General features: G+C 38.1%; 4 protein-coding genes and 2 long non-coding RNA genes across 8 annotated transcripts; 3 read left to right on the plus strand and 3 right to left on the minus strand.

Annotated features, from left to right (window-relative positions):
- Positions 1-2,016: 2,016 nt before the first annotated feature.
- gnb5b (guanine nucleotide binding protein (G protein), beta 5b) lies at positions 2,017-16,675 on the plus strand. Its single transcript, XM_061711338.1, has 13 exons — positions 2,017-2,113; positions 3,755-3,902; positions 5,009-5,120; positions 5,541-5,677; positions 5,947-5,988; positions 7,595-7,671; positions 8,030-8,162; positions 12,196-12,339; positions 12,524-12,615; positions 14,340-14,388; positions 14,635-14,731; positions 14,945-15,111; positions 16,177-16,675. Exons 2-13 carry the CDS (start codon positions 3,777-3,779, stop codon positions 16,186-16,188), a joined length of 1,188 nt encoding a protein of 395 aa, XP_061567322.1. The 5' UTR covers positions 2,017-2,113; positions 3,755-3,776; the 3' UTR covers positions 16,189-16,675.
- Positions 16,676-20,666: 3,991 nt separating this feature from the next.
- On the plus strand, positions 20,667-26,981 carry bcl2l10 (BCL2 like 10). Its single transcript, XM_061746422.1, has 3 exons — positions 20,667-20,774; positions 22,751-23,209; positions 26,010-26,981. Exons 1-3 carry the CDS (start codon positions 20,742-20,744, stop codon positions 26,130-26,132), a joined length of 615 nt encoding a protein of 204 aa, XP_061602406.1. The 5' UTR covers positions 20,667-20,741; the 3' UTR covers positions 26,133-26,981.
- Positions 26,982-34,188: 7,207 nt separating this feature from the next.
- On the minus strand, positions 34,189-37,716 carry LOC133464445 (uncharacterized). Its single transcript, XR_009784482.1, has 4 exons — positions 37,611-37,716; positions 37,340-37,434; positions 36,975-37,051; positions 34,189-36,795 (listed from the first exon to the last, which is right to left on the minus strand). It is a non-coding gene; the product is annotated as an uncharacterized LOC133464445 (long non-coding RNA).
- Positions 37,717-39,448: 1,732 nt separating this feature from the next.
- LOC133464448 (transient receptor potential cation channel subfamily M member 7-like) lies at positions 39,449-101,776 on the minus strand. The gene is given in 42 exon segments (XM_061746444.1): positions 39,449-40,417; positions 41,455-41,561; positions 42,314-42,365; positions 42,494-42,699; positions 42,928-43,010; positions 44,190-44,473; positions 46,606-46,671; positions 47,254-47,298; positions 47,837-47,890; positions 48,246-48,274; positions 48,700-48,737; positions 48,849-48,922; positions 50,035-50,131; positions 50,743-50,831; positions 51,732-52,510; positions 54,175-54,307; positions 54,400-54,578; positions 54,799-54,931; positions 57,400-57,574; positions 59,842-60,093; positions 60,246-60,374; positions 66,088-66,231; positions 67,133-67,288; positions 68,390-68,618; positions 68,716-68,993; positions 69,932-69,955; positions 69,957-70,043; positions 70,045-70,068; positions 70,230-70,370; positions 70,459-70,512; positions 70,609-70,743; positions 73,622-73,722; positions 75,319-75,391; positions 76,891-77,014; positions 79,469-79,643; positions 80,939-81,110; positions 81,214-81,338; positions 83,349-83,562; positions 86,410-86,617; positions 88,053-88,091; positions 89,881-89,960; positions 101,617-101,776. Coding segments are annotated over 42 exon segments (5,703 nt in total). The 5' UTR covers positions 101,620-101,776; the 3' UTR covers positions 39,449-40,304.
- On the plus strand, positions 73,483-83,672 carry LOC133464455 (uncharacterized). Its single transcript, XR_009784483.1, has 4 exons — positions 73,483-73,528; positions 79,499-79,566; positions 80,958-81,132; positions 83,340-83,672. It is a non-coding gene; the product is annotated as an uncharacterized LOC133464455 (long non-coding RNA).
- A 4,330-nt stretch (positions 101,777-106,106) lies between the features above and the next one.
- On the minus strand, positions 106,107-127,236 carry zgc:123258 (uncharacterized protein LOC641502 homolog). Of its 3 annotated transcripts, XM_061746464.1 has the most exons (17): positions 127,019-127,236; positions 123,730-123,840; positions 123,006-123,188; positions 122,014-122,103; positions 121,047-121,180; positions 119,588-119,742; positions 119,403-119,499; positions 118,940-119,041; positions 117,913-117,994; positions 116,905-116,979; positions 116,560-116,616; positions 112,991-113,044; positions 111,635-111,734; positions 110,376-110,456; positions 108,909-109,069; positions 107,323-107,356; positions 106,107-106,625 (listed from the first exon to the last, which is right to left on the minus strand). In XM_061746464.1, exons 1-17 carry the CDS (start codon positions 127,070-127,072, stop codon positions 106,585-106,587), a joined length of 1,611 nt encoding a protein of 536 aa, XP_061602448.1. In that variant the 5' UTR covers positions 127,073-127,236; the 3' UTR covers positions 106,107-106,584. The 3 variants fall into 3 exon arrangements, with proteins under 3 accessions (XP_061602448.1, XP_061602466.1, XP_061602458.1); XM_061746482.1 differs by lacking the exon at positions 112,991-113,044; XM_061746474.1 differs by lacking the exon at positions 107,323-107,356.
- Positions 127,237-144,179: the final 16,943 nt, after the last annotated feature.

The following is a 144,179-nucleotide window of genomic DNA, read 5'->3' on the forward strand; positions in this document are numbered from 1 at the left end:
GTTGCACTGGAAGCCATCGCAACACCATCTAATCCCTTCCTAAGATGCTTTGGACCAAGAATGATAACCTCTGTTTTATCTGAATTTAGAAGCAAGAAATTTCTGGACATCCAGTCCTTGATGTCCCTAAGACATGCCTGAAGTTTAACTAACGGTTCTGTTTCATCCGGCTTCATAGACAAGTAGAGCTGCGTATCATCAGCATAACAATGAAAGTGTATGCCGTGATTCTGGATTATACTTCCCAACGGCTGCATGTATAAACTGAACAAGATTGGCCCTAGCACTGAACCCTGTGGAACACCATAACAGACCCTTGACTGTTCTGAAGAAACCTCATGTACATGAACAAACTGGAACCTGTCAGATAGATATGATTTAAACCAACATAGAGCTGTCCCTTTAATCCCAACAACATGCTCTAACCTGTGCTGTAAAATGCCATGATCTATAGTGTCAAAAGCAGCACTGAGGTCCAGTAGAACCAATATGGACACTAATCCCTTATCTGAGGCCATAAGAAGGTCATTCGTGATTCGAACCAGTGCTGTCTCTGTGCTATGATGCATTCTGAACCCTGACTGAAAGACTTCAAACAGATCATTTCTATACAAATAGTCACATAACTGGCTTGAAACTGCCTTTTCCAGGATTTTAGATACAAATGGAAGGTTGGAAATTGGCCTATAATTAGCTAAGGTGTCTGGGTCAAGAGAAGGTTTTTTAATTAAAGGTTAATTACTGCAACTTTGAAAGCCTGTGGTACATATCCTAAGCTTAGGGATAGGTTGATTTGGTCCGGTATTGTCGCACCAATAAGAGAAAAAACATTTTTGAATAGTCGAGTCGGGATGGGGTCTAACATACATGTGGTAGACTTAGCTCTATTAACGAGTGAAGTCAGCTCAGGGAGGTCTATAGGATCAAAACAGTCTAAAGTCAAGTCAGAGCGTAGGGAAGTCGCTAAAGCTGAGGAAACACCCACAACCGGCTGGTTGATTTCTTGATTTCTTAATTCTCGTGATTTTACTGTTAAAGAAGCTCATAAAGTCCTCACTACTGAGAGCTGCAGGAATGCACGGCTTAACAGAGTTGTGACTCATTGTCAGCCTGGCTACAGTGCTGAACAGAAAACGTGGGTTACTTTTGTTATCCTCTATCAACATTGAACACAAAAGTCTTATACTTAAACTAATTCATGCATTCATTTTCAGTAGGTTGGATTATTTCAATGGCATCTTTACAGGCCTTAAAAAGAAATAAATCAGGCAGCTGCAGCTGATCCAGAATGCTGCCGCCAGAGTCCTTACAAACACCAGGAAACTGGACCACATTACACCGGTCATGAAATCACTACACTGGCTTCCAGTGAGTCAAAAGATAGAGTTTAAAATCTTACTGCTGGTCTACAAAGCACTGAATGGTCTTGGACCAAAATACATGGTGGATCTGTTAGTTCCTATGAAGCTCCCAGACCCCTGAGGTTCATCTGGATCTGGTTTGTTTTGGTTCCCAAGAACCAGAACCAAGCAAGGTGAGGCAGCGCTCAGTTATTCTGCTCCTCACCGGTGGAACAAACTTCCTGTAGACCTGAGGTCTGCTCCAACTGTAGATCCTTTAAATCAGGCCTAAAAACATTACTGTTTACTGAAGCGTACTCTTAAATTAAATACTTACCTGCTGTGCTCTACTGCCCTTACTTTTTAACAACTTGTGCTTTTTATTATTTTACCTCTTTTCTTATCATTTTATTTAATTGTATTTGTTATTTATTTATTGTTTAATTGTGTCTTGCCGCTTTTAATGTTGATGTAAAGCACTTGGAATTACCTTGTGTTGAATTGTGCTATAGTACAAATAAACTTGCCTTGCCTAAGAATCTTTCTTCACAACACAGAAGTCAAGTTTACTAAAATGCTAAGTCAGTCCAGTGAAGACAGCTAATGCAGCTAATGGAAGCTGAAACGTGGGAGTAAAAGCAGAGCAGTGTGACAGCTTAAACATTTTACTAAGAGGCTTATTTGCACCATCTAAGTCCCGCGCTGACAATCCTCCACTTACATCCCTAAGGACGAGTATCTGCTCTGCAGAATCGATAAAGGTTTCTTGTTAGGTAAGATTCATTCTTCTCTTATTCTGGTGTTTCTTTTTGTCAAAATGTTTTACTTTGAAGTCGGTATTTTGTGCTGAACGGTGTGTTTTGTGTATTGTAGACTCTTGTGATGGAATATTAGTTTATTTAAACCTGTGCCAATAGAAGAAAAAGTGAGGTGATTGTGAGTGAGTTTAAACAAAACTATGAATCAAGTGTTTAAAAACTAACTATTACATAAACATAAAGGCTTTATTCACTGTAAAGCCTGGATAAATTATGGTTGAGGGCTTCAAATGGAAACGAGTTACAATGAAATGGCAGCTAATTGAATCTGTTGTTTGAGGTTAAAGCTGCATCTCAATCATACAACATGACATTTTATATGTTTATTCAACTTTAGGACCAAAAAGTACTTTGATTTCGCCATAAAGTTTGGCCAGCCAGCGATGTGACTTTTGACTCTTTATACTGTAAATGAGAAGAATAGTTGGAAAGCCCCTCGCTCTGTTTGTCTTGTACCAGACAAAATACATTCATATTGATATTCTGGAAAGTTTGCAATTAGAAACATAGTCAGTTTCCTCCCAATAGGGTTGCAGTGTGTTCACAGTGAGTGTGTACTGAATGTGTGTGTTTCCCAGAATAGCTGCTCTCTTCTTCTCTGGAGCTCTGAGAAGGATCAGGCTGGAGTAGATTACCAGCTACTTATGTCCTGTACAGGGGCCAGACACACACACACACACACACACACACACACACACACACACACACACACACACACACACACACACACAGAGGTGTCAAAAGTATTCACATTCATTACTCAGGTAGAAGTATAGATACTAGAGTTTAAAAATACTCCTGTAGAAGTTGAAGTATCAACTCAAGTTTTTTACTCAAGTAAAAGTATAAAAGTACTGGTTTCAAAACTACTTAAAGTATAAAAGTAAAAGTAATGTAAGGGGGAAAAAAGCCATTAAGGACAAAAGCCATTGAAAATGAATGTATCTTAGTATAATACAAATATATTATAGAAGCATATATGTGTACTATTGAGCATTAACATGTGTTTCAGAGAGCAGGAGATATGATGACTAGTTGCCTATAAGTATTGTAATGGTGCAAAAAGTCAAACTTCAGAGGCATGTTATCATTTATCCTAACCTTTATTGGAATGTACATCCAAGTTTAGTTGCAGGAATCTGAGGGAACGGATGTAAGAACAAAACTGGACAAGAACATCTGAAACAACCACAACCAAATTCACTCTATCCGGATGGAGCAATTTAACTGGATAGTTTTTTTTTAAAGGCCGAAATGAAATAGAGTAACGAGGCTGTTTTTAAAATGTAAGGAGTAAAAAGTACAGATAATTGCGTGAAAATATAAGGAGTAAAAGTAAAAAGTCGTCTGAAAAATAATTACTCCAGTGAAGTATAGATAACCAAAATTTCTACTTAAGTAAGGTAACAAAGTATTTGTACTTCGTTACTTGACACCTCTGCACACACACACACACACACACACACACACACACACACACACACACACACACACACACACAACTAAAGAGTTTGGGTTGAATAAAAACCGAAACGGCGTCCAGCTTGAGGCCCAGCCCAAGCGTTGATCCTGATGTTGCGTGTCGTGTCTCCACAGGTGAGCCGGTGAATCTGCAGTCATGTGTGACCAGACATTCATAGCGGCCACTTTTGGCGCCTGTGACGGCTGCAGCAAAGCCAGTCCCTTGATGAACATCTACATCAAGAGCGAGGCCATCAACTACTGCTCCCTCTGCGTGGAACTGGTAACTCTCTCAGTCCTCATGAGCAAAGTTCTCTTGTTTCCCTGTTTTCTGACAGCAGCTCCAGATCCTCACGGCCTCATTGTGACCCAGGTTTCATGGTTAGATGGTTGGTACGGTGAACTTGATGGCAGGGATCAAGCTTCCACATTTATACAGTACGACGATCAGCAACTTTAGACACGTAGCTGTGTGAAGATCCCACACACAAGCGAAGAAAGTCAAGCTCAGTATTTGACTTGAATAATCTTTCCAGGTCAAAGACAGAAACTCTGGATCAAGTCACATTGATTTTACATAGTTTTTCTCAACATAAAAAAGTTGACATCGATTTGGTTCAGACGGCCTGGATATCATTTGGTTGTTTTTTGTTTTGTTTTTTTTTCATGAGTTTTTCCGGTTTTAGGTAGATTTTTATAAAGAGGCAGCTTCAGTTAAAGCATATTTGCTAAAGATTAGTTGGCTAGTTTTTTGTTTTGATGTGCAGCATTTGATGTTTTTAAGTGAAGCCTTTTTTAGCAGTCAAAAAGAAACCAGACTTTATGATTGTATAATAATAATAAACACTTTAATTGCATAGATCTAGTAAGGTCCTCTCAGTTGAAGTTGTAGTTTTGTCAGATCATAAAATAATGATGATTATAATTTGTGAATAATTTGTGATTTGCACTTCCCCTTTTACTTTTACAAGCGCCTGAATGTCGTCGTAGCTTGATTGTATTCTTCGGTTGTGAGTCACTTTGGATAAAAGTATCCACTGAATGCAAGATAATGTAATAAAAGCCATATCTACAATCCTGAACTTGTCTATGAAGCACAGGGAGAGCGCTGAGGCTGCAGAGCACTGGCTTGCACTAGGAGGGAGAGAGGGATGGAGGAGGGAGAGAGGGATGGAGGGATGGAGGAGGGAAGGGGAGGAGGCTGAGCACAGGAGCTGAGCGGCACGCTGGCAGCAGCATCCCCGTCGGGCTCGAGGAACCTCTCAACAAACCAGCCAACTGCTCTGCTCTGATATTCCTCCTGTTTCTGGCTGCCTCTCCACATCCTTCCCTCCTGCTCTTTTCTTTTCTGTCTTGTTTTCATTGTTGCGCCGTGGTTGTCCTCCGTAGATGGCCTGCCAGGGGCTCCAGAAAGGGGAAACCCTGGTTTCCCTGAAGAAGGAGAGCGACAGCCTGAAGAAGAAGCTGGAGGAGGAGCGGGGCAAGCTCAACGACATCGAGCGTAAGTGACGACATCCACAGAAAACACCACCTTTCTCTCTGTTTACTCAACTGTGCAGGTGGCTGCTGGATCACTGAGGCCAGATGTTGTTTTTAGGGCATTTAAGTGAGTCAGTCAGACAGTGATGTAATTCATGCTTGAATGTTTTTCTCCTGTCTGCTTGCATGACTGAGCCTTTGAATTTCTGAGCTCAATTTTGTATTTTCTGCACCATGTTATGTGTAAAATCATTGTAAACACATGAATATAAGTTACATGTTTCATTTAAGCATCTGAATGACAATCTGAGAATGTCTCTCACTTGTTTTTTAACTAATTTCGTTTTCATTTTATTGTAAAGCGCTATAGAAATGGAAGACTGATTGGTTGATTTCATATACTGACCTATTAAAACTACCGGTACTGTGTGTGTGACCTCAGTGCACCAGGTGGCTGAGAAGGTGGAGGTCTTGAGTGCTCTGTCCATAAAAACCAGACGTGTGCTGAAGGGTCACAGTAACAAGGTGCTGTGCATGGACTGGTGCAAAGACAAGCGTCGCCTCGTCAGCTCTTCACAGGTGCACAGATATGCACACACACGTATGCACACACACGTATGCACACACACGTATGCACACACAAATATGCACACACGTATGCACACACAGATATGCACACACACGTATGCACACACAAATATGCACACACGTATGCACACACAGATATGCACACACACATTTACACACATATCCACGAGCAGGGATGTTTTAAGGTGCTGTTTGACTCAGGAAAGCTTCTCTTTTTCTTCTTCTCCCCATAATGCTAGTTTTTGTTTTTTCTTAACTAGGATGGAAAGGTGATCGCGTGGGACGCTTTCACTCTAAATAAGGTGAGTAAAATGTCCATCCATCCAATTTTTTTTCTTTATTATAGCCACCCTTTCATATTGAAGTTGAAAGGAGGTTGTGCTGGAGTCTATCCCAGATTCCCAGCCATCACCAGGTGAGAGGGAGGCTCCACCCTGGAGTGGTGAAAAGTCCGTGTGATGTTTGTGTAATGAAAGGGGTGGATATCAAACCCTATAGTCTTGTTTTCTAGAGATAACTTGTCATTTTTTATACATTGATGAATTGAAGAGTGTTTTCTCTGAGTAAAATATCAGCTGTTTTGCTTCGGGCCTGAAAGTCAGCCCGCTCCACTCAGTCACAACACTGTTTTAATGGAAATATTGCATCATAACAAATGCTAGCTGTTGCTGTTTTATATTACATTTTTTCCATAATTACACTTTAAAGTTTTATTATGCTGCATTTTAACTTTTTACCTCGATAGGGTAGCTGAACACAAGTCAAAAGACTGAATATGATGCCCATCAAAGTGAGATAAAAGGGAAAATAAATGAGTAGCATACTTGCATCCAGAGCCACGCTTGGCCGGTTTAACAACGTCTCTGTTTTGTTACATGGGCCATGAGTTTTTCCCTCATTGAAATCTCGGACGCTCACATTTTCTCCTCCGTACAAGCTGTGGCTGAGCAGAGGGGTCTCTGCTCAGCTGCTCCTTTCAGAGACACGATAAGAGGGAAATATGCATTTAAAGATTATCTGGCCGCTGTAATGGACGTGTTTGTGTGGGTCGTCGTGCACTTCAGCGTTAGCCAGGATTTCATGGTTTATTTCATACCGACCTTTATCGAGAGACTAACATCCAGGCGTACAGCTGCTATGTAACCTCTTTCTGAGTGTATATATATATATATAATATATATATATATATATATATATATATATATATATATATATATATATATATATATATATATATATATATATATACATTATATTACTTATTATTACTTATTACTATCTCAGAAAATTAGAATATTATGATTTTCTGTAATGCAATTACAAAAAAAAAAAGTCATACATTCTAGATTCATTACAAATCAACTGAAATATTGCAAGCCTTTTATTATTTTAATATTGCTGATCATGGTTTACAGCTTAAGAAAACTCAAATATCCTATCTCAAAAAATTTGAATATTCTGGGAATCTTAATCTTAAACTGTAAACCATAATCAGCAATATTAAAATAATAAAAGGCTTGCAATATTTCAGTTGATTTGTAATGAATCCAGAATGTATGACATTTTTGTTTTTTTAATTGCATTACAGAAAATAAAGAACTTTATCACAATATCCTAATTTTTTGAGACAGTCCTGTGTGTATGTACATATATATATATGTGTGTATATATATATATATATATATATATATATATATATATATATATATATATATATATATATATATATATATATATATATATATATATATATATATATATATATATATATATATATATATATGTATATGTGTGTGTGTGTGTATGATTTAATGATATTAAACAGAATCTGTTTGCTTAACCAGGATTATTTTTGTTCTATGTTGCATGAATGAGTGTATTTATGTGTGTGTTATTGATGTCCCACAGGAGCACGGTGTGACTCTGCCATGTACGTGGGTTATGGCGTGTGCGTATGCTCCCTCAGGCTGTGCTGTGGCTTGTGGGTAAGAGGAGACGATTACATTTATTTGTTTATCATCACATATATTAAGTTGATCGTGTTCCTTCTATTTCCCTTAAGGAATTAAGTTCAATAATTTTAAATTCTTAAAATGACTCTTTTCCAACAGGTCCCTGATTTAGACACAAGTGGTTTATTTTTTTTTTACATTGTTATGGCTTAAAACAGATGCTTAACGTATTTGTAAATGTGCTACTGAGCCCTATTTTGCTGTATTGAGTCTGACAGCTAATGGAGGTGGAGGAAACATTCAAACAATGCTTCATTCATAAATCGTGATGGATGCTGGGTTTGTTGGTTGAAACTTCTCTAACTGGAGGCGGTTTCGTTTCCTCCAACAGCGGGTTGGATAACAAGTGTTCAGTGGTTCCGCTCTCGCTAGACAGCACCGAAAACCTGGCTGCAAAGAAGAAGTCAGTGGCCATGCACACCAACTACGTATCAGGATGCACCTTCACCAACTCTGACATGCAGGTGAGCAGTGATGATTCATTCATACATGGATCATTTAAACTCACACTCGTCTCGCAATACATTCAGGTACACTTAATGTTCACTTTCTCAGTTAAGCAGAAAAGATTGTGATCCAAAAAGTATGAATGAAAACAATAATTTATCATATTTATGTTTACTTTTTTTTTAATTGTGGACAGTATGAATCCTAAATATTTGTCTTGTCAACATCATTTATTTTTTTCATACTTTCCCATTAGTGGAAAGTGTGTCTAAACCTTTGACTTACAGAATAAATGGCATACAGCAAGTCATTTGCGTGAAAGTTTGAGGTGTCACTCTGCCGAGAGCAAAGAGTGCCAAAGAAACTGCAAAAATGATTTTCTTTAAAAAAAAAAAGGCAACTGCCAAAACCACCATCAATAAACAGAAAAAAAGGTGGCACCACAGAGACATTGCAATGATGAAGTTGAGAGGACAAGAAGAAAACTTATCAGGGAGGCCAAAGAAGGCAAACTGCAGGCATGTTTGGCATGTTCTGGTCACGTGACTACCATCTCTTGCACCCTGAACAGGTCTGGGCTGTGGGGTTGGTTGGGAGGCTAGAAGGAAGCCATGTTTTACAAAAAAGAATATGCAAGCCTGTCTGAATTATGCCAAAAGAAAATCATTCAGTCACCCCAATCCATGTGGGAAAATATATTATGGTCTGATGACACAACGGTTGAATTTTTCTGGCCTTAATTCTGAAAGATATGTGCCACATAACCAATATGCGGCGGCATGGTCCAAGGGACACCATGCCAACACGGTGGGGGCAGCATTATGTCTTTGTCACTGCATCTCTTAAACTGGGCTGGAGGCACTCACCAAAAAAAAGGAGAAAAAATTATTTGCTCCGAATACTAAGGTACTTTGGCACAAAATCTTCCTTCCTCTGTTCCAAAGCTGAAGATGAAAATGTATATATGTGTCCAAACAATACATATATTGTACTATATGTATACTAGACAAAGTAGCCTATATAGGTCTATACAGGACTGTCTCAGAAAATTTGAATATTGTGATAAAGTCCTTTATTTTCTGTAATGCAAAAATGTTATACATTCTGAATTCATGAAAAATCAACTGAAATATTTCAAGCCTTTTATTATTTTAACATTGCTGATCATGGCTTACAGCTTAAGAAAACTCAAATATCCTATCTCAAAAAATTATAATATTCTGGGAATCTTAATCTTAAACTGCAAGCCATAATCAGCAATATCAAAATAATAAAAGGTTTGCAATATTTCAGTTGATTTGTAATGAATCCAGAATGTATGACATTTTTGTTTTTTTAATTGCATTACAGAAAATAAAGGACTTTATCACAATATTCTAATTTTCTGAGACAGTCCTGTATGTATACTCTGTATATATATATATATATATATATATATATATATATATATATATATATATATATATATATATATATATATATATATATATATATATATATACATACATACGTAAATGAAGCAATGGAAGTATATAACAGTAAATATAACGGTCACTGCATTTTTTTATATATATTTTGCTCATCATTCCAACATGTTCTGATTATTTTGTAGTATCCTGTGCATTCACCTTTCCATGCAGAAGGGAAGGAAACAGGAACTTGTGTCAAAGACAGAACGAGTAGTAAATGGCCTGAGATATGTAGCATTAATAATTGACTCACTTGAGATCCTTTAAAGAGCAGGGAGCCTCAGTGGGGTGGGAGGTAAGGAAGAGGAGAGAGGAGATGGATGACAGGGCTGAGCAGCATCCAGGGAGGAGACAGGAGGGGGTGATGATCCTCTGTCCTGGGAGTATTAATAGACACTGAGTGGCTTTTATCTGGGAGACGGTGGAGTACACTGACCCCTGAGGGCAGAACATTTAGCACACAAACACACACATGGACATTTTCTGCCCGTCTCTCTCTTTACACCCCCCGGTCACGCACACCAGGGTTTATGTCACCCAACTATTCCTTGAAGACTCTGCAAAATGCGTGCTATTTTCACTCTGCAGCCCTGTAGCAGCGGCCCTTCAGGTTGGGATGTTAACGTCTGCTTGTATTTCCACGCGTGTCCATCAAAGAGCAGGAATCAAGCAGAGCCCGGCTGGTGATATTTGACATACTTGCAGCTGCTCTGACTGTGAGTTGAGTCAGGCTGATTTAAGACAAAGGTTTCCACATATGTGCACGTGAGTGTGTGTGTGTTCGCAGTCACACGGTTCATTCATGTGGGAAGTGGAACGAGCTCTCAGTGCGAGCAGGATGTGGTGTGTTCGGTGCCTGAGGTCATCCAGCAGGAGCTCTCTAATCAGCCAGCCAGCAATCTGCGATGTCCGCGTGTGTCTCTGAGTGCCTGTAATCTGGTTCCATCAGAGGATTTGAGGACATTTCTGCATGTTGTGTGCTCGTTTGTCTAGAGATAAATGATGCTCAGTGAGTATCTCGTGTTAGTGACGAGCAGTGATCTGAGATTTCTGCTGCGTGGATTGAATGTGCACATTCACGTGCAGAGATTTTGTCTCACTTCTCATCTCCTGACTGAGCTCATTGGTGGTATTCACAAGGATAGTTCTGCTTCCGCTTTATGGATTTACAGAAACTGTGACTTGCTACATTGTGGAAAAATCATTTCCTTCCTTTTTCATGACAATAATCTGGGAAAATATATATATATATTGTGCAAAATGTATATCTGACATCAAATGATCACAGAAAACACTAACTTTTGCCTCATGTGTGCCACTTCTACACTGTTTATTTCTTGAAATGCAACCTGCAACGTTCGGTTTGCTACTACTGTAGTTGTATCATTTCTCAATTTCAAGTTTAACTGAAAGCGAAACCATCTCCAAAAGAGGAAATGGATAACTTCAGAAGTGACCAAAACAAAAAAATCATATGCTGTTTCAAGGCGTTTGTGGCCAAATAAAATCCGGTTTCCATCATGCATAGCGGCGACTATGGTGGACAGCGGTTAAAAGGTCATTTTCTTATGCAGTCCTGGGTTTTGATAGTGCACTGCCTCAGACAGTGAGACACATCATCTGGCTCTCAATGCCAGGGATTAACAGCTTTACTTTGAGCCTCTTCTGAATGGCTGATCTCCTCACCCTCAGAACAGCTGGAAATCACCAGCTGCATTGAACCCAACTACATTTCTATTGTATTTTACTGTAAACCAATGCAGTCTTGTACGGAAGAGTATTAGGGCCATGCAAGAGAAAAAAAAATTGAGACTGGAAGATTTTTTTTATTGTGCACTTTGAGAAAAAAGTCAAAATTTTGTGAATAAAGTCGAAATTTCGCCTTTTTTCTCCACATTTCAACTTTATTCACGAAATTTTGACTTTTTTCTCAACATTCCGACTTTTTTCTCGTCATTTCGTCTTTTTTCTCGAAATTATACTTCAACAATACTCTCGACATTTTGACTTTTTTCTCGACATTTTGATTTATTTCTCAAAATGTCAACTTTTTATTCAACATTTTGACTTTTTTCTCTCAACATTTTGACTTTATTCATGAAATTTGGACTTTTTTCTCAACATTTCGACTTTTTTCTCGTAATTCTACTTCAACATTAATCTCAGTTCTTCGACTTTTTTCTCGACATTTTGATTTATTTCTCGATATTTCGATTTATTTCTCAAAATGTCAACTTTTTTTTCAATATTTCGACTTTTTTCTCAACATTTCGACTTTTTTCTCCTAATTCTACTTCAACATTAATCTTGACTTTTCGACTTTTTTCTCGACATTTCGACTTTTCTCGAAGTGCATAATTAAAAAAAAATCTTCCTCCTCTAAAATATTATTTTTATTTTTCTCCTGCCTGGCCCTAATACTCTTCCGTAGTCTGGAGTTTCAAAAACTCACTTTTATCTAATTTAATATAAAAAGTAAACTCTTAAGTGTCACCCTACTACCAAGTTATTGTAAAATAAAGTAGACCTATGCTTCCACGTGTGTGAGTCCCTTTAACGCTGTTCACGTCTGGTGCTGCAGCTCCTGACCTCCAGCGGGGATGGTACATGTGCGTTGTGGGATGTTGAGAGTGGGCAGCTGCTGCAGAGTTTCCACGGTCACACGGCGGACGTTTTGTCCTTGGACCTCGCCCCATCGGAGACCGGAAACACTTTTGTCTCTGGGGTAAGAAAGACTGGACTGTTTGTAGATGCATGTGGTCACACTCAGCACACACACATTTCACGCTCCTCTGCTCTTTCAATGTTTTATTACACTTTTATGTTTAAAGAATCTTTTAAAGGATGCCACTCGTGCTTTTCTCTTTCTGTGGGTGGGTGTGTGTGTGTGTGTGTGTGTGTGTTATCAGGGCTGTGATATGAAGGCTAACGTGTGGGACATGCGCTCTGGACAAAACATTCAGTCCTTCGAGAGCCACGAGTCTGACATCAACTGTGTAAAGTGAGTTCAGTCCTCTTGTGAATTAAAAAAAAAAACACCCTGCATTTTTCTCCGATTCTCCTTTATAAATAACAAAAAGAGAGTGAAATGATGGCTACGTCAAAACACTGTATCCTTTTGTTTGATTCTTTTTATCTTCAATAATCGATCAGCATTGCAGTGACTTTAGTTGGATCAAACTTGGACGCCTGCGAGGATGACTTTCACCAGAAAATGTTATATCAATCTTAAACCTTTGGTTTTCTTATTTTTCATATCAGTGAGAAACACTTTAATCAATAGAGTTACTTTAAGAAAATGATCCGAAAGGTCTAGGTGCAGTGAACAAAATTACGTTTAAATTTGACAAAATGTGATTTTTTGAGTGTCAAACAAGAACTAACGAGAAGACAAACATTGTCAACAATATCGATTTTTAAATGCACAAGTAATTCTTATTTATTTTTTGTACATTAACATGTGTCCATCTAAAACATTTAAATACACGTGTTTTATTTTATTGTATTTTATACATGCAGTAAAAAGATAAAAAACACCTGGACCTGGCTGGGTATGAAAGTTATGACATGACATGCGACAGTGGATTACTGTTTATTTAAACAAAAATAAATCAAAATGCGGAAAAGTAAGTACGTCCTCACTGTTTGCATGACGCAGCTTGAGCCTGACGGTAGCAGCAGGTGCAGCTAATCAACTGAACTGATTAATCAATCATCAGCAGGTGTTACCGCTACAGCAGGTGTTTGGAGCGTCTGGGTGTGCTGACACAATAACAAGATATATGGAGTTTCCCAGAGTTTCCCATCCCGGTCCTGGTACCTGGTAGATGTGGGTCATTAACAGACTTGTGCAGACTATGATGACGTGCTGATGACGACCATTCATTGGTATCAGGATGTGTTCAAATACACTGATACAAATATTGTGCTTGATCTACTTAAAAAAAACAAGTCAACTTTTTGCATGAGATTATTATGTAGATCATGAAAGACTCGTCTTTGTTTGAACTACTTAATTTTTTGTTTGTAAGTAATACATTTTGCAAGTACAGTCAACTGAATTGTGTTAAGTTTACTTTATTTATCAAAATTAAGTTGACTTTACTTGCAAATTAATTTTGATACTAATAATTAAGTAGTTTATACAAAGACTAGTCTTTCTTGATCTACATAAAAATCTCATGCGAAAAAGTTGCCATAATTTTTTTTAAACTAGATCAGGCAAGATATTTTTTACCGTGGTGTTCTACTTAAACAAATAAAACATGTTTCATCAAAACGTTGATCACTCTGCCCAATAGATTAAAATTGTTAAAAGAAAAGTAAATAGAACAAGATCATTGCTTGTTGTTTGTGTGTAAATGAAAAGTGGCCTGGGATTACATAAATACTGCTTGTTAAGGAAAAAATGCACAATGTCTTGTTTTTTGAACAAATGCAGATTAAGTTCAAAACTAGATGTATTCATGTAAAGCAACAAACTTCATTTTTAATTGTTAATATCACAGATTTAAATATGATATGTTTACATGCGCTTAGATTTATTTTTTTCAGTGGGGACACAACTAAAACATGCAGGGCAGGGGTACTGGGCCGGGGTTGGGGAAACACGGCAGTATAAAACCTCAGAATTAAAAGAGGATATACGTTGTTTTTTTTTCTCCCTCTCTCTGAATATGAATATGAATGAATCTGCTAATATTGTTGTTGTTCACATTTATGCAGGTACTACCCCAGCGGAGATGCATTTGCATCTGCTTCAGATGACGCTACGGTGAGTCACATCTGACCTTTTCTGTTTATTGCCATATGATATCCGACAATTTACCTGTGTTTGTTTATAAAAAAAACAAAAAAACTGTCAGACCCCATTTAACAGCTTTGGGGAATCACCAGTAAATAAATCAACTTGACTCGGTTGACATGGACTAAAGCCTCCTATACTCTACTGCTATGAAGTCCTTCATGCAAACATTTGTTTTATGTGTTCTGTATTTCTGTGTTTGTTGGTGCTTTTCAGTGCCGTTTCTATGATTTACGAGCTGACCGTGAAGTCGCCGTCTACCAGAAGGACAGCGTTATATTTGGTGCCTCCACTGTGGACTTCTCTCTGAGTGGTGAGGAGTTTTTCTAGAGCACCTGTAATCAAATATTTTTAATGTAGTTTTTATATTATTCAGATAAAGGGGAAATGGTTGGCATTTTTCTTTTTTTTTTTAGGACTATTTGCATGTCTCACTTTCATTAAATCATTTGTTTGCTCATACTTCCCTATTGAATTCTAAGTTTCCTCTTTGATTTCCATCACCCACGCCTGTACCCACCACCAGGTCGTCTGCTGTTCGCTGGCTACAATGACTACAGCATAAACGCGTGGGACGTTTTGAAGGGAACTCGCGTTTCCGTCCTGTTTGGTCATGAGAATCGTATCAGCAGGGTCAGAGTGTCACCTGATGGCACGGCGCTGTGCTCGGCCTCCTGGGACAACACGTTGAGGGTGAGCAGGAGTTCCCCTGAGTTTTGGGTTGTTTTTTCCCTTTCTTTTACGGGAAAACCTTTTTCTAACTAAGAAATGAACGCCCAGACAGAATTCTTTAGTATCCCTTAAAAGACCCGTACATCAGGAAAAACCCACTTGCAGATTAGTGTTAAAAAGTGAGTGCAGCAATCCCAGTAGTTAGGTGGAATGACGTAGTACATTTTATCATATTAGATGTAAAAATGGAAGTTAAGGCATTGTGTTTTAGTTATATCTTGGCAGAGGTGGGTAGAGGAGCCAAAAATTGTACTCAAGTAAAAGTACTGTTACTTCAGAATAATATGACTCAAGTAGAAGTAAAAAGTAGTCATCCAAATAATTACTTGAGTAGAAGTAAAAAAGTACTTGGTGAAAAAACTACTCAAGTACTGAGTAACTGTTGAGTAACTCTGATTTATTTTTTTAACACAACCATTCAAACAGACAAAAGTACAAAATAATCATCTTCAGGCAAATTAAATCAATAAAATTATAAAATAAATTAAAATTCATGCAAAATAAAAAATAGCTTAAATTAAAATAAGCTTAAAGTAAATTCAAATACTTTGATAAAATAACAGAATAAAAAAATGTATTAAGCACAAGTAGCACAAAATTTCAAGCCTTTGTACTTTTCTTTTTTAACCAGGCAGAACTAGAACAAGCCCATGAACTCATAGAAACTCTCTGTGTGTGTTTGAGTCTGTGTATTTGTGACAAAACATGCAAAAAACAAAAATTTTTCCCAAAGAATCACTCAGTGATGTCATGAGATTAACGTGTACGTGGATAAAAGGGCTAAAAGAAAAGTAACAGCTCAATGTAGCCTAATGTAGCGGAGTAAGAGTAACAGTTTCTTCTTCACAAATCTACTCAAGTAAAAGTAAAAAGTATAGTGACTCAAAACTACTCCTAAAAGTACAAATTTTCACCAAATTTACTCAAGTAAATGTAACGGAGTAAATGTATCTCGTTACTACCACCTCTGTATCTTGGTTACGCAGTGACCCTTATCATTATTCTATGCTGTGCTCTTTGTTGCAGATTTGGGCCTAAAATTGTCCCCGTGGTTGGAAACCAGGACTGCAGCATCGTGAGATGATCAATATTTAAAGTTCCTGCCTGGGATTAACACTACTGCAAGAGTATGCTGACGCAAGCTCTCAATTTTAAACAAAACCACAAACATTTCTGAATGAGAATGTGAAAGTATTCATTCAAACGGATTGTTGAAGAACGAGATACTCTGTTTCTGTTGGCTTCATGGCTTATGTGTCATTAATATTCTAGTGGCATAAATAATTATGTGGGCAAAAAGACAATAGCCTTTTAAATGTATAAGTATTTTTAAATTGCTCCTTTGGGTGTCCAGATAATCACAGTGAAAGCTATGCATTGGTTTGAGAGACACGCCTGTCCAGAATTGTGCTATAGATGCATACAATTACACTAGTTTGTCGTAACGACAACCGAGTACAACTTTCATATACTACAGCGGATCAGATTAGTTTGTAAAGAGAAATAAAGAGTTTTTTTTCCAGAATACTTTGTATGTGTTTTTCATTTCCCCTTCATATACTATTACAACTACCTGGACCACCACTTCACACAGAACACCTTCCCTTTTACGTTAATAATTGACTTCACACAAAACGTTTTATGTGCGGACAGAACTGGAGCAAAAAAAACAAACTATTTTGAAAAAAGCAATGAAGGTGATCAGAATATCTGCATTAAAAAAATCCAACAGAATGCCAGGACCTGTTATAAAATACCTGTGAAAACATATCTTTGTCTTGGACATTCAGTCTGGTATCATTTGTGAGATTTCTCAAAACTTGAAAGGATTCCCTACGTTATGATTGTATGTGGATTTTAAGATATTCCAATAATTTGCCATTAATTCAATGATCCAAAACAACCTTCAGATCTTACTGGTGTAATGTAATCATCACAGTCATAAGTCTCCATTTGTAATAACTTACAATCGGCCTGGCTACAGTGCTGAAATTAAGAGAAGTTCTTGTTAGCTTTCCAAAGGAATTTTGTTTTGTTTTTATATATTTTTATACGCCATCTTTTCAGATCAAATGAAACACCTCCTGATTTTTCCAAGTCTGTCAATCAAACCAAGGAGCCGGCCTCCTCTGATTGTGATTACCATATGTTTTCAGAGGCCACGTTGCACATATAGGCTGTAACACTGTCAATGAGGTCAACTTGAGTAATAGCTACGTTTGGGTAGCTCCCTCTCATCTGTTGACACATTTTGTTAAAATGTGGTTACATCACTTTCTGGTAAACGCCTAATATAAGATTTCTTCATAGTGGCTGTTTATTCAGTTTATGTGAATACCAACGCCGTTGAAAAAGGCCAGAAGAGACGGGGTTGTTGGAAATATACTTACCTGTTCACTGCCTGTGCCATATGTTTAGAACAAGAACAAGTAGCTCTGTTAATATTTTGGGGAAAGCCAGATGAATTCAATAGTAAACTTCGTATTGAGTCTACAATTTTAAAACATCTACATAAAGTTCCCCATAAAACGAAAAAATAAAAGTGAGACTTTAGACTAAGAGATGGAAAGTTATATGTCTTGTCCTTGAGTGAATACACTGTTTTTAAAACACTGTTTGTCTGATTTGTGTCCTAGAAGCATTATTGATCACATTATGCCTTACATATCTTTATTTTCTTCTTCTTGTTGTTTTTAAGAATGGTCAAAGGTCAGGTGTCCTGATCCACATGATCACTTTTCTTGCACAATGCACCCTGAAACAATTCACTACTGTTTTTGGATCAACTTCACCATTCACTCTTCATTGCATACAAAACTTTGTGCCTCTAAAGATGGAAATATACTAGCAGCACATCTCAGCAAATTTAACTGTACTACTGCCACTCTGAACTTTCATGAAACCCTTTCTTCTTTCCGGTTCTTGAGCAAAACAAACAAAAAAAATTCCATGGTAAAGTTTTGTTTTTATTTTTTTTAAACAACACCCTCCACAAAGAATTCAAAAGATCTGAGGGGAAACACCGCCTTAAAGCAAGAGTGATAGAGAGGCATGAAGATGCCTGTGGGGAATTGCCACGTAGAGAAAGTACCCAAAAATAAAGCCACACTTACCATTAACTTAGCTAGAAATGTTGTGCGTTTCACTTCCTAATGCTGGCTGTAGAATTACCTTGTACTCGGTTTTCGATGAGTTATGGGAAAATTATTGTTGACGTGTTTGAATGCCATCCACCAATAAATTTACCTGGGCATAAGTCATATGTGGGTTGTTAGCTATTATGAAAAATAAAGATAATTTCTGTTGTAGTAGGCATGCAAATTGTCTTATAGTAATGATGAGATTATTATTATGACACATTTGATGACAGAAAAAAAGTATTTGAGGAACGAATTAAATATTAAAATCAAAAACACTTTATTTTTAATTTTTCATTATGAATACATTAGACAATATATATTTTTATTTCGTTGTTTTATCTTTTTTTTTGCATTTCTTAAGTTTGTATAAAACTTTGTTTTTATTTTAGATTCAAAGTAATAGCAAGTAGTTTGAATGTCATCCACCAATAAATTTACCTGGGCATAAGTCATATGTGGCTTGTTAGCTATTATGAAAAATAAAGATAATTTCTGTTGTAGTAGGCATGCAAATTGTCTTATATTAATGATGAGATTATTATTATGACACATTTGATTACAGAAAAAAGTATTTGAAGAACTAATTTAATATTAAAATCAAAACCACTTCAAATATTGTTTTAAACATTTTTTTAATTATTATTTTTATGAATACATTAGGCGATATATGAATACATAAGGCGATATATATTTTTATTTCGTTGTTTTATCTTTATTTTTGCATTTCTTACGTTTGTATAAAACTTTCTTTTTATTTTAGATTAAAAGTAATAGCAAGTAGTTTGAATGTCATCCACCAATACATTTAGCTGGGCATAAGTCATATGTGGGTTGTTAGCTATTATGAAAAATAAAGATAATTTCTGTTGTAGTAGGCTTGCAAATTTTCTTATAATAAACAGTTATTACACAGTCAGAACACACAGTAATATTGAATAACTGCCAGATATTGAAAGTTGAAGTTATATTTGGGAAAAAAATGGGCAGGAGCACTGATTCTTTGCACATTTGACAATTCTACAGCCATAAAATCAAAATAAATCCAGGCGGCCTGAATGTAATTACAGTAGTAAGGAGGTTAATGATGAAATTATTATTATGACACATTTGATTACAGAAAAAAGTATTTGAAGAACTAATTCCATATTAAAATCAAAACCACTTCAAATATTGTTTTTAACATTTTTTAAATTATTATTTTTATGAATACATTAGGCGATATATGAATACATAAGGCGATATATATTTTTATTTTGTTGTTTTATATTTATTTTTGTATTTCTTTAGTTTGTATATGACGGGCCAAACTAAGACAAAAAAAAGGAAATTACGAGAATAAAGTTATAATAATATGAGAATAATGTCGTAAAATTACGATAATAAAGTCATAATATTACGAGAATAAAGTCGTAATATTTTGAGAATAAAGTCGTAATATTAAATATATTATAAATATATAAATATAACTTCACAAGGTGCTCAATATTCCTCATTTTAACACAGGGGGAAGATGCTCTTCCTGTTAAAGTTCTCATAAATTATATTCTCATAAATTACGACTTTATTCTCATAAAATTACGACTTTATTCTCATAAATTACGACTTTATTCTCGCAATATTACGACTTTATTCTCGTAATGTTACGACTTTATTCTCATAATATTACGACTTTATTCTCATAAATTACGACTTTATTCTCGCAATATTACGACTTTATTCTCATAAATTACGACTTTATTCTCGCAATATTACGACTTTATTCTCATAATATTACGACTTTATTCTCGCAACATTATGACTTTATTTTCGTAATTTTACGACTTTATTCTCATAATATTATGACTTTATTCTCATAATATTACGACTTTATTCTCATAAATTACGACTTTATTCTCGCAATATTACGACTTTATTCTCATAATATTACGACTTTATTCTCAAAAATTACGACTTTATTCTCGCAATATTACGACTTTATTCTCATAATATTACGACTTTATTCTCGCAACATTATGACTTTATTTTCGTAATTTTACGAGTTTATTCTCATAATATTATGACTTTATTCTCATAATTTCCAATTATTTTTTTTTGTCTTGGCCCTAATACTCCGTCGTGGTATAAATTATATAAATATATATATATATATATATATATATATATATATATATATATATATATATATATATATATATATATATATATATATATATATATATATATATATATTAGATTAAAAGTAAGAGCAAGTACTGTAATTCCAACCACTTCGTTTTCTAATATTAATTGAGCAGTCACTACGTAGTGGTTTATTCTGTTTCGGTTTGGGGACTTTTTTTTTTCCCCACACGCCGAACGTCACGGGGCGGAGTGATCTGAATAAATGCGCAGCCGGCAGAAGGGAGGACGTGAACGCAGCGCAGCGTAACCTGGTTCCCTTCCGCCGTCTGGATGTGCAGAGAGCCGTCTGATATCGCTGGGAGGGTAAGCCTTTGTTCCACCTTTACATTCAAACAAACCCATTTTGCTGCTGTGCATATTATGAACCATTTCCATAGAACAAAGTCTGTTCTCAAAGAAGCGTTTGTGCGGGTGCCGGGTGCTGCGTGGACAGGGTTTTTAGTGCAGTTATAGGTCCTGGTGTGTGAGCGGTTCTTTGTGTCCTCCATTGCTCTGCTGACAGCGGAGCAGGAGGCTCGCCGGGCAAAAACCTCCACAAACGCACTAATAACAGTACGCTGCAGCCCTCAAACTGTAGCACCGGGTACAGTGGGGATTCAGTGATAAATGTGGTCTATAGTTTGTCATTTTCAGCTTTTGTTACGTGAGTGCGAACAGCTGCCAGACCCAACACGTCCATAATGACTGAATTATGGTTAAATCGACGCAGAGCATACGCCGTAGGGTACGGCGTAGGCTCTGCGCTGTTGTAACGCGGAACCAAAAATCAGCCTTTAGTCATTGATATTCCTCTCAGCCTGGTTTCCGTCATGAGGGATTTACAGGAAATACTTACAAATATACGTATAGCTTTACTGCAAAGGTTAGAGATTACTTAAAAAAAAGAAAAACTAAAAGAAAACTCATTTGATGACTGTGTTAAGATGTCATTTTTAAAAAGAAATGGCATGTAGGAGAGACAAAAGCCTGATTTACCAGATCCACAAGTCTGGAAACTAACTCACCTATATTTTTTACACATACAAATGACATGTTTGACAGGTTTTATATATATGTGTGTGTGTGTGTATATGTGTGTGTATGTATATGTGTATATATATATATATATATATATATTAGGGGTGTAACGATACACTAATCTCACGATACGGTACGATACACGATATTGAGGTCACGATAACGATATGATATTATAGCGGTATTTTTTTTTAACAACCTTGTATGAGGAACATATGACTGGAAAAAATTGTCTTGAAAGATACAAAACAATGCTGTGCATTTGCCCTATTGTTACAGTTTGTTTAAGTTTTAAAGAGAAAGCCAGGCCAACCATTTTCCACAAACTGAACTAAAAGTAAATGTCAGGTTTGCATTATGCATCTTCAGTTTCATACAACTACAAATATTTAGCCACAAACTGAATAATTTCTCTCATGTATGATTTTACTTTTTTCTTTTTTCGGATGCGCGTTACTAGTAAACACAATAGATTAATATTAATATTCCAATAGCGCAATACAGTTTGTCACCTCCACGACACGTATCGTGACGTTTTTGTATCACGAAATTTTGTGGCACGATATATTGTTACACCCCTAATATATATATATATATATATATATATATATATATATATTATATAAATAAGCGTCCCAGTGTTCACAATATAACGTTGCCTTTGCTGAGTCAAGCTGACTTGGTTGTGTGAAGCTGCTGGATGACGTCTGAATTGTGATGACTAAAGTGAAAGGTTACCGGTAATTTATTATCTAAAATCTGTATGATTATTGGCTTAACTGTTAAGAAGCATGATGGATATAATTTTCCATTTTTTTCCCCTCCTTTTTTGATATAACATGTAATGTTTAAGATATAAACTTGAAGTTGTCTGAAGTTGTACAGAAAATAAAATAATTACAAATACAATTATAATAATAAATTGTATTTATAGAGTGCATTATCACCTGAAGAACAAGTCTCAAAGCGCTTACAATAAAGATTAGAAAAATAGAAAATAAAAATAAAATGGAAAAAAAAAATAAAAAATAAAATAAAAAAAGCACAAGGACATTCTAAAAGACCAGGACATCAGGGATAGGCTTTCTTAAAAAGTAACGTTTTTAAGTTTCTTTTAAAACAGTCTGTGGTCTTTTAACAGATTTATTGGAAAAATAAAACTGGATTTTGGGTGGTTGCTCCGATCACTTCACCAGATCAAGTCTGTATTACAAAAGAAGTAGAAAACAAATGTTTTTCTTTAATACCCACTTTCTTTTTAGAAAATGTCCTGTGGGCTGTGGAAAGAGACCCTGACTGTGGCGGAGGATTACATGTCCCTGTGCTGCAAAAGCCCACAGCAAGCCCCCCCGCCTCCCAGCGAGCCGGCCGCGGCCATGCGGCACCTGGCCCAGGAGATGGAGCGGCAGCACCAGGCCCGCTTCCACTCCCTGACGCAGAGCTTCCTGAAGCAGTGCGGGCCGGACCCCTGCTCCAGCCTCAGGAATGTGATGGAGGAGATGGTGGGAGATGGACATTTGAACTGGGGGAGGGTTGTTTCCCTTTTCGCCTTCACTGGCGTGCTGGTCAGACAGCTGGAGGAGCAGAAGGGCTCCAAGCCGGGGCTGGACCCAGGGCGGGAACTGGTATGCGGGCCTGTGAATTGCAGAGCCCTGGCGGAGACCATAGCTGATTACCTGGGAGATGACAAGAAAGACTGGTTGTTGGAGAATGATGGATGGGTGAGTAATCAGCCGCGTCTGCTCCAGGTGTTGCAGAGCTGATATGAGTTGATTGATTGAGTTATCTTGATTGAATCGAAGCCAGTATGCTGTTTTTAAGATAGATTATCCAAAGAAAATGAAACTGCATTTGAAAACCACAAGATCGTTTCGTTTCCTGCTCCCTGCTAAAAAAGATGGGGAGGGGGAAAAAAAAAAAGCAACATTTGTAATAGATTCTGCCCTTTTCACTTTATTTGGCAGCAAGAGGAACTTAATAATAATAATAATAATAAACTTTATTTATATAGCACCTTTTCATACGAAAGTCGCAGCTCAAAGTGCTTCACAGTAACAGTACAAACGTGTCAAGAACAATGAGAAATAAAACAAAAAACACAAATATTTAAGTGCAGTGATATAACATAACCCTGACAAAATTCAGTTCCAAATTCCTCCACAGAACAACTACTAAGATAGGATAGTATAAAAAATGAATATAAAAAGGTAAAAATATCAACAAATGAGAGTACAAGATAAAATGATGATATAAAAACATTTAAAAGTAATGCAGACAGTAAAAATCAATGATATATAGATAAAAGGAAAGTGGCAACTAAGGCGCGGTTATCTCATGCTTAAATGCTTGAGTGAAGATATAGGTTTTAAGTTATCTTTTGAAGATATCTACCGACTCGGCTTCCCTGATGTTTTTTGGGCAGTTTGTTCCATAGTTTTGGGGCGTAGTAGTTGACAAACGCTGCATCACCGATCTTCTTTTGACTGTTTCTGGGAACTTTTAATAACCCAGCAACTTAAGGATTGAACCCTAATAAGTTGATGAAAATGTCAGGCAAATCCACACTAAAGTTTTGTAACTACTAGTAAAAAGATCAATAATGATCCTTTTTAAAAGGCTTGTTGTTGCCGTTTTACCAGAAAAAACGTCAAGGGGCAGTTATAATGTACAATGTTCAGTCCCCGAAGGTCCACCAAGCTGAACACATCAGTTGACTGTCTTTTGTTTATGAATGGACTCGCCTAAAATGCACAAACACACACACACACTCGCTCAGAGAAAGACTCGCCCCTCCTTCTTCAGCTGGCAGCTGGTTTCAACAGACGCACAACCCGCTCAGCCAGATGGACTTTGTAGTAACAGTCAAAGCTGTATTGAATTTAGTATTATTCACTTTGTGTGACTAGAAAAAACAAGCAGCTGTAAAGCAGCGAAACACCTGGGGCCGAGAGCAGGTGCACTCGCTGCACAAATGCAAAAACATGATGGAGAAATACAGCTGCCGGACTGTTTGGAGAGCTTAAGTCTTAGTGAAGCAGAGAAAAAATGAGCTTCTGACTAACAAAGCTTGTACTCCTCTGCAGCCCTGGAAGGGAGTCGTTTCATTTTTAACCTTCAGTGGATAAATATATTACCATAGTTTAGAGATTACTTACAAATGATTAAAAAACACAAATACAGATAATAATCAATAAAGGTTTGTAAAATGGGACTCCCCAGAAGCTACTGTAGCTTATGAATAGGGGCCCAGTCACACATCAGAACTACTATAAATTACACATATAATACATATACATACAGTATAATAACCTTTATAACCTAAATAAGAAAAAAACACAAAAAAAACTCAGATTTCCAATCCAAATCTCTTTTTTGTCTTTTTTCCTTTCACTCCAGTGTACAATTTCATCAGAATAAAAAAGGTCCTTAAAACAATCATCAAAATGAGAAACTCTCAGACAAATCCTTCCTTTGATCCGCCTGGAAACAAAACTAAAACTCAATCTTACAACAAATGATTCTATTACATTTAACAATGAAAATGATACTAGAAACAATAAATGACAAATGTATTAACAAGTGACAAAAACTATATACTGTATTGCCTTACAAGATACAAGATACAAATATATTCTTATAAAAATAACACATCAGGTATTGGTACATCAAAAAAATTAATAAGAGACATAATTTAATAACAATTTTTGTTTTAGTCTTTTTTTAAAAATTGAGAGAGATCCAGACTCTTTTTATAGCACTACCAAGCTCATTCCAAATTTTTGGACCTTTGCAGGTTACACTGAAACTTGTACATTTCAGTTTCCTTTTTTCCCTTTTTAAAAGTTGTTTTCCCCTTGTGGCGTGTTCATGAGTGGGAGCATAAATGGGGATGAGATGACAGAGTATCATTGAGTCTAAAAACTACATTATACATATACCATCACTGATGCATTGCAACTGGCTATTTACTAGTGATGCACCGATTGTTCGGTAACCGAAATTGTTCGGCCGAAAATGGCAAAAAAAACACTTTCGGTGGAATAAGTGGGGAAAAAACCGAACAATTAATAAAGGCGTTGTAATATAAGGAAATAGACTGGCCGCTCCCGTACCGGTTGCGCACCACAAACATAAATCGTTGGCCAACCACAAAGTAACCACATAAGAATTTTACCTAACATTCACCAGGAGGTGGAACCAAAACAACATAATGCTGGGAAATTCAAAAATGTTAAGTTTTTTATGTTCAATAAATATTTTCTACCTTGTAATTTTGTTAAAGATTTTTTTCTTTGAAAAGCATGCCTAATCAAATGTATTTGATTTATGCAATGGTGAAAAAATTGGCAAAATAAATGAAAAACTGTGAAGAACCATGTTCGGTATTCGGCCAAGTGTTTATTATTAGTTTTGGTTTCGGCCACAAATGTTAATTTCGGTGCATCACTACTATTTACTGAAACTGTTAGAGATTTATTATCCCTAAATGACACATTTCCTTGTGCTTCTCCCGTCGTGCAGGAAGGGTTCTGTAAGTTCTCCCTCAGCGCCAGAGAGGTGGGTCAGGACTCATCCATGAAGACGGCGCTGTTTGCTGCTGCTGGCGTCGGCATCGCCGGACTCACCTTCCTGCTGGTGCGCTAGCCGGCCTCCTACGTCCTTAAACACGTCCTTAATCCAGTTCTCATTTTGACACAATGGGTAGGTTTTTTAATTCTAACATCAAGCGCTGCAAATCAGGCTTAATCTGTAGTGAATTCAGGGTTTGTGATCTCATGTCGTCAATATTTGCACATACTTGGACCCCCAGCAAGCATTAATACTGACATTCTGTCACTTGCTCCTGAAGATTGTAAAAGCAATGTGAATGCCTTGAGAAATATTGGAGTGACTGACGTTACGTTTGCATATCTTTGGTTAAGTACTGAAGCACAGGACTCTGTTCTGGGAAAACTTTGCTCTCAAAGTTTTTTCTTTTTGGTTTGTGTCGCTAAAATATTTCATTTAAAGAAAAACTCCCACAAATTTGGTTTTAGACTTTTAAAATGATTAGCCGCCTTTTGTTGTGTTTACCTGAGTTGTGGAAAATGCATTCTAGTGTATAATGTATAAATTAATATATTATATTTATATTAAATGAAACCTTAAGCAGTGGCCATTTTCTAACTGACCCACAGCTAATTCTATTGTTTCCAAGTTTGTCCTGCATTTTTCTTTTCTTTTCTTTTTTTAAATAAATGTAAAATGTCTGTGATTTACAAGGTCAGCAGAGCTGTGCAGTGACCACACAATGGTGCTATAATATGTGGTTAAAATATTTCATATCAACCTACCAAACCAGGGACCAATCTGACAAATTTGCATTACAACAAAATGTTTGTATGGCAACCCCCTCGCCCTTTCTCCCCCCCCCAAAAAAATCTAAGCATTATATTTTTACATTATTTTGTTCTATTTATTTCTCACTGTTTTGTAATAAAAGAAATAATCGTCGACTTTGTGGTTCTTTGGATTAGCGCAGTGCAAAAAGGCAGCGAGATACTTGGCCTGCCGTCGCTCTAGATGTGTCTATGGAAACACAAATAGTAATCAATTCTCCATCCTTTCACGTGTAGACACATCGTCGTAAATAAGACGCGTCCTGCCATCGCAGTGCTCCAGTTACGGCTCAGAAATTCCTACAAATACGAGAATTAGTTGTCTAGTTACAAGAAAAGACCAATCAGAAAGTATCGCAGGACTGGAAGAAGCAGCGGACAGAGACCTCAGCTGCCAGTCAGATGTAGGTCAACTCTAAATTAATCAGTTTAATCACTCGTCTCTGTGACAGTGCTACTTAAAACTCTATCGTTAAATAACCAAAACTCACATTACATGTCTGGAATCAGATTTTAAGGTTGTCACATGACTGACATGCAAATGAGCCTGGAAAAAAAGTTATTACTTTTCCTCTAGTGTGCTTTATTCATATGTGGAGTTATTTACCCAGTAAAATATAAAAAAATCTATTTTATGTGTCGCTAGGTACATTTTGACGTTTATTTTCCTGTTAAAATGACATCCATGTTATATTTCTTCGGTCAAAATTAAACATTTTTACTTTTATGAATGTTTTTGTAGAAACTTCATCACAATCAATTTAATTTACTTCAGTTCAGACCAACTCTGAACCGGATCAAGCCGGTAGAGAAAATGGATCAGTGGATCAGAGACATGCACCAAAGCTAAAAAAGAGGCTGCGCTCGTCTTCCTGCGAATGAGGAAGGAAATGCAGGAGGTTATCGACTTATCAGCTGACACAATAGTCTTATCAGCACGCTACCTGCAAAAACAGTCGGCAGGCACAGCTGGTCTGTGACGGCTGAAAACAGCTCCAATATCAACATGAAAACATATCGACGTCTGTAATCTGGTGTTCGTAGTTCACATAAAGTACAGCTATTGATGCAAAGTTTCAGATTAAAATTTTACATGAAAATACAACTTATTGGGAAAGTTTGTTGAGCTAGAACCCTTAAAAAAAAACAATCAGAATGCTGGAGCCCTCTATGGATCGCTTGCATCTAGGGCTGGGGATCGATTCAAATGTCAAGAATCAATTAGATTCCGATTCTTAAGATTCAGAATCGATTACCACGCTTTGATTCGATCCAATATTGATTTGGGTTACTGTTAATAAAACTGTTTTTTCAGCTGTTGCATGAATTATATGACTGTAGTTCTGCAACATATTACTACTAGTATTATATTGAGATTCAACAGCAAGTATTGCAGCTAATGATGCTGTAAGGACCAATCAGCTCCCAGAATGCTGATAGAACTGCTTTCAGAAACATCGTGTGGGTCAGAATTACCAAACAGATCCAGGGCAGCGAACAGACGGATGAAATCGGTTTTATTTTTTCCCCATTTATGAGAATTTGATTTTTAACATTTATGCAAATGTAACCCCAAGACAGTGTATAAAGCAAAGAAATATAGACAATTTATGCAATTATAACTGAAAACTTTAATGTTTTCATACCTTTAAACATATTTAAAGGCAACAACATGGCACCAGTTATTCTCGTGTCCAACAAAATATTCCTTTTTTGGGCATAAACAAAAAAAATACCAAAAGTTGTAATGTAATGATGAAAAAAAAAAATAATATTTTTTTTAAATCGATCTTTAGACATATGAATCGATTTTTAGGAATTAATGTGAGAATCGATTTAAAATCGGAGAATCAATCTTTTCAACACTACTTGCATCATAACCACAGTCGGTATGTCACCATGAGAAATTTACGTCACATTTTGTTCACAGAGGAAGAGGAAATCAACCTCATTAAAACCTCTAAAGATCATGACGTCCTCTCTTGACGAAAGCAGTCTAGTGTCCCAGAAGACAAGCAGTGTCTTGAGATATTTTTTTTCAGAAGGACAAACTGGACCAATCGCTTGTGGGTTGAGACATTTCCTCAGTGGACGACTGAAACCACTAACTACGTAATCCTCCCTCGCCAGAGGGAAGTGGCGCTCCATGTCTGGGACAAACCCCGTCCTCTGGTAGGCGTTTGGTGCTCAAAGTTTCCAACCACAAGAGGACAATGCAACCAAAACTCATTCAAAGCGGTGAAGAGCCACCCCGAGACCAGAGAAGACAAAAGTACTGATTTACAGGCTTCAAATCTAATGTTTATCTAGATAAACTTAAAGCTTCCCTCCCTCAAAAGTTCACGCTGGATCCTCCAAGCTCGGATGACTTGGTACTTCTATGTGGAGTGACAAATATTAGAGATTAAACTCTACTAAAATATAAAAAATGTTATACCATGTGATGAAGAATATACAGGACTGTCTCAGAAAATTAGAATATTGTGATAAAGTTCTTTATTTTCTGTAATGCAATTTAAAAAAAAAATAAATAAAAAATGTCATATATTCTGGATTCATTACAAATCAACTGAAATATTGCAAGCCTTTTATTATTTTAACATTGCTGATTATTGTTTACAGTTTAAGATTAAGATTCCCAGAATATTCAAATTTTTCGAGATAGGATATTTGAGTTTTCTTAAGCTGTAAGCCATGATCAGCAATATTAAAATAATAAAAGGCTTGCAATATTTCAGTTGATTTGTAATGAATCCAGAATGTATGACATTTTTGCATTACAGAAAATAAAGAACTTTATCACAATATTCAAATTTTCTCAGACAGTCCTGTAACTATGTCTCTGAGTTTTGTGCCCAGCTGTGGGAGTGTGATACTTCAGCCGATGCCGTTTGTCACATTTATGTGAAACGGTAACAGTTTGTTCTAAAGATCAAGATTTTATCATAAACTACACCAACTTTCCGACTTTAAAGTGCCGCTTATCCAGTCGTGTGTCACAATCCCCAACATTACAACCTGCAGGTGGAAGCGTTCCTGATAGTCAGGAAATCTGCACTTCATTACCTGACCACTAGGGGATCTTAATGTCTCTATCAATGTATTTACAGCCTAGTTAAAATCATTAAAAAGACAGTTTTGATCTCCATGGCCAGATTTTACATCCATGGTAACTGTACAGGGGAGGATTTATTTATTTTTTGTGCCTAATCAGGTAAAATGTGTATAAAGGAACAAATGTATGTATAATTAGGGGCCTTGACTTTTGGTGGGTGCAACCGTCATCCCCTTTGCTACTTGGCCCTCAGGGCCGGCCAGTTGCTCTGCAGCTCCCTCGGCGTGGATCGGCTGGAGGAACCGGGGGTCACGCTGGATTATTTCAGGTCTTTTCCAGTGAAAGTCTGAAGAAAACTGTCCCAAATCCTCTTCTTTTCTCACTTTACCCAGCTGGGCCTCGGCAGGAAGGTCTGCTGGTGTGGGCCGGGTTTCTTTCCTCTTCCATGTCACTGTTTGGATGTTATATATGTGTTTTTATGTATATATATATATATATATATATATATATATATATATAAATAAATATAAACACACACAATACAAACCAAAAGTTTTACAGACCTTCTCATTCAAAGAAATGGGGAAGTGTGTCAGAACTTTTAGTCTGTACTGTGTATATGTGTATATATATTTATATTTATTTATTGAACTGAACTGAACAAAGCTCTGCTGTGACCTGCAGTCGTATCAGGTTGCGACGCTGGTGGTTTCGTGTTTCAGCTCTGGCAGGATTAATGTTTCGAATGCCATTTTGGGAGCAAAAGTTGAGTTTAAACAGATTTTATTAAAAATAATGTAAGGTAATATTAAATATCAATTGTTATCATGAATTAAATCAGTTCAACTGTCATATTCTGAAAATAACTATTTCTCCACTTAAAGTAAAAGTAATTATAGACAACACAAGTGGAATATGAACATATTTTTAATTTATTCATCTTTTTAGATTGAAATCTAGCATAGAAATTAGAAGTGGCGGGTGGATTGTATCCCTGGCTGAATTTAATACCCGACCTAAAAAAAAAATCAAACAGCCATAAACTCTTATGTCTACAGTTTATTTAATGTACTACGAACACACTTGGTGTGTTTTTATGGTATTTTGAGAGAGTGAGACAGAGTGAAATGGATCATTTCCTCGTGTGTAGGCACTTTTCTCGCCCACGTCTACACATTTCTCCATTGCGGCCGTGCCGGGGATTGTGAAACGGAGCCCTAGAACCACCTGGGATGTGGTTTCCGTTTGCTGTTGATACGTCTCAGTCTGCCAGACAAACAGCTGGTAAATCTATCATCATCTGTTTATTTGATGGATTACTCGCTTCAGAGATTATGTGGATGATGTTTTCTACGACTGCTCCGAAAAAAAAGGCCCGAAAGTGTTTGGATCCATCTGCTTTTCCTAGTGTCCGAATGTAAGCTGCTTGATGTCCGTCCTCTCAAAGCTGCGTCTGGTCACGGTCAGTATCAACAGACCGAGGATCAACTGACCCCGTTATTAGAAAAAAAACAACAAACTTCTGTTAACATCCTCTGTGTGATTTACAGCAGCGCTGGACGCTGTTTTCAGTCCAGTTGTGTATTCATCCACAGCCAGTACTCGAGTTGTAAAAAAAAAATCAGGGGGGAGGTGGATTTTATCATATGGGGACAGATAATTTATGCTGATTACAAATAATATAATATATTACAAATAATAGCACTGACCAAAACAGCTGTAGAAATACTGCAGGAATGACATAGCAGCAGTTAAATGCAGCCTTCTGTAAGCTTTAAATATCCACTGGGCTTACATCAAATACATCAAAACACAACAATGAAAAACAGTTTTCTGAACTTATCAATATGACTCTGTCCTTCACAGGATAAGTAAAATGGATCACTGCAAAAAACTCAAAATCTTAAGAATATTTGTCTTACTTCTAGTTTAAATTTCTCATTTTAGTAAAAAAAAAATCTCATTACACTTAAAACAAGACTCATCACTGGAAAAAACAACAATTTTCACCTGTTTCAAGTAGATTTTCACTTAAAATAAGTAAAAAAATCTGCCAGTGGAACAAGATTGTTTTGCTTGTAATAAGAAGATAAATCTTGTCCCACTGGCAGATTTTCCTACTTATTTCAAGTGAAAATTTAATTGAAACAGGTGAAAATTGTCAAATACCCGTATTTTCTGGACTATAAGCCGCACCTGCATACAAGCCGCATCCGCTCTATTTAAAAAAAAAAAAAAGGTATGCAAACTGCAGATATTTATGTTGTTAGATTAGATATTTACTACATGTACAGAAGGATTCTGAACTGTAAATGATGTACATGTTTGTACCTAAATAGATCTTTTCCTAACAGTGTCTTTTAACACGGCAGCAACTTTGCTGATTAAAACGGGACAGAACCAAGAGAAAATAACCGGTATTTATTTATTTATTTATCTGTTTGAAATCTGCTTCTACCTACTTCTATCTGCTAAAGAAGACGTAGCGTATTCTTCTTTGCATTTATTTTGTCTTAGTTTTGATTCTAATTCCGGTTAGAGCACCCTGACCGGTGGAAGAAAATTCCACAGAATAGCCGCACCTTTGTATAAGCCGCATGTTTCAAAACCTATGAAAAAAGTAGCAGCTTATAGTCCAGAAAATACGGTAAGTTATTTTTCTGGTGTTATTTTTCTGGTGATGACTCTAATGTTGAAATAGCAGTAAAACCACATTCATTGATGAAATGGCATAAGGGATGGAAAGGCAGGGTTGCAGTTTTACAGGGGGGGATGATTTGGACCGTTTTTATTTCAGGGGGGGATGCCATCCCCCCTCATCCCCCCTCAACTCCAGTACTGTCCACAACTGAAATTACACCGATTTGTCTAAAGTCAGCAAACAGCTCCAGCCCCTGGACGATAAACAGTTAACTGTTTTTGAGAAATTTTAATTAATATGACAAAAGAATCTAAACCATCTAACACCATACTTAAAGATCACTGCATTGGTGCAGACAGAAACTAAACATCGAGACTCCCAGCATGAGTTTACTTCAAAAACAGAATAACAGGAGCGCTGCTGGTGTCCCCACAACCACCGGTGCTCTTGCAATGGGTGCAACAGTAATCTCAAAAGGAAAAAATGCAGGCACTCTGGTGGCTTGAAAAAATTAAAAAACCTTTATTTGACTTGGGTTACATACTAAAAAGACAACAACGCGTGTCGGCTTGCGCCTTCCTCAGGGTGTATGGAGACAAGAGACAATCCTTGTGATTGGGATTGTCTCTTGTCTCCATACACCCTGAGGAAGGCGCAAGCCGACACGCGTTGTTGTCTTTTTAGTATGTAACCCAAGTCAAATAAAGGTTTTTTAATTTTTTCAAGCCACCAGAGTGCCTGCATTTTTTCCTTTTGAGATGAGTTTACTTCAGTTGAACAGTGTGCAGGCGGGTCAGGAGTTATCGGGTCTATTTTAAGGCGAGCGATCATGTTCTCATTCCCCCCGCTACATTTTAAACCTAATCAAGCAGCCTTTGATCCCCAACCAGAGTACAAGTGTCAATGTGAAGTGTGTGTGAGGATGAGTACAAAACACGAATAGATAAATGGTGACGTGGATTATTAAACTTCAGTCTCCTGAATGTGTGACGGCTGGGCTTTAGTTCCCGTCCAACGTTTTCACCCTCTATTTGTGGACTTTTTCAACTTTGAAAAAGTCCATGAAGTCTGTGTTTTCATGAGATCTGAAAAGACAGACACGCTTAAACCACAGGCACATGCAACTCACTCTTATTACATCATATTTGCCCAGATCTACCTGATAAATGTTACTCCATGCTGTACAGGACTGTCTCAGAAAATTAGAATATTGAGATAAAGTCCCTTATTTTCTGTAATGCAAAAATGTCATACATTCTGGATTCATTACAAATCAAATGAAATATTGCAAGCCTTTTATTATTTTAATATTGCTGATCATGCCTTACAGCTTAAGAAAACTCAAATATCCTATCTCAAAAAATTAGAATATTCTGGGAAACTTAATCTTAAACTGTAAGCCATAATCAGCAATATTAAAATAATAAAAGGCTTGCAATATTTCAGTTGATTTGTAATGAATCCAGAATATATGACTTTTTTTTTTTTTTTTTTTTTAAATTGCATTACCGAAAATAAAGAACTTTATCACAATATTCTAATTTTCTGAGACAGTCCTGTACAACTTCAAACACACGCACACAAACAATTAATCCTCATTACTAAGCAAACTCTTGACAACCAAAGTGAATACATGTAGAAAATTTATTAATAAGACAGTTTAATAGTTTTTTTTCTCCTTCATTAAATTGAACATTGGGTACAAGGCTTAGGCTGGTTAGTCTCATGTTCCCAAACTTTATATGACACATAAGTCTAGACTAGCTGTAGTAACCGTGCACCGGCAGCTGCACGCACCGCGTTGGTGCTGATGGTTAATGCGACGTGCCGTGGTGAGATAGAGCCCTGAATGCCTGGACACGGTGGTCGCTAGACACTTGTTTAGTATTTAGTTTAGTATTTTCTTAACCAAAGAGCCTCAGCATCGTGATATCCTTCCGCCGGTGACCTGTGACTGAAACGTGGATCCAAAACTACAATTACAGGACATGAAAAGGGACTGCTTATTCTGAAACAGCCTGTAAAAGCTCAAACTTGTTTATACGTTACTATATTCATTTAGGCATCAGTTGATTAAAGAAATAAGATCAAAGTAAGTAAACGTGCAAAAGCGGGTTAGTTCAAGTATGTTAATACATTTGGTTGAACTGCGATGACATTTATGAGGTTTGGGCTGATTTACATGTTGAAAATACGACAGATTTCAGTGACACGTGTCACATATCATCACTTCAAAGTTAAAACAAAAAAGTAATCATAGGAAAAATGTAGGTTGGACAGGTACTGCGAGGAGGATCCACAGGTGCCCAAATATTTGCAGGGGAAGAGATACATTTGAATTTAATTTAAATAAAGAGTTGGGTCTTCTGACCTTCAAGGTGGACTTTTAATACTCTTAAACTTGACTGAGCTGTGAAGAATTATTCTAGTTTAAGGATAATATGGCTTGTTGTGCGGTTAAATTACCCTATTTTCTGCACTATAAGGAGCACCGCATTATAAGGCTCACTAAATATCTGGTAAAATACCGTACTATAGTGGCTGCCACCTTAACTAAAAAATAATAATAATCATAACTGGACTATAATTTATTTAATGTATATGCCTGCACTTTATTTTTTGCTATTCCTCACTGCGGTGTTTGTGTCTGTGTTTTATTTATTTACACGTGAAAAGAATACTCTGAGTAGGCACACTGTTACCAACGTGACAATTGCCTATGTGTGTTACACAAATGGCAAATAAACATAATCTGAATCTGAATCTGGGGTTGAGTTACGTATCTACCTGATGGAGCTGCGCTACAGGAAATGCTACAAAATCCTACAGCAAATGCAAAAAAAAAACAGGAAGTATCGTATGTCAAACTTTATTAACAAAATAAAAACCAGCTTTGCTCCGTCTCGTCAAAGTCGCCATTATGCGAGTCAGCGTCGCTGCTGTTGTCTTGAACGTCTGTGACGATTTCTGACGTTTTTAGCGCCGTTACTTCTGCGACACCAACTACATTACCCACAATCCCCCTGACTAGAGTAACAGAAATTACTGTAATGATCATATATAAAACGCACTGCATTATAAGGCGCACTGCTGGTTTTTGAGAAAATTAAAGGTGTGGCTTATAGTGCGGAAAATACGGTAACTACCAGACTGTTGTGACTAGACTGTTGTGACTAGCTCTAGGTTGATCCGTAAAGGTTCGGGGGGGGGAAGAGGCTGGAGATGCCAGCAGCAGGAATCCCCCCCCCTGACCAAAAGCCTCTAGTTTCAGCTCCATCAACCGCCGGATTGAAAGAGTGAACTCCTGACAGGATTGCTCCACCAAAGTTTTTTTTTTTTTGTGATGTGAATGCCGGAAACGACAGTAAAGCTTTCAACTTCATGATGACTGCTCTGGTCGTCACTAGAACGCTGTAAATCAGCACTTTTAGGACCCCCCCCCCCGGTAGAACTTAATACTCCCATGATTTCTTGTTTTATGATTTGCAACCACATGCCGTCGTGCCGGGTGTCGTAAAGCCTCCCCGTAATCTACATCCTAGAGCTCTCATTTGCCTAATTTCCCACGAGACGCCGTGGGAACACAAGAGGGTTATGTTTAAGATTACAGCTGAACTCTGACCCCAGTCAAATGAAAATACAGTCAGTAGTTTTCATGGCTGCTCTGAAACCCCCGTCCCCACAGGAAAATAAAACTAACAAAGCGACGAGTAATGAATTTGGTGAAATATTGACCATCGGACCGTGGGAACAAAAATCCAAAGCTTCCGTTTGGACTCATCTAAAACAGGGAAAATCTAAAACATGTAGTAAGTTGATGAGAATATTGTGATATTGTCAATTAGTTTTAATTGTAAACAGTTGTTGAGGAGCCAGTCCACTGAAACACTTCTACATTTGCATCGTGCACACACCACAAGTGTTTAAGTGCGTGCATTCATAAACAGAAGTGCACATCAGGGGCGGGCTCTTCTGAGCTTTTCTCACCAACTTCCTATTTACTTTTACAGCAAATAGTACGGTAACTGTGGGGGAACTTTAGCATGTCTTTTTTTTTTTTTTAGATGTGAAATTTACTTTGAAAAAAGACAAAGACATCCCTTTGTTGCAGTGAACACAGGTTGAAGACCCTCCCATCTTCTACTGGAGGCGGCATCTCTCTTTAAGATTCTTGCGGTTTGACGTCTTCTTCACATTTCCTCCAGGAACCATCTCCTTCACCCTCGCTGCCATCTGCTCACGTAACACACGGAGACATGCAACCTCGATGAAAAAGCCACCTCACCTCAGGGAGAACAGTATCTTCAAATAGGCACTAAATGATCTGTATGTGAGACTGCAGGCGTGGAGCCGTCTGTCTACAGAAAAGGAGTGAAAAATAATAATAATGTGGATCTCAGTGGCACACAAACCTGTTCAGGATCAGGAAACTGCCCCGTATTGAGTTTTGAGTAGAGCAGCTCATCACCCAGTAAAACCTCAAAGCTGTCTGTAGGCAGGACAAAAAAAAACAGGTTTCAAATTGTATGAAACTGTATGTGGTCTTAGTGGGTTGCAGATTACAGTTCATGTTGCACATTTACACTCAGTATCTGCACAGAAAATGGTTTCAAATGAATAATAAGAGAAAAGAAATGCATTTCTGGCAAAGATTTTTCTTCTAAAAGTGTATATAAATATATGGATTGATCTGTTCAAATTCAGTCTCGTCCGCTGTGCATTTTACATATGAATATAATTTATTAGATTGCATGAGAGGAAGAGAAAAGCACTTCACCTGCCCTCCCTTCGACTCCAGCAACCTTCACACCAGGAACCTGCCTGAGGACGCCGGCTAGTTCCTGGTAGCGGTATGCGTAACTTCATCCTTTACTGTGACACAGAGGATGCAGAAGAAATAAGAAATTCACATCGTTTCAAATCTTGCTTCCTTGTTGCCCTTCAGCTCTAAATCTCACTGTGAACCTCTTCAAGTTAAGATTAGAAGCACAAAATATCAGCAATTTTTTTTTCCTTTGTACAAATAAAAGAAAAAATGGCAAACATACCAATACTCAACGGTGATTGTGGTCATGGTGTTTCCTTCACTTTTAAACCAGCCGTGTTCCTGTCAACCCGGTGCCCAGATGAGAGAACTGAGATGTTCAGTCTGGATGTTGCAGTCAGAGACAAAGCCACACCCAGTGGGAGGTAAAGAAGTCACTGTTTAGTTAATACAGTCCTCAGAAACCTCCCACCAACATAGTTGGGTACAGTTTCAGTGTTCCTCGCCGGGGCCGGCCTCTCTGCTAGTTCTGAATTGAAGCAGTGTCGACTGACGGCAGATGTAAATCTTGCACCACGTGTGTCTAAGGCTGACCTTTCAGTGCTGCACCTGCAGCGTCTCTCCCTTTCACATCACGGCACAGGTAAAGCAGCCGCGTCAGCGTGATCAGAGGAAACTCAACAGACGACTGGACACCTGCCTGAAAGTCCAGATGTGAGGCCGCGGGAACAGCAGAGCTACTGTCTCCTCCTGCAGGCACACGCTCAAGAATCTGCCAAGCCTCCTCATGCAGGATATCACTGCCGTTGACATCCTTCATCATCCAGAAACATTTGAAAGTCCCTAAAATGCAAAGCACCTGTGCATGTTTGCATGCATAAAAATAGTTTAATACTCGTGTACGACTGTGGACAATATTCACACAACTGATCAGCTCGTCTGATTCACCATTAAAATACAGGACTGTCTCAGAAAATTAGAATATTGTGATAAAGTTCTTTATTTTCTGTAATGCAATTAAAAAAAACACAAATGTCATACATTCTGGATTCATTACAAATCAACTGAAATATTGCAAGCCTTTTATTATTTTAATATTGCTGATTATGGCTTACAGTTTAAGATTAAGTTTTTTAAGTACATTTTTTGAGATAGGATATTTGAGTTTTCTTAAGCTGTAAGCCATAATCAGCAATATTAAAATAATAAAAGGCTTGCAATATTTCAGTTGATTTGTAATGAATCCAGAATGTATGACCTTTTTGTTTTTGTAATTGCATTACAGAAGATTTTTCATTTCATTTCATTTATTCCATTCATGCTATATATTCTTAATAATGTTGTTCAAAATTCCATGAAGTAAACATTATCATCATGAAAGAAAAGGAGCAGGAAGAAGAAAACTTATACCTGCCCCTCTCTGTTAATACAGTTACTTTGACTTACTGAACACCAATCTATCTATACACATATTTATAACAAGAAAAACAAACAAAAAATAACACTCTTCTATTTTTTTTCTTTTTCTCCTTTTTTGTAGGCACTTATCTTTTCTTTTTTAAACATTTTCTTAAGCTGATACAAACTTGTTGCAACTTTTCAGTTCCTTGCTTTGTCCATGCTATAATTTTACACCTGTAACAGAAATACACATTTGTTTTATGTTTAGCCTTGCAAAAGTATGTTTGAAATCAAGTTTAAGTCTGTTATCCTCATCCTCCAATCTGAACAAATTTTGTAACTGTTCTGGTAACGATTCTATTTTTTGCTTTAAACATTATTTTTAAGGTTTGAAGTTCAACTATATCCGCCATTTTCAACAAACCTGCCGAAATAAATAATCTGTTTGATGGTTCTCTGATGCCTACCCTGTAAATATCTCTCACTGCTCTTTTCTGTAGCACAAACAGAGGAGAGATGTTACTTACATAGGTATTACCCCACACTTGCACACAATAATTTAGATATGGCAAGAAGAAAATCCCAATATTCAAATTTTCTGAGACAGTCCTGTACAAGCTCTCAACCAGAAATCTACCGATGGCAACATTAGTGGACCTGAAGAACATTTTAGGTTGTTTTCCCGGACTTGAGCCACACTGCCGACATTTTTAAAACATTTTTATTTGTTTAAAATGTGATTCAGTACAAAATGAATACAGCAATACCCTTATGTCTGTCAGTTCCCCTGAATAAAATATTTGAATCTGTTAAGCTCATGCCACATAAGTGTATCTATAAGATACAGTAGATTGTTGTTCGATCATACAATAGTTGATGACAAAGATATAGCAATAGTACCTTTCCAACATTAAAAACTGTCAGCAATATTGTCGTGGACACACTTCCAATACAATAAAATGACGTACATTTTACTGTAAAAGTTGCATTGCAATCTGCCCATATTTTTTACAAGATTTCAAATTCATGTATATATTTTCATTAGCTATGAGACAAAAAGTTTGTGATACAAGTCTGTACATTTATAAAAATGATCTGGTGGTGATTTACATCATTGCAGTGACTCGGTTTTAGCAGGCCCTTCCTGAAGCTGCTGTAACAAGATGCACAATGCACTTAGTTTTGTTCTTTTTATCTGTCTTTTGTTAAAACAAGGCAACTTTTTTTTTAAACTTTTAAAATAAATAACCCCCCCTGCAATGACACTGTACCTATTGATATACCCAGTTTATCTCCCTCTGCCTCCATGTATGTACAAGAAAAGAAAAGAAAAAGAAAGTTTACGATGTTTGTTTGACAGCAAAAAAAAAAAAAAAAAACCAACAACATGACAGATTTTGCATGCACTGGTTTCCACGGAAACGCTGCAGCGATGTATTCCAGTTGATTAGGTGCACCTTCCTTCTGCTTGGCCTTGATGGCTATTGATCATAAAACCATCCTCCTCACACACGCACGCACACACACACACACGCACACACACACACACACACACTCACACACACACACACACTGATCACAGCATCAGTCTCATTGATTGGCGGGTCTCCTTGACTCCCCCCCCGGGGTTGGGAGGGTCCTCTTGAGGGAATGTCACCTTATCTGGCGTGTACTCGTTCCTCTTCAAATCTGTGAAGAACAATAGGCTGATGAGAGAAGTGTTGAGAGTAGAGTGTTGTCGTGTGATGTGAAATCACCCCGAGGGCCGGGTGACATTATGCCGACTACGTCAGGTTCTGTGTGGCAGGATCTTTGATAAGCCAACGTGTGCGTCTGCACGATAAAAGAGTCACACCCACAACACAACCTGAACCTGAACCTGCTGTCTGACCACATTTACAATGAGCAGAGGTGTCAAAAGTATTCACATTCATTACTCAGGTAGAAGTATAGATACTAGAGTTTAAAAATACTCCTGTAGAAGTTGAAGTATCAACTCAAGTTTTTTACTCAATAGTATAAAAGTACTGGTTTCAAAACTACTTAAAGTATAAAAGTAAAAGTAAAAAAGCCATTAAGGACAAAAGCCATTGAAAATGAATGCATCTTAGTATAATGCAAATATATTAACCATATATGTGTACTATTGAGCATTAACATGTGTTTCAGAGAGCAGGAGATATGATGACTAGTTGCCTATAAGTATTGTAATGGTGCAAAAAGTCAAACTTCAGAGGCATGTTATCATTTATCCTAACCTTTATTGGAATGTACATCCAAGTTTAGTTGCAGGAATCTGAGGGAACGGATGTAAGAACAAAACTGGACAAGAACATCTGAAACAACCACAACCAAATTCACTCTATCCGGATGGAGCAATTTAACTGGATAGTTTTTTTTAAAGGCCGAAATGAAATAGAGTAACGAGGCTGTTTTTAAAATGTAAGGAGTAAAAAGTACAGATAATTGTGTGAAAATGTAAGGAGTAAAAGTAAAAAGTCGTCTGAAAAATAATTACTCCAGTGAAGTATAGATAACCAAAATTTCTACTTAAGTAAGGTAACAAAGTATTTGTACTTTGTTACTTGACACCTCTGCAATTGAGATCCAACTCAAACAACTGAAATGACTGAATGAACGAGCCGTCCAGCATTCAGGTTTTTTCTGTTGCTTGTCCTGATCTACACAGGCCTTAGGCAAAGCAGGGGATGTCAAATATCTCTCACCGGGAAGTTTCAGCTTCCGACAGCAGGAGTTGCAGTGATGTTTAGCGCGGAAGTTCCTGATAGCATCGTCCCCCAGGTTAGCAGGTCCAAATATCATGTCGTAAGATCTGCAGGAGTCGCACACACATCAATAAGAACAAAACTGATAAGAAAAAGCAGCTGATTACGTCACATTCCTGCTCAGTGTTGGATCCAAATCCTCTAAAGCAGAGGTCGGCAACCCAAAATGTTCAAAGAGCCATATTGGACCAAAAACACAAAGAACAAATATATCTGGAGCCGCAAAAAATTAAGTCTTGTATCAGCCTTAGAATGAAGGGAAATGGCGAAAGGCGAAATGTCGAGAAAAAAGTCGAAATGTCGAGAAAAAAGTCGAAATTTCGAGAAAAAAGTCAAAATGTTGGGAAAAAAGTCGAAATGTCGAGAAATAAGTCGAAATGTCGAGATTAATGTTGAAGTACAATCTTGAGAAAAAAGTCGAAATGTTGAGAAAAAATTTGAAATGTTGAGAAATAAGTCGAAATGTCGAGATTAATGTTGAAGTACAATCTCGGGAAAAAAGTCAAAATGTTGAGAAAAGTCGAAATGTCGAGAAAAAAGTCGAAATGTCGAGAAAAAAACTCAAAATGTCGAGAAAAGTCGAAATGTCGAGATTAAAAAGAAAAGGAAAAAGGAAGAAAAAAAAGAAAAAAGGAAAAAAAGAAGAAAAAAGAAAAAATGAAAAAAAGGTCAAACATTTTTGAAAAAGCTCCAGGAGCCACTAGGACGGCGCTAAAGAGCCGCATGCGGCTGCCGACCCCTGCTCTAAAGAAATCCAGTAAACACAGAGGGACTTGGATGGGAAACTGAGGACACTCACCCCTTCTCCCCACTTTTTATAACCGACGGATCCGTCAGAATCTCTCCAACGCCTGCAAATAAGAACAGAAGAATACCATCATCCAGCTTTCACACTTTCATTCGTCAAATCCACGAAAGCGAACATTTGTAAATATCTCCGTTCACAGTCCTGTCAAGTTTGTGCATAAGGAGTTCGTACCCTGCAGGTCGAGGACGAGCAGCTCGCCGCGCGTGTACTCGTAGGTCCAGTGGCTGAAAGCCAGCATGGTTTCCTCCAGCAGGTTGGTGGGGACGATCTCATCTCCATTATTGTTGTTGAACTTCCTGAACTCTCCAGTGATGCACTCCTCTATGGCAAACCACTGTCCAGCAGAGTGGCAGTACAGCAGAAACACCTCCAGAAACCTGGACCCACAAGGACAGGTCAGTGGAAACGCAGGTTAATGCTGGAGCTCCAAACGTTTACAAGCATCTATTAACTGGATTTTTGGATACCAAAAACAATAAATGAATAAAAGGCCTGTATAAACGCAATGCATTTACAATCCTGGGATAGGATTAAGAAACAAGACTGGTGGGGGTCACAAATACCTTCATTTTGGGGCTATAAAACTAAAACACAAGACTTCTCACCTCGGTGAATATGGGATTGTCTTCGGTCTGACTTGGTTGAAGGCAAAAGTCAGTTTCTGAGCAGCTCGCTGTTGTTGAATTTCCTGGTGTGACAAGAAAAAAACTAAATAAAATTAAAGCTGCAAGCAGCAATGAACGGGCCCTCGCACTCACGGCCACCGCCCCCATAAGCATATCAGAAAAGACACCACCCATGACTTCCTATGTCAAACCATTCAAAAGTTATGACAGAAAATAGGGACTATCAAATATTGACCAATCAGAAGAAGGGACGGGGCCAATTCAGGCCAATGAAGGTCAAGGACTCAATACAGAGTCCGATGACACCACCCACGAGTCTTTATGTCAAACCATTCAAAAGTTATGGCAGAGAAAAGTTTTCTAGGGGGCGCTGTTGACCCATCTTGCCACGCCCATTAATGCAAACTATGAAATATCAAATTTATCACCAGGCCTGGCTTGCGTGCAAAATTTGGTGACTTTTGGGGAATATCAAATATGGACCAATCAGATGAAGGGGGGGCGCGCTTTTTGGCGTCTGGTGTCGCCACGGTTACGCTTTTGAAAGAGAAAAGTAATGCGCATTGTCGCAGGATGGAGACGCACATTTTGATGTATAACACACCTGGGTGCACGTTACGATTCGGGCCGTATTAATTCTCGAAGGAATGGCATATATTGCTCCAAAATTACGCGATTAATTCAGAATGTTCAAAATGGCCGACTTCCTGTTCGGTTTCGGCCATGGCGCCAGGAGACTTTTCTTTAAGTTGAGACATGATACAGGTGTGTACCGATTTTCGTTCATGTACGTCAAACCGTATCGTGGGGCTTGAGGCACAAAGTTTTCAAGGGGGCGCTGTTGAGCCATTTTGCCACGCCCCTTAATGCAAACCATTAAATATCATTTTTCGCCAGGCCTGGCTTGCGTGCAAAATATGGTGACTTTTGGGGCACGTTTAGGGGGAAAAAAGGCCCTCCTTTTGTCGGAAGAAAGAATAAAAATTCCTACAGATACAATAGGGCCTTCGCACTGTAAGTGCTCAGGCCCTAAAAAACTGTTGGAATACCTTCAATACCTGGTAAAACTAATTCTATGTACTGTGAAGAACATTAATGCAAACATTACACTGAATATGAAAATACTGCCACAAAGGAAGACGGTTTCACATTCATCTTTAATTAAGACATTGACTTTTGCATCTAAGGCCGTTCACCCTCGTGCAGGCCAGTTTTATTGTTGCACTAAAGGACTTTCTTACCCTGAGACAAAGGTGCAGCACGGTGTCCTCCTTGTAGATGCTCTGCCATGTCTGGACCACCTCAGGAAGGAAGGACTTGACTATATACAGGTGTCCTGGTTTCAGGATGTCGTACTCGGACCAGGTGCAGAGCACCTTCAGGGCCCGTCTCAGTCCCCCGCCCATCTCCTCCTTGCTCAGGAACTCGATTTTGGCACAGAGGCCCCTCTGGGCCCAGGAGGACATGCTGTTGTTGATGGTGTTGGGGGAGCTCTCCTCCAGACGGTACACCGTCACCGGCTCCCCTGCAAGGAAAAGCAGCAGTTCAGTCTCCATTTTCTCCTGAGAGTCGGGGCGATATTTTACCGTTCACCATAAACTGTCAAAACAATTCCCCACGGTAAGAATTTGTATCTTGCGGTAAAAACGGTAAATTCCCATTGATGACGTTTTTGTGTAAAGATGATTTATGGTTCTGTGTTAAATCCACGCACAACGTACGTGAAGGAAGGAAGGAAGGAGGGAGGGAAGGAAGGAAGGAGGGAGGGAGGGAGGGAGGGAAGGAAGGAAGGAAGGAAGGAAGGAAGGAAGGAAGGAAGGAAGGAAGGAAGGAAGGAAGGAAGGAAGGAAGGAAGGAAGGAAGGAAGGAAGGAAGGAAGGAAGGAAGGAAGGAAGGAAGGAAGGAAGGAAGGAAGGAAGGAAGGAAGGAAATGAGCCAGAAAAGAAAGAAAGAAAGAAATGAGCCAGAAAGATAGAAAGAAAGAAAGAAAGATAGATAGAAATGAGCCAGAAAGAAAGAAAGAAATGAGCCAGAAAGAAAGAAAGATTAGTTTAGTAGCATTTAGTATCTTTTACAGCAGTGATTTGGCTCCAAAGACTGAATGTGGTGATAGATTAAGGTGGAGTTGAATTGGTATTTTTTTTTTTTTTTTTTTTTTTTTTTTTTTTAAATCGTCATTTTTATCGTTATCGGGATAAATGCCAGAAATTATCGTGATACATTTTTTAGTCCATACCGCCCATCCCTAGTGCAAACACACATCATCTTAAAATGAATTTCACACAGGATCAAGGCTGTTACCAGACCCAGACCAGCAGAGATGATGTTTGCTTCATCAGCAAGTCCAGTTTTAACAGTTTATTTGAATATGGAGCCGTACTGTTGAATGTGCAGAATACGAGCGTCTTTATAGCCTTATGAGCGGCGTCTGAAGCCTCAGCTGCTGCTCGTCAAGGGAGGAAGTGACGTTTAGATATCTACCCTCGATATATACCACATCTAAAAATACTTGATGTGAAGAGCTTTCTAGCCTGCTACATTCACAGTTAACCTTTCAGAGAGCATAAGCATTTGATCACCAGACTACGGATTATAAAACAGTACAGCGAGCTACCAGCATTGTGCCCAGCCTTTAAAAGTGTTATATCCAATTCCGGATTCCTCACTGAATTTAAACTCAGAGAGATGTTGTGGCCTTTACGTCTTTGATAGCAAGACGTACAATATTGTTACATTGGAAATCTGCTGGAAGTCCCTCAATTTCTATGTGGCTTAAGGATATGATGTCTTTTCTCAAACTTGAAAAAAAATCAGGTATTCTAGTCGTGGAAGTACTGAAAGGTTCTATCAAAGATGGCAATATTTCATATCAATGTTTCAAACTTAAAAGCGTTACCCACTTAGAGGTGCCTGTTAGGGTTTGGCACTCATTCAGGTGTTTTCATGTACTTTTTCTTTCCTTTTTGCAATTTTATTTATCTGTGGGTGTGTATTTGCAACATGGTGTTTATAATAATAGTTTAGTGAGCTGTTTTCTTTTTTTTATTTAATTTTATTTATTTATTTTTTTACTTTCTTTATTTCTTTATTTATTTATTTTCTATTATTTTTTTGCGTAATTAATTCTTATCCTGCTATAATTTTATATCCATTTATTTTTGTTTTCTTTTTATGTTTCTATGTTGGAGGGGTTAAAAAAAAAAATCTTTGACTTGTGATTTTCTTTTAGTGATACTTGGCACACTACGGTCACTGAATGTAGTGATCCTTCTATTTGTTTTTTTTTCTTCTTCCAAATAGTTATAAAGATGTACGGTATGTACCATTGTTACTTTGGCTATTAATCTCAATAAAAAAAAAAAAGGGGGAAAAAAAAAAAAAGTGTTATATCCTGATAATTCAAATAACCCCCCAGCCCCACAAGAGGAAGGAAATAATACTTGTGAAGGCAGGTTTGCAAAATGCACAAGAGAAGAACAGTTACGGTTGTTTGCTCAGTTGTTTGTGAGGAAAACAGTTCTGCAGGTGTGTGAGGGGAAAACACACACGTCAGATCTCTTATCTGCCTCCACATTTCCTCATTCTCCAACTGCCTACTGTCGTGGATCCAAACAGAACAACCGACGTGTCATGGACGGCACTTAAATCCACCGTTACCTCTGGGTGGGACAGGCGTGAAGGGGATACTCTGGGACAGTCTCATCAAGTTGTTTCTCTCCACAGCTACAAGAGGAAATGAAAACAGGAACAAACACAGGTCACGGTAACTGCAGCAGAGTGAACAAGCGCTAAACTATCATTTAGCATTACATCTGTTGTCTGTGAAGTGTTAATGCTTCACCTACAGGACTGTGTCAGAAAATTAGAATATTGTGATAAAGTTCTTTATTTTCTGTAATGCAATTAAAAAAAACAAAAAAATGTCATACATTCTGGATTCATTACAAATCAACTGAAATATTGCAAGCCTTTTATTATTTTAATATTGCTGATTATGGTTTACAGTTTAAGATTAAGATTCCCAGAATATTCTAATTTTTTGAGATAGGATATTTGAGTTTTCTTACGCTGTAAGCCATGATCAGCAATATTAAAATAATAAAAGGCTTGCAATATTTCAGTTGATTTGTAATGAATAATGAATCCAGAATGTATGACATTTTTGCATTACAGAAAATAAAAGACTTTATCACAATATTCTAATTTTCTGAGACAGTCCTGTATGTGCACATTCAAAATCAATCACTTTTAGACAATACTGAATAATAAAACAACCCACTGCCTCCTCTTAAATAACCATCTCACCTGAGTATTGGTAGCTTTCCATGGGCTTGAATGGTGAACCAATAGCTACAGAAACAAAAACACAATGAACGCTCATTTTTGTTTTAAAAAAATGAATAAAAAAACCCAACATTTTTTACAAATTCAGCAGACTTTGGTCGTATCCTAGAGACAACATCCAAGCAGTAATCACTAGGAAATGAACCAGCCAAACTGACAAAAACACCCAGATCTGTTCCAGCCTTCACCAGTAGAGGTCACTGTAACACCTCATAAAAATGCACATAAAAGGCAGCATGTTGCAATGGTAAAACAAACAAAAAAACGGACTTATAACATGTCTTTTACCCTTTTGTACTTAAAAATTTAGACACACACATATATCAATTATTTAAATTTATAAAGTGTTCACATTGTGTAACCTTATTTTTCGTGAGGCGCAGACAAACTGAAATAACTTTGTCTCACATACAAAAGAAATTACGTTTTTTCTTTCAAAAACCTCCCAGTTCTCTTTGGGTGTTTCTAGGTTTCTGGGTGTTTCTCTCATTAAAATAATCATGAACCATTTGAAACTGTCATAAAGCAGTTCAATGAGACTCACAGTCCTTTCTGGTTCCGAGTTGGGTGTGTCGAGGTGTGTAGAGGGAAACTGCGACTATAACATAAGAGGAGATAAAACAGTAAACTTTTCATCCAGAAACAAACATAAAGTTCCATACAAAACAGTTTTAATACAGCTGCTAATATGCCATGAGCCATAATCAGTCCTTCTTTCCTCTAACAATGCAATGATGTCACTAAAGTCAAACCAAACTTAAGATGCTGAAATTTATCAGAAAAATCCCTTTTCAGGTGAAACCTGTTGCATTTTAGGTTGCATCATACAAAAAAGATGCTGAAAGAGTCTAAGATCAAAAGGTCATAGTTCAGGTAATGCTGTTGGACCAGCTGATCCGGACAGAGAGGTCAGACAAAACTCCACACACAAATAGAGAAGCTTCACATCATACCGTTTAGTGTTTCTTCGCCAGGAGCTCTTCTGAAAAAAAAACAACCCAGAAAAGACAAATAAGTGGGAGAGTCTCCACATTTTTCACTTGTTTCTTTGAGTTTTCAGCCCTTTTCAGACATTTATATACATGAATATGAAACATGAATGACTTCAGTCAGTTAAAGCTTAAACGTTTCTATTTGTTTCTTATGCCGTCATGCTTGTGAAAGTGATGCAGACGGCTAAGGTGCATGATTGTTATGAGTCTAGACGGTTATTCACGTAAGAAAAGGTATAAAGGCCTCAGAGTCCAAGTTTTTTTTGATTGCCTTCCTGTTATCGTGTCAGCTGTTTCGTTATGATACAATTTAAGAGAAACACCAAAGTTCACATTCAGAGATAGTGCATGTCTGAAAGAGGGTTGTGTGACGTGAAAACACTGTAAACATCTTTTGTCAGCGAGCGACACTCACAGGCTGCTCGCTTGGGCTGATTTCACCTGAACTCTCTCCTGTTAAAGAAGACAAGAAGACGTTAAATGTTAAAGAAGTTCAGTCAGTCGCCTTTCTTTGCATGAAAATACACGTGCACCGTCCCACACAAATGCACACACAGTTCTTACCAGTACTGCAGCTCTGGGGTCTTCGTGGATGAGGATGTCTTCAGCAGACACTCTGCTGCGATCTTTCTTCAGAGCTACACAAACACAAATATATATGTTAACATGATCAAAGAACTTTGCTGAAGTCAAATCCTTGAAGACGCCTCGTAGGGGTGTAACGATACATTAATCTCACGATACGGTACGATACACGATATTGAGGTCACGATAACGACACGATACTATAGCAGTATTTTTTTTTTTAACAACCTTGAATGAGGAACATATGACTAGAAAAAAACAATGCTGTGCGTTTGCCCTATTGTTACAGTTTGTAATGCTTTATAACTGTTTAAGTTTTAAAGAGAAAGCCAGGCCAACCATTTTCCACAAACTGAACTAAAAGTAAATGTCAGGTTTGCATCTTCAGTTTCATACAAGTAAAAATATTATGCCACAAACTGAATAGTTTCTCTCATGTATGATTTGACTTTTTTCTTTTCCAGAAATTTAACAACTAAAATTAAATAGATAAATAAAATTAAATAAATACATACAATTTTACATCATAAAAAAGATTGATTCTTGCTCACCTTATAAGTGTAAGAGGAGATTTATTTTTGTTAAGGTTATTTTGGTAATTCAGGGTTCATTATTTTATAAATATATTCTTTATATTCTGATGTAAATCAGGGACTATAATGACACTAGTCAGTTTATCTGTAGTGATTAGTCTGTTTTAGATTGGGCGGAGTGATACGCCACAGTACGGCACTAGGTGCTGTGTTGATGTTCTAAAATCCTACACTGTTGAGGGACATTAAAGTACACTGGAACTCGGAAGAAGTTGCCCCCGTGTTTATCCTACTCACGACCCCAAAAAGGTTTAATTTGATAAGGTAAGGCTTAACTCTACACCAGCCTTACATTAGTAAAAGTTCAAAGCTCAAAACCCCCCAAGAGTCCCATGATCGGGACCGCAAAACGGTACTAGTTTCTTCTGAGCGGAGTCAGATTTTGGTCTGCGGGTCGAGGCGCGGTCGGATGCGCGTTACTAATCAACACAATAGATTAATATTAATAATCCAATATCGCGATACACTTTGTCACTTCCACGACACATTTCGTGACGATTTTGTATCGCGAAATTTCGTGGCACGATATATTGTTACACCCCTAACGCCTCGTCAGTTATCTGTATTCTTACTGGATTCAGGGTGAAGAAAAGCTGGCTTTCTGTCGAACTCTGAGAAGCCGGCGTACGAGTTGACCGCTCGGATGTTAACGTGACCTTCAGGCTGAGTCTGGATGAAAACAGCAGAAAAAAAAAGACGCGTAAAGACTTCATAACCTCAGACCTAAAATCTAAAATAACTTCTTAAGTGTCCATATGTTGTTTCTATGTACACACCAGAGACTCATCATATCATGACTGACAAAAAGTTTCACTTAAATCGCTGCAGTGCATCAAATTGTGTCTTTTTATTATTATTTTACTTTTTTTAAATGGATTCACACAGACAAAAATAACTATCTGGAATTAAACATATTCAACAGATTATGGGACTTTATTTTAGGAATGCTTTGTTGCATTCCTAATGTGCACTAACCAAATGATTGAGGTTTGCGTTTAACACCTGAGTCCCTGCTGGATCGGAGCAGGGTTTTCATCACAAACCTAGTTAATGCACAGTTAAAACAATGTGCAGAAAAAAAGCCTGAATTGAACAAAAACACACTAAAAAAAATGTTGTACAAAATGTTTTGTAATTCTGGGACTATTTGCCAGTTTATCTTTCCCTCAACAGATAAACGTCATAGCAGACACAATCCTTTTTGGAGATTTTTAAACAAGCAGTGAGGTGAACAACAGTCAGCATGACCGACTACAGGGACAAACATGTATTTCACACACCTGCGGTCCGGTGTGTGTGACGGGACTCTGCTGTCGACTAGAGGCGTCTTTGGGCGAGGCGTGCTGAAGATCCAAACTGTCTTTGTGTCCTGAGACAAAATACATAATTATAAAAGCCGTTACTATGAAGTATTTTTTATCTTTTTTTTTTTTAAATCACAACATGTCCTAAAACACAGTAATAGTGAAAAGTTTCAGCTACAACAAAGATTCTCATCCCCTCACCGCCAACCCAGTACAGAAACACACCATAAATACAAGTAACTTCATTTTTCAGCTGTAAAAACTCAATAAAAAACAGCAAATAAGTCATGCTTCAGTCACGTCACACGTTAACACCTCGGAACCATCAGTAGGAGAGAACGAACCAGTCAGACAGAGCAGAAAAGGGAAAGGATAAAGGCACCAGATAAACGTCCAGAAGAGTTGTTAACGCGGAGACGGACAGGCCCCAGCACCCAGCAGTCGCTGCCTTCAACATAAACGCTGACCGAGACTCAAACCTCTCATGTTCGGCTTTCTTGACACGTTCCTCTTGTCACGCCGGCCGTCTGACACAGCCTGAGCTTCACAGCGGGAGGCTGCTGGACCTGACACATGCAGTCTTCTCCTACTTTCTTTGTGGGGTCTTCTAGGGACCGGTGCAGGGGTTCGGGGGTAGAAACCCTCCCGGCCGCCGTCTCCATCGCCGGGATCTGGCGGTGACGCGGCCTCCGGAGCTGGTTGAACTTCAGTTTGTGTGTTTTTTCCAGAGGGGCCCTCGTCGTCGCTGAATGCCTCGTTCACGTACCCCCGATTCCGAACCCTCGCCCCTTCCCCCCTCCTTGACCCGTCTGTGTTCTCAGGCTTCTCAATGCAAGCAGGCAAGCAGGCAGGCGGAGCAGAGCTCGAGACGACGACAACAACAGTAGGATACACACACTCATCCTCCTCATCCTCCTCTTTTCTCTTCCCAGCTCCAGATTCATCCCCCTCGTTCTCATACTTACCCACAAACGCCCCGAACTCTACGGAGGTGCAGTCTGACTGGTACGGCCCGGCCAGGGCGAGGTCGGGGTGGCTGGAGCCGCTGGGCTGGGAGGGGGTGCTGCTGATGTGGAACTGAGCCCCGGCGGAGGGCACGTTGGGACAGCTGGAGGGTGTGTCGGAAAGGCGCAGCTCTTGCGGACGGGTCATCTTGCTGTGGGTGAGGGAGTGGCCCCGGAGACGCAGCTCGGTGGGCGACGCCGCCGCGGCACTTTGGGCGAAGGCACTTGAGCCGGCGCTGCCCGAGGAGCCGGCCTCCGCGGCGAGGTGTCCCAGCCCAAACAAGCCTCTCTTCTCCGGACTCGGCGGCGGGTTGACGGCCGGGTCCGGCCCGCGCTCCGCTCCGGCGCTGGGCCCGACTCTGCGCCGGCTTTCGGGCTCGGTCCTCATCTCTGCGGCGCTGCCGAACAGGGAGTCGGCGATGGTGGCCCCCGCTTGGGGGAAGGAGGAGCCGAAGTAGGCCCCCACGCTGCGTTTGCCGATCGCGGAGGACTTGGAGTCCGTGGGCGCGGGGGCGATGCTGGGGCCCACGTTCTTGGACAGACTGAGCTCCCGGGTGATCTGGGTGTGGACCTTGCTGGCCTCGGACGCCCGCTGAGCCGTCAGGGTCTTCAGCGTGTCCACGGTCAGAGCCGACAGGTCTTGGAGGTGACCGATCTGGGAGTCCAGCGTGTGCAGGGAACGCTTTATAAAGTTCACCTTGTTTCCGACCTCCTTCAGCTGCAAACACACCGTCTCCACCCTGGAAACAAGACAGTACCGTCAGTTATTAACACGTTAGCTCATGTTACTGGCCGTCATCACTCCTACTACTGAGAGGACGTGGTAAAATCATTCATTTTCTTCCCAACGTTCAAAGAACTTCCCGAGGTCTTAATGAAATATTTCTGGCATCCTTTGTTCAAAAAACCACTCGGAAACAGCAGAGAAATCCCTTTGAATTTGCACATCCACTCGCAGCAGTCGGTCCAGTGAAGGACAGGCCTATTTCCAGGGTTAAAGCTTTGGGGCCAATCCCAATACACCCCCTACTTTCTACCACTAGCCCTCCCTCACTACCACTACCCCTAAAAAAGAAGCCACAGATTTTAGGGCACTTGAAATCTTCCCAGGGCCCTGTCCCAATCCCCCCACTACTCCTACTTTTCAGCACCACCCCTAAATTGTGCGTGCTACGTCACTGCGTGGTTTACGTTCGGGTTCGTAAGCGACTGCGTAGTTAAGTTTGCACATACGTCACACCATATCAGGAAGCCCAGAGCCAAAAGCTGTTTTAATTTCAGCTGTAGAGCTGTTAATATGCCACTTTTTTTTTTCAGGCGTAAAAGTAACCGTTAAGATCCCCAATCTGGGCTCAGTTTATCCAAATAACGCCTGTTAAGAAATTTGATCCGATGTTTTCGGAGAAGAGCCGCCGGCTCGGAGCAGCAGCAGCTCATGGCCAGGTCAACCTGCGCCGTCGTCCCGGGGAGAAACCTGCAGCTCTGTGGAGAATTACCGCTGGCTGAAATAAATCATTTAGGAAAATAAATGTTGGTTTAATAGATGAAATCTAACAGTTGTAGCTACGCCTGTTAAGAAATTTGCTCTGAAAATTTCAAGATCAAAACCGCCTGCCGGCTCGGGAGCTGATTTATGGTTCCGCGTTAAATCGATGCAGAGCCTACGGCGTAGGGTACGGTGCGCGTCGCCGTAGAAATAAATATTTCTCGCTAGAAATGTAATCAAAACGCATTTTTATGCAGAAACTAACTCAAAATATTGATTTTATTCACTAAAAAATAAGAAATGTCCGCCATGTTTTTTTTTTTATTCAGTCCGCAAATGACGACGAAAAGCATTCTGGGAAATTTTTCTGGCCCTAGTTCAGCTAGTCAGCATCTGAAAACCCTAGCTGTGAAGGGTTAGATTCATACACACTACCCTCGTTTTCCGCACTCCCCCTAGATGAAAAGAGGAATTGGGACACCACTACCCTCACGGGAACGTGCAAAATTTAGGGGTAGGGATGAAAAGTAGGGGTAGTGGGAGTATTGGGACTGGGCCTTACGCTCCCGACTTAAGAGGTACAGCAAATGCCATAAATAAAACGTTAAACATTAAAAGTTTCAGACATGGGTTATGAGTTGGTTATGACTTCAAAACACCCAAATAAATGCTCTCAAGTAGAGAATGTGTTTTATATATCCCTTCTTAAAAATATTAATCTTTTCTGGGTTAAGTATATTATACTCTGGGTATTTAATTCTGACCTTTTTCCTTCAAAGAACAAGCACCCGTCATGAAACAACTAGTCTGCTGTGATTGTAAACTATTTGATTCAATTTTAAAAACCTGCAGATTTCTTTTTTTAGTATGGTAGAAACTTTACATTTAGGCTCTTATGAAGCTCAGCAATAGTCCTACCGTTCGGAGGTAAGACGTATGCGTTCCTCACTCCCCGAGTGAAACTGATCTTCTTTTTCATGAAAGTACATCTCCACACACTGCTCCTCATAATCGTGAAGTTTTTTTTGGTCTTCTTCAGTGAGAAACAGCTCTGAAACACAAGGCAGCAGCTTGTTAACGGTGGAGATCCCGAGCTGAGCAGCGACGCTTAAACAATACTTGTTTAATACAGTGTGCACTGACTTGGTCCGTAGGTACTCTCCTTCTTCCTCTTCCTGCACATGCAGAAGAGCGAGTAAATATGGCACAGGAGGATGAACGGGGGAGGGAGGACAGGCTTCTCGTGATAGGCCATAATGAAATGGTAGCGCTGGAACTTCCACACCATATTGGAAATGGACTTGACTTGCATATATACGTTGCTGAAAAGAAAAAACAAAAGCACAGGAACATTTCAAGAGGAATGTCTGACATATTTGGACTATCTTAGCCCACGCAAACAAGTTAAAACATAACACAAACATTAGGGCTGGGTATCTATTCAAATGTCAAGAATCGATTAGATTCCGATTTTTAAGATTCAGAATCGATTATTAGGATTAAACATATCTAAAAAGCCAAGTTGGATTATTTAACACTTACTTGAAGAAGGCAATTAAAAGGTTGACCATCAGTATGTACTGTACAAAGAGGTAGACTGCTTGCAGGAGAGGAGTCAGCCACACGCCTGCTTGACAAAGAGGCTTTACTGATTGATCACTGTTATTGGCACACACTGTAAAGGGAAAAAAAAACCCATTAGGATCAAAGCATCCCTAAAGAAACACATGCATACACTAACTGAGCAAATCTCATGAAAGAAAAAAAAAGAAAAAAGGAAAAGAGCTACTTGCACTAATTCTTTTTTTTTTTACTATTGTTATCTAATCCAATATCAGTTTAGTTAATTTTAAAGGAAATATGCACTTTGTTTACACTCTAATTATGTAAAATATATTTCTTCAGGATCTTTTCTTTTTTTCTTTTTTTTTTCAAATGATGTAAGATACTTTTAATATCATTTTACAAAGATAAACAGAAACAAGTATGTGTTTTTTATATTTCGCTTTTTTATGGGAAATTTAATTAAAAGCAAAATCTTTCTTATTACATGTGAGTGTTTCTTTGTGATTTAAAGATTTTTCCAGTACAATTAAGGGCCCGATTTACTAAAGGTTTGCGTGTGTTAAAACGTGTGCAAACTTGACAGCACCCGCAAACCAAAGTGCCAGCTGATCTACTAACAGCGTGCAAAGAGGACTGCGCCTCTCAAATGCGCTAAATTGCACACGCAATTCAGTCAGTACTTTTGCCCTGATGAATAATCAATATGGGGCGTAACCGCCAGAGAGCGCTAAATACTGGGAGGGGAAGATGCAAATTGCTCCATTTACCACGCGCAATGAGATTTACCAAGCCTGAAAGTAATTGCGCGTATTGTGATTGCGTCTGTATTTAATACGTTGGAAAGGAAGGTGCTAATCTGCTGCTGCCGTTATTGTGGCAAGGAGGCGACATCCAAAATCAAAGAATACGCAGAGAGAGAGTCTTTATTCTGCTGCATGCTATTTTAAAAATGGTTTTATTAGTTTTATTAAAGGCCACTTTTTCTTTAGTTCTCCGCCTTATATCTTGCCACCTTCTCTTATTGTGCCCCCCTCCACTCGCCCACAAGCAGGCCAAGCCTTTCTGCAAAACTTTGTATTTTATTGATTACTTATCTTATTGAACGTGAAATCATCCTTCGTAAATTACATTTAATTAAAACCCGTGCTTATTAATCACAAAACACAGGTTAAACATCATGACCAAATCCGCTCCGACCCGCTGTGTCAGTATCAGCGCAGAGACTGCAGCTTCGCCTGAATTATGCTTCTGCGTTAAATCGACGGCCATATGGTCCCGTCTATCACACATTTACTGTCAGTGTTTGCTATATAATATATAATATTTGCAATATACTGTGGACATCTGAATAAAAACTTAACTCATAAATAGATGAATCAAAGCACTCTCCAGCTCTGTGTCTGATTGTCTTTTTCTCCTCAGATCATGCCGAGCACCGCCGGGTCACGCAAACCCGACCAATTCAATATTAAAATAAAATTCAGTCCTGTGGTCCGTTTTTCTATTTCGTATTTTTGATCTGTGCCTAAAATTGAAATATGAAAAACCAGACGTTTTTCCGTTTTTTGTGTTACCAACTGCATTTATTCTATCGCAGGTTTTCTCCGATGCGTTTCTTTTGGTAATGTTTAAATTTATTTGCTGTAGTTCATTAATGTGTTTATTTGCCTCTTCCACTAATATCTCTAACTCCAACTCGTCAAATTTCATTTTGCGCTTGTGACTTGTGACTGTGCATTCCATCCACTCTCCATGGCGCAGATCTGCGCTCGCAAACCTTAAGACGCAACACCTCATTTAAATACTGCTGTTTGCACCGAAAAAGTCAGCACTTCTCTTTTAACTGTTTTACTTTGTCACTATCCTCGTATTCAAAACTGAAATTCTCAGAATAAATATCTTCTATCATCTTTTTTAGCAGTGATATTTTTCCTGCGAAAATATATAGTAGTAGTCAGTTAATAAAAATAAACGACCGTCTACAAAGAAATAAAATCGGCAAATGCATTCTAGAAAACTAAAAAAATTTTGAAAACTGCTCTCTTTGTGGAATAACGATGGATTTGTGGAAGAAATATATTATTGGATATGCTGCGATTCATGGCAATTATTTATGCCTCCCTTTTTAGTAAATTAACATTTCGGTTTTTGCGTTGGAAACTTCTCGCGGGCCTCATGAAAACCTCCCCGCATGCGGCCCACGGGCCACACATTTGACACCCCTAACATAGAGGACTGCAAAGTGTTTTCCTTCGACTAAGTTTCAATGGTGCCCGGCTTAATGGAAAATCACTTAATTATTGCTTTTTATCTAGAAAATGTATAACCAAGCCAAAGCAGGCAAAGCTGCGTGAAGAAAAAAAATAAATCACTGCCCTCCACAGAGAAACCAGTCCAGGTAAAGATCTTTACTCATCTCTGAGTAAAGATGTGAGGTCATTGGTGATTCGGCTGTTGTGGGTTTCATTCCAAGTGCTTGTTTTTATGCCACAATCAGCTGTTTTGCTGTTTTTGAGCAGCTTTAAATGAAACTGCTCTTACCCTCTTAATCTCCCCTCCCTTCCTCATCGTCCTTACCATCGATTTCATAGGCATACACTTCCCCGTACATCATCCAGTATGGTTGAAACACCACATCTTTGGCTAGTGTCCAGCTGGGCTCCTCGTCTGGGTACAGAATGGCTTTCCTCGGCACGCCGTAGCTCAACAGCACCACGGCCATAATCACCACGATGTAAAACATGTTGGCCACCTAAAAGAATTGCAACAAGATATGTAACGTACAACTTATGGCATCAATACTATCCACATATTTCATATGTAAAAGTAGATACTACAGACTTTTTAGTCATAGCAGCTTTTGGATGTCAAGTGTAAAGGATGATGCTGTGTCCTCATCCTTATAAGATTACAATTTCAACGAAAAGTATTTCCCCATTTTACACTTTATTGGCGTTCATATTTTCCTTAATAGTCTTTTAAAGGCTCTGGTCCAAGCAGTGGTTCACTGGGTTCTAGAAAAGTTCAGTTTCAGGCGTTGCAAAATGTTATTTGCAGAGGAAACAAAGACTTTCTTAATGGAGGGAACAGAACAGTGTTTGCTCGTTTGGCTGTATGAGTGTGCTGTAATTACACAGATGCACACACTTGGCTTCAAGACAGAAAAATGAGAAAAATAATAAAATAATAAATAAATAAACAAATCCCAGCACTAGAATGTCAAATTAAACTTACGATATTTGCTTTACTTTTCATATTATACATCTGGTAAAAAGCACCATATATTGGGAAACTAGTAAACTTATGCAAGATAATAAAAATGAAAGACAGCTTTTGATGTTTGGTGTTGTTTCAATCGCCATAGCAAATTAATAAAATAATTTAAAATAAAAAACACTAAAATTAAATACAATTATTTTCCTGCATGAAACTGAAACTGTTGCAGAACCTTCGTAGAACCACAGACGGAAAAAATGACATCTCATCTCCTGCTGCTAAAAACTGTTAATTTGAGCGACACTACTGCTCATCGGCTGTGTTAAAGAGTCAAATCAAATATCAAACTTGACAGTCCAAACAAATTAAAGCTGCAGTTTGTTACACACATACAGGTTAAAGATCAAACTTTCTTCTTCATGCTGGTCTAAATCACGAAATCTGCAACAAACACGTGACTACTGTTCCTGATTTACATAAAATGACACCCACAATGCAGGTAAAGACCTTTGCACACCAAGTCTGAACTTAAGTCTGGATTCTTAAAAATAAAAAAAAACTAACAAACCTTCTTTAACACACCTTGAACATGGAATCTGATGTGTTATTTTATTTGTCAGTCTACCAATTGCAGATATTTGGGATATGAGAGTTAAGAGATCCAGCACTTAGTGAGGATGATAAAAGGTCATTCACATGGTTTTTATGTGCATTTCATGACTGTAAAGGACAGCTGGATACTGGTACCACACATTAAAAATAGCCTGGCTAATCTCCATAATCCTACTAACCCTACACTGTTTATGACTATGTGCATGACATTTTAATTCAGAGGGCTCTGAGCAGTCAAACAACTCACTTAAAAAAAGGACAGTACCAAACCAAACACATAAGCAGTAATACAGTATCAGAAACCATGTGAATGACAGTGTAACTTTGCACTCATTCTTGAATACAAACTGCAATGATATTTGATGATCAATACAGATTTGATGAGCAAAGGCCTTAAAAGTTGCACATTGTGTTCATACATCCAGTACTCGAGTTGAGGGGGGATGGCAGCCCCCCTGAAATAAAAATGGTCAAAATCATCCCCCTTTCCATCCCTTATGTCATTTCATCAATGAATGTGGTTTTACTGCTATTTCAACATTTAGAGTCATCACCAAAAAAAAAAAAAAACACACCAGAAAAATAACTTATTTGACAATTTTCACCTGTTTCAAGTAAATTTTCACTTGAAGATTTATCTTCTCATTACTAGCAAAGAAATCTTGTTCCACTGGCAGATTTTTCTACTTATTTTAAGTGGAAATCTACTTGAAACAGGTGAAAATTTTTGTTTTTTCCAGTGATGAGTCTTGTTTTAAGTGTAATGAGATTTTTTGACTAAAATGAGACATTTTAACTAGAAATAAGACAAATATTCTTGTTAAGATTTTGAGTTTTTGCAGTGCTCCATGTTACTTATCCTGTGAAGGACAGAGTCATATTGATAAGTTCAGAAAACTGTTTTTTACTTTTGTGTTTTGATGTATTTGATGTAAGCCCAGTGGATATTTAAAGCTTACAGAAGGCTGCATTTAACTGCTGCTATGTCATTCCCGCAGTATTTCTGCAGGTGTTTTGGTCAGTGCTATTATTTGTTATATATTATATTATTTGTTATCAGCACAAATTATCTGTCCCCATATGATAAAATCCACCATCCCCCCTGATTTATTTTTTTACAACTCGAGTACTGCATACATCCACAGTTACATTTCAGCATTCAGGTGAGTGTTCCTGTTAGAAAGAACTCACCATCTTGGCAATCATCATGACGTACGGACCAGCTTGCTGGTTAACGGCCAGAATATCCAGGAGTCGCACATACCAGAAGATGATATTGAGACAATAAACGATCCTGCCAGGAACGAAGGCGGCCCCTCCACCTAACCTCAGGCCGAAGCCGATGAAGAAGGTCACGATAGCCAGAAAGTCTGACACATTGAAATAGTCGCTGAACCACACCTTTATTTTCTGGCTTATTTTTCCTGCTTCAGACATAAACATCTGGAGAAAAGCAAAAAGGAAGAGAAATAGAGAACAAAAATAAAGTAAGGGGAAAGCCAGACTGCAGAACCCACCATTTATGCCTTGCTGGGACATTAACTCATAACAACTGTGGAGATTTACACGTGACAAATGCCTGTCGTTTCAGTCACCTCACGGATTTTCTCGATGGCAGAGGTGAAGATGTAGAGGATGACGACCCACTCTTGAGGAGAAGGCCAGTCTGGCATCTTTACCAGCACCACGTATGTGTACAGCATCAAGTAGCCCAGGTAGAAGAGCTAAACACAGACAACAAAGAACATTAGTAAAAATGATTATTACAGAAAAATCTGAATGAAAATTTAAGGACGTTTCTTCTTATGTCAAAAGTGTAGCGACATTGAAGAGTATATAGAGTAAATACATTGAAAGAATATTAATGTTTAAAAAAACCTTAAAATTAGAGATTCAGAAAAAGGATTCTTCATACTGATTTGTTGTTTTTTTTGAGCGATTAAGGCCCTGTCCCAATACTCCCCCTACCCCTCGTTTTCATCCCTACCCCTAAATTTTGCACGTTGCCGTGAGGGTAGTGGTGTCCCAATTCCTCTTTTCACCTAGGGGGAGTGCGGAAAACGAGTGTAGTGGCTATGAATCTGGCTCTACGGATCGAGGGATTTCGGATGCACACTAGATGACTGAGGGCCAGAAAAATTTCCCAGAATGCTTTTCGTCGTCATTTGCGGACTGAATCAAAAAAAAAATATGGCGGACATTTCTTATTTTTTAGTGAATAAAATCTATATTTTGAGTACGTTTCTGCATAAAAATGCGTTTTGATTACATTTCTAGCGAGAAAAATATATATTTTACTTCCATAATATTCACTCAGTGAATGTATATAATCACTCGTTTGCCCGTTGTTGTGGTCTTTTTCAAACCTCGCCAGAATAAAGGTTGATTTATGGTTCCGCTTTACACCAACGCAGAGCTTAAGGTGTAGGTTACGCGGCGACGCGCGACGTACGCCGTACCCTACGCCGTAGGCTCTGCATCGATTTAACACGGAACCATAAATCAGCTCCGGAACCGGGAGGCAGAAATCCCAAAATTTTCGGAGCAAATTTCTTAACAGGCGTAGCTACAACTGTTAGATTTTATCTATTAAACCAACATTTATCTTCCTAAATGATTTATTTCAGCCAGCGGTAATTCTCCAGAGCTGCAGGTTTCTCCCCGGGACGACGGCGCAGGTTGACCCGGCGATCACGTCTGTACTCCGGCTGTTGTTGCGCCGGACGGACAGACCAGCGGCTCTTATCATCGCCGAAAACATCAGATCAACAGGTGTTATTTGGATAAACTGAGCCCAGGTTTGGGATCTTAACGGTTACTTTTACGCCTGAAAAAATATGAAAACTTAATAAAGTGGCATATTAACAGCGCTACAGCTGAAATTAAAACAGCTTTTGGCTCTCAACTTCCTGATTTTAGTGGTGGTGCTGAAAGTAGGAGTAGTGGGAGTATTGGGACAGGACCCTGGGAAGATTTCAAGTGCCCTAAAATCTGTCCCTTCTTTTGTAGGGGTAGTGGTAGTGAGGGAGGGCTAGTGAAAGAAAGTAGGGGGTGTATTGGGATTGGCCCTTAGTCACTCAGGGCCCTTTCAAGAGTCCCAATATCATCACAGCACTTTGTGTAGGAACAAACAGTTTGTGAACGGAGGCGTCTTGACCACAGAGGTCGGCTGGTGGAGCTGATAAAGTCTCTAACTGCCGGAGAAATGTTCTTTTCTTTGTCACAACAAGTGAAATACAGTGTCCACCAAAAGCCAGAGAGGAAGAATGGCCCACAGGAGTATTTAATACATGTGTTTTTATGCATTTTATTTTTAATTTCAATTTAGTTAAAAAGTTTGCTTATAGTTACTAAACTTAGCACAAAAAGTAAGAACATTTTTGTCTGGTAGGTTATTTCTTTGTTGTAACAAAACTTTTTGGCAATAAATCTCATACGATTGGAAAGCCGGTTTATTTCCCTTTTGAATGGGGCCATATTTGCAAGGAACATGCATTTGTGGGATGAGCAGCAGAGCCGAGTACCGGGGTTGCACCCAGGAACGTTTGCGACACCACATATTTGTGAATGCAGCATTAAAGCGACTGTTATACAAGCCAACATCAAAAACACTGCTCATTTGAACTATAACTAGACAAGCATACATCTGTGAATTTATTAACTTGTTTTCAGCTACTTTCTCTTGTATTTTAAAGTTTGTCATGCTTAGCATCTCATTGCTGGTCTGCCATTACATTTTAAGTGCAACAGTTCAGCAGTTCTTAGGTGGCTTTAGCTGTAAGAAAGCTCAGTATTTACTTAATGGACTGATACTAATAACGCTGCAGCTGCACGGCAGGTGGCTGGGACTGGCTGATGTCCAGCTCGGCCGGTTTGACCAGTATCTGTCAGACGTTGGGCCACAGCCATGTGTTTAAACAAAGAAAGGCCCAACATCAACTGCAAACCCTGACTACATGGTCTGAGACAAAGAAAACCCTCTAAATGACGCAAAAGCCCAGCAAGCTTTGCTCCGTTTACGACACCGAGGTGTTAATGACGTCACTGGCCTCTCGTTGGGCATGAAAGTATTCACATTCATTACTCAGGTAGAAGTATAGATACTAGAGTTTAAAAATACTCCTGTAGAAGTTGAAGTATCAACTCAAGTTTTTTACTCAAGTAAAAGTATAAAAGTACTGGTTTCAAAACTACTTAAAGTATAAAAGTAAAAGTAATGTAAGGGGGAAAAAAGCCATTGAAAATGAATGCATCTTAGTATAATGCAAATATATTAAAGAAGCATATATGTGTACTATTGAGCATTAACATGTGTTTCAGAGAGCAGGAGATATGATGACTAGTTGCCTATAAGTATTGTAATGGTGCAAAAAGTCAAACTTCAGAGGCATGTTATCATTTATCCTAACCTTTATTGGAATGTACATCCAAGTTTAGTTGCAGGAATCTGAGGGAACGGATGTAAGAACAAAACTGGACAAGAACATCTGAAACAACCACAACCAAATTCACTCTATCCGGATGGAGCAATTTAACTGGATAGTTTTTTTTTAAAGGCCGAAATGAAATAGAGTAACGAGGCTGTTTTTAAAATGTAAGGAGTAAAAAGTACAGATAATTGTGTGAAAATGTAAGGAGTAAAAGTAAAAAGTCGTCTGAAAAATAATTACTCCAGTGAAGTATAGATAACCAAAATTTCTACTTAAGTAAGGTAACAAAGTATTTGAACTTCGTTACTTGACACCTCTGGGCATGGACCCCCAAAACCTGCTGAATTGCAGCTGTAAAGAGCGGCTCCTCTTTCTCCCTCAACGACTCCAACACGGACCTCATCCCTCCTGAGTCTGTGAGCTGTAAAGGCCACAGCTCCTACTGCGTGATGAGCTGCCAGCCTGCTCCTCCATCACTGAAGCAACTACAGCCCGTCTGAAAGCAGCGCTGCAACCGAGTGACCTGCAAACACTCTGAGCCCCAGAAGACCCGAGAAAGCCTAGACAACGTGGACGCCTTCAGACCGATTTGGAAAGGAAGGAAAGCCCAGCCGTGGCAACAACGCTACATCCCTTCATCCTCACAGTCGTGACAGGAAGAAATGGTGCTTTCCCACTAGTACCTACTCAGCCCGGCTCGGCTCGCCTCCACTCGGTTTGGCGCCTTTCCACTAGGTGTCTAACGTACGGTGGCCGACAAGGGCCAAACGCACTGCAACAGCCTAATGCATCTCAGTTAAAGGAGCATGAGGCCGGATTGAGGCAGGATTTATGAAAAAAATGTGTATACGTTTTAAGTTTTCTAGTAATAATGTCAGATGAAGCGTTCCAAACCAAAAATAATGTTTCCTCTAGTGTATCTCTCCGTTGCCTTGAACAGGCTGTGTGCTGCAAAATGTGCTGCAATTGTGGGGCCGAATTTCCCGCGCTGGGCTGCGGATGTGACGTCACATGACGCTGCATGCGCGTTCTCCCCGTTCTCCCGTGCCGGCTTCACTGTTGGCTGCAGTACCCCCGACGGCCGTCGTGGTGAAGGGTGGTGCTAGAGAGTCTCATTTCTTAAAAAGGAGCCTCATGCTCCTTTAAGGAAAACGGCTACAAGTACAGAAATGATTCAAATTCACAAACTCAAAACGAGGTACAAAAAGAGGAACGTGGTGCAAATGAAAAAACGTGCTGCAAAAAACAAAGACAAATGCAGCATCATCAAACGCGCTGCAAATAGAGAAACGATGCAAAGCACAAAACGATATAAAACAAGAAACCATCTTCAAAAGAAAAACGCTTCATAACCGGTCACTACAACCGGAAGTCTCCAAACCTGCAGGGGGCGCTCTCAGCGTAACAGCTCAATGGACAGACACACGGGATGTAGAGAGAGACCGATGTGCAGCCTTGTATCGTCTGGTGTAACGTTAAAATATAATAAAGAAACGTCTCGTAATGTACAGCGTTGTACGGTGATATAAACATCGTATATAAATATAGTCAGATAAAAATCACATTACCGCTGTATGTTTAAACCATGGATGTAAACACTGTGGTTCAGTCAGCAGCGCCCCCTGCAGGTTTGGAGCACTTCCGGTTGTAGTGACCGGTTATGAAGCGTTTTTCTTTTGAAAATGGTTTCTTGTTTTATATCGTTTTGTGCTTTGCATCGTTTCTCTATTTGCAGCGCGTTTGATGATGCTGCATTTGTCTTTGTTTTTTGCAGCACGTTTTTTCATTTGCACCACGTTCCTCTTTTTCTACCTCGTTTTGAGTTTGTGAATTTGAATTGTTTTTGTACTTGAAGCCGTTTTCCTTAACTGAGACGCATTAGGCCGTTGCAGCGCGTTTGGCCCTTGTCAGCCACCGTACTAATGTGCCGAGTAGATACTTTTTCTGTAACTACTCTGCCATGGTTCTAAGCGGCTGAGTCGGGCTGTGACGTCATCACACTACAGGCCACCGATTGGTCGGGGGGTTGGAGTCAGACGTCTGAGTCAGGATGTGGAAATCAGAGAAAGAGCGACTCGCGGCTTCTTGTTTATTTTATTCGACAGACTCGACAAGCCACAGACCCAGCAGCACATCTATCATCTCCTCCAGGTTCTACATCTTTAGTGTTGTTGTCTTCTTCGTTTAGATCACACAATCAAATACGTCACAGGCCAAGTTGAGTCGAGCCGAGTAGGTACTAGTGGAAAAGTGCCAAAAGAAAGCTACTAATCACCAGAAGCACCATGGCCAGTTTTTTTAATAAAACTTTCTGCAAATATCATAACTCTGTAGGTGTGTGTGTCTAGTCCATGCAAGTTTAGTTCAACTTTGATTGGCTCAGCAATCTTAAAAGCAGTTAGGTCTTTACATACGAGGTGTGAACTGAGAGGGGAAGGGGGAAAAATAGTTCCTGTTTTCCACGGGTGATGCATGAGTCAGTGATGCGGTGTTGCACTAATGTCCTGGGAGCCGGATGGAAGCAGGTACAGCAGATGTAGATAAGCTTGAATAGAGGCTGTATTATGTGGACTAGCCGGTTTAGTGATGTTATCAGCGACAGCGACGGCTCCCAGGCTCCTGAGAACCGGCCTCAGGCTCATGGAAATGAATGAACCTGAATGAAAAGTAAGTGTGTGAAGATGTGTATGTTAATCTGTCTTTACGATACATTTTAAGTAAGGTTTAAGTACCAGTCTCTCAGCAAATCAAGTAATTTAGGGTATGTTTAAGATGAGTATCAGTTTCAGAAAAAAAAAAGCCCAGCATTACCCGGTGTGTCGGCTCCTCTACATGTCCTGTTTTGTTCAGAGGCACAAAGACAAAGAGGCACCGTTGAGTTTTACTAAAACTGTTGGGTTTCTACTTCTCCTGGGTGAAAACATCTAATTATTGTTGGTGTATTTACTCAGATTGCTCCCCAGATAAATCACCAGAAAATGAAAACATTACTGAATAATGACCGTACCGTGTTGGACCAGAACTTGACAATGGGAGCGTGGTAGAAGGCATAGATTTTCCTGGTTAAGGGCAGTTTCCGGGATCGGACGTGCGTCTCCATGTCATTTTTTGCCTCCACTTGGTCATGTGATCTGGCCTCCTTGAAAACATCCTGCAGAGCAGTCAAAGAGGTCCATGGTAGCCGTAGTTTGAAAAAAATGAGAAAATATCAGCAAATTCAGATTAATCGTGTGCAGGAAAAATAAGCAAATAAAATAAAAACAACCAGGGATGTCAGCAGTAAAATACAGGTAAATGTGATGAACTTTATTACACTGAAGGGCCAGACTGAAGACTATGACTGCGTTTCCATGCATGAATAACCCTTTTAAAACCCGAATATTGGCAATAACCCGGTTTTGCATGGCCATGTAAACACCAATAACCCCTTTGGATAACCCAAATTAGCTCATATTCCGGTTTTTAAAAACGCGAATATGACCCCTGGGTTACTCCTTTTAAAACCTGAATATTCGGTCATGTAAACACCAAACGGAATATCCCCATCAAACGGAACATGAATTTGTTTTCTGCGCATGCTCTGTTCACAAGGAATCCTGGTCTTTTGAGTCCAGGAAGTTCTTATAAACACGACGAAATGCAAGCCCACGCCACACTTTTGGAGTGAGGAGGAGACTAATCACTTCATAAATGTAATGACGGATATGAACATGTTGGCATTTGTAGACGGTAGAAAGTACCGGGATAGCGAGATTTACAAGACGGTGAGCGAAAAGTTGCGCGAAGCAGCATTTGTTTTGAATTTGGATACAGGAAGAAGAAGCAGAAATGACGCTAATTGCGTCATCACGTTCTCCGTGCATCGCTGGTTTGATCCAGATATCCCGAATGATTAATTACCATGTAAACAGGGATAACCCTGTTTGCTCACGCATGGAAACGGAATATTCCCAATGTTTCAGTAACCGGAATATTAGCAATAACCCGAATTTTGACTGCATGTAAACGTAGTCTCTGTCAGAGAGGCGATGGAGACACTGAACGAATCCTACCATCTGAATGTCTTCAGCCACGTTCTGGAAGTTGTGCTCACTGTCCTCCATGGTGATCTGGTGGTCGTCTTGGCTCTGAGGGATGTGAGCCATCTCGGCCTTAGATTTGTACTCCAGGAGCAGGATGGCAGGAGGCACCAAGATACTTAGAATCACCTAGAGATGCGTACACACACACATGCAGGTGGGTCATCGCAGCAACATTTCTCAAGATTGTATTGGATAGTCTGTGATCAGGTCAAATCTTTACTTAAAATGTTGTTGTTTGGTTTATCCCCATCTTAATCTTTTTAAAATGGGAATATAGTTATATTTTCACAAGATTAAGTCCAAAAAGCTTGATAAAGCATATGGTTGTAAATCCAATGGGCTTTTAGTAGCATCTGGAACATACGGAAGAGTATTAGGGCCATGCAGGAGGAAAAATATTTGAGAGGGGAAGATTTTTTTTATGGTGCACTTCGAGAAAAAAGTCAAAGGTCGAGATTAATGTTGAAATACAATTTCAAGAATAAAGTCGAAATCTCGTGAATAAAGTAAAGAAATTTCGCCTTTTTTCTCAACATTTCAACTTTATCCTCGAAATTTCGACTTTTTTCTCAAAACTTCGGCTTTTTTCTCGACATTTCGACTTTTTTCTCGAAATTGTATTTCAACATTAATCTCAACATTTTGACATTTTTCTCGAAATTTCGACTTTTTTCCTCAACATTTCGACTTTTTTCTCGAAATTGTACTTCAACATTAATCTCGACATTTCGACTTTTTTCTCGACATTTCGACTTTTTTCTCAAAATTGTATTTCAACATTAATCTCGACATTTTGACTTTTTTCTCAACGTTTCGACTTTTTTTCTCAACATTTCGATTTTTCTCGAAATTGTATTTCAACATTAATCTCGACATTTCTACTTTTTTCTCGAAGTACATAATGAAAAATATATCTTCCTCTAAAATATTATTTTTATTTTTCTCCTGCTTGGCCCTAATACTCTTCTGTAGGAACAGCTGTAGTTTCACCATCACCATCATTTATTCTTTAAAAGAATAATAAAATGTCTCCAGTTCAAGAAAGACTGCAGTGTTCTCCCAATGATCGCCACCATTACAAATCATCGAGGACGACTTCCTGGATGCGTTTCTTGGTTCTGTTGACATTTTTATTTAAAATTCAGAAGCAAAAATGCATCTTGCCAAACCGATTTGACCTGACCTTTATGTTTAAAATAAAAAATAAAATCTGGATGGAACATGAACCTTGTACCAGGAGTTCTTGCGCATGTTCAGCCGCCCCATCCACATGTCAGACAGCAGCATCTGGGTGCAGGTATGAGCAACAAACGGTCGCAAGTGGGAGCCGACGGCCAACTTCAAACAGGTCGAGTTGCTCCAGTTCTTTAGCTCGTAGGTAAGAAGCTTCATGGCCATGGTTTCATCCTGCCTGAACGACTGCTCCAGCAGCTCTACGGCCAACGTTCCAAACTCACTGATGTACATTTGCACAGTTAGTTCATGCATAAATAAGATTCACACAAAAGATAATTTGAGAGCTGAGTTATGTAAAAAGCCAGAGAAACCCTTACCTTGAGTAGTCCTTGAGCTCCTCTGAGGTGTCGTCCACCACGTCGCTCTTCTTGGCCTCGTAGCCCATAGACCGGCAGAGTTTACAGGCCACCAGCGCCTTAGCCATGTTCTCCTCTCCGTGCTGCCAGAAGAAGAGAGACATTTTTTGCCTCTTCATCAACACCGCCCAGACGAGCAGCTCGTTGAAAGGGTAGGGAAAACGACGCGTCTCCGGGTCATCGATGTCCACGATCTCCTCTTTGCTTCTCTTCTTGCTCTGCTCAGCAGTCGAGTCCAACTGGAAGGGGAGAGGGGAGAAGACACAGATAGATATTACTTTCCCCCTTTGAAGTGGCTTCATAAAGCCAAACAGATCTTCCCTGAACTCCCGATTAGGCCTGCGTTGAAAAAAATCGATTTCCCAATTCTAAATCGATTCTCATATTAATTCCTAAAAATCGATTCATATGTCTAAAGATCGATTTTTTTTTTTATTTTTTTGTTTTTTTTTTCTTTTATTTATTTATGTATTTTTTGTTTCATCATTACATTACAACTTTTAGTTCTTTTTTTGTTTATCCCCAAAAAAGGAATGTTTTGTTGGACACGAGAATAACTGGTGCCATGTTTTTGCCTTTAAATATGTTTAAAGGTATGAAAACATTAAAGTGTTAGGTTATAATTGAATAAATTGTCTATATTTCATTACTTTATATACTGTCTTGGGGTTACATTTGCAAAAAATGCTAAAAACCAAATGCTCAAAAATTAAAAACCAAAATAGACCGAAAATGGAACAAATAAAAATGGAATGTGGGAAAAAATAAAACTGATTTCATCCGTCTCTGTTTCCTCCCTGGATCTGTTTGGTAATTCTGACCCACATGATGTTTCTGAAAGCAGTTCTATCAGCATTCTGGGAGCTGATTGGTCCTTACAGCTTCATTAGCTGCAATACTTGCTGTTGAATCTCAATATAATACTAGTAGTAGTATTTTGCATAACTACATATAATATATAATTCATGCGACAGCTCAAAAAAACGTTTTAATATCACTAACCCAAATCAATATCGGAATCGAATCGAATCAAATCTTTATAATCGATTCTAAATCTTAAGAATCAAATCGATTCTTGACATTTGAATGGATCCCCAGCCATACTCCTGATAGGTTGATCTTTATAAGTCATGGATACGAAAGAAGCCTGCTCTTTTTATACAAAAGCAAACTTTACCTTTGGTTTGTACGGCTGTGCAGTCCTTGATGAAGTGGTTGTGTCTGGTCTTTTCTTTCTTATCCGCCTGCATGCTAAAAGCCTCGTGAGTTTTCCTCAAATGAGAACCAGGGACCTGCGGCGTGGCGCCCAGATCTCTGTAAGGAAGCACAGATTAAAACCCATTTAATACTAAAGATTTATACCTATAATTCATTTATCCTGAGAGTCAGCGATAAAATATCAGTAACCTTTAAAACGATAACAGGATTTTTTTTTTTTTTGCAGTACTAAACTTCCAAAAATCTTTTTCACTCACCCTACTGTTGCCATGGAGATTGTTGTAAATGATTCTGAAGCGTTTCCTGGTGTAGTTGCACCTGTAAGTCCCACCCATCAGAAACTCAATGACCAGGCCCACGTCGATCAAACTGATCTTATAGTTTGGCGGAAGATTACTCTGTAAAGAGTCACAACCACAGATTTAGTGGGTTTGGTGTCGGATCAGGAGAGCTGATCTTGATCCTGATCTGAATTAGACGGATTACCTGTTTGACATCTCTAACCAGGTGAAGGAGAGTTGGGTTGTTGGGAGGTTGTTTCTACAATAGAAGAAAATAGAAAAAAAATGAAACTCAGAAAAACATTTTCTATCAGCCTAACTCCTGTTTGTGGTTGGTGGATGTTCATGACGTTACCGTGTTGTAGAGCTCCTCCAGCCGACTGATCGTCAGGAAACGGTGCATGCTTACGCCGTTTTCTATGAGCAACTTCACAAAGTCCACTCTGTCCATCACGAGTGCGTCCAACATCGCCTGCTCCAAAGAACTCACCTAAATGAGCCAAAATAAACACTAAGTTATGAAGTTTTTATAGTGGATCATTATTTACTAAACACGATTTAAGATTTAATTGCCTTTAAAGCCCAGCAGAAACTGCTTCCAAACTACATTCAGGACCTGTTCCAGATAAAATAAACCCGCTCTGACCTGAGGGGGAAACTCATGTTTGAGACGACGACAGCAAGAACTAATATTAAAAAGAGATGGACTCATTCAGGTGTTTTCATATACTTTTTCTTTCCTTTTTGCAATTTTATTTATGTGTGGGTGTGTATTTGCATTGTGGTGTTTAGAGAAATAGTTTAGTGAGCTGTTTTCTTTTTTTTCTTTTCTTTTCTTTTATTATCTTTTGTAATTTTTTTAAATTTTCTTTTTATTTATTTATTTTCTATTCTTTTTTGCGTAATTAATTCTTATCCTGCTATAATTTTATATCCATTTATTTTTATTTTTCTATGTTGGAGGGGTTAAAAAAATCTTTGACTTGTGATTTTCTTTTAGATACTTGGTACACTACGGTCACTGAATGTGGTGATCTTTCTATTGTTTTTTTTTCTTCGAAATAGTTATGAAGATGTATGTACCATTGTTACTTCGGCTATTCATCTCAATAAAAAAATTATAAAAAAAAAAAAAAAGATGTACATCAATTAAGGCAAGAGAAATTTGGAATAGTTGTGACATCGACCTAAAAATGTGCAGTTCTATCTACAAGTTGAAGGAAATGTTTAAAGAAAATACTGTAAATAAATATAAAACACTATGAATATAGAGTATACTATCGGGAACATTCTAGAATGTGAAACGTCAATTTTGTGTTTCATCTTACTTATTTTTGTCTTTTTATGTATTGTTTGTTTCAACGGACTAATGCTGATGTCTTATATTTAAGCTGATCATAAGAAAAAAGGGTCGGCACTATAAGCTACGGCTTCAGCCTACACCTTTTCGGCAAAGGAAGTGTTTTTTTTTAATTACCTTTTCATCTTATTTTGTAAAAGGTGTGTACAAGCTAGGGATGGGCGGTATGGACTAAAAAATGTATCACGGTAATTTATGGCATTTATCCCGATAACGATAGAAATGACGATAAAAAAAAAACAATTCAACTCCATCTTTTTAACTATAAATCTATCTCCACATTCAGTCTTTGGAGCCAAAACACTGCTCTAAAAGATACTAAATACTAATAAACTACACCAATTAAATTGAATTAATAAAAACCAATTAAATGAGTTACACCTTGTTTGTTTGTTACACAAACACGTATCAACGGGAATTTATCCTTTTTTCTATCTTTCTTTCAGGCTAATTTCTTTCTTTCTTTCTTTCTTTCTTTCTTTCTTTCTTTCTTTCTTTCTTTCTTTCTTTCTTTCTTTCTTTCTTTCTTTCTTTCTTTCTTTCTTTCTTTCTTTCTTTCTTTCTTTCTTTCTTTCTTTCTTTCTTTCTTTCTTTCTTTCTTTCTTTCTTTCTTTCTTTCTTTCTTTCTTTCTTTCTTTCTTTCTTTCTTTCTTTCAGGCTCATATCTTTCTTTCTTTCTTTCTTTCAGGCTCATATCTTTCTTTCTTTCTTTCTTTCAGGCTCATATCTTTCTTTCTTTCTTTCTTTCTTTCTTTCTTTCTTTCAGGCTCATATCTTTCTTTCTTTCTTTCTTTCTTTCTTTCTTTCTTTCAGGCTCATATCTTTCTTTCTTTCTTTCTTTCTTTCTTTCAGGCTCATATATATATATATATATCTTTCTTTCAGGCTCATATATATATATATATATCTTTCTTTCAGGCTCATATATATATATATATATCTTTCTTTCAGGCTCATATATATATATATATCTTTCTTTCAGGCTCATATATATATATATATATATCTTTCTTTCAGGCTCATATATATATATATATATATCTTTCTTTCAGGCTCATATATATATATATATATATATCTTTCTTTCAGGCTCATATATATATATATATATATATCTTTCTTTCAGGCTCATATATATATATATATATCTTTCTTTCAGGCTCATATATATATATATATCTTTCTTTCAGGCTCATATATATATATATATCTTTCTTTCAGGCTCTCATATATATATTTCTTTCTTTCAGGCTCTCATATATATATCTTTCTTTCTTTCTTTCTTTCTTTCTTTCTTTCTTTCTTTCTTTCTTTCTTTCTTTCTTTCTTTCTTTCTTTCTTTCTTTCTTTCTTTCTTTCTTTCTTTCTTTCTTTCTTTCTTTCTTTCTTTCTTTCTTTCTTTCTTTCTTTCTTTCTTTCTTTCTTTCTTTCTTTCTTTCTTTCTTTCTTTCTTTCTTTCTTTCTTTCTTTCTTTCTTTCTTTCTTTCTTTCTTTCTTTCTTTCTTTCTTTCTTTCTTTCTGCGAGATGACAAATTACCGTGGGGAATTTTTTGGACGGTATATTGTGAACGGTAAAATATCGCCCATCCCTAGTACAAGCCGAAATAAAGATAAAGATTCAGAAGGGAGATGGGAGAGAAGCCCAGAAATATGGCCAAATACAGTAGTAAATACAGTCAGCAAATACAAACAGATATAGGGCATCCAAATAAATATCCCTCCTCTCATTCACGCAAGAGCTAGCCGTGCTGGAGTTTTAAAATAAACATAAGCAGCGAGGGCCGCTTATGAAGCCAACTGTAATAGGGTTCATGTTACAGTCAGAGACAAGCAGTTCCTGGCAGCCGGCCCAAAACCTTCCCCCGGCTCTTCAGACTACAGCTTGTACCCAACGGAGACTCCGGGGTCATTGTGGGTGAGTCCAAAGGTTTTTAGCTGATGCTAAGCTAAGTAATCATCCCTGGGAGCAGCGGCTCATGCACACATACGAACAAATCCTTTGACGTACCAGTAACTGTTGTCCGTACACAAACACGTGATTCTTGGCAATGTCTACGCGGTCCCAGGCCAAAGTCAGGACCAGCTGATCGAAGGCAGTCGCGTTTGTACCTGAAATGCACAGATGCAGCCGTGTTTATACACACAGACAAATACATTATTCACCAGCAAGTAAAATCTTATTAAACGTGCATCCGCCAGCGAGCGGGATTAGAGGGGGTTAGTAGGCACAGAGCACTAATACACTCAATTACACACTAATACAGCCACAGAGCAGATTAGAATACAAAGTAAATCTCTGTTCAGTCCACTGGTCTCTTCCGCAATAATTAGCCTGATAGCCCTCAGAGATCCATTGGATTCAAATGATGATTTCACAGAAAACAGTTGAACCGAAAAAAAATGAATCCAATAGTTTTCAACTCGTACGTCTGCCTTAAATCTGTATGACGGACTTTAGAGTTTGTTTAGCACCTGAGTGCTGGCATTTCTCCTTTTAACTTTCAATTTTATCCCCAGTCTGCAAACTGAACAGCTATTTAGTTAGAAATGGAAAAATAATTTAAGCAGCATTCAGTACTTTTAAAAGGCTCGAGATAGGGCTGGGCGATTTTGGACAAAAATAAAATCCAGATTTTTTTCTCTGAAAACCCGATTTTCGATTTTGATTTCGATTTTTTTGGTAAAACTACAAAAGTCAATGGAATAAATTGTTTCAAATATTTTATCTTTATTTTTAAAGAAAAATAGCAATCAAATTTCCCTATTGGGAATGAAGTGCAATTGAAAGATACTGTAAATCCTCCTTGAGTTTAGTAAAGTGACAACATTTACAATTTTCTTGACCAAACAAAGATGACTAGACGAGCTCTGTCTGTAATGCAGCCAGCTGCAAAAAAGGAATATCGATTTTCCGATTTTCCTTTTTTTAACATCATCTTGATTAATAAGTCCGATTTAGATTTAAAATCGATTAATTGCACAGCCCTAGCTCGAGAGCTTTTCCGCACCAGGGTCCTTTTGGAGAACTTATTCAAATGAGTGAACGATGTGCCTATAAAGAAAATATGTGTGAGTGGACACCTCAGGAACATGAGGTTTGTTTTACGAGTGTCTAAAACTTTTTCGGATGCATTGATCAACTGAAGTCACTTAAAAATTCCTGCTTTTGTGCAAATGAACTAGAACAGGGTTCAGAAGCAGCAAGAAAATGCTGCACATACCTTTGTTTTGCACAACACCACCTTCAATTGAAACAGGACTTCCATCATTGAAATGAAGAATGCCTGTATTGCAGCAGCAAGGTTGAGTGTGGATCTTTCTTTATTTCAAACGTCCTTTTGGCAACTTTAAAACAGAAAGTCACTTCAGGCTGATAGGATAACCCGAAACCCAACTTTATTCATAGCAAAGGTAAGGAGCGGTGCGTCCGAGAGACGCCAGCTCCATGAATGTTAGTGTTGGAGTGAGGAGTTCATCTGAATGTGAGGATCGTGACCTCCTCAGGAGCAGAAAAAGGGGCACACGGGGGGAAGTGTGTTCTCAAAACATATCGATATCAGAAGGAAAACATCTAAAGAAATATAATAATCTTGAAATCTTAAGCTCTAAATGCCAACCAATGCAAAATATGACTAGACTTAATTAAATGTATTTTATTTCCTAAGCCTTCGTTTAAGGACAGAAAAGGTTTGGTCACACACTAACCTTGGAGTAAGGCCCTCAGAATGGCAACGTCAATCTCCTGGTGTTCCTCGGAGCTGATGTCAAACACAGTGATCTGTTTTCCAAGAAACAAGATAGCACTCATGAGGATCCCACAAACATTACCCTGACGTGCCCAACTGTTTTACTTCGGTGCTTCTTTTACTCTACTAACAGTAGAATCTCCAGCTATTGGCCATGAACAGCAATAAGGAAAAGAATTACAAAGTAACAGAAAGCTAAATATTGTTTCCTTTGGGGTTTTTTGGGGGGTAAGCAGTAAGTCAGTACTTTAGTTTCACGATTAAACTGGTCTTTCTGCACCTCCTCTGCAGACAGCCACTCCTGCACGAGCTGGTGTCCAAGTGTAGAGAGCTCAACCTTGCTGTAGAAGTTTTTGCAATATTTTGAATTTCTGCATGAACAGGACTATTTTGATACTATTGGTCAGGGGTCTGCAACCCAAAATGTTGAAAGAGCCATATTGGACCAAAAACACAAAAAACAAATATGTCTGGAGCCGCAAAAAATGAAAAATTTGTATCAGCCTTAGAATGAAGACAACACGTGCTGCATGTTTCTATATTAGTTAGAACTGGGGGGAGATTTTTTTTTCATTATGCACTTCGAGAAAAAAGTCAAAATGTTGAGAAAAAAGTCGAAATGTCGAGATTAATGTTGAAGTACAATCTCAAGAAAAAAGTCGAAATGTCGAGAAAAGTCGAAATGTCGAGCAAAAAGTTGATATTTTGAGAAAAAAGTTGAAATGTTGAGAAAAAAGTTGAAATGTTGAGAAAAAAGTCAAAACTTTGAGAAAAAACTCGAAATGTTGAGATTAAAAAAGGAAAAAAGAAAAGAGTAAAAAAAAGAAAAAGGAAAAAAGAAAAAAAGAAAGAAAAAAAAAGAAGGAAAAAGGAAGAAAAAGAGAAAAAATGGAAAAAGAGAAGAAAAAAGAAAAAAAGGAAAATAAGAAAAAAAATAAGAAAAAAGAAATAAAAAGAAGAAAAAAAAGGAGAAAAAAAGAAAAAAATAAGAAGAAAAAGAAAAACAAGGGAAAAAAAAAGGTCAAACATTTTTGAAAAAGCTCCAGGAGCCACTAGGGCGGCGCTAAAGAGTCGCATGCGGCTCTAGAGCCGCGGGTTGCCGACCCCTGAACTAGGTGATACTATATATCCGTCAACATCCAAGAACCATGAACAAATAATCAGCAAAGTTTTAAAGGTTCAATTCTTCTAAAATGTTCCCAAACAAACCAAAAAGCACACAGGGTTGTAGTCCAGAGCGAAGCACCTGACTCCGTAACCAAGTTATTACTTCTCCTAAAGCCCGGTCGCGGAGACGCTCGCCCACTGTGTAATGCTTTTAGAGCCATTACTCCACTGGAGAGCTGCACATTTTCTTTCACTTATCTCGGCAGCTTCTGGTTTACAGAAATTCTCTTTACTCGGCTGTAATGACCTTTTCAAATTGATTTCACACTGATTCACTCACTAACTGAACATGAAAAGAAGCAAATATGAATGGGATGTGACTGAAATAATGTGATTGTAAAAGCACAAATGAGCAGAAGTGTACCAGTTCTTTGCTCTTCATGCACTCCATCAGAGTCTGAAAAAGATGAATGGCATCACTCTGGCTGAAGTTGAAGGTTTTCTTGATGGTTGCGATGATGTCCGTCTCCACCCCGTCAGGGAGACCTCTGTAGAACAATTACAGAACAACGGGGTTGGCGTCACACTCTTCATAGGATAAGGCCAAAGGATGTATCACTGACTGCTCATCTGCTGCCACAAGATCTTTTAAGCAATATTTAACGTAAAAACCAAGGAGTAGCACAGCAGTCATTCCTTATTAATTACATATGATTTCAGAGAACTGTAATCCCACAAGTGAGAGATTACTGATACAGCAAAAAAACTGGGATAGACAAAAATATTTGCTTATTGAAACAGCATCACAGCTGATTTTCACACTTAAATTCTGGTGTAAAATATACAGTCACTCACTAGTTTGAGGTAAAAAACAACAACAAAGAAAAACCAAACAAGAACACTAATACAATTATTCTGAAGATAGTTTTCTCTTAAGTCGAGAATGACTTAGGTATTTACAAGATTCTTTATTAATTTTAAATGTATTGATTTAGCTCTTTGAGACCATAATACAGGACTGTCTCAGAAAATTAGAATATTGGGATTTTCTGTAATGCAATTACAAAAACAGAAATGTCATACATTCTGGATTCATTACAAATCAACTGAAATATTGCAAGCCTTTTATTATTTTAATATTGCTGATCATGGCATACAGTTTAAGAAAACTCCAATATCCTATCTCAAAAAATTTGAATATTCTGGGAATCTTAATCTTAAACTGTAAACCATAATCCGCAATATTAAAATAAAAGGCTTGCAATATTTCAGTTGATTTGTAATGAATCCAGAATGTATGACATTTTTTTTTTTTTTTTTATTGCATTACAGAAAATAAAGAACTTTATCACAATATTCTAATTTTTTGAGACAGTCCTGTAGGTCTGAAATAGAAACTGCTTAATTGTAAACGTGTCATCGGTTTAAGTACACTTTGATCGGAGTGAGATCAAGTGATGCCTAATGCAGAATATTCTACTTATCTACCCAATAAAACTCCCATGTTTTGTTGTCAAGCATGTTTTTCAACTCCGCCACCATTATTGCCACTAAAAATCACAGCACCTGCGTGTGTTTAGTTTTTTCTGTTCGGCTGCTCCTCATGTTTCTGCTGTCTCACTGATGGACTCCACAGTTCAACTATGCTCTATTTACCGGGCCCCGATAGCTCCTATTACTGCACGTTATCAGTTCACACAAACAGCTCCAACATGAGAGACCCACCTGGAACCACCTACACATTTGGTTGTAAACATACAATTATATAAGCTGCTGATACAGAACTATATTATCCTTGTACTAATATCGATACAATTTTGCACTTTGAGACTACCATTAGTGTACTTCTATAACATGAAATATATATTGATAACTGAACACAGAAAAAACCCCACTATTATCAGTAAACATGATTATCTAATGCCCCTGCCCTGGATCTGTACATGTCCCAGCTACCATGACCTTTTGTGTGAACTTCGTTATGTAACAGTATTTGTTAAGATTTAATTGGAGTGCCAACAGAAGAAATAGAAATAATAGTAATAGAAATGATATTACCGTATTTTCTGGACTATAAGCCGCTACTTTTTCCATAGGTTTTCAACCATGCGGCTTATTCAAAGGTGCAGCTATTCTGTGGATTTTTCTTCCACCGCTCGGGGCGCTCTAACCGGAATTAGAATCAAAACTAAGACAAAATAACTGCAAAGAAGAATACGCTACTTCTTCTTTAGCAGATAGAAGTCGGTAGAAGCAGATTTCAAACAGATAAACAGATAAATAAATACCGGTTATTTTCTCTTGGTTCTGTCCCGTTTTAATCAGCAAAGTTGCTGCCGTGTTAAAAGACACTCGTAAAAGACACATGATGTAGACACACTACATCATTTACAGTTCAAAATCCTTCTGTACATGTAGTAAATATCTAATCTAACAGCATAAATATCTGCGGCTTGCATATCTTATTTTTTTTTTTAAATAGAGTGGATGCGGCTTATATGCAGGTGCGGCTTATAGTCCAGAAAATACTGAAATTTAAGTCTAAATTTCAGTATTGTTGACATTTTCTGTGACAGTCAGTGCCAAGGCTGGGATGTTTTCATTTTAAAAAGAAAACAAATGAGCCATCAAATGCTGCCAAATAGAAGAATCGAAAAGATGAAACAAAAAAAAAAAAAAAAAAGGTCAAGAAAACCCCTGTCAGATCAATAAATTAATTAAGATTATTCTCCTTGACAATTACTTTTAGACTAAACATCCACCACTTAATAAAACACCTGCTAAAACCTTGACAGTCCTTTATTTTTACCAAATTCCCAGAAGGTCTCCTCGTACAAACTGGTTAATGTTACACCTGCTCCGGTCTATTCTTACCCTCCTATCACACATCTAATATTTAATTCAGGGTTTTAGTAAGTAGGTCGTCATCACCACAATGGTGACTGGAAAGATTTGGAGCTGGCAGACGAAGCCTCCAGTTGCTCTGTGTTTGTTTAACCTACCCTCCCTCCTCCGTCTGCTTGTGGACGTAGGCCAAGATGTCGGCGGCGCGGCCAGTTCCCTCGCACACGACCACGGGGACGGGAGGGCTCTCCTGCAGGTACTCCAGCACCGTCAGGATCACGTTGGGACCACCTTCAAATATCAGCGCCACAACAGGAACACCCTGACCAATTCCTGCAAGAGCAGATACATGGTGGATGTAAAGGAGTTTTACTGCACTTCTCCAGTCTGCATGAGTACATGGAGCACTTCATTCTACCATCCGCACAGTCACAACTTTAAATTTAGGCTTGTGTTACATAACCTCCTTCAGCTACAGCTGCAAGCCTCTAAGAGCTGCATGTTAATCAAAGTGCGAGAGAGGTTATCGTGTGTTTTCCAGCATGCTGAGGCAAACTGCCAGTAAAACAAATCATTCATTGCCCTTCTGGTTGATACAACTTTCATATTTACTGGTACTTGTCAATATTTTACATTTCAATAAACTTGACCCCTTTTAAGTAGGCCTGTGTTGAAAAAAAACGATCGAAATCTAGATCGATTCTCATATTAATTCCTAAAAATCGATTCATATGTCTAAAGATCGATTTTTTTTCTTTTTTTTTTTATGTATTTTTTTTTTCATCATTACATTACAAATTTTGGTTATTTTTTTGTTTATCCCCAAAAAAGGAATGTTTTGTTGGACACGAGAATAACTGGTGGCATGTTTTTGCCTTTAAATATGTTTAAAGGTATGAAAACATTAAAGTGTTAAGTTATAATTGCATAAATTTCATTACTTTATATACTGTCTTGGGGTTACATTTGCAAAAAATGCTAAAAACCAAATGCTCAAAAATGAAAAACCAAAATAGACAATAAAAACGGAAAGTGGGAAAAAATAAAACCGATTTCATCCGTCTCTGTTTCCTCCCTGGATCTGTTTGGTAATTCTGACCCACACGATGTTTCTGAAAGCAGTTCTATCAGCATTCTGGGAGGTGATTGGTCCTTACAGCATCATTAGCTGCCAATACTTGCTGTTTAATCTCAATATAATACTAGTTGTAATATTTTTCATAACTACAGTCATATAATTCATGCAACAGCTCAAAAAACATTTTTAATAACTCTAACCCAAATCAATATCAGAATCGAATCGAATCAAATCTTGATAATCGATTCTGAATCTTAAGAATCGTAATCGAATCGATTCTTGACATTTGAATCGATCCCCAGCCCTACTGGAGAACTACGGCTGATACAACATTTGGAGAATCCAAGACAACTGCACAAATGTAAACAAATGTAAAAACACAGTGCAGAGTGACATCTTTCTGGTGTTGGAACTTTAATTCCTCCAATAGGCATTAAGTAACAACATTATTTGAGACAGTATAAGTATCTATATGTGTAATATGTAGCACTGTAAAGGGACTTGCTGCTTAAGACTGCGATGGGAGGAGATGTATTGTTGTTTTTCTTACGTGCATGTATTCTTTGCAGGTTGATGTGTTTCTCTAGGTCACGCCGCAGTTTCACCTCAGCGCCGTACTTGCCGACCGTCCCATCGTCCACCAGGAGGAAATGGGAATGCAGATTGTTGAGAACATTTAGTTTGCTGAGAGGATTCAGCAGCGTCTGATAAGGAGCTACGATCTGGATCGGAGACATAAAAAAGGTAAGGAAGGTAAAGATCATGGTAAAGCAGAAAAACATACGTTTTTTTTGTGCGATTATTTCAATTTCAGTTGTCTCTTACATCTTTTCCAATAAGATCGTTCCTGTTTTCAATGACTCCCCACGATGCGATTCCAATAGTGCAGATTTTCTTGGATGATCTTGAACAGTGTTCTTTGAGAGCGTCTCCCACATGCTTGGCCACACCTTTGGATGCATTAAACAGAACAATAAACTTCCACCATATTTCCAATTGTATTATAGCTTCTTTATCACCTGAAGGAGAATTAGAAGGTAAAAACAGAGACGTTCAATAAACGAGACAGCCCACTACGGTTCGGTTTCCTGTATCTTTGTCACGTGACTGCCACGCCCCTTTAGGAGACAGGAAGTAGGTCCTGATTTTATTGAGTCCTATGGGAAAAGTGAACGTGAGCACAGATTATTAGCATTTCCTTCGCCCCATAGTAACCTAAGTAAATATGGGTTTTTCAAAAGCCACAAACCTTTTGAACATTCTGACACCAAAATGGCAATTTTCAGACCGACAGATTAGGAGAAAATGAACTTTGTTTGAGACCTGTCTCTGTCTGAGCAACACACTCTCGCGAGATTTGGCTCTCATCGTTTTCCAATCGGATAAAATGAAGTTTAAAACTAAAATAAAACTTGCTTCTTTGCTTAATAATACTGTTATTTTTATTATTTAAGTCTTTTTGGAAGAAAGTTGTACTGTATCTAGTGTTTTATGTTCCAAAACAATGTGGGGAGAGGGGCGGCCACGCCCACTTAGGAGACAGGAAGTGTATACCATTTCATACCATTGGCAGTAACGGTAATGCATTATCTTCTGTATAGAGGATCTTTGGTAAAAATAACTAGTTAAAAAAAAAAGAAAAAAAAAGGAGAAATATACTGAACGGTGTAGCCACCAGAAGAGGCCGCAACACCTGCCCATTTTACCAAAATTCCTCCAACTGGACAAGTCTCCAAGAAGTGCATTAGTCGGAGACTTTTTCTGTGCGTCACAATCCTCAGTTAATGAATCTCATGGATTCAGCAATTATTCGGGAGCCAGGAGACAGTCGCAGCTGGCCAGGGTGCCAATGAGGCATTAAAGGTAATCACTGGTCTGAGTAATTGACCCTGTGAGTAATGACTTAAACACTATGATCAGGCCGCAACATCTGCACACCACGCTGTGGCTGCAGACACACCTCGCCCACGACTCGTAGTCAAATGACATGCTTAGAAGCCGATATTACAACTTCTGCTACATCAGCGCATCGCCCTCACGACGGCTGTGTTTTTGAGTACATTTGCATGCAACGTCAGTGTGACCATGCACTAAAATAACAGAATAGTTATCCAGCTTGTGTATTTGTTATGCTTTGTATGCATTTGACAGTATACTGAAGACATTTTAGATTAATTGGTGAAGTTTGGCCAACCGTATTTTCTTGACTATAAGCCGCTACTTTTTTCATAAGTTTTCAACCATGCGGCTTATACAAAGGTGCAGCTATTCTGTGGATTTTTCTTCCACCGTTCGGGGCGCTCTAACCGGAATTAGAATCAAAACTAAGACAAAATAAATGCAAATAAGAATACGCTACTTCTTCTTTAGCAGATAGAAGTAGAAGCAGATTTCAAACAGATAAATAGATACCGGTTATTTTCTCTTGGTTCTGTCCCGTTTTAATCAGCAAAGTTGCTGCCGTGTTAAAAGTAAGGATCTATTTAGGTACAAACATGTACATCATTTACAGGTCAAAATGGTTCTGTACATGTATTAAATATCTAATCTAACAACATAAATATCTGCGGCTTGCATATCTTTTGTTTTGTTTAAATAGATCGGCTTGTATATCTTTTTTTTTTAAATAGAGCGAGTGCGGCTTATAGTCCAGAAAATACGGTAATTGCAAAAACAAAATTGAGTTATTTAACATTGCCAGTTTAATTGCTTTTCATTGGTAGAACAACCACGGCAAACATCGGTCACCCAAAGTTAATTTCAAGCAAAGCTTTGCCACCTATGGACGACAAAAACAGCATTGTCCACCATGTCGAGACAATGAAAGGAAATCTAAAGCACAAGCTTTTATATTGTTTGGTGGAGAAAAAATTACATTTGAAACACAATATTATGGTTGAGATGAAAAAATAAATATCCACTTTTAACAAAGCCTGCATTACTTTTTTCAGAGCACATACCCGTGTTGACCCCTCCGGTCAGGATCCAGGCCCCGGTGGTGACTGCAGCTTTGATCAGGCCCTTTCCCACCACCTGCTTGATGCGCGGGTGCAGCTCAAAGTTCTGAACTCCTCCATGGACAGAAATGAGGATCTTGGGAAGCTCCATGTGCCACTCCTTCAGCATCAGCCGTAGAATGTTCTCTGGCCGAGTGTCGTAGGCCAGGCGCGCATACTGTTCACGTTTGTGAGGGAATAAGACAAGGAAGCTTATGTGAACAAATAAACAAACAGTTAACATTAACATTAACCCTGACTTTCCAAATCTAAAGCATGTTAAATGTCTTTCTCTGCATCACATTTTTCCCCAGTAACCTCCAACTTTTACAATGAAAACAGGAGTATCAGGTTGTAAAACCTAAGTAGTTAAGGATTCACGTTGACTTCAAACTGACACCAGATGTCAGAATTCCTGCTGGACAACAGCAGGTTGGATTGGCAGTATAAAAAAAAAAAAAGATAAAAAATGTCAGATATTGCAATCAGTAAATTTCTCCTACTTATTATTGTGTATTTAAGAATAAGTTGATTATCAACAGCAAGAAATTGCCATATATTAGGGGTGTAACGATACACTAATCTCATGATACGGTACGATACACGATATTGAGGTCACGATAACGATACGATATTATAGCAGTATTTTTTTAACAACCTTGAATGAGGAACATATGACTGGAAAAATTTGTCTTTTATTTGAAAGACAAAAAATACAAAACAATGCTGTGCATTTGCCCTATTGTTTCAGATTGTAATGCTTTATAACTGTTTAAGTTTTAAGTAAAAATAGTAAAGTAAAAGTAAAGTAAAAATATTTTGCCACAAACTGAATAGTTTCTCTCATGTATGATTTGACTTTTTTCTTTTCCAGAAATTTAACAACTAAAATTAAATAAATAAATAAAAGTAAATAAATACATACAATTTTACATCATAAAAAAGACTGATTCATGCTCACCTTATAAGTGTAAGAGGAGATTTATTTTTGTTAAGAAGGTTATTTTGGTAATTCAGGGTTCATTATTTTATAAATATATTCTTTATATAAATATAAAGTATACCAACAGTGTAAGGTGTGTTCATCAGGAGGGGCAGATGTAACACGTGTCTGAAATTGAGTGTGGTCAGAGGTATTTTGCTTTCTGCAAACTAAAAACATCTGAGGGAGTTGCCAAGTGTATTTAGGCAGGTATCAATATCATGAGTATTAGCATTCCCCCTGTGGTACCAGTGAGACCAGGCTGCTGGCTCCGGGCTCTGCTAGCTTTATTATAGCCTCTTAGTCTTTGTTTGAACATTGATCCTGTTCAGCTGGGAGATGATGTTTTAAGTCTGCTGTCCCAAACGTTTTTAAATCTTACAGGATGGAGTAATTGCTTATCTGTATCCTTCCACCATGAGGACCTGTTTATCAAGCTATGCCATGGTGCATTTACTCACCAGAAGTTTAAAAAAAAAACAGACCAAAAAAAAAAGATTTCTGAGTAGGGCTGGGTATCGATTCAAATGTCAAGAATCGATTCGATTCCGATTCTTAAGGGTGCTTTCACACCTGTGGCCCGTTTGTTTTGTTCCGATTCAGGGGCTGAACCGATACAGTTGTTCCGTTTCTCGTTCGTGGGGTTTGTGTTCACAAGGCAAACGTCTGTACCGTTTCAAAGCTGTTAACAAATTCCATGCGCGAACCAGCTGCTCTCTGATTGGTCAAATGAACGCGGAAGGAGTTTCCTCTTCTGTACCCCGGGATAAACAACACGCCCCTTTCAGCGCAGCGCAGACCGCAGACGCGGCTTTGGCTGATTTATGGTTCCGCGTTACACCAACGTAGAGCCTACGGCATAGAGTACAACGTAGGCTTTGCGTCGATTTAACGCGGAACCATAAATCAGGCTTTACCCATTAATTTATGTGCGCTCGGCGCAGAGCGGAGCCCGGCAGCGGGCGCCTGCTGCAGCCGGGTTTGGGCTGCGCAAACCCTGCCCGAATTGAACATTGTTTAATTTCAAACAAAGTTTAATTTGTGCCGTGCTGGGAAGACATCTCGCACGTCCAATAGGAGAGGAGTTGGTGGAGGACCGACTCCTCTCCTTGCGCCGCGGCAGCACACACACAATGAATGGAGTTGTCTCGGTTGCTGTGTGGATTATGTTCTCACTCCAAATAAAAAAAATGAACCGTTTCAGGTCTCGATTGGAATCGGGCCGAGACCACCTCTCCTAGGCGATCTCGGAACGCTTGTTTTGTACCGTTTCAGAGCGCGATTGCTGTGTTCACATATACCAAACGTTCCGATCTTTAGGGGGAAACGTTCCCTGTATCGGAACAACTGCTTGAAACGGTACAGGTGTGAAAGCACCCTAAGATTCAGAATCGATTATCACGATTTGATTCGATCCGATTCGATATTGATTTGGCTTAGTGTTATTTAAAATGTTTTTTGAGCTGTTGCCTGAATTATATGACTGTAAAATAACTAGTGAAATAATAATTTCACAATAATTATTGTAAAATAACTAAGAAATAAATAACTCAAACAGGCCTTTCAATATCCATTTAAAGTGCAAAAAAAGAAAGAAATTGCAACAGTTCATGCAGTAAACAAATCATTTCAGTTTATCTAATTTATTCTGTTACCACGCACACATATTGCATTTGCATTTGAGCACATTACATGCTTGTAATGTGAAATGTGCTTTATAAATAAAATTGACTTGACTTGACATATTGCCATGAAGCACCTGGCATTTTTCAGAAGTGTCATGACAAACTGTGTGTCCGACTACTGGGATTAAAGTTCACCGGGCGAATATGTAATGATGAGGGGAGAAAAAAATAAAATAAAAAAAGAATCGATTTTTAGGAATTAATATGAGAATCGATTTAGAATCGGAAAATCGATCTTTTCAACACAGGCCTATTTCTGAGTGCCTTGCCTAAAGGCAATGCACATCCTGAAAATGATCCACGTCCATCAATAGCTGATCAATTAACACATTCCTGCAGTGACCCTTCCCCCTCCTACCTTGGCTCTGTATGAGTGAGACCCTCCCTGGAAGTTGATGACTCCATAAGCATCGGTGGGGCTCGCCTCCGTGTGCTTTTCCACGGACCACTCCTCCAGCTCGGGCATAGGCAGGTTGGGATTTTCACCCAACTTCACATCGGAGTACTTGGTGGCCACGCTGGCTGTGAAGCCAACGTGCTGCCGCACCAGCCGCCCACAGCAGCACCTTCAGAGATAAATCCATGTTAGAGGCGTCACACGAGAACACGCCACACAGTCACCGGGCTGCACCAATCAGTGTCATGCATTCTCCTTCCTGCTGTGATGTGAACCACTGGCATTGATTTAGCCCTTTGACAAAATCAGCTTTGGTTTTTTTTTTAGAGGTCAATTAAATATGGTAGACCGTCACACGGGCTGGTGAAAGAAGCAACACTCCCTCACCCATCCGCAGAGAGAAAAAACAAAAAAAATCAATAACAAAAAACCCTCTGTTAAAATTATTCTAATAAACATTAAATTAAATGTCCTTTTTGCAGTCAAATTACCTATAAAAAAAACAGATCATAGGACAATTATAGTGTTAAATCAATTTTTAACAATCAGCAAGAGTTTTTTTTTAAACAGTACAATATTTTCTGGACTATAAGCCGCACCTGCATATAAGCCGAATCCGCTCTATTTAAAAAAAAAAAAAAGATATACAAGCCGCAGATATTTATGTTGTTAGATTAGATATTTAGTACATGTACAGAAGGATTTTGAACTGTAAATGATGTACATGTTTGTACCTAAATAGATCCTTTCCTAACAATGTTTTTTAACACGGCAGCAACTTTGCTGATTAAAACGGGACAGAACCAAGAGAAAATAACCGGTATTTATTTATCTATTTATCTGATTGAAATCTGCTTCTACCTACTTCTATCTGCTAAAGAAGAAGTAGCGTATTCTTCTTTGCATTTATTTTGTCTTAGTTTTGATTCTAATTCCGGTTAAAGCGCCCCGAGCGGTGGAAGAAAAATCCACAGAATAGCTGCACCTTTGTATAAGCCGCACGGTTCAAAATCTATGAAAAAAGTAGCGGCTTATAGTCCAGAAAATACGGTAAATCAAATGTCCTTTTTGCAGTCAAATTACCTATAAAAAAAACAGATCATAGGACAATTATAGTGTTAAATCAATTTTTAACAATCAGTAAGAGTTTTTTTTAAACAGTATATCAAATTCATCGTTATCGCAGTAAAAACACAAACAATCCCAATAATACAAAAACAAAAAAAATTTACCTAACATTTATTAACAGTTACTCATGACAAAAAATGAGAACTTGAAGATAGCCATCACTGCATATTTCACAGAGATTGGAAAATCTAATATTCATATAGTTAAACCTGAAATAATGATGACATTAGGCTTTTTATGTTATCTAACTCCTTTAATTACTTAAGGAAGGCGTATGCCGTATGGTACATAAAGCCAGGAGGTTCATTGCTTTCCCAGAAGGTTTTGTTGTTAAGTGGAATCATAATTTCCCAGAATTTGACAGCCTTTTTCTGGTATTAACAGAGCTGCTACAACAGATTTCCTTCATGCTTATCTGACAAGTTAATGCCGTTAAATAAGAGACTGAGAGAAACTATTACTCAACAATCACTTACCGCACTAGCTGTTGACAGATCTGGCATCCTGGAAGACATCTGAAACAAGGTTCACATCCACATTATTAATAATTCATCTTAACTTATACATACATTCATGCTACAAAAATATTCTTATTGTTGTAATAAAGGACTAATGAGAGGTTTATGTTCATGTTAGAGGGCAATTCTTTGAAGATATCAGTTAGGCCATCTGTGACCGGGTAACATAACCTGGATAAGTCTGGCCTTCAACCAAGAGTAATTAATGCTGATAAAGAATTTACCTCAGTCGCTACCATATGTGGACCTTGAACTACTGTTACACATGTTTATGTACATTAACACTTGCGTAAGAAGTAGAAATGGCCGTAGGAAATAATTGATGCAAAAGAAAACAAAAGGAAAGCATGAAGCAGCGTGACTGTGTTAACTGTGTCAACTTTGTAGAAATGTAACAGCAATGGTTTACAGTCAAAGGAAGCTGTTAAACAGTAAATACTAATGTTGAGGTGAGAGGCTTTTTCTTTTGTGAACACTCTTCATGCATGCATGTATGTAAACCAGGGGTGTCAAATGTGCGGCCCGAGAGAGATTTTCATGCGGTCCGCAAGAAGTTTCCAACGCAAAAAAACTAAATGTTAATTTACTAAAAAGGAAGGCATAAATAATTGCCATGAATCGCAGCATATCCGATAATATATTTCTTCTACAAATCCATCGTTATTCCACAAATAGAGCAGTTTTCAACATTTTTTTTTGTTTTCTAGAATGCATTTGCCGATTTTATTTCTTTGTAGACGGTCGTTTATTTTTATTAACCGACAACTATTATACATTTTCGCAGGAAAAATATCACTGCTAAAAAAGATGATAGAAGATATTTATTCAGAGAATTTCAGTTTTGAATACGAGGATAGTGACAAAGTAAAACAGTTAAAAGAGAAGTGCTGAGTTTTTCGGCACACTGGCGTAAATATCCGCGCCAATTTTTAAAAATAAATACACTTAATTGTACTGGAAAAATCTCTAAATCACAAAGAAACACTCTCGGATGTAATAAGAAAGATTTAGCTTTAAATTAAATTAAATTTCCTATAAAAAAGCGAAATATAAAAAAAAACATACTTGTTTCTGTTTATCTTTTTAAAATGATATTAAATGTATCTTACATAATTTGAAAAAAAAAACGCGAAATTTCATGAAAAGATCCTGAAGAAATATATTTTACATAATTAGAGTGTAAACAAAGTGCATATTTCCTTTAAAATTAACTAAAATGATATTGTATTAGATAATAGTAAAAAAAAAAAAAAAGAATTAGAAAAAAAAAAATTTCGCACTGTTTTTGTTATTTTGAGCGTGCGGCCGCCGAGAAAAAAATTGGTCAAATCCGGCCCGCCAAGCAAAATGAGTTTGACACCCCTGATGTAAACTGTCATCTTCAAAACAGGCTAAGAAGATGCCGACATACAATTTTAACATTTCTTTGTAAGACACCAGAAAACTTTAACTGATACATTTAACATCAAAACATCAACATGAAGGTTCCTCACAAAGACAGTAAATGGTCCCAAAATGAGTAAAATCCCAACTTCTTATGATGTCATTTAGAAAAAAACCTAAACTAAAACAACAATAATAAAAGATAAGTTATGCTGGTTTATGATTTGCCCTCTCTTGATAACATAATTATAGTGACCAACACAAACATTGAAAACAGACTCATTTTAGCTCCAGGAGAGCAGTGGTTAGGGTTTGGGCCTACTTTAACACACATACACCATGTAATTACACCGTTTCCATGGCAATCAACAGAGGACAGATCAGACTCTGTCTGAGCACATACCTGTGGGGGTCCTTTGACACTGGAAGTATGTACACACATTCCCTCTTGGTGAAAGTGATTTCTATCCAGGGTTTCTGGGACTGCGAACAAAGAGGAAAGAAGACTTGTGAGCGTTACAAAAGTGAGAGCTCCTTCCGTTTGCCTTTATACATTCATTACGTTTGAATTTATGGGAATAAAGATGTAATTACAGTAAAAACTTCCCTGACAATTTAAAACAATGCCCAGTTGAATAGTGTTTGATATATCATGGAAATGTACAGGACTGTCTCAGAAAATTAGAATATTGTGATAAAGTTCTTTATTTTCTGTAATGCAATTACAAAAACAAAAATGTCGTACATTCTGGATTCATTACAAATAAACTGAAATATTGCAAGCCTTTTATTATTTTAATATTGCTGATTATGGCTTACAGTTTAAGATTAAGATTCCCAGAATATTCTAATTTTTTGAGATAGGATATTTGAGTTTTCTTAAGCTGTAAGCTATGATCAGCAATATTAAAATAATAAAAGGCTTGCAATATTTCAGTTGATTTGTAATGAATCCAAAATGTGTGACATTTTTGCATTACAGAAAATAAAGGACTTTATCACAATATTCTAATTTTCAGAGACAGTCCTGTATTAATTTGGAGATTCAAAATAGAAATATATGACTAAATAACAGCATTGTTCAGTGAAAATGATGAACCCTCAAACATAATTAATAAGAAAAAGGTGTTTAAGGGGCAAAATGGACATTAATCCAAGATAAAAAAAAAAAAAAAGATAAATAATAAAAAAAATACTGAAAAATAAAAATAACTGTAGTGGTGGTATCTACATACATCAATGCTGTAAACTGCAATAATACAATCACACTGCATAATACCACTCTTTCAAAAGCTCTTAAGTTACTGGAATTTTTAATAAATGCATGAAGCTTTATTGTTTCTCCAGAACCGCACACAGAAATCCAGAGCCGATTAGCACCATTAATCCCTCCCAGCGCAAAAAGGGCAAGACTGCATACAACACCACAAAGCATTTCAACAATTCCTAAAAACCCAGCAAATGGCTTATGTAGGAGTTAGCAGCATTTGACCTTCAATATCAGCGTGTTTGATACTATAAACATGGCAAAAAAAAAGCAAAGACGCAAAAAGTACTGTAATGACCTTTTTTTTTTAAGCCTACTGACATGGTACAGACGTCTAAAATCTAGTATTAAACAGTTACAGCCGTCATTGCAGGGCTTTTCTTTCTACTTAAACACTTGTATAAAGAGAGGTCATCCCACTACCGGACTGATGAAGCTGAGCAACTCTGTACCTGGACGTCCGCCTCTTCATCTCTGTGTTTAAGGGCTTTGTAGAGGAACATACCAAGGGTTCTTCATGCATCTCCTAGACAAACCACAGCCACCACAGCCTCCCCTGAGCACTGGATCATCAGAAACAACGACTCTCCAAACTCGGCTTCTGAAGATTTGCACGCAATTTCCATTTAGGTCTCAAAGTCTACGGCAACTGCTGCATACGGAGCCAGCCCAAGTTAAAAGCTGAGTGATCAGTGAGAGGTTGCTGCCTCCAAACTCCTTCCACTGTTAATCTGTTAAAAAGCCACTCAGGGGGCAGATGAATGTGTCTGAGACAAACTAGATATTATACTAAGGCTAGGGAGAATGAGGAAAGGGAGGAGGGGGTGTGGGAGAGGATTAGTAAATAGGCAGAGGCCTTGGTGATATATACCTGGTTGTCTACTGATGACACACCACCAACTGTGATTCATGCACTTGACACGAAACCTTTCCCAACGACTTAGACCCTCTAGAATGGCCTCTCATTAACCAGAGAACAGCCACGCAGCATTAAAAGTAATGCCACAAATAATATTTTTAAATCCACTGGCCACAACACAGCATTTAACAGACAAGGAACTCACAACCTACCGGTACACAATTGTGACTTTTGCAATCTATATACCCAGTACTCGAGTTGTAAAAACAAAATCGGGGGGGATGGTGGATTTTATCATATGGGGACAGATAATTTGTGGTGATTACAAACAATAAAATATATAACAAATAATAGCACTGACCAAAACACCTGCAGAAATACTGCAGGAATGACATAGCAGCAGTTAAATGCAGCCTTCTGTAAGCTTTAAATATCCACTGGGCTTACATCAAATACATCAAAACACAACAATAAAAAACAGTTTTCTGAACTTATAAATATGACTCTGTCCTTCACAGGATAAGTAACATGGATCACTGCAAAAACTCAAAATCTTAACAAGAATATTTGTCTTATTTCTTGTTAAAATGTCTCATTTTAGTAAAAAAAATCTCATTACACTTAAAACAAGACTCATCACTGGAAAAAACAAAAATTTTCACCTGTTTCAAGTAGATTTTCACTTGAAATAAGAAGAAAAATCTGCCAGTGGAACAAGATTTTTTTGCTTGTAATGAGAAGATAAATCTTGTCCCACTGGAAGATTTTCCTACTTATTTCAAGTGAAGATTTACTTGAAACAGGTGAAAATTGTCAAATAAGTTATTTTTCTGGTGTTATTTTTCTGGTGACGACTCTAAATGTTGAAATAGCAGTAAAACCACATTCATTGATGAAATGACATAAGGGATGGAAAGGAGGGATGGCAGTTTTACAGGGGGGATGATTTTGACCGTTTTTATTTCAGGGGGGGGGGGTTTAAGCATTTAATTTCATTTTTCTTTTGCCTATGCAAATGTTGACTTCAGACATATACTGATTTATTTCCCCCCTTTCAATGCAAGTTATTATCTAAGCTGTTGGAATTAACACTTGTGTCTATTTAAATATATGTTCTTGTTAAAGCGTGCAAAGAACCATCAATTAACAATGCAGTCCACGCAGTCATGTATCAGTGCAACTGGCAATGATCCCAAGCATTCACATGCACAGGTCTGACTGTGTGACCAAAATACATTATTTATCTAAAACAAACAAACAACTTCACATCCAACTCCCCACCAAAAAATATGTTTAATGTTTTAACGTGGCACTTATTTCTGTTTCTGAATAGCACTTTTTGGCTTTAGTGTGTGACAATATATAAATACTATGTATTTATATTGATAATAAAAGGTTTGGTAATGTAAATTAAATAAGCAAGAACCTTCACAATATTGTCTGGGCTTGTTCAAAATGAAAATCTGCAGCTCTACTTCCCATCTGGATGACTTTTAAAAAAGGAACGTTCCAGAGTTCAACAACCCCAAACTCTATTATTAGATAGCAAGACGAGTAAACTGATGTGTATGATGTGAATCAATATAATTTAGAGTGAGAACAGGATATACATTCTTACTCTAATATAAAAATATATGCAGCAAAGGCAATTATTAACAGGGGGCAACAGACCAACATCAAATTACCTTTGCCTCCTTTTTCAACAATAAGGTGGCAGCTATAAAGAGCTAATTAATTACCCCAAAGGGTGTGCCATCCAACTCTGTTGACCATACTTATAGAAGTCCTATTATGTCCCTGTCTGACTCTTATTCAAACATGTAGTAATCTTATTACATGTCCTGGTCTGACTCCTCCTGGTACTTTTCACTCCCAGTTTACTCCTCACTGAGAGCAAATATACCACACACATGATAAATGCTTCCATGAGGTTCGGGAATGGTTCCCAGTTCCTTCAAACAGGAACGGGTAAAGTCTTTACTAGAAAAACTCTCTTTCAATGCTGCTCCAGTTGAGAACCATCTGCCAGTTTTTCTACTTCCTTTCCTGCCTGAAATGACCGAAAGACTGGTTTCCAAACAGGTCTGAAGAGTTCCTTTCTCTGAGAAACCTAGAACCTTGGTGTGGCTTCAACAGTTGTGACGCCACTGAAATAGTTCTGGTTTCTGTGGAAAAAGTCCTTATGAGCAGCTAAAACTGCAGGTCAATCCTCAGTCTTCACTTTGACACAGGTAATCACTATATTCTACTATCAGTTTTCTCTGGGGCACCTCGGGAAAAAAACTCTTGGTTTGAATTCGTTCCCCATCTTTTGTTTTGATAATAAAAAACAGAAAACGGATCGTTATCCATTATCCGTTATCCGTTATCATTGATGTGTTTGAAAATCGAAATTGGCAATTAAAACAGCGAGTGGAAAACTCTTTTCTCTATTTCCTATTCGTTTCCAAGGATACTGAAAACAAGGATTGGACAAATGGGGGGATTGCACATGCGCAGTAATAAATGAATAAAGTTGTTTCTGGTTCTTTTGTTGATCAGATTGAAAATTAACAGTTTTAGATTTTTTTAATGTTGAAACAGAAAATAAATCAAATATGAAAAACGGGAGTGAAACATGAGTTTAATCTGTAATCTGTCTTCACTCCGTCATGAAACTGCAGTGATGTTGTGACAGTCCGTTCAGCTGCAGCGTCCAATCAATAACATGTACTGAACTCTAACATACTGCCCCCCCCCCCCCCCCGTTGGAAAAAAATAGGAAATAGAGAAAAGAGTTTTCCACTCGCTGTTTTAATTCCCAATTTCGATTTTCAAACACATCAATGAAATCGGATAACGGATAACGGATAACGGATAACGATCTGTTTTCCGTTTTCCAATATCAAAACAAAAGATGGGAAACGGATTATATCTCTATTTTTATTTTGTCATTTCAAAACAAAAAACGGATGGCCGCGAAGTACACGGACCTGCCATCCACTAGCACGGGCTCTCGTATCATGGCTATACAGATGACACCCAGCTTTTCTTGTCATTTCTGGAAGATTCCTATCATCTCAGCAAGGTTATCAGACGGCCTCTGTGACCTTTCATGGATGAGGGGACAGCATCTTCAACTAAACTTCAAGGTCTTAGCTCTTGGTCATTAGTGGTAATATTAAGTTTGTATGTGCACACAAACCATATAAAAAAGGACTATTTATACAGAGATTCATCTGGTTACTAACAATTTTTCCAAAGTCAGAACAAATCGATACTGATGTAGCACAATCTTACATCACACAAAAGGGGGAGAGTTCTGGCCTCTGCTTCTCACACTTGCCTATTTTACAGAGCACTACTGATAAAGCTCTATGGAAACTGCAAGGCTGTATCAATTTATTTTGTTGTGTTCGTGGTTCCTTCTTACCCTGGAAGACACGCACGCACACACGCACGCACGCACGCACGCACGCACGCACGCAAACTAGCATTTGAAGTTTGATTCCACTTAACCAGACTGAGTCACACGGGTTGAAAGCTATTCTTTTCCACAACAGTGCTGAATTTTCACTACAGCGCCTCGAAGAGGTTAAAGAATTACTGGTGGTGAATGTTTCCAAAAGGCCTCATCTCCAGACAATCTGTAATTACAAAAAAACGCAACAGTAAACAAGTTCAAAATGTAAGACTGTCCCTCCCAAAGAACGTGTATGTACTTCCTCTTCAGCCTCCAAGAATGCATCAGCCAAGATGGACAGAATATATGAATGTTGAGTAAAATAATCACCGTGTGTGATCATTTTAATTACTAGCAACAATTACGAGGCTCAGCCAACGAACTACACGTTGGAAGAGTTCTTTGACCAAAAACTCTGCCTTTGTGATCCAACCCAAAGAGTCAATAAGGCAGATCAAGCCGGACTGTGCTCTGTTAAACCCTAACTGTGGTACCTGAGAATGTCGGGCAACAAAAGACTGGAACTTTAGAGGCCCTGCCAAAAAACACATTAGACTAACTCTCCCACTTCCTCACTCCCTCCCTCTTCCTCTCTGGCTTCTCTCTCCCCGAGCTCGATATTTTATCGTTTCTTTGTTCATGTAGAAAGTATAATCCGACACCTTTATGTGCCTCCCAATTTTAAAGATGATGACGAGTTTTGTTCGCTGGCATCTATGTGTCTCCGTCTGAGTTATGCCGTTGGAACCAAGGGGAACAAATCTGAGGACATCCTTTGACAATATCTTCATTCTCAGACTGTATTCCTACACCAGCTCACTAGAAAACACACTATGCAGTTAAAAAACTATTAAACCAATGGTGACATTAAATGACAAATATATTACATTATACAAAAACGAATTACTACTGCACCACTCGTGTATGGCTGGAAGCAAGGATGCAGAACTAGGGCATCGTCCACGGTACAGTGAGCATAGGCACTTGTCACAAGTTTTCCCACATCATAACCTTTATTCCTTAGTGCATTCCTCTGAGTTGCATCCTTGAAATCTTATAAATGTTCGTATATACACACACATATAAATACTGATTTAAAGCCTACAAGATGTGTGAATGTACAAATTTCTTGGTCTAATATAACAGTAAATTGAATTTCTTTGGCCCAAGTGTAATGAGCACAATAACTAAAGATTTACTTGAGGGTTTAAGAGAATTATGACAAAAATGTTTACTTATTTGATCTTATAATGATTTAAAGTCATTAAACATCAGCTGCAACACTTATGTTGACAGCACAGAAGTCAAAAAAAAAAAACAAGCTTATACCTCATAGCATTATTTCAAATAACCTTAAAAAAAAAAAAAAGCGTCACATAATAGCTACGCTGCGTCCACAGCAGACGGGGCACAAGAAAATGGCATCGTTATAATGTCGTAGTTAGGCCATCAATCAATCATGCAACTTTAATGCAGATTAAAAGCAGCATAAAGCTTTTACAACACCTTTTAAGATTTACTTTAGTTTAGTCTCTTATTTCTAATTGAGTCTCTGTTACCTCTACCGTGATGTCTACTGCAGCTCTGTCACTCTGAGCTACTTTTGTCATTGTTGACATGTGAAATACTGAAATGAAGTGATAAGCATTTGTCTGATACAACTGGGACAAGATACCAAAGTTATTTTGGCAGCTTTTTGCCAATAGCAGGGAAGGGAGATGGCAAGAGCTAGATGATGCTTCTTAAAATTAAGCAAATATTCCTTCAAACGAAAATTATACTTTAACATAAAAGAAGGTATTTTGTTCTGCCTAAAAAAATAAAATAAAAATGGAAAGAACTTTAAGTTCATCAACCTCCACACAGATGATGGGACTGCAGATATGATCACCAGGTCTAATAACTGATTAGAAGTTAATTATTATGTGTGCCTGGTGAAATGTGATTCATATTCCAGTCTGAGGTTCACTGACTCATCCAACGCAACGCAGACTTGGATGATATTAAATCCCAAATTATAAAAAACTGATATTTTTGATAGGTACAAGTGGGGTAAAATGATGTACACTGTGGGCTAATGAACAGAAAATATACATTATACACATGCTAAATGGCATTTTACCTCCGGCGGGCTTTAATCATTTACAGTCATTTTCATATCTTAGCCGTTCTGGATATCTTGGCATATAAAAAAAATGAGGTATTAATAAGTGCAATACAGTCTCAAGATAAGATTCCAAGGTGTCTGCATAGAGAACTATATACAGTCATGAGACCAACGTGTGACGGCCCTCCAGCTTCTACCCTTGTGCTCCCAGGGCAAACCTCTGAAGGGGTGCACAGTGTGAGCAAATGCAAAGTTAGCAGATTGCCTCGAGCCATGCTTCCAAGAACTGATACAACATAGTGGTGCACAACATGTGATGGCTTTTCCACTGAACACGCATGGTCTCATAGTCACCTGAGACTGTGAAAACTCAGCTTCAAGCAGTTCCAAGCTAGAACACAGTCTCAAAGACGGTATTAGTAGTAACCTCTTACCACTAATAATAAATAAAGGGCTCACTACTACACAGGTTTGACAGCACAGCTGCATATAAACCGGTTATGTATATTTCTTCTATATAAGCTTTCTTTTGTGTGCAAATAATGGATATGTGCTTGAGCAAGAGCTCCCCTCCAGAATGAGGGAAAGCACACAACTACTAAAATACTGCAGTAGGACCTCCATTCATAAAAATTCCCAAGATGCAACTGTGACCAACATTTTTTAAAGTCCAATCCAGGGCCAGTTAAAAGATTGTTATCAGTTTCTTCAAACGAGCTTCTGTGTGGCGTAATAGCACAAGATATCAGCGCTCAGACGCAGATACCCCAGTCACTGAGCAAACTCACACATGCAATCTTCTGATAAGTACCGTATTTTCGCGACCATAAGGCGCAACTTTTTTTTTTTTTTTTTTTTTTTAAATGTGCCGGGCGCCTTAAGAAACGGTGCGCCGTGTCTATTACCTGAATTACGGTAATGTAAGGCCGGCCACCATGAGAACTGTAAAAAGAGAAGGGGCGGGTGAAGCCCCCGTGAGTTGCGACGTGAATGAGACCATCCACTGAGCTGTTTAATGCGGAAACAGATGATGAAAACTTTTAAGGATTTGCTTGATGTGTAAAATACAACCAAACTAAGTTTTGCTCCGCTCTATTTAAATAAGCACACTTGTGTGCACACTTGTGCTGGAGCAGCGCGGTGATGGTCGCTGCTGCAGCCGACTTCCTGGTTCCCAAAGCGGGTCCGATGACCTGGTTCCCGGCCGTTTTACGAGCAGAGATTTCTGGGGTCTGTCTCAGGTCAGATCAGCTTCACCCTCCGAAATTTGCAGCCAAATCTGTCGGTTATAAACCCGGTACCGGATCCCGACATGCGCGGGTGTTTTTCGCAGCGCGACACACACTTACTGGTTTATGTGGCGCTTGCCTGGCGCAGCTGATGGACAGAAACTGTATGGGGATTTTTAAAATAAAAACTTTGCATAAGACGTTTCCAGCCGGAGTCATTATAAGGGTGAATGAAAAGAGGGGGCTGGATGAAAGGATGATGATCAAGAAGCTGAGACAGGTCTGGAAATTCGGACTGGCAGCTGAATTAACGGAGCTCCTGTCGCATACAACCCGGTACCGGCTCCCCGACAGCGCGTGTGTGTGAGCGGGTCCAGCGCGGCGGTCCCGGGACCCGGGACCGCCGCGGGACCAGCGCGGGGGGGGGGGGCAGACCGGGACCGGGACCCGGGACCCGGTCCAGCGCGAGGGAGCAGACGGGGAGCGGACCCGGTCCAGCGCGGGGGAGCAGACGGGGAGCGGGACCCGGGACCGCCGCGGTCGGGATTTTTAAAAGAAAAGCGTTCCCTAAAGAGACTTTTCCAGCCAGAGTGAAATGAAAAGGGCTGGATGGATGAGGAGATGATCAGTGGCTGAGACAGGTTTATGTGCAGCAACCCGGTGGTTTTTTTAAATTCTTTAATGCAGAAACAGAATATGAACCTTTGAAGGGTTTGATTGATGTGAAAAGTGAAATAAAATATCAAACTAAGTTTTGCTTCCGCTGTATTTTTAGCGCGTGTGTGTTCTGCAGCGTGCGTGTGTGTGTGCAGCTCCGTCTCCGTAGACGGCGCCTTTTGGGTCGGTGCGCCATATGTGTGTTTTAAAACCAAAAATGACACACAAAACTGAGGGTGCGCCTTTCCACACAGTGCGCCATATGGTCGCGAAAATACGGTACACATTCTTGTGGAATACAACATTTTGTATGAATAGTTTCTGCAAGACCATTTTCCTAATGCATGAAAACCCAAGCTACTGATCATCTAACAGCAACCATCATCACAGGCTGTCATGTGAAAACAATGCCCTGATGCAAAGCGGTAAGAGAGCTTATCTCATGAACCAGCATTACATCTAGTCAAAGTGTTGCTATCAGACTCCTCCTACAGGAGTGTCTTTCATCCAGAGGTAAGCTGGAGCATGTGACCAGCTCAGGACAACACTGTGGGAAATGAAAGGCCAAAGACAAGCTCTGGCTGCTCCGGAGCCCGATTAAACAACGGTATGAGAGAAACAAACAGATCATTGCTGTATTCTATATTGTTAGATTATACATATTTCTATATGCCAATAAACACCATTTGCAATTAGGTTCTGTGATATGAGGATATTGATACACCATTTCTTTATCCACATCCCCTGGTTATCAAGTATGTATATGTGATAGATGTTTATAAAAGTATCCAGTGTTGTGATAGTAAATATAAATGAATATAAGAATATGAGCGTTCAACCATTTCAGGGGCTGCTAAACTACACTGTCATCGCGTAAATAATATCAAGGCAATGAAGCTTACATGATCACACTCCTCATATCTTCAGTTATGCAGCTGTGCACTAAACAACGGTCAGGTTTGACTCACGACTGTGACGAATCGTGACAGTGTAAGTTTCCAGTATCCCTAAACATGTTGCACTGCTGGAAAAGAAAAAAGGGACATATAGGAAGTTTGTGGTAAAAAAAAAAAAAAGGGGGAGGTTGTGTTTTCTACCAAAGTCAGGGAATTACCAGGTAGGAACAATCATGACTGGAGAGGGTTTATCATAACGTATGTTCATCGTTACGTGTTTCCATGGCAACAGTAGAGGGTTGATTGACAGGGAAGAAAGTGGTCAGACCATTTCTGACCTGATGTCTTGTAAGGATGTTTATGTAGCTGTTGTACTTCTCACCTGGCCAATCCACGTATTTTAGTTGCCTACGTATTTTGATGGGAAAACCCAGGTGGTGTAGTGCGAGTGAGTTATTCTGTCAAATGCGTATAAGCACTTTTTATGCTCTGTTGAGAAAATTGATGTATAGATTCATTTGTCGACTGAATGACACACAAAACTCTGTTTTAATGCTGTTGACCAATCCTGGACTGAGTGCTGTGAGATATCAATCAGCAATGTGGAAACACTGGCATGACTGTCTTTTTTAAATTTGTATGTGTGTTTGTCTTTTTTAAATTGACCCTGAGTCTATTAATAAAGTATATCTATTTATTTTCCCGTAAATTTTCCGTTTTATAAAATAATGATTTTTAAACAGCAAACTGAATTGTCACTAGTTTCGCGAGAATTGCCACCTGCTGTATCCCGGGTGGCAGTTCTCATCATTAATTAAATGTGTCATTAATTAATTAAATGCTGAAATCATAAATATATATTTTTACTTAAAATGAATTGTATTTTAATTAAATAATGACATATTTCATTCTAAATTTTAATTAATTAATGACACATTTAATTAATTAATGATATATTTCATTCCCATTTTATTTAATTAATGATGTATTTATTTATTTAATTTTGGCACAAAAAATCCTCCATATCTGAAAGTCATGAGTGAAAATGACTAAATTAAAAGAAAGTGTAAATGTTTCGCTTGAAGACAATCAATGTGTGTATAAACTGAAAATATTTAAAATAAAAAAGTACTTTAATTCACTTTTCTGTTTTCATTTAGGCTCCATTATAGGAATTACACACATGTCAGTGTCAACAAAGGTAGACCAGGTAGATATTTTTAGATTTATTGTAAACCTGTCCTAAAAAATATAATCCTGGTTGGACTGGTGGGACATTTCCCTTATTTTTAAATCACAAACTTGGCAGGTATGCTTTATTTAAACACTCGTGACTGGCAATGTGAGCGAGTCTGGTCTGAGCTCCCATTGCTGTAAATGTGAATAACCAGCTAGCAGCTAGTTAGCTGCCTAGCTCCTGCTAGCCGGCTAGCCCGCTAACCTGCGTGGGAGATTTAACAGGGTTTTTTTTATCCTGCTGGTTTAATGTGTCACTATTTTTTTTTTTACTCGTTAGATCAAATCTATGTTGCTCACACAGAAAAACCAGACATCCACCCCCCCGAAAAAAAAAAAAAATAAAAAAAAAATAAAAACCGCAAATATTGGCTGTGTGTCTGACAGCACCTGTCAATCAAACCCCCCCATTGATTTAACCACGAGGTCGAGGCTGAAACACGTACCATCCTCTTCACCGGTGAGACTGCGGCAGGGCTCCGGCGTGGCTGCTGTCCATCTACCGGTTCTCTCGGTCGGCCCTGGAGGGGAAGCCCGCTGGAGGTTGGAGAGATCCGCTTCGGCTGCAGCTCCAGCGGAAGGTTGCTTTTTCATAATTGTGCGACTCCAGACTGACGCTGCGTAAACGAGCCCGGCTGACTCAGCCTGCTCTCACTGTCAGAGGCTGAGGGATGATTTATGGTTCCGCGTCACAGCGACACAGGGACTACGGCGTAGGGTGCGCGTCGTCCGCGTAGGCTACGGCGTGGGCCCTGCGTCGATTTAACGCGGAACTATAAATCGGGGTTCAAGGCGGAGCCACCGGCCACGTGTGGCCCTTTGTTTTAGTTCCTGATCATCAGGACTGACATGCTGTTAGGGCTGACAACCAATACTGGAGTTGAGGGGGGATGAGGGGAGATGGCATCCCCCCTGAAATAAAAACAGTCCAAATCATCCCCCCTGTAAAACTGTCATCCCCCCTTTCCATCCCTTATGTCATTTCATCAATGAATGTGGTTTTACTGCTATTTCAACATTTAGTCATCACCAGAAAAATAACTAATTTGACAATTTTCACCTGTTTCAAGTACATTTTCACTTGAAATAAGTAGGAAAATCTGCCAGTGGGACAAGATTTATCTTCTTATTACAAGCAAAAAAATCTTGTTGCACTGGCAGATTTTTCTACTTATTTCAAGTGAAAATCTACTTGAAACAGGTGAAAATTGTTTTTTCCAGTGATGAGTAATAAGATTTTTTGACTAAAATGAGACATTTTATCTAGAAATAAGACAAATATTCTTGTTAAGATTGTGAGTTTCTGCAGTGATCCATTTTCCTTATCCTATGAAGGACAGAGTCATATTGATAATAATAATAATAATAATAATTCATTTTATTTAGCGGCGCCTTTCAAGTCACCCAAGGTCACCTTACAGAATAAAAACAAAAACAAAAATACAATGGAAATACAAATACAGGAAATACAATAGAAATACAATAGAAATTATAATACATACATATACAATGGACAACCGAGGTGCAACAGTACAGATAACGCAACAGTATGGTGGGAAGTAGTGATAAGTTCAGAAAACTGTTTTTTATAGTTGTGTTTTGATGTATTTGATGTAAGCCCAGTGGATATTTAAAGCTTACAGAAGGCTGCATTTAACTGCTGCTATGTCATTCCTGCAGTATTTCTGCAGGTGTTTTGGTCAGTGCTATTATTTGTAATATATTATATTATTTGTAATCAGCACAAATTATCTGTCCCCATATGATAAAATCCACCATCCCCCCTGATTTTTTTTTACAACTCGAGTACTGCTGCAAACTCCCTGAAAAATAAATAAGGCAAGGCAATGAATGTTTATTTATAAAGCCCTTTACAACACACAGGGTGACCAAAGTGCTTTCCATTAAAATCCACATTAAAACAATTTAAAAGTGACATAATAAAACCATTAAAATTAAGTGAAGAATATTTCACATCAATACTATGTATTAAAAGCCAGTCTAAATAACCAAGACAAGACAAGGCAAGTTTATTTATACAGCAAAATTCAACACAAGGTAATTCAAAGTGCTTTACATCCACATAATTAGACAGTAAATAACAAATAAAATGAAATACAATTATGAGAAAAGAAGGTAAAATAATAAAAAGCACACGTTGCTGATTTAAGAGTACGCTTAAATAACAAATAAATGAAATAAAATGATAAGAAAAGAGGTAAAATAATAAAAAGCACAAGTTGTTAAAAATAAGGGCAGTAGAATACAGCAGGTAAGTATAGTCTAGTTAGTCAAAGTTTAGGATTATATCTTTATTTTACTCTCATAGCAGTGGATATTGCACAAATTGATTTGGCATAGCCATAGGTGTAAATCAGCTGTCCTTGACACCACTCTCCACTAATCCAGGCTTGGAAACACTGACTTGTGTCTCCCTTATTGGTTGGAATAAATGATCAGGGGTTCAGTGTCACGTCCAGGGAAACTTCACCACCTCACTGGGTTTGGGATCACTCTAAGTTTATTTGTATAGCACAATTCAACACAAGGTAATTCAAAGTGCTTTACATCAACATTAAAAGCAGCAAGACACAAACAGTAAATAACAAATAAAATGAAATAAAATGATAAAAAAAAGAGGTAAAATAGTAAAAAGCACAAGTTGTCAAAAAATAAGGGCAGTAGAGTACAGCAGGTAAGTATTTAATTTAGGAGTACGCTTCAGTAAACAGTAATGTTTTTATCCTGATTTAAAGGATCTACAGTTGGAGCAGACCTCAGGTCTACAGGAAGTTTGTTCCACCGGTGAGGAGCAGAATAACTGAACTGCCTCACCTTGCTTGGTTCTGGTTCTGGAACCACAACAAACCAGATCTAGATGAACCTCAGGGGTCTGGGAGCTTCATAGGAACTAACAGATCAACCATGTATTTTGGTCCAAGACCATTCAGGTCTTTGTAGACCAGCAGTAAGATTTTAAACTCTATCCTTTGATTCACTGGAAGCCAGTGTAGTGATTTCATGACCGGTTTAATGTGGTCCAGTTTTCTGGTGTTTGTAAGGACTCTGGCGGCTCGTTCTGGATCAGCTGCAGCTGCCTGATTGATTTCTTGTTAAGGCCTGTAAAGATGCCATTGCAATAATCCAACCTACTGAAAATGAATGCATGAATACATTTTTCCATGTCTTGTTTGGACAGAATCCCCTTGATTCTAGCAATGTTTTTTTGGTGGTAATAGGCAGATTTAGTGATAAACTTTAGATGGCTGTTGAAGTTCAGGTCTGAGTTTATATATAATACTATAATATAATTACACCAAGATTTCTGGCTTGATTTGTAGCTGTCAATGACATGGAGCCAAGGTGAGCAATGATCTTTTCCCTTTCATTTTTAGGACAAAAAATGATCACCTCTGTCTTTTCTGCATTTAGCTGGAGAAAATTCTTGCACATCCGCTCATTGATTTGATGAATAAAGTTACTCAATGAGAGTAGGGGACTGTAATCATGTGTTGACACTGAAATATAGAGTTGTGTGTCATCGGCATAAGTATGGTAGGAAATGTTAGGATATTCCATAATCTGAGCTAGGGGTAACATATAGATGTTGAAATAAGGGAAACCAGCCCGATTGCCTTCACCCTCCCTGGCGTGGTGATTTTTTTTAGAAGTGGGAGAAAAGGGAAGCTTGAAAAGCAAACATCAGCAAACCCCATGGGTAACATCAAGGGTCATCTGTCAATAGACTGTATATATTACTGGACAGTAATATTTGTGGCCTATGAATGGTCTCTAAGTTGGTATATAAAGGATACACCATCCGTTGCCATGGTTAATTCGGCATGGAGAGAGAGTTGACTGTTGCTTGTTTGTTTTTATGGCATGGTGCAGTTTCCAGAGAAGAAATAGAGAAAGAGAAATTGAGAGGAATATTGTTTTTTTTTTTTTTTTTCCTGAAAGCAGATACAAAGCTGCAGCAAACTGTGGTATTTTGGGTAACTGCTTGAGATCAATAACATTGATCCTTACAACCTGTCAGCTGTAGAATGAAGCAAAGACACAGATACACGACCTCTCCTCACATGCTGACTTACCTGCTTTATGGCATCAGTGCCTACTCAATAACACAATTTAAGACAAGCTTAACAAGCTTTAAGCCTATGAACTATATGCTATTGCCAGGTGCAAGATATAAATCCATAAACTGTGAAAGATCTTTTATCAAGGCGTGTTATTGTAACATAACATTTTTGGCTTTCTGAGTTATAGTCGGGTTATTGTGTTAGTTGATAGAACCAACCTTGTAACATTATTGCTGAATCCTTTCAGATATGTGACATTAACGTCTAATAGTTCTCTATAAATGCTTTGCTATTAAATTCTGAGGTACAAAAACTTCAACACGATGGGAATTTGGACTGAAGAAGAGTTTGGGAAGCTGGATAAGTCTCCTCTGGCATCACATTACTCACAAACCTGAACCTGAGAAGTTTTCAGATAAAAGCTGCGACAATCAAAAAGGCATTTTCATGTTGTTTTTTTTTTTTTACATCTGACAGTGACTTCAAATACCAAAATAAATAGTCTCAAGAACAGAAAGAATAATATTTTCTACACAAGGCAATGTATAACTGTGGTGACCATAAATCTGTTAAACTTCCTCCACATTAGCTTTACTTTTGATTTGTCTAACAAGTTTTTCTTTGGATTTTTTCCCCCATAAATTTCAGTATTTTTTAATGAACATTTAGATAGGGATCTTGGTCTCTTACTTCTGTATAATATATGACACAGGGTAATGTTTGTAATAGTTCATAGAATTCCTCTAACTCTCTTTACCTAATGTAAAAAAAAAAAAAAAAAATACCACATTCTGAATTACCTCAAAAGTAGCAGTGTAGGAAAAAAAAGACTGTAAAAGTGAGAAGACACAGAGTAGATTCGTTTTTGTTTATTTTTTTAATATAAGGCAATGAAATAAATCACATCTTACAAACAGGTTACACAGAAACCCCAGTTATCAAAATGTTGCAATCTTTAACTAAAAGTAATGTAACCCGCTTGCCCATACCTTTCCATGGAATTAAACATCAAGCTGAATATTATAAAAAAGTGTGTGCTCATTTTTTTTGAAAGCAATTATTCTCAAGGCAAAGTCATTAAAGTCTTCTGAATGGGAGCCTAAGAGACGCTTCAGGCACTACAATTGTTTTAATTACTTAAACATTATTACTTCCTCTGCACAGTCAGTATTTTCTAATCTCTCATTCGTGTCAGTAAAAGTGATTCCAACAATGTCTGAAAGTGTTTTTCAATGGCATGAATTCCCTTGATTTGCAAATGTAAAATTAAAATGTAATGTATGTTTTTAATTACAAAAAAAAGCATCCAGAAGCTCCGTGCTCAGCTTTAAGTCAGCAGCTTTCACCTTCTACACAGCGTTCAGATCTTCCCTCTAAAAGAAAAGGGAAAAAAAAGAAGTTAATTCAGTTTAACGTTGGAGGTGTCTGAAAAACAGAAAAAGGAAGAAAAAATAGGTTACATGGAATTTTAAGTATTAGAGCAAAGCGTGTGTGTACAACAGTGAAGAAGCAATACATTTTACAAATACCAGATCTTATACAAATACCACCAAATACATGCCACAGCTCTCCCACACCAACTGCAAGCAACAACATGCAGAGGACAACATGAACAGGTTGAGTATTAATTCCTGTTGATTGGAAAAGATGGATAAGTGCAGAAAACTGAGGATGCTGTTTTTAAAATGAACAAATGAAAAACAAACAGACACATATACAACAAAGAACTGCAGAAATGAATAGATGAGATGAATGGTAATCCAGGACCACATCTTTAAGACACATCCACTTGAAAGAGAGTGACAGTGGAAGATTATTTTTAATCAACTAGTGACATCTGGTGGTCAGTTCAAGCAAAGCGCTGCGCTGTCCCACATGTTAATGGTATCTTAAAGATGCAAACATTTTGTCTTTAAAAAAAAAAATGTGACTGGCCCTGGAGGTCAGAAGTCAAAATGTGAAAAGCAAAAGAGATAAAAGAAGCTGGTAAGGGACAATAAGGCACTGCAATAGGTCAAACTAGTGGCAGGAAATGTGCAAGCAGAACATTCTGGATGGGAGGAAGCACACCTGGCAGCAAACGTTCCCTGGTTGGGTCCAAAACCTGGTAAAATTAAGCAAAGTCAAAATTGCATCTCCTCCTTGGTCCTTTTCTCCCTCCAATGCTACTGCAGCCTCAATCTTATAAACATAAATCTGCACATGCTTGCTAATATTTCAGTATGAACGATTTTGGGAACTTTATACCATCCCCCAAAATTGGGCATGTTAACCTTCAGAGACCTAAAAGTAAACTAATATGGATATTTAATTCAAAGCCAATTGTCATTCTGTACAATAACTTTTTTTTATAACAAGCTGGGAAGAATAAAGATGATCTGAACAGTCAGAACTCCTATGCCAGGGGTCGGCAACCCAAAATGTTGAAAGAGCCATATTGGACCAAAAACACAAAAAACAAACATGTCTGGAGCCGCAAAAAATGAAAAGTCTTGTATCAGCCTTAGAATGAACATGCTGCATGTATCTATATTAGTTATAACTGGGGGAAGTTTTTTTTTTTTCATTATGCACTTCGAGAAAAAAGTCGAAATGTCAAGATTAATGTTGAAGTACAATCTTGAGAAAAAAGTCGAAATGTCGTGAAAAAAGTCGAAATGTCGAGAAAAGTCAAAATTTCGAAAAAAAAAGTCGAAGTGTCGAGAAAAAAAGTCAACATTTCGAGAAAAAACTCGAAATGTCGAGATTAATGTTGAAGTACAATCTCGAGAAAAAAGTCGAAATGTCGAGAAAAAAGTCAAAATGTCGAGAAAAGTCAAAATTTCGAAAAAAAAAGTAAAAATTTCGAAAAAAAGAAGTTGAAATGTCGAGAAAAAAAGTCGAAATGTCGAGATTAATGTTGAAGTACAATCTCGAGAAAAAAGTCAAAATGTTGAAAAAAAGTCGAAATGTCGAGAAAAAAGTCAAAATGTCGAGAAAAAAGTCAAAATGTCAAGAAAAAAAGTCCAAATGTCGAGAAAAAAGTCAAAATTTCGAGAAAAAAGTCGAAATGTCGTGAAAAAAGTCGAAATGTCGAGAAAAGTCAAAATTTCGAGAAAAAAAAGTCAAAATTTCGAAAAAAAAAGTCGAAATGTCGAGAAAAAAAGTCAACATTTCGAGAAAAAACTTGAAATGTCGAGATTAATGTTGAAGTACAATCTCGAGAAAAAAGTCGAAATGTCGAGAAAAAAGTCGAAATGTCGAGAAAAAAGTCGAAATGGTGAGATTAAAAAGGAAAGGAAAAAGGAAGAAAAAAAGGAAAAAAAAGAAGAAAAAAGAGAAAAAAGGAAAAAAAAGAGAAAAAAAGACAAAAAAAAGGCCAAACATTTTTGAAAAAGTTCCAGGAGCCACTAGGGCGGTGCTAAAGAGCTGCATGCGGCTCTAGAGCCGCGGGTTGCCGACGCCTGTCCTATGCAAAGATCCGACATGAAGACCTTTAGGGTACTTTTGTCACTCTGGTTCTCTGAGTAGCTTGAGTGAGCATCTCTCTTCAGGCAGGATCTTTCACTAGACTGCTGTAAACCATTCTGGATGTTTTTGAGACGACTAAAATGTTATACAGCAAAGACAAACAGGATACCAGCTAAAAGTGCATCATATCACTCCTCTCTACTCACCTCGTAGGTGGTTCCTGCCCAGAACTGCTTCATCTCTCCCCTGCATGCTGCCACCACAGCAGAGGTGATCAGGGTAAAAGGCACTAGGTAGAGCAGAGCAGGCTGGCCCATCCCCGACAGCAGCATCACAGCGAAGGTCAGGATCATTCCCAGCACGTACGCTACACAGACACGGAGGGAAAGCCAGTACTTAAAGCTTTTACATCATGCTGACGAAGCTTGAATTCAATGAACAGAGACACCTAGTGGTCACCACTGGGAATAGCAGAACATTGCTAAAAGGTTTCTAAGAGGATAAAACTAACTGTTAAAATGCTTTTGTATTACATAAATAGAGTAATGGGGAAAAAGAAAAGGCTTTACACACTACTTTTATCCTATTGACAGTACTCTACATAAGTGTCTCCCAACCTGGGGTCCGGGCGCCAGAGATCTCTGGGGGGGCGTGAAACTTCTTTGAGGATATGCAGTTGTAAAAATTATATTTGCACATGTTAAATAAATAAAAAAAATCATAATAACACACCTAATGGAGTACAGTAATCCAAGTCTGTATGAACCCACTTAGTATTTTAAAATTACCAAAACATATTTCTAAGTTATTTATCAGGATAAAAACTTAAAAAACGTATTATTATATCATTATTCAACATTTAATCAATTAATACAAAGGTCTCCCCCCACACTTGACTTCAACCAAAGGAATGGCTAGTTTCAAAAGTAAACTGAGAGAAGCTGTGTTTCGACATAATATTCTGTTACAATAGTCTATTAGAAAACTACGTTAAAGGAACCCATTCATGTTAATTTTTCAATGTTCATATTATTATTATTAGTATTTGTTCATATGCACTGAGACATTTATGTTAATTTTTTCAGGTTAATTGATCTATGTTATTCTTTGTACAAATGCTGTATTGTTGATTAATTGTATCATTGAATGTGGACCCCAGGAAGAATAGTCTTCATATTTATGCAGACTAATGGGGATCCAATAAATAATAAATAAATAAAATACTACTACTCCGACAGGTTGTTAAAGGAAACATGTTAAAAAAATATTGCTCTCACATTAAAAGAGACATATTTCAGAAATTATTTTATGTCCTTGCAATTATTTTTTGTGCGTATTTTATACATTGGTGACACAAAATGAAGGTGAGGGTAAACCAAAGAGAAATGTATCAAAAAAACATAATTAATCAAGGTTTGTAACAAATAACTTTACTCTTTTGCTGCTAGTACGTACGGGTCGGGGGGCCCCGCTGGTCTTAGACACAAGTAGGGGGGGCTCCATTGAAAAAAGGTTGGGAACCACTGGTCTACATCATGCCTATGCACACTTTAATCCAAATTATCTTTACATCAAATGTTTGTTTTTATATTGGAATAACTTTCTCATAATTATCATATTTAAACAGGGTAACGAAGTAAAAAAATGACTGGTTGTGGTGGAAGGTACTGTACCTATGCAGCAGCTGACAAAGTAGATCTTCTTGCTGCTGTTTGTCCAGACATCAAACCTGCTGCAGTACGCCACCAGGAGACCTGTCGGTGCAGGAGCAACACACAACATGACGAACTGTGGTTTGGACTCCCTGATCGCTACCTGATTTTTATTTTTAAACACAGCTGGTTTATGGGCTTAAAGGCAGAAATAAGGCGATAATCAATGGACTTTTGAATTACCACTGAAAATGTGAAGACAATGAGGGAATGAGTGGAGAGAGATGTGGATGTTGCAATTAAACGGTTTGGATAGAAGGCCGTTACTTTAATTTAAGATTGAGCTTTTCCTCTTTTATTTTTCTAAATTATTTGGTTGTTTGAGGAGTGATGGAATATATACACGTAAAAAAGTAATAAACAGTAAAGTAGCCCATACTGTCGGCTTTTGCATACTGCAGACTAGTAACACCGACTATGTGTTGCTAACAGAGGTGGGTAGTAACGAGTTACATTTACCCCGTTACATTTACTTGAGTGAATTTTGGGAAATTTTGTACTTTTAGGAGTAGTTTTGAATCACTATACTTTTTACTTTTATTTGAGTAGATTTGTGAAGAAGAAACTGTTACTCTTACTCTGCTACATTAGGCTACAGCTCGTTACTTTTCTTTTATCCCTTTTATCCTTGTACGCGTCAATTTCATGACATCACTGAGTGATTCTTTGGGAAAAATGTTTGTTTTTGCATGTTTTGTCACATTTACACAGACTCAAACACACACACGGAGTTTATATGAGTTCATGGGCTTGTTCTAGTTCTGCCTGGTTAAAAAGGAAAAGTACAAAGGCTTGAAATTTTGTGCTACTTGTGCTTAATTTATTTTTTTATTCTGTTATTTTATTTATTTTATTATTTATCAAAGTACTTGAATTTACTTTAAGCTTATTTTAATTTAAGCTATTTCTTATTAATTTTAATTTATTTTATTATTTTATTGATTTAATTTGCCTGAAGATGATTATTTTGTACTTTTGTCTGTTTGAATGGTTGTGTTAAAAAATAAATCAGACGTTACTCAACAGTTACTCAGTACTTGATTAGTTTTTTCACCAAGTACTTTTTTACTTTTACTCAAGTAATTATTTGGATGACTACTTTTTACTTCTACTTGAGTCATATTATTCTGAAGTAACAGTACTTTTACTTGAGTACAATTTTTGGCTACTCTACCCACCTCTGGTTGCTAATTAGTGGACAGTGACCTCTTTAATCTCACCTGGGACAATGATATCTCCGAAACCCAGAATGGAGAACTGCATTCCACACAGGTTCTGAGCCCAAGCTGAGAACCGTGGGACACGCATCACCACCGGGAGCTGAGGAAATAAAAAGACAGCAGAGTGTGACAGCTGAGCAGGTGATGGGGAGAGCCAAGTGCACAGAGACTATTACTTGGTGTTTAATCACTCTTAAATGAACCCGGTTTATTCCAGAGCTAGAGCTAAGCTTCGTCCTTATCATCTGTGTGGCCTGCAAGAACATTTAACACATACACATTCAGCTCAGACAAAAACTAATAAAACTCAGTCAAAAGCCAGATAAAACTCAGTGTGAGTGATGTAAACAACAGTCATCTATAGCAGAGAAATGCCTTCTGTGAAATTATAATCAGTACTCGAGTTGTAAAAAAAAAAATCAGGGGGGATGGTGGATTTTATCATATGGGGACAGATAATTTGTGCTGATTAGAAATATTATAATATATTACAAATAATAGCACTGACCAAAACACCTGCAGAAATACTGCAGGAATGACATTGCAGCAGTTAAATGCAGCCTTCTGTAAGCTTTAAATATCCACTGGGCTTATATCAAGTACATCAAAACACAACAATAAAAAACTGTTTTCTGAACTTATCAATATGACTCTGTCCTTCACAGGATAAGTAAAATGGATCACTGCAAAAACTCAAAATCTTAACAAGAATATTTGTCTTATTTCTAGTTAAAATGTCTCATTTTAGTAAAAAAAAAAAATCTCATTACACTTAAAACAAGACTCATCACTGGAAAAAAACAACAATTTTCACCTGTTTCAAGTAGATTTTCACTTAAAATAAGTAGAAAAATCTGCCAGTGGAACAAGATTTGTTTGCTTGTAGAATAAATCCCACTGGCAGATTTTCAAACTTATTTCAAGTGAAAATTTACTTGAAACAGGGGAAAATTGTCAAATAAGTTATTTTTCTGGTGTTATTTTTCTGGTGATGACTCTAAATGTTGAAATAGCAGTAAAACCACATTCATTGATGAAATGACATAAGGGATGGAAAGGGGGGTGGCAGTGGATGCCACCCCCCCTCATCCCCCCTCAACTCGAGTACTGATTATAATGTATTTGGCAGATCTAGATGGGATGGTGCACGTACATCTACGTGGAAAAGGATATAAAACCAGAGAAAGGTCCAATGTCAAACATTCTTTTTTAACAAATGTCTTAAAGTTTGATAGCTCTTTCTCAGCTGGAGAGATTGTAACCCCTACAAATCCTCCCCACTAAACCCAGGATGCAGTATTAAAAAAGAGAAAATCAAATAAAAGAGTAGTGGATGGGTAGTAAGTCAAGCCTTACTTTCTCAGAGGGAGGCTGGGGTTCAGCAGGGATCTCCACCATGTTACCTTGCGTCTACGACAGAGCCCACCCAACCCCAGCGCACAGTTAGTCAGTCTATCGTTACCCTCACAGCATCAACAGCAGCCTGCATGTTAATAAAGCTGCTAGCAACTTGACAGGCAAATCCACCAGGCTTAGCTTCTGGCTTATTGCTCATTCTGCAATTTGTACACATTTACAGAAGGGGCAGCTCATCTAAAGCATCTTAAGAAAATAAGGCAGCACTTTATAAAAATACATAAGAGCAAAAACAATACAATGACTCAAACTGTTACATGTAACAACCTTTGTTGTGAATAGTACAGAGACAAAATGACAAAGAAGTTCAAACTTCAGCCCCACAGGCTAAATATGTATTTAGTGCAGGGGTGTCAAACTCATTTTGCTTGGCGGGCCGGATTTGACCAATTTTTTTCTCGCGGGCCGCACGCTCAAAATAACAAAAACAATACAATTTTTTTTTTCAAATTCTTTTTTTTTTTTTACTATTGTTATCTAATCCAATATCAGTTTAGTTAATTTTAAAGGAAATATGCACTTTGTTTACACTCTAATTATGTAAAATATATTTCTTCTTGAAATTTCTCGTTTTTTTTCAAATTATGTAAGATACTTTTAATATAATTTTACAAAGATAAAGCTTTTTTATAGGAAATTTAATTAAAAGCAAAATCTTTCTTATCCGAGAGTGTTTCTTTGTGATTTAGAGATTTTTCCAGTACAATTAAGTGTATTTATTTTGAAAAATTGGCGTGGATATTTACGCCAGTGTGCCGAAAAAGTCAGCACTTCTTTTTTAACTGTTTTACTTTGTCACTATCCTCATATTCAAAACTGAAATTCTCAGAATAAATATTTTCTATCATCTTTTTTAGCAGTGATATTTTGCGAAAATATTTTATAGTAGTCAGTTAATAAAAATAAATGACTGTCTACAAAGAAATAAAATCGGCAAATGCATTCTAGAAAACTAAAAAAAATTCGAAAACTGCTCTATTTGTGGAATAACGATGGATTTGTAGAAGAAATATATTATCGGATATGCTGCGATTCATGGCAATTATTTATGCCTTCCTTTTTAAGTAAATTAACATTTCGTTTTTTTGCCTTGGAAACTTCTCGCGGGCCGCATGAAAATCTCTCTCGGGCCGCATTCGGCCCACGGGCCGCACATTTGACACCCCTGATTTAGTGCCTTAGTATATTTAAAATAATGTAATCGATTTTCCTGATTGGTCAGCCGACTTCTTACTCCATTTTTTCATGCACGTTTTCTTTCTCCCTCTGTGTCAGTAGTGAGCATCGTTACAAAGTCATGTAACAGTAGTGGACAGTGTCTAACAAGTTACAATGCAAACATTCAGCAGGTGTCTATGTGGTTGCCATGGTTACTCGAGTTTATGCCTTGCCTTCAAACGTGAGACAAGAAAAAAATCAAGTTTGACTGTGACAGTGCGTTCAGCGGGATCCTTTAGAAAGCGTTAATGAAAAGCCAGCCAATGGAAAAAAAAAAAAGTCAACTAGCAGGCAGAGAAAAGCAGATGGACAACATTTTAAGTCTCATTTTACGTGTTGGAGGAGTTTAGCCTTCAGGATTTTTCTCTCTTTATTCAGAGTAGATCATGTGGGAGGAATGCCTCTGAACATGTGACTTTTATGTGGGAGACTGCGGTAAAGTAGGGCTACAGACAAACCTTTTTTTTAAGGACTGGTGTTTTTTGTATTAGGGCCAAACTAAGACAAAAAAATTACGAGAATAAAGTCATAATATTACGAGAATAAAGTCGTAATATTACGAGAATAAAGTTGTAATATATTATAACTTCACAAGATGCTCAATATTCCTCATTTTAACACAGGGAGAAGACTGCTCTTCCTGTTAATTCTCATAAATTACCACTTTATTCTCGTAATGTTACGACTTTATTCTCATAATGTTACAACTTTATTCTCGTAATTTTACGACTTTATTTTCGTAATATTACAATTTTATTCTCATAATATTACGACTTTATGCTATTACGACTTTATTCCTGCAACATTACGAGTTTATTCTCGGAATTTTTACGACTTTATTCTCATTATATTATGACTAATTTCCCATTTCTTTTGTTTTAGTTTGGCCCTAATACTCCGTCGTATTTTTGTGTAAAAAATTTACAATTTATGTATTTTCTTTCCCCCAAATTCATTCAGTTCATTGAGAATTAATGGAGATGGTTCCATCTGAATGCATCTAGTTTAACGTGGATGTAAATTACACAGTTTCCACATCAACTTTGTCTCTAGGAGGCTCATCAGAAGGTCTTGAAGCTTCACCCGCGTCTTTCTCAGAGTCTGATATCCACTTGTTCAGGCAAACCCACATTACACGGAGGCTCTTTATTTCCAGCATTTTGGGATGTGCAGAATTGTATCATTATTTCATTGTTTTCTGTGAACCAATTAGTTGACTCCCATCCTTTAAATGTTGACATCACGCATGTACAGCTGATGAGTGTTTCTGTTCTCAGTCATTTATGAATCACACTGTTGCTGCTTTGAGTTTTTCATGTTCCACTTTTGTGGAAACTTCAACAAATACGTTTTCCAGCACATGTAGAAGAGCGGATTGTACTCATGTAATTTTTAACAACAATCATTTGAGCCTTTGAACTTGGGGGGCGGGGGAATGTCTCCTTTTTTCAAATAAAGATCCCCCTACAGATTCAATTTTTTTTTATTTTTTTCGATGTGAGCTGTAACATTTTAATCTGACCGACAGAGGAAGAGCAACAGTACCGAGTTTACTAAAGACGACAGCTCAGACGTCACTGACCCCACCTACAACTGTTATGACCACAGACTCCCGTTAGCTCCGCCTTGTCTTTCCAACACACCAAATTCTCTCCTGCTTTGTGGTATTATGTCGATGATAAAAATAGGAGTCATATTACCATGACGCACGGCTGAACCTTGTAAAATTTAAATGCGTCATCTGAAAACGGTCAGAAAATGCAAGCAAATAGTGGCAGTCTGAGGTCTTTTACCTTTTCTTGTTAAAGACAAAAAGCCAGATTTCAAAACCAAAACTAAATAGTCAAATGCTTCCAATAAAACTGCTGACCATGTAAAGATCACAGTGTATATATAACAGAAAGTCTCTCTTTCTAAAAAAATACAAAACACTGAAGGTAAACTTTTCCAATGCACATTTGTCTCCTCCAAAATCCTCAAATAAGGAAAAACAGATAAAGAAAAGCAACAACTCAGTTTTATGCTTCAGACGCTGTTACATCCAGCCAGTGCTGATTTACAGAACATTTCAGTTTCGTAATGACCAATAACCCTTTATAACCCTTTATCATCATTAACAAACCTGTAAAAAAGAAAAAAGACAATCCTTGGATAATATAAAATGTTTAAGTATGTAGATTGTAATATGTTATGTTATTCATGTGCCTCTGGTTTAAAAAATAAAATAATTTTTAAAAAAAGGTCTATTGGGTGGAGCTCCCGCTGGAGGCAGAAAGGGTGGGTGAGCTTACCTTCTCTGCAGACGCATCCGGACCAAGAGCTACCTGCACCATGATGCTGACTCCGTTCTGTTCAGAGAAAAAGGTGCAAATTATTCACACAATGTTAAACTACTGGTTTAAAAATTCATTTTACTTCACACTGGAACATCACAGCAGCAAAAATGTTTTATATCCAATGATATTGGATACAATTCTCTTTTTAAATGATTGCAGCTTCTTTAAAAAGGAAAAATTCTGCATAACAATGACTGGATGAAAACCTGAAAGCAAGGAAGGCTGATTTTCTGTTTATTGCCAGTACGTGGAAAATATACACACAATATTTCTGTAAAACAGAAACTGACATATACAAACCTTAGTTAAGAACGGAGTGATGAAAACAAAGAAGACGTCATACAAGAGCAGGAGGCTCAGCAGGACAACACAGATCTGAGACATGAGAAAGGCAAACATATATCAGGCTTAGATTAAAGTTACACTCTGAAATAAACTGAATAAACTGCTTTAATGGAAGTGCGTGTTTAATGTTTCTGGTCCAAATTGGATTACTGATGTTATAAATGAGCCTTCTGAACTGTTAAATCTAACTTCAAAATGAACTGAGCCAAAGCCCAATTTCCCAGTAACTAAAGGCAAATGAAATATGCAGACACTGTATCCCTCTCTTTTCTTTATAACTAAAGGAGGCGACTTATTCTGCAGAGAAAAACCAAGATGGTTCCTCTCTCGGAGAGACACTTGGGTGCAAGACCATGGGTATCTGGTTCCCAAAACAAAGACTTGATGAGCAGGAGATACGAGCTATGCGTGCTTTAGTTGTGGACTTGAACACGTGACAATATTCACATAATCAGCAGTAGCTGGCTTCTGAGTAAAGGTTGTAGAGATCATACATTGGTACTTGAAAGCCTGACGTGCTTAAGTCAAAAACTCTCTGCAACAGCTTATACAAATAATTATCAAACTTTGACTTGGCTCAGTTTCACACTTATTATAAACTGTAAGTGTTTTGTTTATAAATCGAATGATCTGTCACTTCACTAGTGGAATCTCGACATGTCAGCTTCATGTGTGAAGGAGCACCTTGAGGAACTGGAACGACAAACTGAGCAAGTCAAATGTTTTTTGCATCAATTATAATGTGACACCAGTCTAAACTTTTCCCCTCGCTCTCGCTGCTCGTCGTCTTTCACAGAGGACTCCAGACTGCACCCTGTCAACTTATTTCAAATATTTGGAAGATCTTCTTTTGAGCCCAGGTGCACATGAAGCAATACGTAAAACACAGTACTAGTATTTCTTACACTTAAAAAAAAAAAAAACAATAAAAAAAGTGGATACTTGGAGAGAAAAAAAACATACCTTGAAATTAGACAATGAAATTGTCCTTAAGAAGTTGAGGCAGAAAGCAACGCCAAGGAGGTCCTGCAAGATCCAGATCCATCTGCAGGGACATACAGTACGGTAAATTAAAAGATGGAAAATTAGAGACGTTCTAAGCATCCATTCAGAAAAACGAAAATAAATGAGGAAAAAATATTACTGACTCCAAGTGTTTGGGTCTCACTGAACAGGTATTTGTTCTTTACATAAATGGTTACCACATGAAGAAGGAAAAAAATAACAGAAGAAAAACTGGTGACACCCTACAACCACTCTGTGTTTTCAGTATCATTTTCTACTCTGCCACCAAAACAGCGGTAAAGGTATGGGCTCAAATTAAAGCCATTAATATTTTGTATCTGTAAATAAACTTTGTACTTGTAGAAATATTTTGTGCGTGTGCAAAAAATATTTGTACTTGCAAAACATATTTGTACTTGTAGAAATATTTTGTGCATCTGTAAAACATTTTTGTAGCTGTGGAATTAATTCGTCTGTGAGCAACATTGGATATACAAAGCTACAAACTTTTTTTTACAAAAGCTACAAACTTTTTTTACAACTACGAATTATGACGAATTATGGCATTGTTTTGACGTGCCAATAATAAGAGCCAATCAGCGATCTTTGGCACGGGTTTCAAAGCGTTTCTGGAGAGCCAATCAGCACATTGCATCGCCTAATGACGTCGCCACCATATTGAATGTGGCAAGACTGCCCTGTAAACTAATACAAGTAAATTGACTTATTTTCATAAAGCGCCTTTCTACAAAGAAATGTACGTTTTACGTCTCATTTATTCATTCACACACGCACTAATATACTTGGGAAATAGTTAGGCACCAAATATAATATATTTAATTTTCTCAGATGGTACAAAGTACAAAGTTTATTTACAGATACAAAATATTTATGGCTTTAATTTGAGCCCATATAAAGGCATTAAAAACAAGAATAAAACCAGAGGATGTGCGGTGAGTGTGTGTTTTGTGTGACCTGACAGTACCTGTCTTCATTCCTGTACACCCCCCAGACCACAGCGATGCTGATGCACACAGCTGCCAGCAGGACAGACCTCACTGAGAAGCTCTTATTCAGGACAGTGACGCTGGAAAGACACACAAACTCACACAGTCTGTTAAGTGGTTGAAACCTGTCTGCCAGAATGTCACTCAAGAGACAATAAGAACTACCGGTACACAGGCAATAGTCTCGTTGCAAATGGGGGGTAAAAACTTTACTGTATAATTAACAAACCAGGAAAACAAGTTAAACATTCACGCACATATTCTAATGCTGAGCTCTTCATTCATCAGTGGAAACAGAATCGTTAGAGTATTTTTACAAGAGTTTTCACAAGAGATAATGTTGGACCTCCCAACATGAGGTGGATATATCAGTTTGTTCTTATTTGGCTGTGCATATTTATCTTCCTTTTTTTTTTTAAAGAAAAAAAATCATGTTAATACCTTAGAAGGCTACAACCAATCTTGTCGAGCACAGCATCCAGACAGCCGAAAAGTGCCGATGCGGATGCGAGGCAAAATATGGCAATGATGATGTACACTGCAAAAATAAATTAATAAATAAATAAATAAGAGAAAGATTCTCTTAAATTCAAAGGAATTTTCTTTCTGTTTCCTGTTCCACCCACCAAGAATGTTGTAGAAGTAGTACATGAGGACCAGCATGCCACACATCATGGCCACAAAGATAAACACCTTGAGAGGCGAGTACAAGGACAGCTCTCCGGAGTCTGCTTTGCCTTCACTCCCTCCTCCTCCCTCTGTGCAACCGTTCAGCCGATCCCTGCCATGAAGAGGAAAATATAATTATTGCATCTGTGTGTTTTTCATGGATGTTGTATTTAGGACAGGTTTAATTAGGAAAAGAAGAGGTGAAGACATAATCCACAACTAAAACTGACAGGACCAAACAAAAGCACTGCACGAAATGCAGGGCTTATAGTAAAAGAAAATCCTGAGCCAGGTGAAACTCAGGCAGGCTAATTAATTGGTGGAATTATTGATTAGCAACCATTTAATTCAGTAAAGGAGAATATATATATATATATATATATATATATATATATATATATATATATATATATATATATATATATATATATATATATATATATATATATATTTATTATATCTCACGTCCACTATTTATTTATTTTTTAATTTGCAAAACACCTACAGTGCAACAGTTGAACAATAAAAGAAAGGAAAGAACCTCACTGGCCCTGAGGAGGAGGTTGCTGGTTCTCCCTCCTAGCTTGTGTCTCAAGTCCAGTCCTCTTTCCCTTCATAACGACACAATTGTCCAGTAGAATACTTGTGACTTGTTTCCACTCAACCTCATAAGACTGCAGGACATCTTATAGTTCCAGCATAAGTGTTGAAGCATTGGCAAGATTAACTTTTCTGCTTGCCAGGCCGTATCATCGTCAAAAAAGCGAACAAGTACTTTCATAATTTTGTCCTGCTCTGGCTGGTGGCTTCATCAATGTTTAATAAAAACACTCTTTTTGAGCTTCTCTGATAGCCGTTTTTTTAAACCTCTGCTGCTGTGCCATGTGTATTCATATACCGTAACTGGAATGCTGATTAGAAATGGTCAGGTTCGTCAAAGCTTTTTTATCAAGCGGTTGAGCAATAGGGAAGGATACATCATGTTCAGCAATGAACGAGCACACACGGATGTTCGCATCACGATTGGCAGAACGCCGGTACGTCAGCTGTGGCTGTGCTGAAGAGCCGGACAGCAGCTCTATGAGCAGCATCTCATTCGTGGCGAGGTAAGACTTTTTTCCCGCTACTGGCGTACAGTAGCTTTTTAGAGCAGAGTTTACCTTAGATGACAGTAGCATCATCATACTTTTCTACATTTAATGTAGAAAAGTATGATGATGCTACTGTCATCTAACGTAAACTTTTTTTCTAATATTCTCAGACTGATATAATTTACCTACTCTGCATATATGCAAAAGAACAGTTTCACTTCAAAATCAACATGCTTTTATGTTTTATTTGCTTAAGTTTAATAATCACAATGACCGATGTGAGCCTTCAACCACCACCTGTATATGTGGAAATGTAACTTCTTACCTCTCACATGCCCCGCTCCAGTACCCACCTAGGGAAACCGTTACCACGGATAGAAATAGGATGACGGCGATGCTGGGATCGATTGTGGGATAAGGCGGCGCATACAGCTGTGCTTGCATCCCCTCAGGAAACAGCTGAAGACAATCAAGAGTTGACAATTTTTATACTTGCAGAGCATGCATTTTTTTTACACCTAAATAATAAATAAAAAAAAAGTTTAAATCAGGGAGATATTTTTGGGAAAACCAGTGACCAAAGGTTATGTTGGACTTTTTTCTTCTTGGTTCTAAATATGGTTGCGAATATCACAGAATTCCCGACTTGAAGATTAAATGTGAATAGACAAACAAAAGTATCTACAATGAATCCATGAACAAATACATGGGAGGTTGTTTGTTTCTCTAAATAGGAAAGAAACATCTGTCTGCTCCTTGTGGTGAGTCCCTCAGCGGAGGCAAGAGCCAGGGTGGAAAAGTGCGATCACTTTTCCACGGTAACATTTGTAATCACATTTTTTCCCTGCATGTTACCGAAGCCAGTTCTACATTTATATTTATAAACATGCTGTTTACACCACATGCTTTCTTTTTCCCTTAAAAAACTTTAACTGTAAAATTCACCATAAAGCTTAATTCATTTTCCAGTAAAGCTGGGTACTGTGATGAATCAATTGGGGTTTTCTCCAACTAGATTTATACACATGTATTTTATTGTATCTTCTTAGCTGTTTTTATCTGTAGAGCCAAAAGAATAACAAATGGATGCATTTTTTTCAAACTATCCCTGTTAATTTGTTTCCTCCAAAGACCCCAGCAGAGACTGATCTCGGGTGGCATTCTGTGTACCATCGCCAGATTACCTTAATACTTCAATATTAACCAAACTTTCACTCTTCATCACATTGATCACATCACATTGAGTGGAAGTGAAAAAGTTGGACATAGAAAAACAAGTGAACATTTCTGACCTGCTGCGCCTCCTTTAAATCCCTATATCTCATGAGAGCCAGAGGAATTTTGACCTTTGAATACTCCGAGTCGTTGGCTGATGGAGTGATCTGAAGAGAGGAGCAAGCACAGAGGACTTTTCTTTAATAAATAACTTAATTTGACACAAAGACTCTTATCCAGTCTTTGGTGAAATGGAAAGGCCTGTTACCAAAGAAATATGTGGAAAAAAAAGAGAAGAAATGAAAAATGACAAGGCACACTGATTTGTACGACGGAGTATTAGGGCCAAACTAAGACAAAAAAAAAGGAAATTACGAGAATAAAGCCATAAAAAAATGAGAATAAAGTCGTAAAATTACGAGAATAAAGTCATAATATTACGAGAATAAAGTCATAATATTTTGAGAATAAAGTCGTAATATTACGAGAATAAAGTCGTAATATTAAATATAATATAAATATATAAATATAACTTCACAAGATGCTCAATATTCCTCATTTTAACACAGGGAGGAGACTGCCCTTCCTGTTAGAGTTCCCATAAGTTATATTCTCATAATATTACGACTTTATTCTCATAAATTACGACTTTATTCTCGTAAAATAATATTACGACTTTATTCTCGTAATATTACGACTTTATTCTCATAATATTACAATTTTATTCTCATAATATTACGACTTTATTCTATTACGACTTTATTCTCGCAACATTATGACTTTATTCTCGTAATTTCCCTTTTTTTTGTCTTAGTTTGGCCCTAATACTCCGTCGTAGATTTGTGATGTTCGGAAACAAGAAAAATAAACTCCAGTGGGAAACAATGCATGCTACAACTCCCAGACAGGAGTCCTGCCTGTGGCTGAATGCTGAAGGTCACACTGCTGTCCCCCGACATGAGCACACTTATCAGTTACAGGCAGTAACAAAGATATTAAAGAGATAATGTCAAAGCAAATCACTGTACAGTTAATCCATCATCAACACGCAGACATGTAAATATCCTACCAATGTTGTGTTGCTGGCGATGAGCAAAGTGGTAGCCCCGAGGAACTGGGCGACAATAGCTTTCTGGCTGAAATCACAGTCCCCCCTCATCACCACCAACGCTTTGCCCTTTACCACATCTGGATTGACCCCTGTGGCGTCGCACAGCAAAGTCCAGGTCAGGTTCACCAGTGGGTACTGTGTCTGGAAAAATGAAAACAACCTTTTTAAAGATACAAGAACATCTCTGGAAGTCACATGGGTTATAGGTATTAGGCCAGTGTTAGAATAGTGTTATAATATTTGCTTCATGTCAAAAATGACAAAGTCCTGGGTTTAAAAGATGGCATATTTGATAGGGTTGGTTTTGATTTCTGTTTTTACCATTTTATTATTGCCAAAAAAATATAAAATTAAAAAGATTTATAATTATTCTGAAGGTGAAAAAAAAGAAAAAAAAAAAAAGAAAAGAGGATGCTACACAACCGCAACATCATCTCCCAACTTTTTTTAGATGTATTGCTGCCATCAAATTTAAAATCAGCTAATATTTTCTACGAAATGGCAAAATATCTCAGTTTCAGCATCTGATATGTTTGTTTTTTTTGTGTTCGACTGAGAATAAAATATGGGTTCTTGAGATTTGCAAAAAAAAAAGTCCCCTTATTTGAAGTGCTGTTGTGACTAACTTTCAAATGAAAGTTTGTTCTTGAACATAAAGGCCTCAAAAGAAATCAAAACTTACTGCAGCATCAAGCGTTGGTGAGAGAGGAGTCCAGGAGTGATTGTGGACAATACAGTACTCCCGATACGTACTTCCATTTGAAATGTGCAAGATGGCCTCTTGGCAACTTATCTGTAGGGAAAGAAACATTATTCTTACAAAGAGAATTGTTTTTTTTTGTAAGATAAAACTGTTGAATAACATACGAAAACATATTGTCTTCTTTTACACCATAACTACATAAAGAGAGAGCTTTACAGTAAAGTTTGCAAATGACACCATCACTGAGCTCAATAGGTAAAGAAGATCATTAATTTTAGTGGCAAAGTTTTAGATTCCTGACAAATGATTTCTAAAAAAACCTGTCATGGTCTATTTACATGTCCAACATTGATTATAAGGTTCAAAAACAGACTGCACTTATTAACACAAACATAAAAATCCCCTGCTCACAAAATTCACAACCACAACATAACAGAAATGAAACTAATCAAATGCGGTAAAGTGAGTGTAAACCGTTGCCAGGCAGATGGAGTCTCATGTGACAGGCAAAATAAAGATTTCTAGTGAATCCATCTTGCAAGCTTGAAACCAAGACCTTTGTGGAAAATGCATAATGGTTTAGACCCTTCTGCCTTCTGTGGAAGCAAAGAGTGGATTTTATGAATGACCACAAGCACGCTAATTATAAAACAACTATAACCAGAACGCTCCCGCCAGAGTCCTGACAAACACCAGGAAACTGGACCACATTACACCGGTCATGAAATCACTACACTGGCTTCCAGAGATTCAAAGGATAGAGTTTAAAATCTTCCTGCTGGTCTACAAAGACCTGAATGTTCTTGGACCAAAATCCATGCTGGATCTGTTAGTTCCTATGAAGCTCCCAGACCCCTGAGGTTCATCTGGATCTGGTTTGTTGTGGTTCCCAAGAACCAGAACCAAGCAAGGTGAGGCAGAGTTCAGTTATTCTGCTCCTCACCGGTGGAACAAACTTCCTGTAGACCTGAGGTCTGCTCAAACTGTCAGCTCCTTTAAATCAGGCCTAAAAACATTACTGTTTACTGAAGTGTACTCTTAAATTAAATACTTACCTGCTGTACTCTACTGCCCTTATTTTTAACAACTTGTGCTTTTTACTATTTTACCTCTTTTCTTATCATTTTATTTAATTGTATTTGTTATTTACTGTTTAATTGTGTCTTGCTGCTTTTAATGTTGATGTAAAGCACTTTGAATTACCTTGTGTTGAATTGTGCTATACAAATAAACTTAGAGTGATCCCAAACCCAGTGAGGTGGTGAAGTTTCCCTGGACGTGACACTGAACCCCTGATCATTTATTCCAACCAATAATGGAGTCACAAATCAGTGTTTCCAAGCCTGGATTAGTGGAGAGTGGTGTCAAGGACAGCTGATTTACACCTATGACTATGCCAAATCAATTTGTGCAATATTAATGCTATGAGAGTAAAATAAAGATATAATCCTAAACTTTGACTATCTAGACAGGAGTAAACTAAACACAGAGTCTGCAAAACAGAGCAAGTCTATAGGGGAGAGGGGTTTTTATAAAAGACTGAATCACAGAGGTACCTAGTAAATTGTGTCCATATTTAAGTGAAATGTTCAATGTGTGGCCGTTACACTACTTTTTAATTATGGAAATATGGGTAAACGTGATAGTGTAGTGGCCACTTACTAGCAGGATTAGTTTAGTTTCAGTAGGTTAGAATTCACAAGAATTTAGCCGTTATTAATGATGACGGTGAGTTTTCAGTTAGTGGTCTGTTACGGGCAGTTATAACAAGAGACTGAAATTAACAAGACACGTTTTTCCTTCGTCCACAAAAAGCTTTCTTCAGCTCTTTGGTTCCCAAACTCCTACAATAGATTGATCGGTTTTTCATAATGAATGAATGAGCTACAACACATACTTGAAATACTTACCTTCTCTTAACTTGTTCAAACATATGTTGAAATCATTTTTCACAGAACAATGTCATTGTTTTTAATCAAGTGTCATTCTTTGTCATGAATTCTTTTTAGCTTTCTGATCCTTGTATGTTTTATGTTTGTTTGTTTCGATATGTTTTTATTTTTTGTAAAGTTACTTGTCCTTGTATGTATTTTCTTTTATATGAAACTGAATTTATTTTTCTGCTGCCATCTTGACCAGGACTCCCTAGCAGAAGATATATTGTATCTCAATGGGACTTTCCTGGATAAATAAAGGATAAATAATTAATAAGCACAACAGACTGTAAACACTTCCTTGCAGAGGTGTCAAGTAACAAAGTACAAATACTTTGTTACCTTACTTAAGTAGAAATTTTGGTTATCTATACTTCACTGGAGTAATTATTTTTCAGACGACTTTTTACTTTTACTCCTTACATTTTCACGCAATTATCTGTACTTTTTACTCCTTACATTTTAAAAACAGCCTTGTTACTCTATTTCATTTCGGCCTTTAAATAAAAACTATCCAGTTAAATTGCTCCATCCGGATAGAGTGAATTTAGTTGTGGTTGTTTCAGATGTTCTTGTCCAGTTTTGTTCTTACATCCGTTCCCTCAGATTCCTGCAACTAAACTTGGATGTACATTCCATAAAGGTTAGGATAAATGACAACATGCCTCTGAAGTTTGACTTTTTGCACCATTAAAATACTTATAGGCAACTAGTCATCATATCTCCTGCTCTCTGAAACACATGTTAATGCTCAATAGTACACATATATGGTTCTTTCAATGGCTTTTGTCCTTAATGGCTTTTTTCCCCCTTACATTACTTTTACTTTTATACTTTAAGTAGTTTTGACACCAGTACTTTTATACTTTTACTTGAGTAAAAAACTTGAGTTGATACTTCAACTTCTACAGGAGTATTTTTAAACTCTAGTATCTATACTTCTACCTGAGTAATGAATGTGAATACTTTTTCTGCTTCCTTGTGAGTGACGTGTCTACCAAGTTGAAACCAAAACCTGGGTGAGCTGAAACTGTTAGAAATTGGTGTTTAAGGTTGGATACTTTTATCTAAACCAACATTTCTCCGTCAAACAGCACGTCTCTAACACAAAAACGTAGTTTCCCGTTTTCACAGAGGTTTGGTGAAGTTAACTAAAGCTATCATGGTTAGCTCCGTCTCCAAAAATCATTTGACATACTCGTTGTTTTTAATTTTTTTTTTACACAAATTATCTTTGTGACAGGACCCCAGACATGTGTACTTTAGACGGCTCAGTACTATGACCCTCAGACCAGGTTAAGGTGATAAATCATGTCTGGCCTGTAAACACTCACCTGTGATGACAGGAAAACCACCGACACCAACACCAGCCGGAAAACTCCCTCCATCTCAATATTTATGGGTGTTTTTTATCCCCAAACGGTCTCAGCTCTTCAACGATAATTTACTTAATGCATGAAAACATGTTTTAGTCGGCTAGTTTCGTGGATCGTAATGAAAGATGTTGTGTTTACTGGGAGCTGCATTTACTTCCTGGACTTGCTTGGGTGTCACGTGACACGCTGACGCGTGTGTTGTGGTTCCGCCTGCCCATATATGGCAAGTCGTTTTAGGCAAGGCAAGGCAAATGTATTTATATAGCACAATTCAACACAAGGTAATTCAAAGTGCTTTACATTGACATTAAAAGCGGCAATACATAATTAGACAGTAAATAACAAATAAGATTGAAAAAAATAAGAATAAGATTTCATTTCATTTCATTTAATTATTTATTCAAACAGGTTAAACCAAAAACAAAATAATCAGAATACATAAAATGTATATACCGAGAAAAAAAAACAAAGAAAACCATAAGCAAAACAAAGCAAATAAAGAGACAAATCTATATGTAAATAAATATTTCCTGTTTGAAAGGGTGTAGGATGAAGTTTCAAAAAACGTTTCTAGTCCTACCCCTTCTAATGTTCTGTTTTTACAATGTATTCATTTCACAGAACTCCAAAAGAAAAGCATAAAAGAAAAGAAAAGGAAAAGGTGGTTCAGCTGAGCAAGGCACTTTGGTCATTGGCTGTCAGTTCATGTGTCCATTTACGTTTTGTATCCATACAGAGTATTGTTTTTAAAGATTCGTTTGAACTTACTTGGTGAATTACATTGATTTCATTTCATCTTTGCAGTTGTTCCACAAATTAACTCCCTTCACTGATACACAATGGGTTTTGATGTTTGTTCGTACATGCTGATGATAAGAAAAGAAGTAAAATAATAAAAAGCACAAGTTGTTAAAAGTAAGGGCAGTAGAATACAGCAGGTAAGTTTAATTTAGGCGTACGCTTGAGTAAACAGTAATGTTTTTTTCCTGATTTAAAGGATCTACAGTTGCAGCAGACCTCAGGTCTACAGGAAGTTTGTTCCACCGGTGAGGAGCAGAATAACTGAACGCTGCCTCACCTTGCTTGGTTCTGGTTCTTGGGACACACAACAAACCAGATCCAGATGAAGCTCAGGGGTCTGGGAGCTTCATAGGAACTAACAGATCCAGCATGGATTCTGGTCCAACACCATTCAGGTCTTTGTAGAGCAGTAAGCAGAGGTGGACAGAGTACTCGACCCCAGTACTTGAGTAAGAGTACAAATACTACTGGTCAAAATTTACTCCGTTACAAGTAAAAGTAGCTCAGTCAAAATATTACTCAAGTAAGAGTAGAAAAGTACTTGCTTTTAAAGGTACTTAAGTATCCAAAAGTAAATGCTTTTAAATTTACTTTAAGTAAAAGTAAGAGTAAGAGTAAGAGTACATTTCTTATTTTCCACATCAGTAAATTACTATATTTTTTCTAAATTAATTTAACCTTCGTCTGGTGTTAGGGTCGCCACCGACCCGTTCTTAGGTTTGAAATTCATAAAACTACCACAAAAATGCGTTTATTGCATCAAGGCTTTTTGACTTTGTCAGGAACCTCTATTTCAACAAAATAATATCCAAAAAATGTTTTTCACTAAATTATAAAATGCTCTGGTTGAAATTGTTACCTTTTTGGTGTTAGGGTCGGTTTCGACCCGGTTATAAAATAAGCTTATAAAGCAATAATTAGAGCCAAAACTGAAATCATAAGTGCACTGTCAGACAGCCAGCTCCTCTCCCAGTCATGTGAGCTTCAGTGGATTCTCATTTTGCAGTTTACCTGCACAGAAACAAAAACAAATAAAGTCGGGCATGTCCAGACGTTTAGGGTCAATTCACTCATTTCACTTGCAGAGTGCACATCTCCAGTTTGCAGCATGCAAAGATGAGAAGAAGATTTACAGTAAGCCAAGTTCTGGACTATATTTTTGTTGAAAATGAGAGAGACGACAATGAGCAGCGTAGTGATGCAGAGGAGCAGGATTCTGAGGAGGAAGACGATGTGGAGTATCATCCAGAAGATACTGACACATCTGGTGAGTCTGACGAGGAGGTCACTGGTGCTGAAGCTTCTCCTGCTGAAAAATTCAAGTCCAAAAATGGAAAGATACTTTGGAGCTCAGTACCTCATGATGTACATGGCAGGGCAGCTGCTGAAAATGTTATCAAAAAGACCCCTGGAATCACAAGGTTTGCTTTGACAAGAGTCAGTGATATCAAAACATGTTTTATTTATGCCATTGTCAATAAAAAGAGTCATAATTGCTATGACAAACCTTGAAGGGAAAAAAGTCCATGGCAACATGTGGAAAGACATGGATGAGGAATGCCTGGATGCTTATATTGGTGTTCTTCTTCTTGCTGGAGTGTACAGATCCTGCAATGAATCCACTGATCTCTGGGATGCATCGACAGGCAGAAATATTTTCCGGGGAACAATGTCACTTCAGACCTTTCGAATGATATCAGGATTCCTCAGATTAGACAACAGGGATACCAGAACAAGATCTGACGAGCTTGCCCCCATCAGGGATGTCTGGGAGAAATCGGTGCAGCTCCTTCCACTGATGTTCAACCCAGGGCCAGAAGTGACAGTGGATGAACGTCTTCTCCTTTTCCCAGGAAAATGCCCCTTCCGGCAATACATACCCAGTAAGCCAGGGAAGTATGGCATAAAAATCTGGGCAGCCTGCAATGCCTAAAACAGCTATGCCTGGAACCTACAGATTTACACAGGCAAAGCTGCGAGTGGCATCCCTGAGAAGAACGAAGGAAAACGTGTGGTCCTTGATTTGACTACTGGCCTGCAGGGTCACAATATCACTTGTGACAATTTTTTAAAGTTCTATTGCTGAAAAAATACTTTTTTTCCATTTCATTGAGGTAAATGTATATGGGTCGAAATTGACCCATAACACCATAGATGTTACTATAGTTAATATTATTAAAATGAAAAAATAGATGAAACAAATGTATTTAAGAGATGTGTTCTAATACCCCTCAGTAATAGCCAGGTAACACAACAACCTTTTATTTATTCATATGATTCTCTTGAGGCTCATTTTACCAGTTTTTAAAATTGAAATCAAGGGCTATACTGACAAAAAAAGGCCCAGAGGCCCACACCAAAAATATTAAAACCAATATTTTCATGGATAGGGAAGCCTAACAATGTAACCAAGAGATGATAAACAAATTGGATGATGGATAATTGCTTTTAGTGTATTTTAGAGATGATTTAAAACACGGGTCAAAACCGACCCGTTAACATCGGAGATGGTAACAGAAAGCTAACACCAGATAAAGGTTAAGTTGTAAAGTTTAAGTTGTAAATGTCTGTGGTTTGTCTGTGCCCTCGTTTTTTACTCGGTTGAACTCAAACATTGAGTTAAGATACGGCCAAGGATTTTGTGAAAGTCCCTGCTCCGAGTCCGGCTCATTATCAGACTCAGACGACTCAGCGGATTGTCTTTCTTCTCCTGACGCAGGCGTAGGCATTGTTGCGGCTCTGTCTTGACTTGTTGCGGCTATGTCTGACAAACGCAGGCTACTTTGGCGGTATCGTTTTGAGGAGGCTTGACGTATTTCCGCTTTACGTACATCCCAGTGGAGAGCGTGCACTGTGATAGGTCTCCTCCTTTGACAAAAACAGCTTGTGTCCAATAGGATTTTAGGGAAGAAGAAAAAAGAGCAGACCTGAAAGTAACGAGTACTTTTCAGCCTTCCTAGAAATTTACTCGAGTAAAAGTAAAAATATTTGTCTTGGAAATGTATTCAAGTAAGAGTTATACGTACCAAAGAAATCTAATACTCAAGTAAAGTACAAATCCTCTGGATATGTACTTAAGTACAGTACTCAAGTAAATTTACTCCGTTACTGTCCACCACTGGCAGTAAGTGTAGTGGCTATTTGTCCTCCAGGTGAATTATAACAAATAAATAAATAAATCTAAATATTCAACTCGAAGTATCAGACTATAATAATCAAAAAGCCACTGAGACACCTAGGGAGTGGATTTACGCAGGATAAACAAAGTCCATTGTCCAGGCAAAATAAAGTTTCCAGAGGTTTATTTTCCTGGCAAACAAACGAACAAAGATCAATGGCTCTCTGACGCCTCTCTTGTCCTGGTTAAAAAACATCTGCCCTCCCAGGTGCCTGGCTCACCTGTGTCTGCCAACCCATATATGTAATCTCACCTGGTGCACTCCAGCTATCCAGTACCTTCATAATAAAACATGGTTAAGTAACAAAATAAACTTAATCAATACTAAATATCATAAACAAATTAAAAGTGTATTCTCAAAACTAAACCACAAAAACTAACAAAATAATAAATGATTAAATAATACAAAAGTGACAAATAGCTCCTACAATAAGATTTTAAACTCTATCCTTTGACTCACTGGAGGCCAGTGTAGTGATTTCATGACGGGTGTAATGTGGTCCAGTTTCCTGGTGTTTGTAAGGACTCTGGCGGCAGGTTCTGGATCAGCTGCAGCTGCCTGATTGATTTCTTGATAAGGCCTGTAAAGATGCCATTGCAATAATCCAGTTTAGTAGTTTTAACATTTAATTTATAGTGATGTTCATACCACCGATTTCCTTTCCGATCCGATATTGAGTAAAATTCAGGCTGGTAACGGCAATACCTATTCTTTTTTTCTTCGATAATTGTGTGTTTCTTTAATATTTAAATATTAAATATTAATATTTAATCTACAAATTAAGTCATACCTGTCAAGTCACGCGTTTTGGCCGAGAAACTACCTTATTTTACCCCTCCTTCCCGCCGTCCTCCCATATTAGTATTTTCCCGTAAATTTCCCGTCTGGGCACCAGGAAGACTGCAGTAAATCTGACTAAAGTTAATCAGCAATTTCAGCCAGGAGTACCTGGCCGATGGCAGCGTGCTGTCACTCGGCTTAACAAAGAACAACAATTAAACATTAACATTAAAGCTGCGAGCGCTGTTGGTCGGGCCCTGGCACAAAATGACCACATTATTGGTCAATATCACTATAAAGTACCTTTGGTGTCAAAGTCAACGTATCATAAGAAACATATTAGAAAATAACAACATTCTGAGGTTCTGGAGTAAATTAACAAACATTTACACACATAAGAGTATCATGACAAGTGTCTTGAGATCAATTTCCACCATTTGAAACCATTTTCTTTGATTGGGTGCACCCATGTCCCTCATGCTGCTCTGCTAACTTCAGTGAATGTAAAAAGTGGTTAAAGGACACAACATTAAAATACTTTTTATAGTTCCTCATTGTTCATGTGCTTTAATGAAACAAATCATTTTGATGATTTGTATTCCATTTTTGTAATAATTTTAAACATTTAGTCAGTGTCCCTGAAACTGCTATCCAGCCTGTTGTTATGGGGTAATTGACTGTTTAACATATTAACTGATTTAATTGGTCACATCAACACCATTTTGTCCCTTTTCACTGGAAGTTGGCTCACCTGTAGCAAACACATCAAAAAAATATCTATTGGCCAAAGCTCAGGATTGACTGTGTTTCTGGAGAGTTTGAAGTTGATTGGACAAAGTATGGCAGATTTATGACTATCAGTTATGATTTCATATTCTCAAAAATATAGAACGATTAAGTCGTATTAGACTATGTTGCAGTGTATGACATTTTTGCCTTTGTGAAAGGGATCTGATCCTTGAATCTCCCTTCCCATGGATAAACGAGTGATTTTTAATGAATTTCCTTTCATATGGGTGTGGTAAAACCATCCACTTCCTGGTTCATGGCAAATGACTCTGGTGTTATTAGTCATACTGTACATCCATGAAACGTTATGTGTTGGCTGAGAAAAGTGTTTCTTGTACCATTATAGATGTCCTCAATCTTGCAGTCAGTCAGTCTAATTATTCAAAGGTTCAAAGTTATCACTCTTCTTTTTGTAATCAAGGTGTTCACCACACTGAACATGGACCAGAGAGAGCGTAGGAGAAAGTCGTCTGAGGATATCAGAAAGAAAATCCTAGACAATCATGTTAAAATTCAAGACTATAAGAACATCTTCCAGCAGCTTTATGTTCCTGTGACAACAATTGCAAATTTCATTCTGAAAATTTAGGGTTCATGAGACTGTAGCAACGTCCCTGGATGTGGTTGCAAGACGAGAATTGATGGCAAATGGAGGAGACAGATAAAACGAATGCAAGGAATGGCTCAAAATACCTGTCTAGAGGAGCAGAAGTTTCATTGAGGGTTGCATAAATCGGTTTATTGCAGTGATTGCCTTAAAAGGCTGTGCAACATATTAAGCTGAGAATATCAAGAAAGGTTTTTTTTGTCTGTGTTTTTTATGATTCAAGTTATTACAGTGACCAACGTGAGTTTTCCTTTCTGTAGTGGAACATTTGTACAACTCGTGTACAGAGTTTGCATATTATTATTATGATTTTTTAAAAATGTTTTAGACATGCAGATTGCTTTAAATAGTATATGTATTTTTAGTCAAGGGCATATCGTATGTAAGGGATTAATCTGATGGTCCCATCCATTGCAGCTTCATGAAGGAAGGTAAAGAGCCAACCATAAGGTGATGCTGTTCTACAGCATTAAAGTTCAGGGTAAACACAGTAGCTGCATCTCTGTGCCTGATCCTGAGTACAGGAGACACGGATTCCTCGACGATGGACAACGAAGATGACAGCGAAGGAGAAAAGGATATTGACATCGACGACTACCTGCATCTGCCGGACCTGTTTCCCTGATCCCGGTGTCGTGCCAAAAAGTGATTGCCTGCCAGAATCTGATTTCTCCCCTGAAAATGGGTCTTTTTACCTGCCAAAAATTGATTGAAGGTCAAATACAGTTAATGAAAGTTTGTTTCTACCTAAATATGATTTGATCTCATTCTTGTGGTTCATAATATAAACACTAGAGGCTCACAGGATTGCTTTTAACTCTTTTAAAGGACCATTACAACACAAAATAGGCATTTTCACCTGCCAAAAATTGATTGAAGGCCAAATACAGTTAATGAAAAGTTGTTTCTACCTAAATATGACTTGATCTCATTTCTTGAGCTTCATAATCTGAAAATCTGACGTTTTAGCGCTATCACTCAACGGGCTGCTGTGCGCGCTCCAGCGGCCAGAAATCAGAAGAAATCAGATTCTGGCAGGAAGCACTTTTTGGCACAACACCGGCACTTATGGAGAAGATGAACATTGATAATCTCTGAGTGTAAATGTGTGACTACAACAGAAATGAACTCCTAGATGAAAATCTTCTGAGAAGACTAGGTTGTGATATGAAGTATGAGGTGTTGTATAAGCATGCATGATAAACAGAAGGGAAATGTTGGAACTATTGTAAATAAGTAGTAAGTTATCATGCTCGCTATTAACAGAACGTATGATAATTTGCTTACGCCTGTGACGCACTGATAAAACAATGCTGTGTTAAGTGATTAAAAAGTGCTGCACAAGAAGTTTCCTGATTATCAGCATAAAGCAGAAATCTGCAGAGAAGAGGAAACTTCTTGTTGCTAACAAACAAGAACAAGAACAAATCTATACCTGTCCACTGACTACGACCACTCCCTTTCCCCCTCTAGGGGCGCAGTCAGCTATGTAATAGGGCACACCCAGAGTGAATAAAAGCAAAGGAAGCAGAGAGACGAATTTAGAATAAGTTGGAGATTTTACACGTCTCACTGCTCTCCTTGTGCAAGCCATTTTTAATTGTGTTGTGTCTCTTTTGTCTCCAGAAAGTTTGATGATACGAATGTTAAGTGTATGAACCTAACAGAACCAAAACTGGAAGTTTTCACATAAATTACTGTATTCCAATTGCACATCGGTTATTTAAGTTTACTCTCTAGCTGCACTTCTGTTGCCTTTTGCTAAATTCACACATGGATTTTGAGTGTAAAATATTTCAGATTAAAATAATTACAACATAAATATTACCTCAGATAATTCTATGAAAGCTATTGCCAGAAAGGTAATCACGCTATCCATTTTTGCTGAATAAATAGGTTTAATTTATAGATTACTTGACCAAACCAAATATACTGCCGCTGAATCCCTTTCTCTCATCCCACGTGCAAACATTCTCCAAGTCTTACATTCATGACTTTATAACAAATTACACTCACTAACATTAATTTCCTGCAGACTTACTCTAATCTCAGACATCATCACTACTCCCACAGGTCACCATGATACACTAATACACTTTAACCTGCCTGGCCTTAGACACCAAACCAAATGACTTCAGTCTGAATTTCATTAAGATTGAGAAAGTCTAGGAACAAACCTCACTAAGTTTCTGAGTTCACCTGTTCAGCAAAGGCTTTGGTAGCAAAGCCTTTGCTTAAACAATGATTTGCTTAAACAATGGAAATTCATTTCATCTTCCCTAAAAACAGGCCCCGAAGGCAATGTATATATTGAGAACGGTATTATTGAGGCACGACCCCTCAAATGAGAGGAGCTGCAGAAAATTACCTTTAATGTTCCAGTGAAGAAAAGAAAAAAGCTAATTAAAAAAAAGCATTTTATATAATGTTCCTGCTTTTGCTCCAGAACAGCCTGTATCCATTCTTATTGCTGTGGATCTGAAAGAGTCTGGAGGTAATCAGCCGAAAATAGCTGTTGCTCCAGTCAAGACTTAAAACGTTATGTGCCACTTCTTTTTTATTCTACATATCTGGTTTTGAATCATTTCAAAACGACGAAACTGTCCTTTTTGATGTTTTATGTTTATGATGACCGGGCAAGTTATGTGGAAATTATAAACGCTATGTTGCCCTCGGCCTGTTATTAGGAAATGTAATATTCCTTCCAGTGTTTTTGAAGATGATATCTATGTCTTTCCTAAAAAGTTGGACAGCTGAAACCCCCTGAAGCCTTTGTTAAACTAACAAACCAACCTGAAACCTGTATGAAGCTCATCGCAGACTAATATAGTCATGTTGTTCAGAACATAAGAGGAAGCACATGTGTATGCTATAATAATGGGCATGAGGGACCGTCTGTGTTGAAGGTATACAGGACTGTCTCAGAAAATTAGAATATTGTGATAAAGTTCTTTATTTTCTGTAATCCAATTTAAAAAAACAAAAATGGATTCATTACAAATCAAATCAAATCAACAAATATTGCAAGCCTTTTGTTATTTTAATATTGCTGATTATGGCTTACAGTTTAAAATTAAGATTCACAGAATATTCTAATTTTCTGAGATAGGATATTTGAGTTTTCTTAAACTGTAAGCCATGATCAGCAATATTAAAATAATAAAAGACTTGCAATATTTCAGTTGATTTGTAATGAATCCAGAATGTATGACATTTTTGCATTACAGAAAATAAAGAACTTTATCACAATATTCTAATTTTCTGAGACAGTCCTGTACTTGTAGTCAAGATCGCCTCAACCGAGACCAAGACACTACCAAGACCAGACAGTGTCAAGACCAAGACAAGACCAAGACCAAAACCAAGACAGACCAAGACTGGTTCAACTCAAGACCGAGACCAAAAATAAACCTAGTTATTTTGTCATCTTGCGTGAGTTTTAGAGCATCAGCACCATCCTGGTTCAGCTGCTTAGTTTACATATGAGCTTGTATTCTGCAGCACAATAACACAGACAAGTCTGATGTTGAACTCATTATAAATGTTTTCATCAATTAGATGAGATCAAATATCAAAGTGTGGCGACTGCACTACCGCTATTTCTGCACTATTTGATGATTGACTGACACAATTATTGACTTGAACTATTTACCATTATAGTAGCCAAATAACACTGTATATCAGCATCACTGAAATGGCATAGACCTAATGCTTAATCAATCACAACGATATGCAAATATTATTCAAAGGCCAATGATGCCATATATTTATTCAAACAAGGCCATTATAAACACAACACTGTAATTAAATACAGACACACATGCAGATGCACCAAAAAATTAAATCAGATGCAAAATACAAATAGTTTACAAAACTGTACATTAACAAGAGGAAGAACTGGTGATCACAAGATTCTGTCACCTTGGTGTGCAACGGCATCTCAATTATCCGAGACATGGCGAGACCGAGAGACCGAGACGAGACCAATACCAAGAAATACAAGTGTAGTTGAAGGTGAGTTTATCCTTTCCTCACTGTATCTTCACCTAATTCTTTGCTCCGATTGGCTTTAGCTTGGATGGAAATTCCTAATTAGTTCCTTTTTTTTTTTTTTTATACTTTCTTGATTTTATTCTAAGACAACACTTTTACTCAGAGCAGGTCTATGGTCTTCTACCACCACTAATCGCTTTGGATAAAAATGTGTGCTAAATGACAGTATTAGTATTAGCTCTCAATAGGTGTGAGAAATGAACAGCTGTTGCTCAATTAATCTAGATATGTACTTGGATTTAAGACTCACCAGAGAGCTGTGTTGCCGTTGGGTCTGAGAGCTTTGTGCCTTGATGTTTGTCCTGGTAAGTAGTGCGAATGTATGTCTGAATAAAATCCAGCATGCTGCCCAGCCACAACTGTGTAGAAAACCAAATTTTAAGAGTTACAGCATTTCTACAAATTGGGGTGCTATTCATCTTGTGGCCTAAATGAAGGTCCAACTCTTTTAAAACATGAGGCCCAACGTTTTCTGCTGCAGCACAGGTTTTCAATACTGTCAATACTATTTTTAACAGAACTGGAAAGTGATGACTGATTGATTGGTTTATCAACTGATTGATCTCCAATGTATTAATTTATTATAGATCTATAGATACTCTACCAATTATTGTTGTAATGTATCTGCCCTTAACCCTAAAAACCCTAAAAGTCCCCAGATCTGGGGACGTTGATAAGGGAACAAGTCTGAGCAAGAGGCTTGGGGTTCAAAGGGTTTTTAACAGAGGATTTTCCAGCTATCTGCGACACAAACAGGGCATGCAAACCAAGAAGAAAACACTTTTCATCAATTAAAAAAAAAATTGAATCTTTTTCCATTCATTTAACGATGCATAATTTACACGGTGGTTAGACTCACAGCAGAGAGGCTCCTGGTTTGAAAGAACAAGATGCGTCTTGCTGTGAGACGGACGTGCCAACCACACCAGCCTGCTAATCATGAAGTGTGAGAATGACTTCATTAAATTCTTCCTTTGAGTTCCTCTATTTAGCACTGATTTAAAAGACTTCAGCAACCCTGTTTTTTTTTTAATTTAACTTGAGTGTGATTGAGAGTGTTAAGTTTCCTTTGAGAGCCGGATGAACAGGGTGACATAGTAACAGCGTGTTTGGGGTCAGCTTGTTCTCTCCCTTCCTGGCTCTAAGTTGGACAACATTTAATTGAAATGAAGCCAGTGCATGAAAACAGAACCTGCATTCAAGGACATCAGAGAGGAAGGTGACCTAGTATTAGCTTTAAACAGAGGTGTCGAGTAACGAAGTACAAATACTTTGTTACCTTACTTAAGTAGAAATTTTGGTTATCTATACTTCACTGGAGTAATTATTTTTAAGACAACTTTTTACTTTTACTCCTTACATTTTCATGTAATTATCTGTACTTTTTACTCCTTACATTTTAAAAACAGCCTCGTTACTCTATTTCATTTCGGCCTTTAAATAAAAACGATCTAGTTAAATTGCTCCATCCGGATAGAGTGAATTTGGTTGTGGTTGTTTCAGATGTTCTTGTCCAGTTTTGTTCTTACATCCGTTCCCTCAGATTCCTGCAACTAAACTTGGATGTACATTCCAATAAAGGTTAGGATAAATGATAACATGCCTCTGAAGTTTGACTTTTTGCACCATTACAATACTTATAGTTAACAAGTCATCATATCTGCTGCTCTCTGAAACACATGTTAATGCTCAATAGTACACATATATGCTTCTTTAAGATATTTGCATTATACTAAGATACATTCATTTTCAATGGCTTTTGTCCTTAATGGCTTTTTTCCCCCTTACATTACTTTTACTTTTATACTTTAAGTAGTTTTGAAACCAGTACTTTTATACTTTTACTTGAGTAAAAAACTTGAGTTGATACTTCAACTTCTACAGGAGTATTTTTAAACTCTAGTATCTAAACTTCTACCTGAGTAATGAATGTGAATACTTTTAACACCTCTGTGCTTTAAAAGTACTTTGCAATAGATTCATAGTTTGCAAATGTCGAGCTGCGTGTAGGGTTTTTCTTTGCATCAACAGTCTAAATTTAGCCAAAAGTTAAACATGTATTAGTATCCTGTACTCTGGAGCGGTGATTGTACGCTGTGATGACCACTGATGTCTAATCAACTCTCCACTTTACTTTCTTCTCTTGATTTTTAATGGGTTAAAAAAGAAAAAGATAAAAAAAGAGGGGGGTCCTGCATGGGACTGTTAACAGGTTCCATGCTGCCCCCAAGTGAATTGCTCACAACGAATATGCTACATGGATGAATGGGCGTCTTCTCTGGTTCCCACTTTGGCCAACCACACAAGAAAAGTGGACCATTCATACAGGTCCAAGACAGAAACAGCAGCAATCCCATATATGGTATCCAATTTCTTTAATTTGAAACATATGAATGAACTAAAATGAAAAAAGAAAACAACTAGAGTAACAGAGATGAGAGCTAGAACGTCTGGTCTGGAGATAAAGGACACGTCTACGGACGAGTCGGGTCTTTGATCAAGTCATAATGCCATCACTGTGTCTCTTTGTCTCTTCACATTGCTCGGACTGGAGTGGATGAAGAAAGGATCATTCCTGAGATCAAAGAGTGTTTTAATCAACCCCTGTTACATTTCCTCCTTTCCCCAAATGAAACATTACCATGGAAACAGAGATCAGCACATAGTGTCCTTCACACATAGCTATTAAACATGTATCTCCAGATAGATGGATGGATAGATATAGATAGATAGGTTTCTTTTTTCCCACATTCTGGTATGACAGACCTACGGTGCGTCCGAAATGCCATACTGAAAAGTATACTTAAATTCGGCACACTTTTGAGTAAATATCAGTAGTGTGCATTAATTCGGACGTACTATTAAGAGTGCACACGGCACTTCCTGTCGTAGGGAGGGGGGGGGGGGGGTTGTTACCATGGTAACCTGTCACAGCAGCGGTAGCAGCGGTAGCAGCGGTAGCAGCGGTAGCAGCGGTAGCAGCGGTAGCAGCGGTAGCAGCGGTAGCAGCGGTAGCAGCGGTAGCAGCGGTAGCAGCGGTAGCAGCGGTAGCAGCGGTAGCAGCGGTAGCAGCGCTCCGCTCCGCTCCGCTATTTCCCGTTTATTCTGGCGGAAACAAGATTACGTTATATAATATAATTAAATACGAATATTATAATATTAATATTATATGATAATAGTATTATACTTAATATTATACTTATGACTATACGTATCACTTAGCAACCAAACGCCGCTGCATTGCATTGTGGGAAGTTTCTGCTCGGCTAGTGTCCATCAAACCACACTAAAAAAAATCTCCAGAATGAGTATGGATAGAGCATACTAATGTTCTAATGTTTCGGACGCACTAAAAAATCTCGCATACTCATTTTGCATACTCATTAGGGTGGAAGTATGGGATTTTGGACGCAGCCCTATACATTTTTTTCCATCCCCCAAAAATATAATAAATCTTATCAACTACACTACACAACAAGAGTATTTTCCCCCTAGATTTGCAGTTTACCAGTGACTGTCTAATAAACAATGATTCAAAATGCCAGCGTTTCAAACAAAACAAACCTAAGTAACCAGTTGTTTCCGCTTATGGGATGCACTCGCTGATCAGTATCAAGTATTACCAGTACTGGAGTTGAGGGGGGATAAGGGGGGATGGCATCCCCCCTGAAATAAAAACGGTCAAAATCATCCCCCCTGTAAAACTGCCATCCCCCCTTTCCATCCCTTCTGTCATTTCATCAATGAATGTGGTTTTACTGCTATTTCAACATTTAGAGTCATCACCAGAAAAATTACACCAGAAAAATAACTTATTTGACAATTTTCACCTGTTTCAAGTAAATTTTCACTTGAAATAAGTAGAAAAATCTGCCAATGGGACAAGATTTATCTTCTTATTACAAGCAAAAAAATCTTGTTTCACATGCAGATTTTTCTACTTATTTTAAGTGAAAATCTACTTGAAACAGGAGAAAATTGTTGTTTTTTCCAGTGATGAGTCTTGTTTTAAGTGTAATGAGATTTCTTTACTAAAATGAGACATTTTAACTAGAAATTAAAGCTGCAAGCAGCGATGAACGGGCCCTCGCACTCACGGCCACCGCCCCCATAAGCATATCAGAAATGACACCAGTCACGACTTCCTATTTCAAACCATTCAAAAGTTATAGCAGAAAAAAGGGACAACCAAATCAGAAGAAGGGGCGGGGCTAATTCAGGCCAATGAAGGTCAAGGACTCCATAAAGAATCTGATGACACCACCCACGACTCTCTATGTCAAACCATTCCAAAGTTATAGCAGAAAATCGGGACAACCAATCAGAAGAAGGGGCGGGGCTAATTAAGGCCAACGAAGCTTAAGGACTCATTACAGAGTCCCATGACACCAACCACGACTTCCTATGTCAAACCATTCAAAAGTTATGGCAGATAAAAGTATTCTAGGGGGCGCTGTTGAGCCGTTAGGCCACGCCCATTAATGCAAACCATGAAATATCAAATTTATCACCAGGCCTGGCTTGCATGCAAAATTTGGTGACTTTTGGAGAACTATCAAATATGGACCAATCACATGAAGGGGGGGCGCGCCTTTTGGCGTCTAGCGTCGCCACGGTAACACTTTTGAAAGAGAAAAGTAATGCGTGTAGTCGCAGGATGTAGACGCACATTTTGATGTATAACACACCTGGGTGCACGTTACGGTTCGGGCTGAATTAACTGCCGAAGGAATGGCATAAATTTCGCCAAAATGACACAATTTATTCAAAATGGCCGACATCCTGTTCGGTTTCGGCCATGGCTCCAAGAGACTTTTCTTTAAGTTGTGCCATGATACAGGTGTGTAGCGATTTTCGTGCATGTACGTCAAACCGTATTGTGGGGCTTGAGGCACAAAGTTTTCCGGGGGGCGCTGTTGAGCCATTTTGCCACGCCCATTAATGCAAACCATGAAATATCAAATTTATCGCCAGGCCTGGCTTGCATGCCAAATTTGGTGCCTTTTGGGGAACTATCAAATATGGACCAATCAGATGAAGGGGGGGTGCGCTTGTTGGCGTCTAGCGTCGCCACGGTAACACTTTTCAAAGAGAAAAGTAATGCGTGTAGTCGCAGGATGGAGACGCACATTTTGATGTATAACACATCTGGGTTCACGATACGGTTCGGGCTGAATTAATTCTCGAAGGAATGGCATATATTGCTCCAAAATTACGCGATTAATTCAGAATGTTCAAAATGGCCGACTTCCTGTTCGGTTTAGGCCATGGCGCCAAGAGACTTTTCTTTTAGTTGCGACATGATACAGGAGTGTACCGATTTTCGTTCAGGTACGTCAAACCGTATTATGGGGCTTGAGGCGCAAAGTTTTTTCTGTCTGAAGCAACGAGATGAAGGGTGGGCGCGCTTTTTGGCGTCTAGCGTCGCCACGGTAACGCTTTTGAAAGAGAAAAGTAATGCGTGTGGTCGCAGGAGGGAGACGCACATTTTGATGTATAACACACTTGGGGGCACATTACGGTTCGGGCTGAATTAACTTTCGAAGGAATGGCATAAATTTCGCCAAAATGACACGACTAATTCAAAATGGCCGACATCCTGTTCGGTTTCGGGCATGACCCCAAGAGACTTTTGTTTAAGTTGTCCCATGATACAGGTGTGTACCGATTTTCGTGCATGTACGTCAAACCGTATCGTGGGGCTTGAGGCACAAAGTTTTCAAGGGGGCGCTGTTGAGCCATTTTGCCACGCCCATTAATGCAAACCTTTAAATATCAAATTTTTCGCCAGGCCTGACTTAGGTGCAAAATTTGGTGACTTTTTAGGCATGTTAAGGGGGGCAAAAAGGCCATCACTTTGTCAGAAGAAAAATAATAATAATATTAACTAGAAAATTTCTGGAAATTTTGATATGGGCATGCCCTACCGCCCATTCGAGCCCTCTCGCTGCTCTGGTTTGGGGCTGCAGTGTTTGTGTTCGGGGCGGTTTTATGTCAGTTTGAGGTGTTTACGGTTGTATTTCATTCATTCCTGTGCTCCCAATAGCTATTAATGGGGCGCGCTTTTTGCCGTCTAGCGTCCCCACGGTAACGCTTTTGACTGAGAAAAGCAATGCCCATCGAGGCACGATGGAGACGCATCCAACGATGTATGCCATGCATGGGTGCACGTTCCGGTTCAGGCTACGTTAACGGATAGGTTTTTTTTCCACCATGGTTTAAAAAAACCCATCCGAATGAATGGGGCCATTTGGCATGGATTTTACATTAAACGTTCCTTAAATCACAGCTTCATGAAATTTTAATACGTTGAAGGTCACAGCGTGCCGAGTCAGGGAACATTTGTATGATGTCTCTACGATAATCTGTTGCCTAGCAACAAGCGTCCAAAGTCAAACGGAAATTTAAAAAAAAATGAAAGGTCAATGTCACAAAAACTTAAAAAAATGGCATAATGAGGTTCTAGGCTCCGTTAGTGCCAATCGGGCCGAGTGTTTGAAAGTTTGAACTATGTCTCTACGATAAAGTCCGGCCGAGCAATAAGCGTCTGAATTTTCGCCTTTTTTTTGGCTTTTTGGCATCTAGCGTTGCCACGGTAGCACTTTTGACTGAAAAAAGTACTGCCCATCGAGGCACGATGGAGACGCATCCAACGATATATGCCATGCATGGGTGCACATTGCGGTCCGAGCAGTATTAACAGATTGTTTATTCACATGCTCTCCCATACAAATGCATAGGTTTTTGTTGCCATGGTAACAAGCCCCATAGGATAGAATGGGACAATTTGGCTTTAATATCTCAAAAGCTGTAAACGAGAGCGTAATGAGACCTCAGTATGTTGTAGTCCACATCAACCTGAGTCTTTTAACGTTGGAACAAAGTCTCTGCGATACCGCGTTGCCGCGCA

This window comes from Cololabis saira, chromosome 2 (genome assembly GCF_033807715.1).
Source record: "Cololabis saira isolate AMF1-May2022 chromosome 2, fColSai1.1, whole genome shotgun sequence".
Classification (NCBI taxonomy): Eukaryota; Metazoa; Chordata; class Actinopteri; order Beloniformes; family Belonidae; genus Cololabis; species Cololabis saira.

Bases quoted from the DNA above. Each gene is read 5' to 3' on its own strand.
- gnb5b (XM_061711338.1), top strand. From the start codon at position 3,777: ATGTGTGACCAGACATTCATAGCGGCCACTTTTGGCGCCTGTGACGGC. The intron at 5,989-7,594 runs GTGAGTAAAATG...GATGTCCCACAG, and splicing joins ACGCTTTCACTCTAAATAAG to GAGCACGGTGTGACTCTGCC. The intron at 12,340-12,523 runs GTAAGAAAGACT...GTGTGTTATCAG, and splicing joins GAAACACTTTTGTCTCTGGG to GGCTGTGATATGAAGGCTAA.
- bcl2l10 (XM_061746422.1), top strand. From the start codon at position 20,742: ATGTGCAGAGAGCCGTCTGATATCGCTGGGAGG. The intron at 20,775-22,750 runs GTAAGCCTTTGT...CTTTCTTTTTAG, and splicing joins CGTCTGATATCGCTGGGAGG to AAAATGTCCTGTGGGCTGTG. The intron at 23,210-26,009 runs GTGAGTAATCAG...CCCGTCGTGCAG, and splicing joins TGTTGGAGAATGATGGATGG to GAAGGGTTCTGTAAGTTCTC.
- zgc:123258 (XM_061746464.1), bottom strand. From the start codon at position 127,072: ATGGAGGGAGTTTTCCGGCTGGTGTTGGTGTCGGTGGTTTTCCTGTCA. The intron at 116,617-116,904 runs GTTTGTATATGT...TTCTCTGAACAG, and splicing joins TCACTCCGTTCTTAACTAAG to AACGGAGTCAGCATCATGGT. The intron at 107,357-108,908 runs GTGAGTAGAGAG...TAATTTTACCAG, and splicing joins GGGCAGGAACCACCTACGAG to GTTTTGGACCCAACCAGGGA.